Source organism: Molothrus ater, chromosome 5 (genome assembly GCF_012460135.2).
Source record: "Molothrus ater isolate BHLD 08-10-18 breed brown headed cowbird chromosome 5, BPBGC_Mater_1.1, whole genome shotgun sequence".
In the NCBI taxonomy this organism is placed as follows: Eukaryota; Metazoa; Chordata; class Aves; order Passeriformes; family Icteridae; genus Molothrus; species Molothrus ater.
In genome coordinates, this window is record NC_050482.2 from 39,096,561 (window position 1) to 39,232,619 (window position 136,059).

Here is a 136,059-nt window from a genome sequence, read left to right on the forward strand (position 1 = left end):
AATAACAGTTCAGAGCCTCTTTAAATCAAATGGAATACATTTTTTAAACCTTTAATATCCTGATGTATTTGTCCCAAGCACAACCCTGGTGTGTCTGTGAGATACTTGACCTGTTTCCTTTCAAACCCCTCAAAATAATGGAATTGGCAAAACAGAAAGGTTTGCTCCCCTTGATACAGGCAGCATGCTAGATGGAAAATAAATGTTCCAAAGATTTCCAATGATAATCAACAGAAGTCACAATTACAAAAGGATGAGGTACTTTAAAAAGCTTAACTTTCAATTAGACATAAACTATGAATCTATGTCATTCTGCAAACAGAATTCTGGATCCTAAGTTTCCTAAAGGCGGAGGTTTTGTATTCCCTTGAGATTTAGGCATCTACATCTCATATATATTTTAAACATTTTTAAAATCTGGCATTCATTTCCAATCTAACCGCTGATTTTTGTGTGGTATAAAATCACCAGAATTTGTATTTCTGTACTCACCTTACTCCAAACTCCTTCATTTGACAAGACTTTGCAAGCCAGCATCAACCGTGTCTTTCATGTGTAAAACTAGATGCACCAACCATAAAATCACAGAAACATCTGTGTCAGAAAGGACTTTTAAGATCATCAAGTCCAACTATAAACCCAGTACTGCCAAACCCAACACTAAAACATTTCCCAAGTACCACATCTATACCTCTTCTAAACACCTCCAGGGATAGTGACTCTGCCACTTCCCTGGGCAGCCTCTTCCAGTGTCCAACCACCCTCTGGGTGAAAAACCTTCTAATATCCAATCTAAACCTCCCCTGGCACAACTTCAGGTCATTCCTTCAGGTACTGAAAGAACAATGGACTACTGGATGAATGTTCATACTATGTGTATGAATGTTCCAGTCAATCATCATAGAATACATATATAATTATTTTACTTTGTGTGTGAAACCTTCTCTAGAAGAACAAAGTACCTTACAAAATGTGAACTTTGTCTTCATAAATAAAAGCATCTGGTTTGCTGTCTAACCATCTGGCTTGTCTAAAGTTTATAGTCTCCTGAGTGTTATTCACAGGCCCACATATGAGCAAGCCTCCACAGACATTTTTATTCAGTAAAAGCTTTCCCAAGCCCCTCATTTTTTCTATCTGTTTTTGATCTTGTAAAAAAATGTCACTTTAATACGTGTGTTGTAATACTGCATGTGTTTGTGTTTCTGTGAACTGTGCAGATCTCCTAGTGTGTAGATATTATGGGCTACATTCTCTTGGGAACAGTGGAGGAATGAATTACAGAAGAATCATTTGGAGATATCAGACTCTACGACTTCTTCTCTGCGGTCTCTGAACAAAGGCTAGGTGAGGATGGATAGATTACTTTAAAATGCATCGACTGTTCACATGTAACAAGGCATTGAGAATTGTTTCACTTCAAGAGCTACAGCTGCTAATTGGTAACAACCACTTTGTCAATCCTACACCAGACAGGTATTCAGCCGTGTTTGACAATTCCATGATTCCTGACAGCATGCAGCATCCAGATAAGCTAGCTGTGTTCAGCTCTGTGTGAATAAAATGTGTTATTATTTTCCCTTAATTCTACAAGCTGAACAGTCACTATGTTTCTGCCTGCTCTCTCTGTTTCATAAACACAAGATTTTCCATCCAGAGCCCTTAGAAAGCCTTGCCAAAAGGGTTCATTCTCCTTTAGAGTTCAGCTGCTCCAGTTTCTGAAGAAAATGTCTCAGTTCTCTGGTAGGTCAATAAGTACACAACAGTTCACGAGCTCTGATACTTCTGCCTAATCTGCTCTCTTACCACAGGCAATGGAAAATGTTTCACTTGAAACAACAAACATTCAAAATCAGAAATAGAAATTACCTCAGTAGATATTAATATAACTTCACAGAAGCCTATCTCTTTCTGCTCTAAACTATGACTGATGTTTCAGCAAAGTAAATGTGTGCATATTTAAGGCTTTTTCTGTAGTCAATAACAATGATTGCAACTCTTTATCTATTAGAAGTCAGCAACTTTCTGCATATATTACGTCACATGTGTGATTTAAAGAGAAGTACAGACCTATGGATCATGGAGTGCAGTACTGTATTTGCAATCTGAACATAATTAAGCCAACTGGAGCAAAAAGCTTGTATTTTAAGTGTGAAATAGGTGTCTATTTCTACAGTGACTCGTCCTCATATTTCTTTAATATAAGAACGTAGAAAGGATCCAACTACTCTGCAGAAGTTAAGACCCAGGACTTCTCTTTCTGCAGAAGAGTTGAGAGAGGGCAGCTGGATCCCACTGGACCCTGCTGTGTTTAGTTTCTAAAAATGGGAACTAAACTGAGAAGCAGCCTCCAGGGGCAGCAAAATACAGCAGGAAGCTTGGAGATGCCGTTCTGTTCTAAAAAAATAAATTGTTTCATGTACGTGATTCTATTTACTTCTTTGCTTGTTAGTGTAGCTTGGGGGTACTGGGCTCTTGCCAGCGCAGCTTCTTGCAGCTTTGATTCCTGTCGACATACAAAAGTGTGAGTGTGTGAGCTCACGCACACATACTTAAAAGCAGCTTCTGTGAGTGCAGAGGAGAAGAGTTTTAATTCTAATTTGCTGTCATAGATTTCACTAAAGCCTTGTCTGCTGCAAGAGAGATCCACTATATATTCCAAGTCTAAATCCTAGATCATTCAATTTTAGTCTCTATCATATAGACAGATTCTAAAATGAGCCATAACTTTCCATCTGGAAAGTTAGTGTGTTAACTGATTATACAGACTTCCAGCCATTGTAAATAGGATTCTGTTGCAAATTTAAGTCACAACCTTTTTCAGATTTCAGCAACCACTCAGGTAACAGAACTAAAACAATGAGCCTTAATCTTTGGATGTTCAGATACAAGATGGGCTTTGTATTTCTATTGTTTATTGTACTGAAAGACCTAGCCTATTCATTCAAAATGAAAGTCAAGACAATCGTTAATTGTGATTTTTCCCAAGGAGCAATGCTAAGCCTGGTCCTAAGATAACTATTGTATAGCTAATTATTTACATGCATTGAATTTCAGTGTGAATGAGCCTATCACTGTGTCAATTTCTACATTACAAACCATCTCATGTTCTCAATCTCAATGCAACATTAACATTTTTAACCTGCAAATGGGAGACAATATTCACACCAATCAGGATAACTCACATCCTTATGTTCCAGAGCTTATGCTACAGAGCTTCATTTGAGGAGGATAATTAACCAAATTTTTTGCTTTAGATTTTAAATATATTTTTAAGAAAAAAATATTTATTGCTATGAAAATCTTGTGTGATCCATATTTGTTTTCAGAACATATTTCCAAGAGCTGGGAAGATTTGTTTTCTGGCATGCATCAAACATTTTTCCATTGGCCACAGCATTCTTGCACTAATTGAGTTTAGAAAACTCTTCAGCTGCTGCCTGGATTAATACAATCCGTGAAAAGCAAGCCTCAGAAATAATGGGATCCATTAGCTAATTACACTTTATCATCAAACATGCATCAGTTGCAAACTGTAATATGAGAACTATATTCTGCTATCCCAGACCTTTCAGATTATAAAATCTGCCATCAAAAAGGGATGTCAGTATCTTCTTTCCTGAAATACTTCATACTTTATAGTGAAGGAATCCACTAATTTTCAAAAGATACAAAGCTGTACAAGACCAACACTGCCTTCTGAAGAGATGATTTTGCTGTCTGAAGTAAAAACTTCAGAGAATTTGCTTTATCATGCACGAAATCCGAACAAATCTGTTCCCTAATTAAAATTATCCACTCTGCTAAAAAACCACACAAAATCCTACAATCAATTGCAAATTTGGACATTTTGGTAGAAGGTGTGGATATTTTGAAATGTGATTATGGACTATGTAGAAGAATGTTTCTTTGTATTTCCCCTAAATGTTCTTTTACTTTCACAGTAATTTTATTTCCTATGACAATATATATAGAAGTAACTGATTGTATTCTGCCATAGCTCTTACCTTTCTATTAATGTTTTAGATAATACATGAGGAAAACAATCTCACTATTTCTCCCATTATTTTTCCACTGAGAGCATTTTCTCTCCTTTTTAAACAGGAGGAAATTTAGAGGCACATTACAGCTGGCCTTGTTAACATATTGACCTTGACTCTTTGTTGCCTTACACTCTTGGCAGCTACAGAATTCCGTGCTAAGTGGAAGCTAAAATGCCGTCCTCTGAATGTTTACCTTCTGAACTTACATGTGAATTTCATTTCAAACAGCTCAAGATCTGAGCAGAGAACCAACATCATGATTTCACGTGGAAGTCCAGTTACTTGCTGTTTTATATTCCAAACTACATAAAATCCCAGAAAAAATAAACCCCATGCAAGCACATAAGTCACAAAAATCTTCAATATATTTGACTCCTGTGTTGCCAAATAAAGTGCGAGCATTCAAGTAACAAATATGTTCAAATTTAAAATTCATGGGTTGCACTGCATCAGCCTGACAGTGTTGGTGGGCAGTGGACTGACACAGGTTTTGTACTGCAGGTTTTGGACCGCAGTGTGGTATTATGCTCCACACTGGCAAATTTCCAAAGAAAGATTCATTGCTGCTCTTCTCAGCCCAGCTCACTGGCTCTGCTCGGCTCACCTCTGTCCACCTCCTGCCATTCCCTTCCAGCCCTCCTCCCTGTGGAGCCATGTTATATACACAAGGTTTGTGCTCCTGTCACAAAGTGAATAAACAACTGGAGATGCTGTCAGGGACATTCCTTACAGTGCTACATCCTGCTGCCATACCCTCACTGTTCCCAGAAAACTGAGAGAGAGCATCACTGCATGTGGCTGGTCTGTGGGAGATGAGCAGGTTACAGCAGCACCTGACAGCATAGCCTGCAATGAGGTCAAAGCAGCCCCAGGAGGAGGGCAGCTAGTGAGACTCTCAATCCCTCAAAGCCTCACTAAATGCCCACATAAAAGATTTAGTAGTTGTAAGAATCTTGTTGCTACAAAGATACACAACACATCATCTGTGTACAATTAGTAGAATGACTGTGAAATAAAGTACTTAGACTTCTGTAAAATCCAAATAGTTTTCCTTCTATTAGGAAACAATAAAATGCCCTATATATAGATGAGTACAATCCTGCCAGCTTTCTCTGAGATGCTCTTTCTGCTAAGAATGCTTTACCAGCAAACATGCCTTAATTTCTCTGGGTCTGACTATTCCCTGTAGGAATCCTTACACTGGTGCAAAATCAGGTTAGCAAAAAAAAAAGAAAAAAAAAAAGCCACCAAACAAATGCCTTACATTCCACAGGTGCAATTATTTCACAAATAAAAAGGAAGTGAACACAACATTTTGTAGGTGATGCTTGCAGATTCTTACCATGTATTCATTTTAAAATCTGAGATACATTAACATTTTAAAGTACTCTGTGCTCAGTAAAACTAAATAGGGATATTGTTGGTGCTGGGACGTTTTGTAGACATCTAGTGTCTTACCTGAGGGGTTTATTTTCCATTCTGATATCTTTTTTTTTTTTCCCTTGTTTTGTGCTATTCGTGTTCCAATTAACACTTACAATGTTACACAGCCTACAACCTCTTAGCTCTTATTCCTGTTTTTATGCTAGAAAGCAAAAGGGAGCAAGCAGCACAAAGCCTTTAACCTTGTTTTCCAGGCCAACTTATCACTATATGTTGGTTATTGTGTTCTTTTGCTAATAGAAGGCAGAAAGATAGATGTATGTAGGAATATCCCTGGCTTTCACACAGCCTCCTATACAATGATTGTTTTCAGTTTTAGGAAGAGCGTGCAGCAGATGAACACTCAAATGAGGATGAATTTTAAAGGACCTAAGAAAGCATGCTCCCAAAATGTAAGTTTTATATATGTTAAAATTACCTATTTAATGGTATACTTCATATTAAAACACAGGTTTTCAGTAGCAGACCTTAGATAATGCCCACACAGGAAATAGATTTAGAGTTGCTTTCTTTTTCTTTAGACGTTCCCTGGACACCCAGCAAAACTGAATTACTAATGGCTCACCTTTGGGTTGATCATAAGTATTAGCTGAACCTTTTTTAACTGGGTTAATTAGGTATTATGTTTTTTCTTTTTCACCTAAATAAAGGTTTTATAATGTCTTAATATTCCAGCTCCTGCAGCTGCTTTCATTGCGCAAGTTAAAGATCTCTCTGGTGCCCAGCCACCTGTTTTCAGCAAACATGTAAAACCTGTCTTGGCTCTGAAATGTCCACTTGTCCTCAAGAACTAACTGAAACTGGCCATTCCCCTTCCTCCCATGATAGGAAAAGGCTGGATGAACTGCATAAACACTGTTCCTTAGGAAACAGCCTTAAAGAAATAAATCACTGTTTGGATCACATGTTAAAGCTTTGTACAACTGAGGGTTTGAGATGTGCTAAATCTTACACGTTCTGCACAGTTCTATTCACTTGAACAGAACTAATCACTCCAATTGCATAAAGCTAAGTGCTTGTTTAAATCCTCACATGACTGATGACTAATGTTCAGTATTTAAAATCCTGTCCAAAGACAAAGGAACTGATTGTTTAATTTGAGCAGTCAACTTTCTAATCATCATAGTAATTTAAATCTCTATCATTAAAAATGTCTAAGAAGCGTGACCTCGCTTCATCAACAGATTCTCCTTTTGTCCTTCTAGACAATTTTGCATACTATATACTACTGTATTAGAAGTAAAATATTTTCAGTCTGAAAGTGACTTAAACTCCATGCTTTATGACAGATATTAAAAAGAAATAAACGGAGATGGAAGATAAATTTGATGGGGTTCCCTGAGTGCACTAAATCTAGAGAACTCTGAGTAGATTTTAAATATAACCATCACTAAGTATTTAAGTGGGCATGAGGCAGTTTCTGAATATGTGTCAGTGCGCAGTGCTAGACGCGAGTACAGGGCTTACTGCTTCATCTTCTCCAGCTTACCAGAGTTCAAAATTATAAAGGCCATGGAGTTTGTATTGTTGCATCTCTAGGAAGTTCAAAGAGTGACTGTGAGCCTTTCGGGCATGGCAGCATTTTGCTCTCCTTATATCAGAAGCCCACCTGGGTTCTGCTTTGTGACAGGGGCCCAGCACAGCGCCCTGCGGTGTCAGCAGCGGAGCGGGCCCCTGGCGGGTGCCCGGGCTCTCCGCGCCCGGGCTCTCCGCGCCCAGGCTCTCTCTCAGTGTGCGGTTCCCGCCGCGCCTGCCGCGGTCATGCCGAGCTCGGGCGGGGCCTGCCCGCCGCGGGGCCGCAAAGCGCGCCAGCCGGGGCGGAGCCGGCCGTGCTCTCTGTCGCGCTGCCGGAAGCGATGGCGTTGTGCTTTGCGGCGCGGCGCCCCTGATCTGAGGCCCGGAAGCCCCGTACGGCCTTTCCGTGGAGCCGCCGCCGAGGACGGGTGAGTGTCGGGGCGCTCCGGCCGCGCTCGCCCGCGTTCCCCGCCCGCCCGCGCTCACGCCGCTCCCTCTCTCTTGCAGGAACAGCCATGCCGGCCAAGGGTCCCCTGCAGAGCGTCCAGGTCTTCGGACGAAAGGTGAGGCGCGGGGTGGCGGCCTGCACCATCTGCTCCTCGCTGCCGGGCTGGCCCGCGCCTTTGGGCCGTTCGCGCTCGGGGGTCTGGGCCGCAGCTCCTCGCCGGGGCCGTGCGGCGGGGCTCGGCCGCGGGAGGGCCGGCGGGCGGGCGGAGTCCCGCCGCGCAGCCCACGTGTCCCGCTCCGGGGCCGTCGCAGCGCGCCGTGGGCCTGTGGGGAAGGCTTTGCTCCCTTGGCGGGTGCGTCTGGGCGGCCTCTCACCGGAGTCTAACGGGGTGGCCGCCGCTGTCGCCCCGATCCACAGCGGCCTGGCTCACCATTGCCGGTATCTGAGGGGCACGTTGTGACGGGAAGGTAAAGTTCGCCCTGTTGGATGGAATGCAGCGTCTCGAATGATTCACGGTACCAATCTCTTGAGAGAAAACGAGCCACAAAACTACATTGTTGTCGAACGGAAGGCTCTTACCTTCGTGTACAATTAAGTCTTGTAACTATAAATCAAACACTGAAACTTTTATTAAGATTCTGTTTTAACACTGTGATAATACCTGGAGGTGTAGGGAGAGATACTGTTTAGTGCATAGTGTTAGTCTGGGGCATAAGACTAGGACTGCTCGATTGTTGAAATTGAAATGCTGCTTGTGGAAAAATAAAACGCTGTGCTAATACACCTTTGGATTTTTTAGAAAACTGCAACGGCTGTTGCCCACTGCAAGAGAGGGAATGGCCTCATTAAAGTTAATGGAAGACCTCTGGAAATGATCGAGCCCAGAACTCTGCAGTATAAAGTAAGCATCCACCCAGCCTCTGCTCTGCATCCCTTTTTATACATTTCGTTGCTTCGCACTGGAGACAAGTGCCTTGTCCTACTGAAAGTACCAAATTTTTGGTTGCTTACCTGAAATACAAATGCTGTTAGGAAAATTCAGTAACCTGCACTTCTGTGATGGCGGGGTTTTGCTTAACAGGTTTCACTTAATGTGAAGTATTTTTTGCACTTCCTATCTACTTTCTGAACTAAAATGGGTGACTTAACCCTCATTTTAAAAAGGTTATTTAGAACTTTATACGGTAGCTGCTGAACAATGCTAACAGAATCTGAAACTGTTTAGATAACTGTAAAGTATAATAAATTGTGAAGAAAACTACCTGCAGACTACTTCAGGTCTTCAGTTTTAATGAGCTTGACTTACTCTTTGTATGTAGTTATGGCATTTTAGCTAGACTGTTCTCTTGTTCTTAATCCTCATTTACATCTGCTTTGCTACTAAGATGTTTGAAACTTAAATAAACCAAAGACTTCAGTAAATATGTCTTATGACAGTACTAGTAGATGTCAGAGAACGCTGCAGGAGGTGTACTTGACCTGGGTGTGTGCTTTTAAAATCAAGGCTCCATTTTTCAGAAGATTCAATGACATCACATTTGGTAAAGCCACTACAAGCTCTGATCCTCGTTACAAATGAATTTTCTTTGTGCTTTGTTTCCCAGCTGCTTGAACCTGTCCTCCTCCTGGGGAAGGAACGGTTTGCTGGTGTTGACATCAGAGTCCGTGTGAAGGGTGGTGGCCACGTAGCACAGATCTATGGTAAGGTTTTGGGTGGGATCTCTGGGGTGGGCTGGAGTGGGTAAAGCCACTCTGATGAGTTGACACTGGCCGGTGCCCAGTGCCCACCAAGCTGCTCTATCACTCCTCTCCTTATCTTGATGAGGAGAGGGGAGAAAGTAAGATGGAAAAACCTTGTGGGTCAACATGAATGCAGATTAATAAAGTAAAAGTAAAGGCTGTGCACTGAAGCAAGGGAAAACTAAGGGCTTCCATCAGCAGGCAATGTTCAACCACTTCCCAGGAAGTGGGGCCTCAATACCTGTAGCAGTTGCTCTTCCTTTGGTTTTACTGCTGAGCAGAGATCCTCTGGCATGGAATATCCCTTCTGGTCAGTTTGGATATCAGTGGTCCTGGCTATGTTACCTCAAGATCTTGCCCACTCCTAGCCCAATGGTGATGGAGATATCTTGTAGGCACAGCCTTGATGCTGTGCAAGCGCTGCTTGGCTGTAGCCAGAACACAAACCAGATGAGAGCTGTCACAGGAAAATCATCTCAGCCAGACCCAATGCAGCACAATGCAACATATTTAAGAGGCTTAAGTTTGGAACAGTGACTTGCCAAACTTTTCTTTCTCCACTGTGCAAATGTAGTTGATTATATTTTTATGTGCAAAGCTGCAACAGAATGAGCTGAGTGAAGCAAAGTGAAGTTTTGATGAAATGCACGGAAGCTACCTTTACATTGTGAATTGACAGGATAATTTAAAGGCAGCTAAGCACAAGGATTTTAGGAGGGGTTTAGCATTAGAAATTATATCCTTAGTTATATATTTCTATGTTGCTCAGAAACGTCTTTACAGTATGAGCAAAGCTAGGCAGTTTTCTCCTTGCAGGGAAGGCTGGGAGTATATTTACATTAGCTGTTCTTAGAGTTCATCTTTACAAAAGATAAATTTGTTCTGCTCTTAATTTGAATGTAGTTAGTGAAGTGGAGCTGAGGCTGCATAAAAAACAGGCGAATTTCAGGCCTAAACTTGATACCATGTGTTTTTCAGAACATTCATGTTTTCATCAAAATCCTGGTGTTAATATTTTCACAGATAAGTGTAACAGCATCATCCTGACAGTTTCTCCCATTCTCCTGGTTTGAGTTCTGATTACTGTTACTGAGCTAGTTTGTTTGTATTGCCATGTTCTAGCACTCAGACCATCCTCTTGGCCCATTTGCATCCTTGGTCTTCCAACACACAATCAATTTTGTTTTTGTTGAAAAATATAGACATTTCAGAGAACTGTATTTCTAAGATTTTGAAAGTTGACTGCTTGTAGATAGAAGATGAACCTACATTAGTACTCAGGAGAGAAGGTGATCTGACAGCCCTTGTGCAATTTCTTGGCTAGCTGGCAGCTGTCAAATCGACAAATGAACTGTGGGTGGCCTCCTGGCACAGATTTCTTAAGATTTGCCAAAGTAAGGGTCACGTGGACTACGTGGGAGGGGATATTAAGGAGAGAAAGGACAATTTGGCAATGAACAAAATAGCACATTTCTCAGATAACTGGCACTTTGTGTTAAGATTTTAAATAGATTTGCAATCGTTACTGATCTTTTATTTTTGTTTAACAGCTATCCGTCAAGCTATTTCCAAAGCTTTGGTGGCTTACTATCAAAAATGTAAGTAACTTTGATTGTTTTATTAGCTTTAAGTGGAAGTGTATGGCTTTTGGTTGTTTTGTTGCAAAAAGAATTTGTTCCATGTGAAACTGCTTAAACTAAAGATTTTTTTTTCTTTTTTGAACAGATGTTGATGAAGCTTCCAAGAAAGAGATCAAGGATATTCTAATCCAGTATGATAGGACTCTGCTTGTTGCAGATCCTCGCCGTTGTGAATCCAAGAAATTTGGCGGACCTGGTGCTCGTGCACGCTACCAGAAGTCTTACCGTTAAAATTGGTCTCTAGTCATATGGCAGTCAATAAACAGAAAGAATTTGATAATTTTCATGTTTCTAAATTGCCTTTTCTTGGGTGGGTAAATAGATTTTTTCACTGTGTGTTAAGATTGATACACAAAGGGATTTGTGTAACAGTAGTATCAGAGGGTCGATGGCAGTTCTTTTTTTAATCCTTTCATAGTAATTCTGATAGGTAGGGTTTTAGGAGTAAAGAAGATCTTTCTTCTGTTGAGGAATGTGTGGTTATTCAAACATAAAGGAGGCTCACATCCTGGATTCTGCAGGCACATGGAACAACACAGTGGTTCATGGACCATGTCAGTCTTTACCCTTCTGGTAGTTAACGTTGTCAAAACCAAAATAATTATGGGGGCAGGGGATGGAGGTATGTTGAGCTCTTGCATTACCAGATAATGCAGAGACTGAGTAGTTCTGGACTAGTACATCTAAATGTAGGAATCTTAAAATACTTATAGTGTTTTGTAAATATAGATCAAGGATTTATGTTTTAAGATTAGGTCTGAGTGATTAGTCGTTCAACCATATGTTTGCACAGTACAAGCCGAGAGGAGTAACTCCTAATATTATGAGCTAGGTGAGGCAGTTTGAAAGCCTTGGAGGAAGAAAGGGTGAAAAAAGTGAGTTGGAAAGTAATTTTCCAAAATTTGGCTACAGGATGTGCATATCAAGTGTAGAAGTTTCAGATCCTGTCCTTTTACCCAAGGACAAAAAGTAAATTCTGAGTAAATGTGGGATGGGCCAACAGGAGTCTTACAAAGACTCATTCTGTCCTTTGGAAGAGATGCAAGTAATGGAATGAGGCTGTGGGTACAAACTGACCCAACCAGTGTGAGTACAGCCCTGAGCTGTTGTTTCATGTGTTTGTAAAGCAGTTTGGAGTGGAGCTGGAAGAAATACTGGAGATTAAGACACTTTTGAGAGCCCAGCTACTGCTGCATTGCTCTCCAAGCCTGGTATTTTAATGTCTATGTATGCTTGTGTGGCGTTACTGGAATTGTCATAGGAGCACCTTGGCTTGAGATTTTTAAATGTTGGGCTTTTCTCTTAGCATGTTATTCTAATTCGCTTAATGGGAAATGTTTTTTCAGTGTACTCAGTCAACATAAACCAGCTTCCCCTGTGTGTTGGGGAATTGGAATGAATAGTAAAATCCACCCTTTTGCTCTAGTTTAGTATTAACAGATGGTTACAGCTTTTTATTAATGTTAAGCACTTGTCATGAGCTCTGCTTTTTCAGTAGAAGAGTATTAAAGGTATCCTCACAGTTACTGAAGAGTTAAATGTGTAGCAAAAAAAATCCTTCTAAAAAAGGAATTCTGCATCCATCTCCCCATTTTAGCTGTCAGTTTCTGCCACTAAGTAACTGCATTCCATGATTAGAATAGAAATGCAATGCTTGTATTCAAACCTCTCATGCTCCTGTTGAAGCGGAGGAGACTTGTATGTTCTATCACCAATTTACATACCAGGACTATTTGGTTTTACACGAAGCAAATGGGACACTCCATCCCAGACTCCTGTCTGGCAAGATGCATGGTCTGCTTTCCTCAGGCTCCCTTTCCTGCACTCTAAGCTCTTGGGCTGCTGAAAACTGCCATGCTCAGCCTCCTGGCTTGGTTTTCCAAAGAAAAGATGCTATGCAGAGCAAACTTTGAGTTTGATCGCTTGAATTCCTATGAGTTTTGTGAAAGCTTGTGTCTTGATGTTAATTAGCTTCAGCTGAGGGAAAATAAAGTCTCTAGTTGTTTGGCTGTGTGACTGAAAAGCAATGGCTCACTCATTGCTTAGGAGCTGCTTCCTGGCCTGCCAGTTGGCACATACATACCCTATGCTGTGGCTTGTCCAAAACTGATTCTTGTCTGGCTGTTGGATCTGTGGGATGGAGGGGAAAAGAGATGAAGCAAAGTTGTGGTGGTGTGAAACCTAATGAGGCAGGGGGAGATGGAATACCTGATGACAGTAACCTAAGGGGTGGAGTTCACAGTTATGAGGAAGCCTGATGAACCTTTTTCTGCAAACAGAACAGCTTGTAACAATTGGGGATTATTGTTTTGTTGGTCTTTTGTGGAAAGGCTGAAAATAAAACTTGCTACTAATATATTCAGAGATGATATCTGCATGCTGTTTCTTCAACCAGAAGACTCTTAACATAAGAAAAATGCTTTCTGAACAGAACTCTGATCCTATAAAAATTCCCCATTAATCCTGCAGAGTGATGTCATTCCCACACGCTTTCTAAATGAGAAATGTTTGTAGAGTTGGACTGTCTGCCTGGATGGCTGAAGATTTTTATTCTGAGAGGTTGCTTACTGACCACCCACTAGAGGGCTTAACTTCATTGGGAAACTGTAACCACTGTAAAGTTTGAAGGTGTTTGAAAAATGTCTCCTCCTGTCCTGATTCTTCAGGGATGGTAATCAAGCACTTGTCACTGAGCATCCACTTGGCCAGAGAAACACATCCCCGGCGAAACTGTAAGAGTTTGATCTTCAAACCATTAGGAAGGTCTTGAGCAGCTGGGGAGGTGGTTCTCAGAAAAGAGGAAATGCCCCTCATCTCGTATCATCTGGCTCTTTCATTAGTTTCACCAATGCTAATCCTTAGGAAGATCATCTGTGCACAACAAAATTGAATTAACAACAAAATTGAATTCTTCATTGCAAATACCATGTTTTGTTAACAATGAGAGTGGACCTCCTTTCAAACCAGGGTAAGCTTGCCAGCCCATGGCACAGAAGGCAGTTATTTCCTTATCCATTGTTTATAATCCTGATGAACATTGTGATCTGTATATAAATTTAAGCCCTCTGAAACATTATGTTGGAAAATGTGGAGAAAATTTATTTTGACTTCAATGTACAAATATATTACCACTTAAATGTTTAAATTTTATTTTTGAAGAAAAAATCTGTAAGTTAAAAATGTAACACTGGCATTTTTAAAGTGTGGGACAAGTGTGTTCTGTATTGTGCTTGTTTTCTTACAAAAGCAATTATTTTCTTTCAAGTTTTTCAGAAGTGACAGTCAGTATTTTAATACTTGTGTAGATATTAAGTGTTGTTGACTTGATATAATTTGGTTTGATTTTTTAATCTCTTTCTTAATATAGTCCTCTGAGTTATAGTTTAGAGTACTTGGTTGAATAATTCTTTTTCCTTAGCTGACATCCTTAATGTGCTTGGGACTTTGCTGTTTTCTACCTTGCCTTGGGCTGAGATGTCTAAACTTTATGAAGCCTATTGCTTTAACTCTTACAAAGTTCCTTTGCAGATAATAAGGCTTGGCCTATTTTTAAATATTAAAAGTTAAACAACTGTGAAATACTACATATACCAACTTTGCTATAGAAAAATTGTTAAATGAAATCCCAAAACCAAACAAAACTCACATAGATGCTATTTTGGATAGCTTTTTTTTTCCTGTTAAACCAAAAGAGTTAATTTCTATTAATATTACAATAATTTAGTTGTGAAACTGCATATGAAGCATAATGAGAAATACACTCGAGAAAGTGAGGAATCCCAGATCAGATTTCTCAAAGGAGCTTGAGTTTCCAAGAGTTTCTAAACCAGACTTAGCTTGACACTAAGATAACTGTCAGTAAGAGAGACTGGTAGTGGAATTTGGAAGATGTAATGCTTGGTTTCATGTCATCTTGACAGCAGTCTTGAGAGTAGATTTATGGAATGATGAAAGTCTATTTCCTATAAGTTCTCACATAAGAGTGAAAAGTCTGTGAGTGACTATATCAATGTTTCCATATGGCCTAGGAATTTACTTTTTTTGCTTCTGTTTGTGGTGTGGAGTGGTTTTGGATCACATACTGCAGGTGCAATTGAACTGAGAGGTGCAGTCCAGCTGCAGACAAACAGCCAATCCACGGGAATAGACCATAGCTACTCCCATAGAGGTAAAAACAAAGCAAAAAACTCTTGAAGTGCAACTATGGGAATGTCAACTTCTCAGATCCAACACAGTTCTTAAAAATAAAATAGTTCTTAAATACTCCACACAGGGCAAAGTGTTATGCATCAGTTTCCAATAAGTACCCTTGTGCCATCAGTGATCCCAAACCTTCACCAGTGCTGTTGGCTGCTGTGTGGACCCAGGGTTTTGTTTTTGTCATGCTTGGAGAGGCTGAGTTTTCATTTGCTTTCATTTGTGTGTCCATCTGGGGAGCAGGAAAGAGAAAGGGCTAGAAGGATGGATGGGAGAACATTTTACTCAAGAGAGGTCATCAACTTCTAAAATTGTTTTGGCTCTAACCACACCTTCTGTAGCATGCTCAGGTCTCACAAAGCACCTCCTAGGAAAAATGGAGGGTAGGCAAAAGATAGGTTTTGCAAAATTAAAGTATCAGCAACAATTTCAAATAGCATTATAAGTGTCTTTAAATCTGTGCTTTCTGATGATTCTGTTTACATTATGGTAAAGCAGGTAAGATACTTTTATTTCAAAACATGATAACTTTTAATTTTGGTAAAATTATGATTTCATATTTTAATAAAAATTAGAAATTAAACCCTTTGGCCCTGTTGACTTCTTTCTCCTTTTTCCTAATGCGAAGTGTTCATAACATGATTTATTAAGACCAAAATATAATTATCCTCTGAGAAGCCTTCTTTTGTGCTATAAGCAAACTATACCCAGAAAGGCATCCAGAATATTCTTAAAAAGCTGGATGTATTATTTAATAGAAGTTCATCTCTCTCCTTTCAGGACAGAGAAAAAACATTACTATGTTAATATGTAAAACCATGTAGTTATAATTATACAGTGGTATTATTTCAGGGTCTTGCAAAAAAATGTTGCTGTACTGAGGAGTAGAGAATAGCCCTCAGCTCAAGCCTCAATGCACACAAAGGTGTGTGACGACAGAAGGATATCTCAAACCACCATGACATGGCAACATTTCTGTCATTGTCTGCTGTGTTATAAAGGGCCAATTCAACTCAACAGGGGAGTAATACTCGCAGGTCTGGTGCAAGTGTAACTAATACAGACTGTGCTGAGGAGCTACCATGCATTGCTAATGAGAGACATGCAGCCAGGAAGTTGTACGCAACACTCACAAGGCTCCTGAAGCTGTATGTAGCTACCAAGCTTGATGTCTCCTGCTCTTTTCCTCTTTTACATTGCATTATTTGAAGTAATGAGTCCAATTATCTAACCTCTAAAGATTTAAACACACTGTAGAAATACACAGTTGTAAGATGCCCTGTAATCAAAGCCATTAATTTGTATAAATTCCCCTTTTTCCAACTTATACTGAAATGAACATTGTAGGAAAGCTCAGTTTAATGATACCATGGAGTATATTCTTGCTTCATTCACTGCTGTCCACTTTGCAAGGTAAGAATTTTATTCTATTTTTTTGTGGTAACCCTAATTTTTACAAATATTTTTCTAAATATTTTAATATTACTAGTTATTTTTTCCATCTTTTTTTTTTGACCTTGCTGGAATTTGTAAATGCAATTTAAACAAGTATATATCATCATTCTCTCTCACAGGTGCAGAAACTAAAATATAAATTATTTTTAAGAGCCATTTTTTACATCTGAATTTGTTGGAAAACAATTATTTATGAACAAAGTCTAACTTTCTTGCCTTTCTTGCTATTATTGTCAGATGAGTAGCATTTAATGGTTTTCAATAAGGTAAGATTTTATTTGAACAGACTGCACCTGTTTGTTTAAACGTCTTTAGACCGCTAGGGTAAATAATTGCTCTTCTAGTTACAGAAATTATCTTACTTTCTATATAATGCAACTGTATCTTATATATAGTTTCCTTGCTACAATTACAAATATTTCTAATATAATATAAAAATGTTTTTTGTGGTTTTGTTTGGTTTTGTTTATTTGCTTGTTTTAAGCACGGGCTCATTTGAAATTATTTACAATTCAGTCTTACAAGCACCAGTCAGAAAAGTATTATAACCCTGGAGGTTTGATTCTGTAAAGCTCTGGATACCTGTTCTATTTTACCTGTTTACCTCTTCTATTTTTTTGTTCTGAGCCTCTAAAGAGCTATGAGCTCTTTTTACTTCTTCATGGTAGCAGGTACCGGAACTACAACCATGAAACCTGCAGGTAAAGACTGTGTGAGAGAATCAAATTCTTAGGAAGGAGTGCATATAGTCCTACATTCCTTGGATACAGAGTTTCTACAAAAGTGCCCTGGAAAACTCAGGATTCTTAAACCCTAAAATTCAATAATGTTGTTTTAAACTTCACGTTGCTTGCCAAGGGCAGAGTGATGCTGTAAAAAAAGAAGTTTAACTTTGTGATTTTTTAATCTACAGGATCTTATTGCAAGCTTCCTCTCTTGAGAAGAACTTTGAGGTAAGTTTTTATTCCTTATTTGTCAAGTCCTACGAACAGAGCAAGAATGAGCAAATGCAATGCAGTGAAAGTTAGAAAGTAAAATATAACCCTGAATTCAATGTGTAAAATGTCATCTACATGTAGATTGGATGTAGAACACACTTTCAGAATGTTTACAACTCTTTCCCAAGTATTTACATAATGGGCATGGGTCCTCTGTTTGAAAAATGGAGGTACTTATGAAAAATGATACTTCTATGGTCTCGAGAAAGCTTAGAGGAATAATGGAATGAAAACAGCATGAGATCATGATTTCATGACTGGAAAAATACATTAAATGAGTATCCATCTACAGTTTTAACTGCATGATAAAATCCTAGCTGCTATTTGAAACACAGAAAAGTAAGTGTTATACAGCCTTAAAATAAACATTTTCAATACTAATTTTCACATAGAAGCTGAAATCCAAACAAAACCCAAACTAGGCAATGTTCCTGATCCTATTGAATTAAATGGGATCTATGCCATCATTTTCAATGGAGGCATCAAATTGGACATAGCTTTGTGTCTTATGAGCTTGTGTCTTATGACTTCTAATACATCTAGTGGACACACAGGCATGTCAAATGATATGCCATCATGAAGTGTTGATAGAACTAAGTGTGTTTTATAGCTTGATTAAGTTTCTAAACTTAATCACAAATTAAAGTCGGCTCCAGCTGGAGAGTCAACTCTTGCTATCAAAAGTACCATCAGAGTATATTCAAGCAACACTCTGGGGAACTTGTAGCCACTGACATGCAGCATGAAGCAAATATGAAGCTGGTTTACAATTTTGTATCCTGTTGTGTAAGTCTGTTTTGCCTATTTATGTCTCCCCAAAGCCCCAGGTACCTCCCTGTCCAAGCAGAGATTGGAGTGCCGCCCAATTCTGTAAAATGAGACACTGTCAAAACAAAAAAAAAAGAATCACCTTTTTAAATGTTAACCCAAGAAAGACCTCTTTGATAAAGTGATGGTAATCAGAGAGAAACACTTCTGTCTGGGGACTTGCTTATTCAGGTTGCTCCAGGGACCTTTGATAATACAAGGTCCTTTTTGTTTTCTTCCAGAACTGAGTCTAATGCAACTCGACAGAAAAGAGATCTAGTAACAGCCGAGGTAGGTTATACCTCCAAAAGCGGGAGGGTGGGGAAACCCTCCTCCCTTTTCTGCTCTGGGTCTTTGCCATCCTTACAAATGACCCTTTGTGGGGAGATGGGCTGTGGTAACAGGAGGACAGTGAGGAGGAGCAGCTACTCCCCACCTGCTCACCCCACCTGAGCCGTGACCTAATGCCTTCATTCTCCCTCAGCAAAGCACCCAGTAGGGACCTACCCTGCCAAGCCAACTGACACACACCTATGGGAAATAAACCCAGGCCGTCTCTGTGTTTTGTGGGGGTGAACAGGACCTGGAAAGCTGTTTGTGCTTGTGAGAGGCACAATGGCTGCACCACTGGCAAGGCTCCCTCCTGGACATGGTGCCCCCCTGTGGCTCCAGGCCTAGCCCTGGTTCCCATCACCCTGGCCCCACGCTGCCTCAGTGCTGCACCCCAGCAATGTTGTGCTGAAATTCAATCCTAAATGGAGGAATCTTGTTCCCCCACACTTGGGCTATGGAGCCCAGCCAGGGGTTATAACCCCTTTGAAGGGGGTAGGCAGGAAGCCAGAGGCGGTCCTGCCTCAGGGTGTCCCAGGGAGCCTGCAGGCCGAACCAGGGTGATTTTCTCCAAGACCCTTTGAGATGTGTGTGCTGCTAGGGAGTCAAAGGCAGCTGTGAAACACTGCCCTGAGGGTAACCGAGCCTCTGGGAGAAGCAGGGCTGGAGGTGTCCTCGGAGGGCCCTCAGCAGGGAAGAGCTGTGGCACCAAGGACACTCTGCAAAATGGTGCAAAGGCCAAAAGCAGCTTTTGTGAGGCGGGCGGCTTGGAGTCTCTATCAGAAAAAATGGGAATGGGCCTTGTTGTGCAGGGAGGGAAGGGACCCTCTGCACCTAGCAATGGACCATGGGCACCAGGGATCATTTTGGTGCGGGGGGCCTTCCAGGTGGTGATTCAATGAAATCTGTTTCAGTTTGATTTTAAACAGATTCTACTACTTGGAAGCATCCCACAACATATTTCCAGTTGGAAAAGGGAGCTGTAAGAGGCCTTGGCAAGACTAACCCTAAAATGTTCCTTGCACATTGTTGTTAACTTGAGATCCATCAGTTCAAACTTGAGATGTGGAGAATGAGTGGAGTCAGGAGGGAAGAAGGAAATTAGTTTACAAGCAAAGACTAAAAAAATTTCTTTACTTAGTTGTACAGCTGAAGGCTGGCACTTAAGTCTGTGGGAACTGCAGAAAGGTAACTGTTTTTTTTTAGAACATCAGATAAGAAATAAATAACAAACAGAGGAAAGAAGAGCTATTTAAGCAAAAAGGAACACATTTATAAAGAAAGATACTTAAACTGGCCATGGATAAACGTAAGTGGGAAACATTTAAGTGCTCAGCACTTCAATCCTGGTAAACTTTCCAGTCAGTCTAGTGGGGGCAGAAGCCCCAGAGTACTTGCAGTCTGGAATAGGATCATTGGAAGGGAAAATGTGATGTGACAAGCTGCAATATCAGAGTGCGAGTGCTGGGCCAGATGCAGGGCTTCCTCAAAGTGTGAGGCTCCCTGTTTCTAAACAGGAGGCAGATCAGGCAGATCTGTTTTCTCTTTTGTTTGGGATGAACCAAAATGCAATTCTGAAGGATGTCAAGGAGAACACAAAATCCATTGCAGCTAGACTGGCCATAATGGGATGATCTGGGTGCAGCCATGGAGTACGAGTCAGGGGAGTGGAAGCAATAGAGGGAGCCCTTCAACAATGGGCATTTGAGTGAAGTGAAAAAGGGAGATTGCACTCTCTCCCCTTCTTTTCCTTCCAAACATAAATGCAAAACTTCCCATGTGGAACCTTGGTGATTCACTGGAACTGGAGGCCATGGATGAGAAGCCAGTAGTGATCTCACAGAGCAGCTGTATCTTTCCCAAATCTCCTCAAAAGACATTGTGTTTCTTCTTCCCAGGCTGCCAATCCCTCCAGTAGCACCCGTAACTGTGCCATGCACTGGCTGAGGTGCAAATTACTCTTCTGTATTTAAAGTTCCAACCCAGTGTTTGAGTGCAAGGCCTCAGGTTTGATCAATTAATTTTTAAACCACAAACACCCTGATTTTGCTTTTATGTTTCTCTGACAGGTTCAATCTGCCTCTCGGTTGCACCATCATGGGACCCTGATGCGGAGTCCACCAGGAGGTCAGTGCTGTGCCCCTCATCTGCAGGAGGAGAGAAGCCTGAAAGTGCTGCCTTCCTCCTCTGTGTTACCATGGGCTGTGGAAGCCCTCTTTTTCGTGCCACTACAAAATTCTCTTCTGTCTCATTTTCTCATTTTATCCATGTTAAGTATTAAAAAAAAAAATCTGTTAAAATGGTACTTTCAAAATAGGGCCTTACAACCAAATCTGGACAGCTAAGGAAGCCAATCTTTTGAGATTTTGTGGGGTTTTTTTAAAGTTTAGTTTTATTACGATTTTTAATTTCTGCTACTTTTTTTCTGGCCTTGTTAGAGGATGTAGGTGTATCAGAGAGTCTTATAACTGGTTGTGCAAAGGGAAATGAATACTCAGGAAATGAGCATGAAGCTGCTCCTGTACAGATTTAAGCATTGGACAAACATGTAAAGCAGGTTTAAGTTACAGAAATTTTTACAGAAGAGTTCACTGTAGGCAACTTGCATTGGAATTTTGGTATCCTCCTTGGAAAATGCCCAGGCAGGTGCCTTTTGTATTTTTCTGTGTAAATGAATATATGCAATTTTACAACTCAAAATTCTAAAAACAGCAAAAGGTTTCCCCATTAGGACTGTTATAGAAACAATGTTTTTTACTTTGTTGGTATTTTCAGAGTATCTATATATATTTGCAAAGCAGTTCTTAAATGGAAAAAATTCAAAGCTAAGCATGGAAAGGAATTTTCACAATGACGGATGATATTCCTAACCACTGGTAGCTTCTTTGTCCCTTTACTGTAAAGGTCCCATTTTTTTCCCCCATTTAATGTCACTAGCAGCTTTGCTGTGCCTCATTGGGAGTGGAAGGACCTGTTAATTTCATTTACTTCCTGCTTTGTACAATGCTTTTTTAATCCCCATCAGCAACATTGGAAATTTTATATGTATGTAGAGTTTTAATCCTACTCCAAGAAGGCAAGCAACTCTCTGCAAAAACTGGTGAAGTTTTGCTTTGGGACTAGCTTTCTTCTCAGTTTTGGGGAATGATGATTTAAACCCAACTCAATGAATGATTAGTAAATGACAAGGAGTTCATAGCTTTCAGAGACTAGAAAACCATTTAATGCTTTTGGAAAAAATTACTAATTATAACATAAAACAAGCCATTCCCATGGAATCTAAAGTCTCTGACTCCAGTCACCTCTGAAGCAGAAATAACCTTTTAGCTGACTATTTTTTTAGAATGTGGGGAAGGTTGTTTAGGACTGATTTTGACTCTAAAATATATATTCTGGCCTGTTCATAAACTGAATGTACCCTTTGCAGTAAGGTTTAGGAGGGAGAAGCTGGATATATGTATAAATTATGCTGAATTTAGGGAAATTGAATGATCTGTGTCCTGTATATTTTGAGATCAGCAGGACTGGGATTTGATTTCTTTACATGGGAACTTGACCTTTTGTTTGCTTGGAGGAGGTTGACCTTTTGCTCCTTTGTTAGTTTATAAGTCTCAAACCAAATGAGAACCTTGCTTCTCTTTTAACTAAGGAACATGAAGGATTAAATGAAGCATATGTTAAAAAATGGAGATAGTGGTTGGTTAATTTTCTCAGCTAATATAGCGGCTCATGATTTAACAATAAAAAAATTTGGCTGGGATCTCTCAACCTCTTTGAAAAATACTGTATCTACTAAAAGGCTGGAATGCTTCCTTGCAGGTTCATGTCCTCAGGAGTGCCTTAATGGAGCAGCCTGCACAGAGGGAGGTGACTGTGACTGTCAGTTATTTCAGGCTCAAGGAAGCAGGTGCCAAATTGGTAAGATTTTTGGGCCAAAATAGTTTAGTATCAGCTTTCAGGAAGATTTAGGATGCAGATTTTGAAAAACTACTGTTACCAGCATATTTGTGATTATTCTGTAGCAGGCCTCTAATTTGGCCAGTAGCTAGGAGGATTAAAATTATATGCATTATTAGGGACATATAGAAACAACATCAGAAATGCCTGCATTTTGCACTTCGGCTGTAATGATATATAGATACCATAACAGATAGACCATTGTCTAGTATTGTCTAGTAGCCAGACAGCTTTTTTTTTTTTAAACTTAGCTGAATAACCAAAAACCACTGCATTTCTTTTAATAAGCAGTGATTTATTGCAAATTAAATCACCTACTATTTAAATACTAGTTTTTGGAATCTGCTGTGTGTAGGGATCAACAAGAATTGTCTTCCAGGATGTGCAGAATATCTAACTCCCTTGCTTCTACTTGTAATTAAAATGTCTCCACTGAAGCAAATAAAAATTTAATTATGATTGCACATGGCTAAAACTGCAGACTTAAGACTAAAAAAGAGTGCTGACTTTAAAGTTGAATGTGTAAGTTGATCTTTTGCACTTGCTAGCTTTTGATGACCATGCTTCTTGTAAACTCAGTGTGTTCTCTCCAGTACCTAACACTGGCAAGGACCGAGATGGGATTTGCAAATCATGGGGACAGTATCATTTTGAAACATTTGATGGCATCTACTACTACTTCCCAGGGAATTGCTCCTATATATTTGCAAAAGACTGCAGTACTCTGGAGCCCCAATACACTGTTTGGGTAAGTATGTAAACATACATTAGAAGTAAGCATGTAAGTAAACATAAAAGTAAATGAGTAAGTAAAATAAGTAGAGAGACAGTAAATGTACCAAACTGAGCATTAATTGCTTAAATATAAAACTGTGGAAATATGGGAAACTTCTGGAAAAGCCTAAACTTACATACAGTAACTCAAAATACTAATGTAATTATAATCAAAGGAGTCGGTATATTAAAAGTAGTATTTCTTTCTCCTTCGATCCTTAATGGGATATCTGCTCTCTCCCTTCTGGGAGCTAAAGTGGGTCTTAAACAAGACCCCAGAAACTTTAATAAACTTCAGCTACTAGGCTGTAAAAAAATATTGAGTTGCTGAGTTGCTGAGTAAGTGCAAACAGCTATCACTTGCCTAATAGCGAGGAACATGGATGTGCTAGGCCCTAATTCACAGCTATTGGTATGCTATGAGGATCTGTTTCCCTGGCCTATGGGATTTGCTCCCCATCTTGTCCCCTCTGTGGATTTGCATTCTAATTTTGGATTACCTCTACGTCATGCAGAGAAGATTAACTGCTCAAAAGCTTTCAACTTGACCTATGTATGGAAGGCACTCTTTTTAGTAATTTCTTCAAATTGCTGAGTATCCATGGTTAATGACTGTAGGTCATGGAGAGTTCAAACCTATACCCTCTTTGAAGAGAGATGCCCTATTTGTCAGGCTGGTGGTTACTGTGGGGAGGGGATACAAGATCATTCTATTACCTTATTCACAATGGTTGGGATTTGGTGCTGATTGGGCAGGGAAGAAACGACAAGAGGGGTCCTCATTTTGAGCCTGTGTGTGTACAGTGGTCGTAGGCATGAGGGCAGATCTAGATGCTGATTTCTGCTCTGAGGACTGTTTTTCATTTATAAACAGATGACCTCTTCTTCCCTCAGATAACAGCACTTAGTGAAGATAAATCTACCATTAAAACTGCCATTTCTACCTACTCAAGTTGCAGAGAGACACTGTTACACCTGCCTTTCACAATTTCATTTTAATTATTTGGATTCTATATGCAGCTGTGACCTCTTAAAGGTTTTCAGAAAGTGCTGTAGCAAAGTCCAGGATTATATTAAAATCTGGAATCAATATATCAGTGGATTCCAGTGGCTCTGGAAAGAGAGAAGGTTCTATTTGATTGCTGGAAAAAATGTCATGTTTTACTAAAAACTGAAAATGTTTACTCAGCAAAGTCATAAGTAATGTGAGACTGTAGACAGACTGGGCAATGGAGAGACAAAAACCTTGCCAAATCCTAACATTATGGTCCTTCTGGCTTTAATAATCAACCCCTCAAGAGGAGAAGAAAACATAAGGATTATTTTGATTTTCCTTTATTGTGTTTCTGTCTTGGGATGGGCTTACATAGAAGCCATTTGCCAGGTCAAATAACTTTTATGTTGTCTTTAATTACGATTATCTTTATACATGTAAAAGCTCCGAATGCTTTTCCTGACCTAGCTTATTTCAGCCAGAGAAACAGTTACTGGTTTTTACTTCCAGATTTAGTGTCAGTCAAGGAAGATTTATTCAAGTATTCATGAGCACTGTATGTGTTTACTCACAGATATTTTCTTCAGAACAGTTACATTTACAGCCTCCATCACTATGTTGGTAAAATGTTCCCAATTACAAGTTTATTTAGCTTAACAGCACTGCCAAGTAAATTGGTAATGAAATTCCCATCCTTCTCAGAGAATGATGACACACAAAGTAACATAAGTCATATCTGAGCAATCTGAACTCTGTGTATATTTTAATCTGGGAAATGATAGGCATCTGAGATGTAAAACACATTTCTCTCTCCCTTCAGTGGTGTCTAAAATAAGCTCATGGGCTTTTGAAGCACGTTAGGACATCCTACAGGTTTGGGTGGCTCATTCCCCCTGAGATTAATGAAAACTGTGTAAGTTTTGCTCAAGCACAAACCCACAGTTTTCAAGTCCTGAGAGTACTGTATTTGAGCAAGATAAATTGGTATGTGACTAAGCCAATCCCCTGGCTCATATGTATAATGGAGAAAAGCACACTTCAGAAAAGTCTACCTTTCTTCATTAGCAGGGCTGGAAAGCCAGTGCAAAATGGATTTTAACAGGTCCATGTAACTTAGATGGCTGCTGTAATCTGTGAGAGCGCTTCAAAATCTCTAGAAATCCTGAGTGGTTTAGGGGAGGGCATGCTGTAGTTCAGCTTGTACCAGTCTCAGCTGGCAGGGAGAGTGCTGCTATTACACTGAGGTTCTGTATGGTTTGTAATCCTGTTTTATAGATCAGATCTCTAGACACAGAGAAGTAGGGGTGTTTCTTCAGTGCCAGCAGCAAGTTCCACCTTTGGCCTCTGTAAGTTAGCTCACTACAGTGTCTCTGAAGTTTGTCCGTGTAAAATGCCTGACTCTATCCAGTATTTAGACCACTGGCCTGTGATGATATGCACTATTAAACAGTTGCTGTATTTCTCAGTAGTATTCTGTAGTGTGAACTTTGAGTTTTGCATATCTTTGCAATTGTGACTTTGCAATATTCTAGGTATTTATTTTCAAACCTCTTTCATTAATTAGAGCATAAAAACGTAAAATATCATATATGAATTTATTAAAAATGGTACAAAATTATTGAAGACAAGCATTGACTCTTGTTGTGTGTCTATTTTTTCCCTCAAAGGTTCATAACAGTCCTCACTGTTATGGTTCAGTATATACTTGTCATAGGTCTATCAGCTTATTTTTTTCAAACCAAGAAGAAGTAATGATTTCAGGACATGAAGTAAGAAAAAATGGAATCAGGTAAGTGTTCTAATGGTGAGTTTTAATATTTTATTGGGAAAAAGATAAAGTGGAGTTTGGGAAACTGATGACTCTTACACAATCCAGATAAAATAATTTGATCTCTACCTTTACTGATCCCTTGCTGTTCTGTATTGGGGCTGATAGTGCTCTAGTGTGAGCGGCTGTGACAGTACTGATGTAATACACGAGTGAGGATAGAATACACTGTATTGACTGTGTTCAGCTTCTCAGCTGTAACCTAACAATTATTTATTCCTTCTTTTTACAGACAAAGTCTGTGTCAGGCAGTCCCAGCTAATCCCTGGTGCATTCTGATAGCATTTTGAACAAGTCAATCATTATTTATTCTTGGTAGCTATGGCTAATATAAGACATGATCGTCTTCTAGATGAGTCTGAATTGGTTAAAAAATGATCTTAAGCCCCTTTTGGAAAAGCCCCTTTGGGGAAAAAAACTCCACAAAATATCTCTGAGGTACATCAAACCTCCAAATTTACCTTTCTTTTTGTAAGTAAAAAGATGTGTCTAAGTCATCTTTTATACAAAATAAGTATATTTTACTAAATGATAAAGTACAGAAATTTTAAGAAAGTTGTTGAGGTGCTTTTGCAATCCCCTTTGTAATGCCTTTACTATCTGAGAATGGTACCTCTGGTGATATGCTTGACTCAACAGAAGCAACTTTGGAAGACTAGGATTAGATCTGTGCTTATTATTGTCCAGTGGTCTTTCAACAAAGGAGAAAGAGGTGCAACTGTTTTGTCAGTGGTGTTTTTTGTACTGCAAGCTCCTCCTTTTGCAGATGTCTTACCCAGTGATGACTCAGTGCCCAGAAGGCCTCTGCTGGTGGTTTCTTGCCCAAAGCAGCATGCTCGTGAACTCAAGTATTCCTCAATGTGGTGTGCCAGGCTTTGAAAGCAAAGATGCATTATTCTTTCAAGCCTATAATTGGTACAACTGATAGGTGTATACAGCAGAAAGCACTCATTCTTGATGGTTGACATAGAGAAGTAAACATAAGATAGTAAAAACATGATGAAGAATTGAATGGAGTGACTGTGCACACCCAGGAAAAAGTGCTTGTTGAATTAGAGGTGATGTTTTATGTGGTATTTTTCTAGCATGAACCTCATCTCATCTGAGATCTTTGATGCACACTATATTTTTCCAGATTAATATTGCCTCAGACAGTTGGAAATGCTTTCATTGAGAGACTGGCTGACTATATTCTTGTGAAGACTACCTTTGGTTTTTCTCTTGCTTGGGATGGAAACTCTGGTATTTATATTAAGCTGACAGAAGATCATAAGGGAAAACCTTGTGGCCTTTGTGGAAATTTTAATGGCAATAAATATGATGACCTGATACTTCAAAACAGTAAGTAAATAGCTTACCCTTACTTTGTGTGAACAGTTTCCATGTTCACTTTAAAAACAATGCTGTATAAATAGAATGCTGTAAAAAGTCAGTCCTGTTTCAGTTATTTCAGTAAAATAGTATATCTGCTCTACTTTTACTTCTCCTCATCATTAAAGATGCAAAGGGAAAAGATCCTAGCTCAGGAAAGTACTTGTATGTGCATTTAAACCTCTTGCTCAGCAAAGCACTTTGGGTATCTTTATCCTATTGCTACATAAACAAATATTTATGGTTTTCTCTGTGTTTAAAGATGGAGGGGAAGAGCACCATCTCGAGTCATTCTCTTAAAGCAACATCATAAAATCCTAGTTGCAATAAGTAAATTTCTAGGGTGTTTCCTGGGAGTTCTTGTATCCCCTTGTTGGTATGGTGGACTAAGGGCCTTGGACTACACTCTAGAATGAGGAGCTGCTTTGTGCTGTGTCTGAGGCAGAGATGACTTTTTAAACTTTTATTCTGTAGCTTAGATAGGGAATACTCCACAGGAACTTTTGTCTTACTTGCAACTAATGTGGAAAAAAAAAGGAACAAGAACGGGCTTGAAAATGTGAGGATTTTTCTCACTCTCTTATACAAACAAAATAAGATTGTCTTACTGTTATCATTAACTGCTGAGAGAATCTAGTCCCATGACTCTGCATGTTCTTAAGTCACAAAAGGTATCCCACAGTAACTTTTTTCCCTTTTTTTAACGGTTGGTAGTGGAGCTTTAAAACTTCCTTAAGGAAGGAATGCTCACTCTACGTATCTTTGCAGAGTCTTTAAAACTCTACCCGAGTATACATTTTTCATAGCTTTTCTGCCGTGAAAGTAGTAAGTTTTGTGCAGTAACTTCTGCTCACCCAAGTACAGTATGTTTAATAACCAATTTTGTTTGCTGATGTGTAATAATAGATAAAAATAATATTTGGAGGAAATAATGAATTAATGTGATCTCTAAAATTCAATAATTTCAGTATCTTTAGATGTATTATCTGTTATAAAAGATTTCAGCTCATACTTGTCTTGATTTTTGAAACTAAATTTTTTTCACCATGTTCATTTCATCTATCATTTTTCTTTATCACAAATGGTAACATTATTGCATTGAACAACTGAGAGCCAACTGAATTTAATCTTGAACCAGTTGTATAACATGGTGCCTTGACTCTGCAAATACAAAGCAGAGATCTTCACAAGAATAGACTGCTAATTCAGGTCCCTTCCAAGCTGCAACATTTTTCTAAGAATTTCTAAATCTTACAAATTATTTGATCTAATGATTTCTCTCTTCCAGCTAAAGTACTTCCCTGAGTAGTGTAAAGGTAGCTCTTACGTCTATCCTGAGTCTTCCAGAGTCCAAATGCTCATTATTTGTTATGCTTAAATAAATAAGCTGCTGAGAGGCATATAATACTCCATTTCTAAATACAGTTTAAAAACAAACTCATTTTTTGTTTCCTTATCTTCACCTTTAGTACCATCTTTGTGTTGCTTTAATATGAAGGACTGTATCTGTGTACAGAACTGTTTCAAGGGCAATGATTTTATTATGTGCTATTTTTTTAAGACTTGGAAGTTTTTTTCAAGCCATGTCAAAATGTACATAAAGTATTTTTAGTGTTCTTGTAGAATCAGAGTTATAACAACAGGTTCATCTTTAGATTAAACCCCAGCCTTTTGTGTTTGGGAAAGGTTTTCTGCATAAAGAACTACTCTGTCAGAGAAGAAATATTTTTAAGTCTCTCTCACTCATAAGCAAAACAGACTGATGGTTAGGGTATTATAGTCATTTATTTGTGGAGATCCAAGTATATGTATCTCATTAGTGTGCTTTGTGGCTTTCCACATTTCAGTATCCAACTTTGTACCTCTTGTTCTAGAAGTTAGATTAAGTTTTCTATAGTGCAGCTCTGTGAAAAAAAACCACTCTAGCTGATTTCATTTCACTATCTTGTCTCCTAGCCATGTGTGGATATAGATAACCATAGCATAGACAATTACTGTCAGGTTCTTCAAAGTGGAGGCAATATACTGGTTTTAACCTAATAAAGCATGTACAGAAAATGCAATATTTAGTTCTTGCTGCAAGTATATGGGAATTTTGTGTCTGTTTTTTTACTCCCAACCATCTTGTATGTTCCTGTATCTAAGCCTGTTGCCATGACTTCCAGTCATGCCTCTTGTTCATTAATTCTCCTGCGCTCATGCTGTGAGGAGAGCCGGGCATCTTGTGCCTGTGTGTTGTAGGGCTTTTCTGCAATAAGGGAAAAGGAGGGACATAATAGCACTAACTGACCTTTGTGAAACGTGATGAAAGACTTAAATTGCTTCAAAGAAATGTATTTTTCTTAAGTATTCAATGCTTCCACTTGTCATTATTTGTATATTTGCTATGAAGTTATCAGTGATTGTGCTTAAAATAACCCAAGCTGACACCTTGTCATGAATTTTTTCAATATTTTTATTTAAATCTAGTATAAAATGCAACCTGAAATAAAAAAAGAAAAATATTTCTTTTCTTTATGACTTGTACTCAGAAATCATCTGTAATTGAGGTAATGAACACATTGAAAAGTTACTAAAATTTTCAAAGCTGTCTTATGTGTTTGTGTTGACAATTTTTTATTGTTGTTCTCCCAATGTTTTTATGCAGTAGGTGAATATACAGAAGACATTGCTGAATTTGCAAATAGCTGGGCTGTGCAAGCCTCAGATGATATAGCTTGTGTCCCTACTGCCTCAGATTTTTCCAGTCCTTGCTCAGCCAATGCAGAATCCACTGAGGTAAATTAATTATATTTTATGTATATACATCGATACATGCATATGTATACATGTATTTTCTTAATCTTCACTGCCTACTGATAGTACAAGAATGTAACAATATACACAATGTTGAAAAAGCCTTAGATGCATTGAGGCTTTGGGAAAGATTCAGATCAGAGCTGTTGCTAGGGAGTGCCTGAAATTTTTCATACGTTTAGCCTAAAAGTACAAAGGCTCAGATTGGATGTGCCAAGTGGCACCAGTCTGCTGGCAGAGCTCTTCATTACTGCATCAGACTTGGGTTCAGTTTCCAGTTCTGGCATCTTGCACCTCATTATTTTAGAGATTGTGAAATACTGCAGAAATAGTTGCAGGTCAGCTACTGCATTGACACAAAATGCTTTTCTTTGTCATTTCGCACTTTTTCACCACAGGTGGTTTAGGACCAGCATGCAGTCAAGAAGGCTTAGGCACAGAGGAAAAATTTTAGGAAGAATAATGAAAGAGATATAATAGTAAATTGAGACAGCACCATGCTCAAATTTTAATGGGGACATAAAGGACCTTAGACTAGGGAAACAATGCTAAAGAGAATGATGCCTGTTCAGAGAGTATTGGCTAACTTCCATTTACTGATTCTCCTTAATGCACAGGACATATTCTTCAAGTGCCAAATATTCCTACAGTTTCCTTTTCTCAGCTGTCATGAAAGTATAGATCCGTATTCTTATATTTCAAGTTGTATGAATGATCTTTGCAGGTAAGTACTTGAATTCTTGTGTATTTAATCTTGACACATGAAATGAATGCTCAGTCTTTTGTATGGGACCAGAATGAAAGCACATTGTGGGAAGTTGGGAAGAACCAAGTTCAAAATGAAAGAGACGGGGTTTCTCAGGGTTTTTGATTTGTGTGGGAATAAAGGGCACAGAACCAGCCTGACAAGGGATATTTTGATTGCTAAGGGCTTACATAGATTCAAGGAAACACTAGACAAGTAAGTGCAAGGCAAATTCATGGAGAATCACTCATGACAAAAATGAGTTGCTAATCACAAAAAACCCAAGAAACTTTTATCTGGAGGCCCAGAAACAGAACTATGTGGAGATGATACTAGGAAGAAATATCAACAACAATGGAGGAGTTGGGCCATTTGTCAGACACAGCTGGACTGGTTTTTATGAGTAACCACTATCATTCAAATGAGTAGAATTTTTACAAAATGGTGCCATTTACTTAAATTCAGAGCTGCCAAAAGAAATTGAACTTGTTTGCTTTGATAGGAGTCACACCCCCTCAGCTGCTGGCATGGTAGGCAACCTGGTATGCTAATTAATTCTAGTCATTCAAGTTAAAATTATACTCTGGTAATTGAAGAGATAATTGGGCAATGTACCACTTTCTTTTTGGTAAGGTTTTCAAATGAAGAAGTAATAGTCAAAAATAGCAGGATTTTTTCCAGAGTATATAATTCTCAGAGTATCACCAGTTTAATCAAAAGCACACAAAAAGGATCACAAGACTAAACATAAGGATCCCTCAGTATAATCCATTACAACTTATTAGTTCAATTTTTGATGAATGTTTAGCTGTCTGATTTACCATACAGTCAAGATAGAAGAATTTGTGTTTGTAGGAAAACACTGGTGTTGCTCAGAAAAGAGATGAGTTGCCTCTGTATGGTCTCTGTGTAACTCAGGAATTTACTGTGACTTTTGAAGAATAATGAAAACCATTTTTTTTTCAAGTAGGATGCTGAATCACTGCTGTGGTGTTAAGGAGGGTTGGATTTTTTGTGAACAATCTGATGCATGTTGCTGTGAATTTTGTGAATGTTAAAAACCTTGAAGTTTCTATGTCTCAGAAATTCATTAATTTAGGCTTATTTTGTTTATAAAGAGACCTCTCTTCTTGTGGCTTAGTGTCAGTTTATGAAGGTTTTGTGTGTGGCCATAGTATAGTCCAAGTATTCTTTCTATTAAGACCCATTTAATTGGATTAGATGAGGAGAGTTGGAGAGACTCTGATCACTGTAACAAAGAGTGTAGTGGTGTTTGATTTGATAATAGATGTGTTGAAAGCAGAATACAAACACAATACAACATATTCTTAAAACGATTAATTTTGGAAGCATGGTCTGGTGTGCTAAGGGACAAACTCAGCTGATCTGTCATAAACATGCTTATAATAGAAATGTCATTTTATGACTAGTTGATTTTGGCATCAGATCTTCCACAGTGAATGTTGTGAGTTGTTCGACTTTCACAGTAACAAAAGTTTAGTGGTACTTCACCGTATATGACTTAAATCTGAATCAGATTTGAACTTGCCTACATATTAGTGAATGTCTTTTTATTTGATTCTGGTAAAAATGCACTGTACAGCTTCTTCTTTATAGACTAGGCAGAAATCTTGTCTTTGCCCAAGGCTGTGCTGCCCTGAGCCTGTCCACAGTATTTAGTGGATAATACTTCTGCCTCTGAGAACTTCAGCACAAGGTCAGGAGTCCATAATAGATTTCTTCTCATCTAAGTTCAAGGCAATTGGAGACTTGAAGTTCTCACTTGAACCAGAATGCCCTTTTTAAGTGTAGGTCAGAGTTTCTATGTCATGCAGGATGGAGAAGCCTGAGATGGGGATCTTGAGACTGTTGAGTTGTCCATTGTCTTCAAGAAAAGGTCCTGTTTCTCTTTCACTTCAAGTAGCTCTTTTTAAAAATAATAGATTAGTGGTTTTGTTCATTGTTGTAATATTAAAATGAAATAAGTTTTAGTGAGGTCAAATGATAAAACCACAATGGTGTATTCAGTATAGCTCATTCCTTTTTATATTTTCCCTGTGTGCCTTTATGACTGAGTGGTGTCAGCTATGCGTGAAATATCCTGTGCCATGTCACATGGCAGAAATTTTTAGATGGGATTTGTGTTCCTTGATTATTCTCTTATTGTATCATTTCAGAGTGGATGATGATGAAACATACTGCAGGGCAGTGACAGAATACGCTAGAGCATGTTCTCACGCTGGGTCCCCGGTGCGGGACTGGAGGGATGACTTTCCTGCCTGTAGTAAGACTCTTCAATAAAGCATGAACCTTTGAGATATCCCATGTATTCAGTTCAAATATTCCATCTTGACAACATTTTTCCTTGTAGAACTCAAACCTGATACTCAAGCTGATCAGCCAGTTTCACTCTTTCTGGCAAACAATGAAGTCATTGACTTGCTCGAGGAATATTTTAATTCCATTGTACTATGATTTAGATCCATACAAAATTCATGTTTCTGTGGATTTCTTGAAAAATCATGTGTGCTGATCATATTCTAGGACAAAGAGCAAACATCTGTGGAGATTTGCTGTTGCTCTTTGTCCCAGAAGACCTCTCAGCCTCTCTTGGCCCTATAACAGAATTAACGTAGTTAATCCAGCTCCTCCTTGTTATCACTACCACCCATCAATTGCAGCTCATCCTCACGCACAAGGCTTAGAACTAGCTGAGAAATGAAAACATCCACTGAATGTCACAGAAGCTATAACTTATTTTGGAGAGATGATATAAGGGTTTGCTAAAGAGAGACTTAAATATTGACAAGAGCTTCACCATAGTTCATCAGTTAAAACTCCTGCAAAAGATCCGTTTTACTTGATCTGATTACCTATCTATACCAGAGGAGCTGCACGATGTTTATTTGACAGAAATGGATTTTCTAGCATGGAAAGAGAAATTGCACTAATGTTCAGTGTACCATGGGGTTTTTTTTAGCTGAGAAGTGTGAAGACACCTTTGTTCACCGTGACTGTATCAGTTGTTGTCCACCAACTTGCACATTTGAAAAGGATTGTCTTGGCAGCAATCTGCACTGTTTAGATGGCTGTTACTGTCCAGATGGTAAATATTGAATGTTATTTCAAAAAATACGTGTAGAGCTACTATCCAACACCACAATGATGTCTAAATAGACTGTGGTTAAAGTTAATGCCTGGAAATTATGAATATTGTAAATTCTGCCTTAGATGTTGTTATTGTTACTGTGATTCTTCCCTTTATTGTGTGATAAACATTTATCTAGAATACAAAGGTGTCTCAGTATGCAATATCAGTTAAAATCTGGAGATGTTACTAGTGCTTCCTACAAGAGGATATTGCACAGATTTAGTCCACTTTATTTGAATTATTCAAAAATTTATAGAAATTTTCCTTAAACTGAATGTGTCAAGCTCTGTACAAGAAACCAAAGTTTGTGAGACCTATATGGGACAAAAATTATTGACTGGACTATGAACCATCCTAGTTCTAGACAGACTTAAGATAGTGAGATTTCAGAATCTTTTCATTTTTGAGTCTGTACAGTTTTACATGCTTAAGGCAGACACTTTTCATAAAGCAACAATACAGAGTGGCAACTTCTTATTAGAGAGCGGTGCTGTGAGCTCTCTGCACTCACTTGGCAAATGATTTTGCTGGTCCTTGTTTAAGACTGATAACATAATCTCCTGGGAGATTGGAAAGTTTGAGTCAGATGGGGGAAGAGCAGTGATCTGGGGTTGGTTAATTTGTTTTATATCTCATTAATTAACTTCTTTCCCAACAGGTCTCATTATGGAAAATGGAACTTGTATCTCTTTGTCGAATTGTCCTTGTATTTATCATGGAACTGCTTTCCCCGTAGGCTCAAAAATTGAACAAGAATGTAGCGACTGGTATGTGAAAGCCTGTGTGTTTCATCTCTCAAGGACTACTGTCCACAGTTAGTTTAACACAGTCACACAAATTTTAAACAATAGTTACTGTTTATGTTTTACAGTCTGAGGCCTGTGTATCACTAAAACATACAGGCTATTCTGTGTGAATTCAAGGCATATTAATTAACTCAAAACTACTTATTTTGCTAACAATCTGAACACTATTACTGTGTTTTGTGATTTTCCTTTTTAGTATTTGTGTTGGTGGCATTTGGAACTGCACTGATCATGATTGTCCAGGTATTTGTATTTCATTACTCTTTTCTCATTTCATAACAAAAATGATAAACTTTTTTGAAGATACCAGAACCGTATGTGATCCAAGGCTTTTGGCTGCCAGTTTAGGAAAAAAGATTAAGCAGGTGGATATTGACAGCAGCTGTGGGCCAGCTGGAATGAAGCTGTTATTTGCCTGATCATACTCATCCTGCCTTTTCCCATGTGCTTCCCCTACCTCTGTGCTACATCCACCTCTTGTTTTCTATCTCTTGTTTATGCTTAGTGTTATTTACCACAGATGGTGTATTTTTATTGCCTGTGCAGTACCTAGGCCAGGTATAAGGATCTCCTCACTTTCAGGTGCAACTTTATTGTAAGTAATAGGAGAACATCATTCTGATGCTGTGGGCTGGGATTTTGTCTCTTGTAATAGCAGTTCATGTTTGAATAATCATCCTTATCTGTAAAGATAGCACGTCTCTGTAATGAGTCACACAGAGGAACATGCAGCAGGCAGGTGGTGAAACTCCCTTGATAGTTCTGTACCTCAGACAAGGTTATATTATGAAGGTTGTGAAAGATTTTTTTTACAAATCAGGGAGCCCTCTTTGAATGAGGTAATAAGGCTTAACAGTTGCTAAGCAAGGCTTGACAGTGTGGATCTGTAATGTGAAACAATTGCCACTGAGAAGCACTCCCTATGTCTTGTGTGTGTTGTGTATGCACATGAGGGGTTTTTGGCCTGGTCCTAGAGACAGAGCTGCTGTTAGTAATGGGAGCAGGTTAGATGTGCTCCAACAGAGCACCTCCTGCAGCCAAAATGGATCTAGTTTGTGTGCTCTGATGTTATCCCATGGTGTGAATGAAAGTGTGGTAAGTGGGGATGAACTGGAGATTTGCTTCAGCAGTGCATTCCTGGTTTGAACTGGAAAAAAACCCCAAAATGTGTGCCCTGATGACACCTGCATCCCCTTCATACCTGTGGTAGCAAGCAGTTAAATAATACCTTCTTTTTTTCTCCTCTCTTACATGATTTGCAGAATAATGATACATTCTTATGTAAGAGAACATTCTTTTTACTTTTTCTCTCAAGCTGAGTGCTCCATCACAGGCAGCTCTCATTTCACGACATTTGATGGACGCCATTTTACCTTTCTTGGGATTTGCCAGTACATTTTGGTAAAAGGCACTGGAAAAAACAAATTTACAATCACTTTACAAAAAGCACCTTGTGGACAGGTAAGATACATTTTTTTTGAAATGTTGAAACAATCAAGTCCGTCCATATTTCAGGCAATCTTCTATAAATTCTACTGTAAACTACTTGGTAATGTTACATAGAAAATATAAACTGAAATCATCTTACAGCTTTTTTTTTTGTTATTGTTTGTGTTGCTACATGTTATACTGTCCTTTGTAAAAGCTATAGCAACTTTAGAGGGATCAAGTCTAAAGAGTTACTCATTTATGCTTATCAAAGTTGTATAAACACCTTTAGTTATGGTGCCAACAGATGTCAGGCTTTGGAAAAGCTGCTGTTGGCAGAACTGTAGGTTTAATACATCACTATTTAGGCAAGAATTTTTTTTTTGTAGCTTTAGATTTTATTTGATATAACATATTTAATTTATTGGAACAATGTCTTTTAGAAAACCATCTATGAGACTAGGCCCCACACATACTTGTTTGAAAATATTTTGGCAGACATTCAACAACAGACTTTAGGAATAAAGGTGCTTATAAAGAGTACTTACCTTTGAGAGTGGATTTAATGGTGCTGTTAGACTCTCAGGAGAAGGGGCCTTGAGACTGTGACTCACAGCTGACCATGTGCTGAGGACAGGGATGCCTGAACACCTCAGCAGGGAGCAATGCCCTACTTTGGGACGGTCTCTCATGTCCTCCTTTCAATAGCTTGATTATGATCTGGTGCCTCTCTACCTGTCTTGTAAGCACCTCCTTCTCCTGCATAGGTGTTATTTTTATTATTTTTCAGGTGCTACCTAACCAACCATTTCATGCTTGAGGCATTTCAGGTGGCCTCAAGCATGAAACGGTTAGTTAGGTAGCCACTGAAAAATAAGGTTGCCACTGGTAATAACCTTTTGTAGAGCTCTAGGGACCTTGAAAAGTTTCTGAATGAAAACAGAGGGGTCCCTGGGGAGCATAAGATGCTTGGTTTTTGGCTAATTCAGTGTTGGCTTTTGTCCTGTATTTAGGTTCATAAATTCTGCCTGGATTGCACACTAAAATGATGCATGTGACATGGTTTATAGGTCACAATTTTTCAATTGTCAGATATTTATAAATTATTGTAATATAATACTGGAGAATTTATGTCCTTTTTATCTGCAATCAGAGATCATCACTACATTTTATGTGTGCCAAAGTTTCTTTCTCCTCTGTTGTTGCATATGTGCTCTGGTTGCAGCAGCTTGATTTAGATCAGGTCAGACTCTTGCCCTACCAATGGTTAACCCATCAATGAACAGTACCCAAAGTGGCCATGCAAGAATGGAATTTTCAACCCAGTATCAGTACCTGGGGGCCTCTGTCCACTTTCTATAATACTGCCATTATACCTAACATGCATTCTCCTAGCATATGAAGATTATGCATAAGCAATGCTATATGATGTTGTACATACAATTTTGAGTGCCTTGTTTATATGCTTTGAGCGATAGTTTACAACTGATTTACCTGATGACAGTTCTGATATTTCCTTTCCATATGCTTTTTCCCCCCCTGTTTGTTTGGTTCTGTTTTCCATGGTAATATTAATGTCATTGTCTGTTTCTGATGGTGAAACTTGTTTCTCCTTAGAACTTTGACCATGCCTGCATTGAGTCTATAACACTGGTTCTTGAAGATGACGTGAGGAAACAAGTAACTCTCACAAGATATGGTCAAATCCAAGCTGTCCCTAACCAAGTTTTTAACCTCAATGGTAAGAAGTGCATGAAGAAGAATATTACCAGAGTTCACATTCTGTCTCTTAAATGCTCCAAAACTTTTTAATAATATCAGTCTTTGAAAAAGGAATTTCTTTAAACATAACTTATAAAAGCATACAATCACTTACTTCTTAGAACATTAGTAGTAATTCTAGAAATTTACTTTTATCATCTGTAAAACAATTCTTCATTATGCCCTCATTTCTTTGCATTTCTTATCTTACAGAGTACCTAGAAATTCCACTCATTTTGTTTGTGTTTAGGGGGAGAGACGTAAGAAAAAGAAAGGAAGTGAAGAGACCTTGATGCTAAGGTCTAGCTTGTTTAAAGCTTTTTAGACTTAGACTTACAATTAGAATGGAAAAGAATCCATGTGCTCCATGGGATTTATATTGATTTCACTGCTAACTTATGTTGTGATTTCAGACAGGTTACTTCGTCATTTTGGAAAGGATAGTAACATAAACCAGCCTTAAAAGCATGTTATAAAATTAAGCACTGAAGGTAGAAATGATATTGCTAAATTTTGAAATTCACAGTGACCAGTTAGTGGAATTTTAGTCTCTTTCTAAAAGAGTTAAGTGAGTGTAAAGTTCTAACCCAGACTTCTGCAAAACAGATTTTAGGGAGTCCTGTGCTGGTGATTGCAGTTATGTCTTTTCTTCATTGAATTTGTCCAGTCCCAGTACTGCTTTTGGCATTCACAGTTTCCTATGGCAATGAGGTTCATAGCTCAGTTATGCTCTATTTTGACATTTCTGCTTCATAATTTGATCGGTAACTTCATTTTATTTCTTTAGAATTAGTCCCTACTCACTTTCTTGTCTCTTTGCACAGTCTGCAACAAATATAATCTATGAAAAGTATTTTGGTGTCACATTCTGGATAATTGTGTGTATCTAGTAAGTCTGATTCCCTAAGGACATCCTTAAGGATTTTGTTTTCCTCTCTTGAATCTGTGCATGTGTGTGCATGGTAGAGGCTGCTTATGAAGGTAGATCTACTTTAGGCCTTCAGCTGCAAGTAGCCCAACAATGTGTAGCAAATGAATGCTGTGACTGTGAAATTTCCATTTCCTCACATAATGTATTTGCTGGGAAGGAAAGCTGGGAATTTGATAGGGGCTCAGTTCACATACAGTCCAAGGAAGGAGCTATACTGATGTCATGTCAACAGTGGTAAGAGAGAACCTGCTATCTAAAGATTCAATGTACTTTACAGAAATCTGTTACTTACTCTTGTAATATCACTGGAGACTAAGAAAAAAGGGGTTTCTTGTCTTGCTTTCTCATTTCCAGAGGCTTGCAGTTGCTTTGATTTCCTCTAAAATAGAAAAAAAAAAACCAAACAAACAAAGAGAGGTGCAAGCATGGTTTCTAGATAGCAGAAGCAGGTACATAAAGCTGTGACATTTTTAAAACGTCAACGGTAGCTTGAATTCCTGATTTGTGTTGTTACTGGAAATAAGCTCAGATAGAGAATGGGAGAGGATATTTGGCTGATGGTGAGGTTGTGCATAGTTTTTCATTTTATGTCTGAATTTTCAAATTTTTTTTTTTGCTTAATGGGTAAACCAGTACAACCTGGAAGCTGGGTTTCAGTGACTTTGTTTTTCTTCTTCTTTTGCTATGTTCAGGGGCTATTGAAATTCAGAATATATCTTCTTTCTTTGTTCAACTGAAAACTAGTTTTGGTTTGAAGATACTGTTTGCTAAAGATGGAGAGAGGATCTATGTTCAAGTTGATGTCAGATGGAAGAGAAGAACATTAGGACTATGTGGAACTTACAATGGAAATTTAAGAGATGATTTTCTGTAAGTTTCATGTTGTGCATTTATATTGTGTTTAATAACAAGTGAAAAGTTTTGTAGAACATAATCGTCTGATAATTTAATTTCATTAACATGCTCAAACTTTATTAAACTAACCAATATAAAATGTCCTAATTAAAATGGTAGTCACTTTTATAAATATGAAAGTCAAAAACTTATGCATTTTAAGGTGTTTTTTAAAGTAATTATGGAAAGCTACCATATTATTTGTAGAAATTTCTGGATTATGATATTATTTGAATGCACTTTTCCCTTTCTTGTTGCTCCCTTATCTTCAGAGCAAATATATGAGCACTGAGAAAAAGTGTGGGTGATAATACTTGTATCATCCTCACATGGCTGACACTTACTTCTTGATTTTCCTTCCCACATCAAGTTTTAATGTAAAAAAATGTAATTCTGAACCACGGGAATATTTTAATTAGAAGGGCATAATTTCCTTACTTTTTAACCTTATTTCCTCCAAATTTCCTCAAGCTATAATGTCACAAAACTTGTCTGCACAGCAGACCTAGAATGTAGGGACATTTTCACAGGAATAAAATATTGAGGAAAAAGTTTCACATGCCCTCTCTTCTTTTATACCTCAGAGATGGAAATTCTTTTGGCACATTGACTATTCAATGTGACTGTACATCTAAGCCTCTTTATTGAACTTGCATCCCCACCCATGTACACCCTAAGGTCAGCAGGATGCTTGCAGTGTTGATGTTTTCTTTTTCAGATCTCCAGCAGGGATGATAGAAGGGACCCCACAACTTCATGCCAATGCATGGAAGGTTTCCTCAGCTTGCTCCATGCCTATCAATATTCCTGTGGTTGATCCCTGCAATGTGAATCAGCAAAATGGTACATTTTCACAGGGGAGTCTGCACTTAGCTGTATCTTATTATTATGGGACAGTTCTTCTTTTCTCTGTGAAAAAGTTGCACATACATGTATTTCAGCTTCAGGTTTAGATGTGCGCTTTTTTTTTTTTGGCATCAGCAAAGATCATTTTCCCATACATTTTGTATGTAAAATGAAGTTAGTATTTGATAAATAAAAGCTAGTTGGTAATTTAGTGCTGGGTGTACTGGCTATGAGCACTAAATTCCGCTGATTACTATACATGCAGTTTTTTAGCTATTTATGATCCTGTAAATTATGCCGGTTGAGAGGAAAGATTGATGCATGATTGTTAAAGGAAGTACAGGAGACAGTGTTGAGATCAAACGTCCTGTCTCTGGCTTCTGCATGATTATGGCATTAAAAATTTCTTTATCCTCCATCTATGTTCTCTGACAAAAACTGTTGCAGACAATCTGAGAGCCTTGAATTTGTTCAAATTCCTGGGGAAAGATTTAGTTTTGGCTGGTTGGCATGCCTGTGGTTTATGTTGAACTTTCACTGTCTCCTTTTTGCATTGCTGTTCTTTTCAATTAATGAAGACAATGGGTAGACTGTAGTTGCCAGTTCTGACAGAATGTAGTCTAATATTTTTAACATTTCAGACATCAGATCTCACTAGGGATGTGGGATTTATCTATATTTAAAGCCTGTTGAAGCAAGGCTAGAATAACAGTAAATCTCGAACAATGTGGGGAATCCTAGGAGTTTTTATACCCTCCTTGCTGTCTGTCTTCTCAAGACAGCCAGATCTCTCAGCCAGATCAGCTCAGAGCCTTCATGCCTTACCCTCAGTTCTGTGCTAGCTCAGTGAAGGTGGAGTTTGACATAAATGTGTGCTGCTTAGAGCAGGAGGGTGGACTGCATGACTTTCTGAGGGTCCTTTCCAGCCTGAATTTCACTATGATCCTCTAAGAATCAATAAGAAAAAGCAGTGGAGAGTGAAGTGATCCATACCATGCTACAAGCACAGGCATCTTTTCCAGGTCTAAGATGATAGTGACCTGATCAACAAAGGAAAAAAAAAAGATTGTTTGTTTGGTTACTTATTTTGTCAGGTTAATTTTCAACTGAGTTAAGTTGTTAAGTTCAGTCCTTGAATCTAGTTTACTAAGAGAGTCCAAAAAAATCTGAAATTCTTCTGTCAATGTGTGTATGTGGAAATGAACATGGAGTTTGAAGGAGAGGTGCATTCTTTTAGCAGCAAAAGTGGCTTAAATATAATCCACATCACAGAGTTCCTTAGCTATTCCACCACTTGTGGTGGTAGACTGCTTCAGTGGCCGGAGGGCAGGAGGAGGGTTTGTTGCTGCTAGAAGGTGTATGGTCAGTTTGGGATTTGCATGCCCTCAAGCTCTGCTTTGTAATACTTCCTGAGACCACATGCCAGGAAGTACATGGCCATTGTTGATGTTAAAGCTAAATGAATGTCAAGTAGGAAAACCATACTCCAAGCTTTGGGGGACTCTAACTATTCTTTTGAAATATATCATTTTGCCATTTAAATTTCCTGTGTTATAAGAGGAAGGCATAACTTAGTATTGAGTTTTAGTACAGTTATTTTTATCTTAAATAGAGTTCTCTATTGAGGGAGTTGCTTGTAATATCAATTTTAAACTGTAGAATTGTATGCAAGTGTTTATATTGCACACCTGGCTATGTTTGATTTTAATATTCCGTGCTATGGATTTGACTAACTGTTATATTAAAATGGAGCTGGCTAAAACAATGTCACTTTCTCTTAGCTGGGTATGCATCTCACTGTGATATCATCAACCAAGAGGTGTTTGCTCCCTGCCATGCCTACATCAGTCCAGGGCTGTACTACCAGCTCTGCCGCTTCGACGCGTGCAAATGTGGGAGCAGCTGCCTGTGCAACGCTTTGGCACACTATGCTTATGTCTGTGGAAAGCATGGTGTCATCATTGACTTCAGATCTCATGTGTCTTACTGTGGTGAGTAACATTTCCATAATGGAATATCTTTTAGAAATGTGTAAAACTCTGCAAATTTCAATCACTCCACAAAATATAAGGGTTGGCTTCTTTTTCCTGGAAACTAGAGTTGTGCCATGGTGTAATGATGTACTAGGGGAGAATGGTAACAGCCTTTACATTAGGTATCTGAGTTGGTGCCCCTGAGCTGCCTCATAGGAATGTCTACCCTTTCTATTGCTCCCAGAGAGAAATGGAATTCTTTCTTTGAAGCCCTAAGTCATATGGAAGCCCCTATTAGGATAAAGGAGTCAGGGAGTGGCTGGAATGGAGCCATTCCCTAAGGGGGGTTGGCAGGGTCTCCCTAGCCTGGGCAGGACAGGGTGTGTGATACAGTAATGATTTAAAACAAAGCATTTCACAGAATCTTAGAGTATCATGAGTTGGAAGGGACCCACAAGGGTTATTGAAGTCCAACTGCTGTATTTCTGTTTCTAAGCCATATAGCAATGCCTCAGCCTTAGCTAGACCTTTTGGAAGCCTGAATTACTAGATAGATGCCCAATTTGATATATAGAAAGGACGGAAAGCTACTGTTTACAAAACAGATGATTCCAGTCAAAAATTGTTTTAACAAAAACCCACCTTAATATATCTAACTTCAGAAATTGGTAACATGGCATATTTTTCTCATGCTTTTCAACTAAACCCAGTGCCACAAGAGACCACTTTGCTTTGATTTTCTTGAACTTCCATGATACAATACTTTGTTTTCCATTTTTCACATTTTAACAGTATGCTGTTCTCCCTTATTTCTCCCTCTCTTTCCTCCAGCTGTGATGTGTCACAGTGGTATGCTTTATCATCAGTGTTCTTCTTTTTGTAAACATTCCTGTGCTTCACTTTCTATGGCAAATATCTGTGCTGATGACTGTGCAGAAGGATGTAATTGTCCTGATGGGAAGTATTTTGAAGAGTCAGTCAACTTTTGTGTATCAATGTAAGTAGTAAAAAAATAGAATATATGTATGGACACAATTTCCTCTTTCCAGCAAGATTTAAAGTAGCTTTTCTGCTGTTTCCCTCAAGATGCAGACTGCCTAGAAAAGATAACAAAAAATATTGACAATTGTGTAACAAACAATGCGTAAAGATTTAATACTCTGTTTTACCAGTTAATACTCATCTGTTACTGTGTGTACATATATCTGCTTCACTTTAGAGCAGATTTGCCAAACTGCTTTAGAGAAGGGTAGTGAAACTTTTTAATTAATGGGATAGCATTTTCATATCAAAACCTTGTTTTTAGCACTAAAAAAAAAGTGAGAAGGAATCTATAAGCAACAATCCATAAAGAAAGGAATGGTATGGGAAGAGTGGCTAGAAGTGTTTTTTTTCTGTGTCACAATGCAAAGCTCTTCAGTTAAATGGGAGGAAATAGTCAGTGAGAGGAAAAAGTTTCTTGATTTCTAGATAATTTTATTGCTACTTCTAACCTGTCTGGCTCTTATCATGGAGATAATGGATTTTGCTATGATAAAATGCTCTACCTCATGATATTAAGAATGATAATATGCTCTACCTCATGATATTAAGAATACTTTCAATGGGAAATGCATGTTTTCATTCTACTCCCATGACTGAAAAGGAAAAGTCCTTTCTATTAGAATAATGCACAGAAACAGCAAAAAAAAAAAAAAAAGAGTACAGAGATAGAGGAAAATCCTGGCTTTGCTGAAGATGATATGAGTTTTGCCACTGACTTCAATACAGTCTGAGTATCATCTTTAAATTTTTTGTCTTTCAAAGAATATTGTACATATAAGGATTGAGCTAATGAATTAAGTTAATGTTATGATGAGACCTGCATATCATAACAGCTTGATAGAGGGCCCTTAAATCCCATTTCATCTTGCTTTTCTACCTAAATGCATGAATATTCTTTTAACAGATCTGGCTGTCATTGTCAATACAAAGGCAAAGCACTGCAGCCTGGAGAAATCCTTCCTACACCAACAGGCTCCTGGTAGGTTTGACTGAAAGAGTTTTATCTTTCTTGTATCACAGTTTGGACACATCTTGAAGTGGTTTGAGAATTTTTCTCATGTAGAATGAAAGTTTATTGTATCAAGATTTTTTTTTTTTTGCATACTTAGTAATAAGAGAGCCTAGTATAAATTGGATTATGTACCTGATTATTTTAACAAAATACCTGGAAAATTCTTTAAGCTATGGTGGATAAGGTTTTGTCTTATACTGCCTGCATCCTAAATCACCTGGACCTCCATTCTCACAGGGGTTGACATACTCAGCTTTTTTTTTCTTTCAGTGGAAGTTAGGAAATTACACAGTACATAAACTATGAATTTAGGCCCTCTTTACAGATCAGGAATTAGAAACTACCAAGACAATATGGGGCAGAACTCAAGCTTTTGGCTTTTAATCCTCTTTCTCTTCCTAATTTCTTTGTTTAAATAAGGTTGAATTGTATATTTTTTAACATGGTGAGTACAAAGCATTTTTCCTTGAATAAACATGGGTTTCCTTTTTTTTTCTAGTCAGTGTTTGAATGGAACAGTGAAATGTATTGAAGCCACTACAGAAAACATAGGTAATTTACACTTTTATTCCATATAAAAGTTGCACAAATAGAGAATTTGATATTGAATATTAATTTGGTTTTCTCCTCATATGTGTTTAAATGATGAGATGCTTTATATCACAAAATATTTAAAATAGGAGGTTAGGAGCACAAATAGTCATGGGGGGCTTTCCCTCTTTTTCTGTAGCAAATTCTGCTACTCAGTCACTTTGAAAATTAAAAAGAAATAAATAATTGCATGTGCCATCTAGGTCAATGTGTTCTCATGGGAATACCTATAATTAGGCTCACTGTCCATGTTTAGGAAGCTTTAAGATCTCGATTTCTAGAAAGCAAATTTTTAATGCTTTTCTAATGTATTTAGAAGTACCTTGAAAATTGTTGCACTTCTAAGGGTTTTTTCTGCCTAAGGTGTAATGATTCTGTCATTAAGAATGGACTATGTGTGAGATCCCGGACACATACATCCCGATGCTTAATATTATTGTTTTTTTTACATTAGTACCCATATTAATTTTGTATGTCTGTAATATAGATTATGTCATTGACTGTTATTCCAATTGCATTCTCATACGAACTATAACGTAACCTCCCTTTGTATCCCAATAAATAGATTTTGAACAAAAACAAACAGAAAACCTTCAGTGTAAAAGAGCAGTTGATCTTATTTAACCTTCATTTTGCATTTGAAGTGCACATATGCCCTGAAGGAAAAATCTACTATGACTGCAGATCTCCTGTGCCTGGGTTACCAGCAGCGGGTGTGAACTGTGGGATCTCTTGTGCGAACCTTGCCATGAACTTCTCTTGTGTCCCCTCACCACCCTGTGCAAGTGGCTGCATTTGCCCCCCTGGGTAAGCTTTAATGGACCAACCTGAAGCACAAGCCAAACGCATATTTTCCACAATTCAACTCTGCACATTTTTTTTTCTTGTTAAATTCCAGTGGTATCACACTTCTAATTTTGAAACTATTGTTCTGTAAATTGTCACAGACACACAGTAACAGCTAAAAGGCCATCAGATATCCAGCTTGCTACTATTCCAATTGGCTGGTATTTGGGACAGGAGATGACTTCCACCATTTGCACAGTTGGTTTATTTGAATGTAAAAGCAAACATGACAAAATATTTTGATGGAAACCATTTGTGCTCCTGCTTATTGCTGCCTAAGTCTTTGTCTCACCTAAATTTCTACTCAGGCTTACATTGCTGATGCCCAGTCAAGGGCAGGGAGGACAGACGTATGGACTGGTTTCTGCCCAATTTCCCTTCACTCCCTTTGTCCTTTTCTTGTTTTCTCAGCTTGTGTGTTTGGATTTGGTGCCCAGAAAGAGTCAGCTGAGCTTGGCCAGGGTCAAATCCAAGTAAAAAATCTAAAAACTTCTATTTGTGTCAGGATCAATCACCACTTGTTCCATTCATTTCCATTTCCTCCTCCTGTGTTCATTTTCAGATTGAGGAGTCAAATATACTGTGCAAATTGCTGTAATTGCTTCTCATCTCAGGTGGAGTGCTCCCTTTTTTCTCTCTCAACTTTCCATTTTGTTTCACTGTGTGTGTAGCCAGGTGGTCTCCTGACAGTGTATCAGTTGTGCACAGATCAGAGTATAAACGAGACTGTCATGATTCCCCTTCCAGCACCTTGTGATGTTCACAGATGGCTAAGCACTGGTGAAGGTAGAGATATCAGGCAGAGCTATTTAAGATTTCACTAGCTCTTATGTGGTGTTCTGTAGTCCTCTAAAACCTCTGCCTCAACTGAGAACTTAGCTTCCAGGACCATTAGTGTTTTTATTTTAGCACAAAAAGTGCATGAATCTGTAAAAGTAGTAAACTGATAACAAACTGAAACATCACTGTGATATTTACATGAAATTAAACTAACAGTATTGACTTGAAAGTTCATTCGAAAATTTGAAGAAATTTTCTAAAATAGAAGTTTAAAAAACAGCTATAGCCTTGTTTTCACAGTCATACCGTTTCAAACTGAGTATTACTTGATTATTTTCTGGGATATAACAGGAGTACAGACAAGCAAAATCCTAATTTTCTATCAAATAATAGAGTAAAACACATGAATTATTTTTATTACATAAGAGAATAAGCAGTCTTTTTGCTATGAGGTTGAAAAGTAAGTGTATAACACAGTGCATTTAGTAATGTCCTCATTGTTAAATTGCACTTAATTATGACTTTCAGCCTCATGGTTCCAAAAAGTGAGTATGGCTTTTAACTTGGAAGGGGACAGCTGTGTTATCTTAAAAATTAGTTTCAAAAGGTCTCTTTTTTATGCAGGAAAATGTTGAACATATATCTATCTCCTGCTATTAAATCTAAGTGGACAAGTCATTAAAAACTTGCTGTGAGACATTGTACTGTAGTGTAGTTTCTTTAATTTTCTTAAGTTGAGTTTCTTCTCCTTGGTTCTCCTTTCCCACCTTATTTCTACTACTACCCACTGTTTGACTGAATGACCTAAGCTTTTGGGGTGGAATCCTGAATTCCCCTGGAGACTGGCACCTTATTCTAGCACTCTAGGTATTTATGGTGCTTGTAAAGTGAAGTGCTTGTGTGTGGTATTGAAACCCTTCCCTTTGGGAAACCATGGTATGATGGGCTCTAGTATGCAAAAGAATGGTCTCCCTAAAGTAAAAATGGTTTACATTTTCTATTGTTAAAGCTCTTGCACAACAGTTTGTTGTTATTTTAGTCAGTAGTTGAAGAGGTGACCAAGAATTAGAAACACTGGAAGTCTCTGATATACTTTAGAAGCTGAATAATATAACAGCCCAAATTTTCATGAGGAAATGAGGTGAGGATGACAGTAAATTCAAAGATACCAAAGATAGACTGAAAGTCAACCTCGCACTGAGTTGGAGATATGGGGCTAAACTGAGTTGCAGATGCAAAGAGTAGTGTGGAAAGGGACTTCATGGGGCTACATTAATCTCCTGCCTTTGGGCAGCACCAGCAATACTGATGTTATTCTTGGGAGATATTTAGCTTCTATTGACAGAGACTAAGTACCTTCCCAAGCCATCTGTTCTGGTATTTTCCTATCCTTGAGAAATTTTCTGAACACTTGACTCTTTTACTTAGAGCTGATTACTGTTTAATGAACTAGTAATGGTATGAAGAAAACAAAACTGTGTATTCCTTTCAGCTTCCAGTGAAACAATCTCTAGGTTGTACTTTGAGCCATGTGTTGCATGACATCTCCAGGTATTGCTCTCCTAAAGAACAGCACTAGGAATGTCAGTAACGTTTTTGTTATGAAAGTTAAAATTGCTAAATAGGTGAATTGAGATAGCAAATGTGTCATAACCATATATCTGGGTCGCTTATTGATCTAATTAGATTTGACACTTTTTGCATTAAATGCCTGTTTTGCCTCAACCTAGTTAGTTGTTTCAGCTTCCTTTGTGTAGGTAGGCAGCCTGCACCACTGCTCTTCATAAACTGTGTGGCAGGTGCCATTGGCCAGCTCCCTGTTGTGCACTCAGAACAGGACAGGTGCTGTCTGTGCAGAGGAGCAGGCACTCCAGTCCAGTTGCTTTCCCGGCACAGCAGGACAAGAGAGCAGCAGAGAGGGAAGGGCAGTCTGGCTGCAGCCTCAGCAGCTCACATGATACCCAGATGCTCTGGAGTTTTCAGAGAGGAATACCTGTACTACTGACACTCCTGCATGGGAGCTGCAGCCCACACCAACATACCCCTTTCTAGATAGAGAGAGAGCTGCAGCTGTGGGCTTGGCCAGGTCCCCAGCTGTGCACAGTGGAAATCATTTGATTTGGACAGCTTTTGCTGATGAAACAATTTTCCTTAGCTGGGTGGAAGTCTTGTTGCTCTTGGTGGAGTTTCAACGATACACTACACATTCAGTTACATTGATCTTTTGGATTTGCTCTTTCATCTTAATAATTTTTTTTATTTTGAAGGATGGCTGAGCACAGAGGGAAATGTTATATTCCTGACAGTTGTCCATGCACCTGGAAAGACAGAGAATTTCTGTCAGGAGAAGTGATAGCTACTCCTTGTTATACCTGGTGAGTTCATTCTGCATACTTTCAAATCAAATGGATCTAGACCCAAAGTGAAACTGATACAGAAAATGCGTTGCATACTCTGAAAATCAAAAATATATGTTCTTGTTTATAGATAGTTAGAGGATATATCTTTTATTAGGCTTACTGATAGGCTTGGATAAGTAGGAAGGCTTTGGCTGAATGTCTTTTCAGATCTGAAAAGGAAGCTGAAGATATCCAAATTAAAAAACAGTCAAGAACAAATGCTTAATTCCACACGTATTTGTTAGTCTCTGAAATGAAGACCTGGCATTTTGCAGAACAGAATATAATGAAAGACAACCAAGAAGAAAAAGAGACATATGCTTATTTTCTAGCCAAAATATCTATAATCAGTTAAGTGTATATTTAATAATGGGGAAAAAATTGGCATGGCAACTTTTAATCAGTTTAATACCACACTGGCAAATCAACTGAGGATTTACACTTACATAAGCAAAAATAGAGGATGCCAGTAGTACTTTCATATAAATTTGTGTAAGCCACTGAATGTAGCTGACAGGAAAAGTAATCTTGCAAAATATCAGCATTAATTTCTCAAACTCATTCCATATTTGTCTGATATCCTGAAATCTTACAGGTAGCAACTGGAGGTATTTTCCTTTGAAATTTTGCAGATCTTATCAAAATTTAGAAAAAATAGACTACTGATGTCTTATGGATGAGCATGTTGTGGCATTGTGCCTTATCTACACTGGAGGCAGTGATGGAAATATTTGCATAAACCCTGCAAACTTTGAGATTTTGCATTTATTTTTAATGCATTTTTATTGTACAGATGGGCTAATGGCAAAATGTTCAGTACTTGCCATGGCATCACCAGTATCTTCTGAAGCAATTCACAGTATAGCTCTCTGTTTCAAGGTCTGAGAATTTTATTCCATTCCTGAATTTCTGTATGATTTGAAATAAAGAACACAAGAAAGTATTTTCTTTAAAATATCCAGCAGAAGACTGCCATTATGAGGAGATACTGACTGTTGGTTTTCCTTGCAGTGTTTGTCGGAGAGGCGTCTTCAACTGCACCAGTTACCCCTGCCCTGCTGTGTGCACCATTTATGGAGACCGGCACTATTACACCTTCGATGGGCTGGAGTATGATTATGTCAGTGACTGCCAAACTTACCTGCTAAAGGTAGGAGGATTGGTCATATGTTTTCTTGTGTCCTCGAGAAAACAAGTATTTTGAACATCAGGAGTTGATCTATAGAAACAAACATTAAGAAAACAATTGTAGAACAGATGTGAAAGAAGAACCTGTACATGACATTTTGTGCTCATCTGTTTGAAAATGGTATGTGGGTGTGTTCTTGCATATCTCTATGGTTTAGAGAAAAAGAAAAAAACAATGTTTTCTATTCTACCTTAACCACGCTTTTGTCACAATGACCAAAGAATAACACTATAGAAACTGTAAAAACTAGATATAATCCATAGATTTATTTAATAATTATCTATAAGCCCTGCTTGGCCTAGGGTTAGTGATGAGCTCAGGTTGCTTGGAATTCTTCTTGAACATGATCTGTATCAGATCTGGATTCTATGTGTATAATAATATCAAACACAATGATTTCATAACTCAACAGTGAAATCAGTCATTGAGATTGTCTGGCAGCTATATGCTTATGTTCCTCATAGCACACATTTAGAGTACATTGCTAGCTTTTTATTTAAAAATACCATTACTGACATTTAAAAATATAGTCTATTATTAAAACCACTATTGTTTATTATATTGTTGCTATTTTAAGATTGTCTGTGTTCTCAGTTACAGTAATATGTTTAGAAGAATACTCATTTTCCTGATTGTCTAAGCTTAAGAATAAAGCATAATTTCTCAACAAAGACTACTGCTAATAGTTTATTTCAAGTATGTTTTAGTAGAGTATTCACAGCTGTGAAATTAAATATATTGGTTCCAGATTTTTTGTGTTTGCTTAAAAAGAAAAAGGAGAGATTTGAAAAAGAATAATATCTCACAGCAAATTCCTGTCATGTATCATATATGATCAAAGAGCTCTTACTCTTAGAGATATATGAACCTTTGTAAAAGCCTTCCTCCTTTAAGATGCAAAAAATAGGGGTTACCTTACCTGTAAAATCATCTTGCCTGTATGATGAGGTGGAAAGGTAGGTTATAATTTCTTAATTCTTGTGCCATTCATTCAAAGAGGTTTGTAAGACAAATATGTGCTCCTTTTTCAAATTTTAGTATGAATCTGGAATGTTTGGCTTTTACAATCAAATATCACCTGTCATTCTACTGTGTAAGAAAGAACCTATCTGGAAACAAACCATGGGGAGCATTTGGTATCCAAGAATAAAGTTGGCAGCCAGATCATTAAGGCATGTGGCACACTGCCAGTGGGCCATTCTTCAGGTGAACATGACACAAATGATGAAAATGCTGCCTACACAGATCTGCTTTTCAGACTTCTCAGACTTTTTCAGCTTTTCAAGCTTAATTTTTTTCCCAAACTCAGCTAATGTGAGAAAATAGTCTAATTTGTCCACAATTTTTCTTTCTTTAGTATATGTAAAGCTTTCATGACTTATATTGAAGGATTCTTTAGTACATATTAGGCACTGCATAATTGTGCCTGGAACAGGAGATGTATCTGTGGGCTGATTTTTGACTGGGAAATGTTTAGAGAATTTTTAAGGGGAAAAAAAAAAAGAAAAAGAAATAAAGGATGGGATTTTATGGCAGATGCTCCAGAGTTTTGAGGGAACTAAAACACACAACTGATGAACTATGTGATATCCAACCTTGCAATCAGAGGAATGGAAGATGGCAGGATAACCAAATATTTTAAAAGAAATTAATGGCTGAATTTGACAGGAACAGAGCGATATGTCTGATCTATATATGAAGGAACTTAATAGAAATTTTAATAAAGAGAAATTGCAATGGGGGAAGTGTTGAACTACCCCTTTTTTGTTTGTTTGTTTTAATAGAAGAAATTCATGCATGATGAGACTTCTGAATTATTCTGTCAAAGTAATATATGGATAAGGATAATCAAGTTAATATGTGTGTGTTTTAGCTCAAAGACTTTTTGGACAAAGATTTCAAGAAATAGTTTTTGGAGCTACTCTCAGATAAGATGAGAACGAATATTCTTTGAGACACAAATTCACAAAATCAGAGAATGGGTCAGGTTGCAAGGGCCTGCAATGGGTCATCTGGTCCCACCTCTCTGCTCAGGCAGGGTCATCCTAGACCACATGGAACAGGATTGTGTCCAGACAGTTCTTCATTATCTCCACACCCTCCCTGGGCAATCTGTTCCAGTGCTCAGTCACCTGCACAGTAAAGAAGTTCTTCCTTATATTAAGCAGAACTTGCTGTGCATCTCTCTCTGCCCATTACCTCTTGTCCTGCTCCTTAGCTGAGAAGAGCCTGGTTCCATCCTCTTGGGCACCTTCCCTTAGACTTTTGTAAGCTTTGATGACATCCCTTCTCAGTCATCTCTTCTGGAAGCTGAACAGGCCCAGCTTCCTCATCCTTTCCTTGTAAGAGATATGCTCCAGTCCCTTCATCATCTTTCTTTCCCTCTGCTGAACTAATTACAAGTCAGAGGTTAAAACACAAGAATCAAGAATAATTGGCCTTTTAAAATTTTTTTTTAATTTTTAATGGGAGAAATCCTGGTGAAATCCCATAGGGATCCATGCTGAGACCTGCACTCAGCAGCAGAAACAATTTTGAAAAGGTGATGTGAGGATTGAGGTAGAGTATTCTTATAATAAAAATTCAGTATGAAAAGCTGAAACAAAAGCTTCAGGAGATCTTAAGGCAGAAAACACTGCATAATAAAATAAAAGAGGAAATTCAACAACAAGCGAATGCAAACCAATGAACAGAAAAAACCCCTGTAATTACATTACCGTGAAGTGAGGCCCTAAATTAGCTACTATTATGTAGGAATGGAATTTTATGTGAGGAAAAGAAATGAAACACATGTAATGGACATCTTCATATGATGAAGTCTGAAGCCTGAGTGATAATCACATTTGCTTTTATTTGTATATACACAGTTACACTACACTTGTACCACATCCTGATGTGGTTTAGATATATGCAGGCATGATAGCATGATGAGGCTGCCCTTGTTTGAAGTACTCTTTTTTGTTCCTAGAGCAAGGGTTTCCATGTCTCTTTGTATAATCCTCTTCCCATATATTGTGACATTTTAAATAGTAGCATCCAAGTAAGATGAGTCTATCTTGAACTACTATGTATTGAGAAGGTATGTAAGAGAGCCTTGTCTCTTTTAGCCTGTTATCCAAATAGAGAAGCCAGATGAAAGGTGGAAAAGTATATATACAACTGCAAAATTTAAATTCCTTGCCTGACATCTTGGGAGGCACAGCTATGCAAGGCATTAGCACCTAACTGTGCTACCTGTTCTACAAACCATTTTTTTTTTTTTTAACACAATTACAGAATCACAGAATAATTTGGGTTGGAAGGGGAGTTTAAAGGTCTTCTAGTCCAAACCCTCTGCCGTCAGGGTGTGTGCTGTGCACTTCATTTCCTGCCTGTAAGGTATTGCAGATCATAGATATCACAGCTGCTAATACACATCCCATTGATTTAATGCTAGTTTGCAGAGCTGTTGGGAGGCTGATTTTTATGGATAACATGAAATTCTCACCAGACTCCTGAAACTGAAGCAGCTAAAGTAGCTGTAGTGTTGTATATAACAAATTGTAATAAGTTTGTCCTTTTCCTTTTATCTTTATCCTTTAATCTTTTTCCTGTAAGCAGTGTTTCTACTAACAGAAGTAACACCTAAAGGTGTTGTAGTGGGGCAATAAGGAAAGTTATAGCTACAATCAGTTTGTTGGCATAGGAGGTCTTCCCAGATACAGAACTGAGTGCAAGAATTATCAACTGAATCCATCATCCCCAGAGGCATGATAACGTGCAGTTCCCATCCATGTTACCAACCCTCAATGTTTGATTTGGCTGTTGGTCTTCCTAAATCTGATCTGTTTGAACAACTCTTTAATTTGTCATCATATTCCACTGTACCAAACAAAGAACTCATCCTTACCTTTATTATGTTTTTAATAAGGACCCCTTGTGCTCCTGTGGGAGAAAAATCAAGTATAAACTTTCAGCCAATTATGAAACTTGCTTGTTTTCAACATCATTGTCTCCTGTCAGGCCTTTTTGTTTAAGGTGACTGCAAGTGTATGAAAAAACCCTTTATAATGAGTTCAACAGATTTGTCCATTGGGCAGAAAATGACAGAAAATATTTAGATCAGCAATTAAGAATATTAGGGCAGTTAGGTCTCATGAAAAGATAAATTCACTTTTATAAAGGAGTTAAGAGTTACATTATACACTGAGATGTAAAGTCCCTGTATAGATGAATGACATTCACAGAGAAGACATCAATATTTTTTAAAATGTTTTAAAATCTCGGTTATTTCGAAGGTTAAAAAAAAATCTTAGAAGACAAACTCGTTTATCAGTGTTGGTCATGTAAACACTTCATTTTGCTAATCTAAATATGAATGATAAAATTAAAGTCAAACAGTTTTTTACTTGAAAATATTTAAATATCTTTTTTCTTCCATTTTCTTGCTTATTGTCTTATTTTACTGTCTTTCATGATGCTACATTATTTCCTCCAAAAAATGGGGTTATTTTTCTGGCAAACTTTTTGCTAGTTGCTGTCTGTTTCTTCCATTTACCTGTTTCATAGACTTCTGCTCTTATGATAAAATTAGTGTCTTTCTATTACAAATGTTGGCCTTTTTTATTTCTGTGGTGGTTTTCAGTCCTGCAGCTCAGCATTTTTATTAAGGCTTGGAGGTTCAGTGCGCTTGGAGCCCCTCAGACATGTTCTCTTCTGTGAAACGGAAGAAAATTTTTTCTCAGAAAAAATATTCCCCCAAAAATTATTAGCATTTCTCAGAAAAAAATATTTTCTCTGCTCTGGGGCAGATTTCAAGCAGTAGTTCAAAGGGATAAGCTACCCATCAGAATATTCTCAAACGAGAGGGTGCTCTGTTGCAATGCTCATCTGTCTTTTAAAAAACACCCCAAAATCCCCACTGAAATATATGCACTAACCTTTGGTTTCCACTAACCTTACATTGTCAGGAAGATCCTTAAGCACAGAAAGGGATGGACTGTTTTGTTCCTATATCCTGAAAGATGAAGGTCAGTGTAACTAAGGCCTCATCCTCAAGTATTCCTATTTAATAGATGAGTCTTAAATTCAAAGTATGCAGTAAAAATATTTTCACTTTTCAGCTGCCACTGGGGCTTTGAGCATTTTAAAGTCACCTTCTTAAGCTTTTTTGATGCAACCATGAAAACTCTTTTGAAGCCGAAGTTGGAGGATTATGAAAACAACAATCATTTTTGAGCCATTTGATCAAATAATCAAACCACTATGCCAATTAGAAGTGCGGATGTAACTCTTCTGGGTCAGCAGACATTAAATAAGAGGTCATTTGTTAAGTTCATTCAACAACACATACATCAGCTCAGGAATCACCACTATCACTTCCCAAGTGATTCTCCCATGCTGAGCACACCCCAGAACTAGATACCTGGACTGCTCTGGGGAATACAGCCAGGGAACTCTTCTCTTGCATTCCCCTTCTTTTGTAACTTGAAGCAAGTTCAAAGCTCTTACTAAATTATACTTTTATTAGAGTGCTTAATACAGAGGTTGTTTGATGTACTGATAATCTTTTATCCATTATTTGCTGATATATTTATCTTGAATGGTAAATTTTTGAGATGATGACTGGGCATAAGCTGGAGCAATCACACAAAAAGCAACAATTTTTCAATTACTCATTTGACATCTGAGGAGTCAGAACTAGGATTTATCCTATGATCCCTAATTGAATATCTGTAATTTTTTGTGCAGCTCTTTTTCAACATCATTTATACGAGATAGCCAGACTCTAGATCCATGAAATCGGCACAGCTGTAGAATTAAGTATTTGGCATGGTGTCTCTCATAGCCTATTTGCAAAATAATACATTCTTCTTGCTTTCAGTCACCTTATAGAGAATTAAAGCTGCAGGTTCATGGTTAATCGACATTGCCAAGCTGACTATTCAGAGTTAAGTTGAATAGTTTCTTTTAATAGATTATGGAGATTTTAATGGGAAAGTAAATAATGTTGAATTTGAAATTACAAATGTTTAAAATTGGACATCAGACTCTAAAAGTAATTTTCATCTTTTCAGGAAATAAAACTGTACATGCTGTTTCAATCAGAGTGCCTTTAATTCTTTAATTAACATATCTAATCCTCAAGCCATATTCCCATTTGTAGTTTTATGAGTAAATGATGTACCAAAATATTTCGACCTAAAACACTTGTCAAATAATTTATAGCAGCACTAACTGTGTAGAAATAATGATGTGTTGTGTGAAAATTTGTGCCCAAGAAAGAAAGAGACTACATTTCAGTGAAAAAACTGTTTACTGTGAATACTTTGCCCTGCTCTTGTTGCAAAGAATACCAACAGTTTGCTTTTCATTAGTCCCATGATTTCAGAGGAAACCTTTCTGGATGCACTCTTTTTCTGGGTCTCTGGAAGTCCTGTAAGGGTCAATAGCAAGCTCCCTCTGGGAGACATCCATTTCTATCCTGTCTTCAGCTGTACCTGTTTTTCTATTTGTTCCATTCCTTCTGTGAGCAAAAGATCTGATTACAGTTGGCAATGGATTTATGCTCTGTTCCATTTTCTTCAGATCAATGATTTCAGACTCAATTACCTCTACATGCCTTTCTGCCTCCACCACCTGATTCTCCAGACCATTAAATTATGCAGTGAATGAATCACTTTTATTTTCCAACAAAGGAAAGATTTCTTTCAATTTGTGCAGATTAGCATGGAGGGCTTCCAGGAAAGGCTTGGGGAAAATTTTCTTACCATGAGAATGGCAATTTGGAGGTGGTGTGTGCATAGTGTGATTCAGAAGCTGGATTCCCTTACTAAGGACTTTGCTATTTAGTGACCTTTTGCCTCGAATTTCTGATTTTGGGTTAATCTTCATCATCCAAAAGCCCTTTGGCTATACTGACTCCAGAATATTTTATGCTTATGGTTGCCTGAAAAGGCAGTTCACAGAATGGCTGCCTGAGTTTGAGGGCCCCTGGTGGGTTCAGCTTTGTGAACCGTTGATGATGCAGCACAGTAAAATATGAGCAAAGCCAGGAATGATGTGCTGCTGTTTCAGAGCTGTGTGTGCAGCCGTAGCACCCAGCCCTTCTCTGTGTTTGGAGGGGTGGGATGCTTGGGTCAGTCACCTGCAGGTGCTGCTTAGTTTATGGCCTCTGACTCTGGGTGTTGGTGAAATATGAGAACTGTGAATTCAATTTATTCTGATTAAGATCAGGCTATGAGGTTTGGTTTTCTGAATATATAAAAACTAAACTTCAGTAGTGTAAATGAACACACTTAACTTTTTTTTAATACTGAAAAACATAAAATCTTTGTGCAAGTTTCAGCTTTCTAGCTTCTGCAATCATTTGCTGGAGCTCTTGTCCTTTATTTTCCTTTTGCACTTTATCAGTACAACCAACAACAAAATATTAACATTTATCATGCACTTATTAATAAAACAACACTAACAGGTCTCATGTAAATACATGTAAATACATGCTTAGATATTAGAACTAATACCATGAACTGTGCTGCTGATTCGTATTTCAGAATAGTTCAGATTACAGAATCTGTCACTTGGAAACAAATACTCAAATGTTTCAAAATCTTCAGTCTTCAGAAGCTCTCATTTTTAATTAGAAAGGGATTGGAGTAATATGACCTGTGCAAAAGCTAAATCTGGTACACAAGCAGGCAAAGTTAAGTAAATGAAACAAAAGGAAATCTGCTTTAAATGCTTTTTTCTCAAACCTTTTAATATAGTTCTCTTAAAATACAAAAAAAGAAAATCAAAACTTTTTCAGTGATCTTTCTGTAGTGTTTTCAAAATTAAGAAACATGGAGTTAGAACAAGGTTCTATTTTAAGTAGATAAAGTATTTACTGTAATGTATTTTCATTATTATTAGATTAAAAAAAAAAAGGATTTTATTGTTGACAAACCTTCAGAACACCCAACAGCTCTATATTGCAGTAAAATCTACTAGAAGAAAACTCAATGTATAAAGAAAATATTATATAATGATGTTTTTCCTGTTGCTTGTATATATACATACATACATATAGACATACTTGTCATAGATCTTTTTGGAGTTTTTGAGAGTTTGTTCTAGCTGAGATGTATCCTTTTCAGAAGTCACTTTTAAAGAAATAGGCAAGAGTTATCATGGATGGACTAGCAAACATCTGGAAATTGTTTGAGGATAAGTCAGTAGCTGGAATAATCTCACTCCTCTTGAATTTTCATGAGTGAATCTACTCAGTCATGTTTCTCTCCTTTTCTACTTAACTGTTCTTCAAAGCTAGAAATATCTCATATCTTACATGTGTACTCCAGGCTTCTTTGCCATATTTTGAGTGAAAATACTCTGCAGCCATGTAAAAGATGTAAAGGAAAAATTAATGTGCATTTGCATAAGCAATTTGGCTTTCAGGTTGTTGGTTCCTAAATGTTGTTTTTTTTTTTAATTTTTGTTTTTATTTTTAATAGTTGTATAAAACTACATAACATGGGTTGGAAAAAAAGTGCTATTACAATTCCTTTCCTCTCTGTTCTCTCTTGTGTAAGAGGATCATCCACTATCTTTCCCATAATATTTTTTCCCAACTTTCATGTGGATTTCTTCCCAAAGTGAGACAGTGTGTTTCAGTGCCATCTGTTGACTCCAAGCAACATTGCTCCATTGTTTTAATAGGTGTGGGGAAGAACATTTGCTGATACAAATTAGTACAGGATGCAAAACCACGGATCAAATAAAGTTACGTGGATTGTATATTTAATTCTGGCACGTTGCAAAGAAATTAGGTGCAACAGCAAAACAAAGGAAGCTTTTCAATAAGAGATGCTTCTTAGTGTAAATTAAAATGAGTTTTGCATAATTAATGCATTTTCACTGATTATCTGGAACTCAGGTCCACAGAAAATGACACAGGAAGCTAATAGAGCAAGAACAAGTTAGATGCCAAGGCATTTGTCTGCTCCCCAAAATAGCTTCTATATTTATGCCCAAATGCTCACTAAATCTGGGCTAAGATGTTTTACTTCTCCCAGATCAAGCTCCCTAGAAGTAATAGTTTCAAATGTTAAGTTCCTTCATAAGAAAGGAGCCAATAAACCATGACCAAGCTAATTCTGACTTTCCATAAAATCTCCTGAAATATTACATCTGAACACAGCTATGGAATCTCTCTGAAAATATGTAGGAAGGAGAAAGCAATTTCTACTTTTTAAACTACTTTATATTTTTTCCATATTTTTAGAGCTTTTTACAGTTCTTTTTTGTGGCTCCATATGAAAACACCTAAAATATCATTAAAGCAAAAGGAAGATAGGCCTAATCTAATCTATCTCTATCCACTCCCAGGATGTCCTTATATGCCTTTATGGCCACCCTAGTTTGCAGTTTTGCACTTTTGGCAGGAATAAGCCAAAAGTAATGGGTAAATCAGGTAAATGGGTATTGAGAAAAAAAAATGAGTCTTACATGGAACAGTTAGAGAGATTTTAATGAAATTTTCAAAGAAATGAATACAGCCAATTAAATTGTCTTTTCCCAGGCTGCATTTTGAAGATGTAAGCACACTACACAGAATTCTTATTGGTTAAAAGGGACAGAAAATTTCTAACAGGATATTGAAATAGAAAGTCACTAACAAAAATAAACTCTAGCATTCCCAAGCACTGCTAAAAAAAACCCCCAAAAACAACACCAAACCAGAAAAAGGAAAGCAGTGCTTTGCTTTTTTGACTAGGAAGAAATATGGAAAAAAAGTGCAGTGAAGTCTAGAAAAAGAATGTCCTGAGAAGTGGGACTGACAATGAGCTTTTGACTGACTGCCCAGAGCTGTGACTCTGTCTTTTCTGTTGCTTGGCAACTCCATGTTATCACAAAGAAACTGATATTAAGTTGGAACAGGCTGGATATGGTAATTTACGTGGGAAGATACTCTTGCAGTGGGAAAACCATTTTATTTCTAGTTTCTGTCAGCATAAGTAGGTTTCACATGATGAACTGGAGTACATCCCCTGCTGGGTGCATTTTACCTAAAAAGGTAAAGAGTGACTCTGCCTTGGAAAGAGGCTGTGCAGAAAAAACAAAACCAAAAAAATCCCCCACCTTGTTATTCATTAGACCTGCTCCTAGTGTCTACTCAGACATTTCTTCTAGTGCTAGTGACAAAAGCTTGTTTTCATATTTGTGTGGATTTAGTGCAGATTAGAGAGATGGAACTCATTATCATTTATACCATCACATTCCCTAAGAACTCTTGAGATTTGCTTAAGACCTCCCTGTCTTATATAAACATCAGAAGATGATCCTCACTTTAGCTGAATAGTCTTTTCTTTTGCACTGGTAATAGTTAGGTGCTAAGTTTCAACTGCACTTTATTTCTTCCTTATTGAAAGAAGACACTGCATGTGCAGCAGCTACAGAATAATTTGAAGACTGTGATAGAAACTGTCATTCAAATTTGAATTTGTCTAATATTGTATGGCTTGGAAAGGTGTCTATTGAGTTATATGGAGAGAACAGCAAGCAAATAATTTTGTAAATATATATAAAGCAAATAATTTTGTGAAAGTTTAGAGCCATAAGAGACATGTAATCCATAATGATATTTTTATGTATGGGTTTAGGTCTAAGATTTAATTAGAAAAAGAGAAAGCACAGAAGATTCAGGATTTAATACAAAGCCCTTTTTTGTGAAATGTCTGATTTACTCATAACTCTATTGAACTACTAGCACAGTCTCTCTGCATATCTGTCCTGCATAATTCCTAGTAATTTAATACCATCATGCAATCCTACAAGTAAGGCAGTACTTCACATGTCTTCAGGACTCCCTGTTCTGGCTTTGGTCAGCAAAACACTTCCTGGCTCCAGGCTTCTCTGTACTGCAGAGTTAACTTGAAATATAACTCAGTTTGTGCTCTTGGCTCAAATCCCAACCATATACAAAAACTTCTGACTTGAGTATGTTGATGCTGTTCAGCTGAAGGGATTGGTCTGGACTGTCAGAAGGCACAGGCAGCAGTTTCAGTTAGCATAGCTAATATAGCTACCCGCTGCTGCCTCAAGGACTTGTCTTCATTGCCAAAAAAGGTGTATTTTTACTGTGGGGTAATTAGCCTGATTTGACTATCCTAATTTAAAATCAAGCTCCTAATTTCTTTTCTTACAGGGAAGATATTAGTTCCCTATTAACTCAGAGTGTCCCTTTTTGCTGAGACTAAGGTAACTGAAGAGGAGTGACCTGTGCAATGAAAAGAGCCCACAATGTCCTAGGCATCAAATAGACTGCAAGCAAAGTCCTTCTTTGCACTGAGCCGTGGTGGGGAGTAACTCCTTTTCTCACTTTTCAGTTGCCCAGCACAGAATGTATGAGCTTGCATCCTATCTATCAAACTAATGAGATTGTCTCCTTTTTAATTTACCACATCGCATCCAATAAATCAAAAAATGCTCTGGGCTGTTATCTGACTTGGAGGGGAATAATTGGTACTCACTCCAGCAGCAGGCCTGGTTTAATTAAAACATAGTGTATTTCCCAATAAGGTAGTGACCAATTTTATTTTGAGTGCAAACTAACACAACTTTACAACAGAATGGAACAGATGAACTTTACTTTACCTTGAAGATTTTGATACTTTTAAACTGAGTTCCCTTGCTAAATCACGGAGATCTGATTTCCTACACCCCCTTACCACTAAGCAGTTAGTGAATAACTTTACCCACTGTAGCTGTTGCCTTCCAAGCTAACTGCTGGCAAGTACCATCTGTTTCCTAAGCCCTGGCATTAGGGTAACATAGAGCTTGCAGGCAGTCTCCCACAACTCATGCTCATCACATTCACAAGCACTCGCTTGCTGTAGAATGTTTTCTATGCCAGGTAGCAGCATCCTCTGGCTTGTGGGCCATGCTAGATCAAGGGTAGCAAAACAGTAGTACCTCCTCTGTGTGGCAAAAAAATACCTCTATGCTTTCCATCATCTGGGGTTTTGGGTTTGGTTTTGAATTTAGATTGAAAGAGTTTTTTAAAGAGTTTGGTCACTATGACTTTTATTAAGAAAAAATACACAAACTTCTTCCTACAGCCGCATGCAGTATTTCTCACTGATGAGGAAAAATTACTGATTTTTTTTTTTTAATTCTTGAATTCTGATGAGCACAGAATAAATAAGGGTACAAATGTGAGACAGGCAAGAAATAGTTAGGAGTAAGTAACCAGCAACTCCTGGGGGTACACTGGGCAAAGCAGTGGTACATTGACCACAGGAGGGAGCAAAGCTCTGGGGGAGATGCTGTGGGCAGACACCAAGGTGTGGGGCGCCTTCTGTTGTGGCCAAGTAGAGCTCTTCAAGAGCATTACTGGGAGCCAAGAGTTATTCCCAGGACTGGGGAGATGCTGAGAGCCACCATTCCATCTTGTACACCATGCCCATTAGCACCTCCAGTTAATTTCATCTAATCACAGTCTCAGAGAGTATGTTCAAAAGAGGGTGGGAGCCAGAAGAGTTTTAACAAGAGAATCTTTTTGTTCCCAGCACTACCCAAGTGTCCCATATAAGACTGGATTAGTCAGTGGGTGCTACTTGCCACTTCCAAGATTTTTATTTCATGTCTTTCTCAGGTGTCTGATGACTGTAGGACTGAATTTACTCAAAAATTGAACTAGATTCAGAAACAATGTCTCAATATTAACAGTGGCTCATATTAATGTTATGAAGTTAACTTTCTCAAGTAATTTCTATAGTTATTGTTGATTTGAAAGGATTGGTACAGAAAAGAATAGGGAAGTAAATTAAAATAGGAAATAGGAATAGCTCAACTTCATTTTTTTGGTGGTAGTGTTAGCAACTGAAAAGACAGTTCATCTCCTTTGTTCAGGTAAAATCTTAGCATGTGGAATTACAAGGTGCATGCGTGTTTCCCTCAGGATACAGAAGAACCACAGAAGCTGTAGGTGAATAAACTGATGTGTTGAGGCAAGGTGCAAAGGTGATTTTTTTGTGCCTAGTATGCAAAAGTAATGAATGGTCTGTAGAGCCAAAAGGTGTGGGATTGGGGAGGCAGTACATTTGAATTTGAAGTGCTAAAACACCAGTAAATCAGGACAACAAAGTATTCAAATCTTCTAAAAGTTAAAATAACCCCACCCTACAAACAAAAATATTGGCAGAAACATTTACCCCCTCCAATAACATTAAGTATGACTCATGGTTTTGTGAATTTTGATGTGTGGTGGCACAGAAACTGTCCTCTCTGTTACTGACAGATGGAAGGTTTATTGGTTTTAAAAACATGAAAACAGCTTGATCTCATGTACCTTGGTTTAAAAATAAAGCTCTTTTTATAGCATGTCTCAATTTCTACCACCACACTGTGCCGTAAATATTAGCTACCAAGTAAAAGCATATTTTAAAAGCCTAAACCAGACTCTTAGTTTAGGGGTAGCCTGATCCTCTGAGTTTGTGAAGTCTTCAGCAAGAGGAGTCACAGCTGAATATAATAGCTCCTTGTGCTTAACTCCAAAGTTTGTGGGTTCAGTTTTGAATTTAAAAAGCCATTTCCTGATTTGGTAACTTGCTTAAATTTAATTTCATATGTGTGTAAATTCTTAAGTATATATATATATATTTTTTAATGATGATAAGCATAGAATAAATCTGCAGGAGTGAAATGCAATTGAATATATCAGTAAAATTATTTCTTCTTAATGTTGCAGAGCACAGATAACTCAAATATATCTATAATTGCTCAGAACAAAAAGTGCTTTGACAATGATATTGTTTGCTCAAAGAATGTTTTCATCACTGTTGGAGACACTGAGATTTATTTTAGTGAACCTTCTGAGAAGCAGGTTAGTTATTTTCTTTCCTTTTTTGGTTGCCCTTTAAGATAAGCACTGCAAATTTACAGCTCTAAAGGAGCATGTTTTTGGAAAGCATCTCTCAGTCTAAGTTAATGTAGTACAAGTGTTTAGGCCTGGATAAAGCAGCAGGTCCCAGGACACACTTTTTTTTTCCCATTGTTTTTTTTCAAGTTCTATTTGTCATGCAAAGAAGATTGCCCAAAAGTCTCAAGAGTTGAAACATACTGGGATTTATGAGTTTCTTTCCAGTTGGTTTAGAAAGAGAAACCAAAGTATGAAGCAAATTTGAATGACTGAAAAGACAAAATGTCAAAGTATTAAACAACAGTTCTACTAATACTATTGATTCAGCTATATGCTAAAATATTCTTCAATATATACTCTGCTGTTATCTGGTAGCATTACTTTAGTAGATCTTAATTAATATTCATTTGTGTCAGAAGACCCTAGGGGCACAAGAAAACAAATCTAACTATCAGCTCTGGAAGGCTGGATATTATACTGTGATACACTTTCCAGAACAGGACATTACAATTCTGTGGGATAAGAAGACAATGATGCATGTAAAAGTTGGACCTCGATGGAAGGTGAGCCAAAATATAAACCTGAGATTTTGTGTAGATTCTCTATATTCCTAATGTCATCTTTTATTGAATAACTGTGACAGTCTTTTCTTCAAGACTAGCTTTCCCAGTGATATAGCTTGTTCAGCTGCTAGTATTTCCCAGGTAAGAAGAGATGGAGAAAGCAACTTCTGAAGAGAAGGAGTGGTTTCTACACCTACGCTCACTCTGTTTGATTCACTGTAGCTTTGGAGATATGTAGTGATTCAGCTCTGACTCAAAGATAACTTTGGGTTCTGGAAGTGAGGGGTAGTTTTTGAGTTACCCAGTTTACTGCATGTTTTCATTGGCTAGAGCCAATGTAAAAAATGCTTCTGTGGCCAGTGACATGGAGGATGGCCAGTTTGTAGCACAGATTTCATTAGACTGATGTTGGAACAGCAACCTGGGATGTAGTAGAGGCTTCTGAGATGAACAGATGGAGTCACATGTTGGCTTTAATCAAAAAAGAAAAAATACAGAAAAGATTTAGAAAAAACCTTACATTTAAACCTAATGGATATATCGTGATAGGATTCAGTCACAATGTGAGGAGAGATTCAAGGCTCCTTTTTTTCCCAGTTGCTTTTCTCTTTTCTATTGCTATATCATCTAACTTTGTGTCTCTGCAACTCAGTCATTGGGTGCAGGCAGAGTAACCCTATCAGTGCAATTCAGAATTTCATTACTCTTTGTTTCAAACATGAACACATGTATGAAGATGGAGCTTATTCAGCAAAAGAAAAAAAAAGCATGCTGGGCTAGAATACAGTATCAGATTTTTTGAAGTGTAAGTCAAAGCTATAATGACCATCTAATGTGGTTTTAGAGCAAAATTATTATAGGCTTCTGTCCAAATAGCCATTAAATACTTAATTCACCAACAAGTTGATTTATTAGCCATCAATATACATAGAGAAAAAAAAAAAGGTCTACAGTTTTTGAGTAAGCTAGCTGGGAGCTGAGTTCTACAGGTTGCATTTAGGAACACAAATACTTCCAGTTCTTTCTGTTTCCAATGACTGTTTCTTCCAGAGGCTTCTGTTCGGTAAGATCTCTGCAGCAGACCTTAAGAAAAAAACTCATTAGTGTGATCCACAACACCCTAAAAGTCCAGCTCTACTTTTTATTGTTGTGCAGGAATGTCTATTTTCCTATATGTTTATATATGTATGTATGTATACATAGTTTTTCCATCAGCAGCATATGCCCAAGAAAAGAAAGTTGCAGCTGTCTCTTTTATAATTGCTATTACAAATGTTCTAGCTATTGTGAACTAAAATTAGAGACGGCAAGTTTTAATGACAACAACTAGTCAGGCTTCACAATCATGATGTAATTCACTTAAACTTTTGACTTTTGGACTGGAATCACTACTGAGCTTTCAGAAAAAAATATTACTAGATTCCAGTCTGTTTTCACAGGCAGGCAACTGGAGAAGTTCTGGAAAAAAGGAAGGAAAACACTGATTTCTGTTAAAAGGTATTTGCAATATGGAACTACAGGCATAGCAGGGTGTCAGATATTTTCAAAGGATAAGTCAGATTTACATTCACCCTTTTTATGTAAAAATTTATATATTCCATGTGTGTAATTTGTGCCAATTATTGACTGTAAGTTTATGAAAAAAATTCTTTTCTCTTTCAGGGAAAACTGGCAGGCTTGTGTGGAAATTTTGACAAATATACTTCAAATGATCTGACTACATCAAACAACATGGAGGTGAGAAATGCACAGGTGTTTGGAGACAGCTGGGTATTAGGACAGGTAAGTCCCATGTCCAACAGGAATGTAGAGAAAAAAAAAATTTAATTTGTAAAAGAGCACATTATAAACACATGATGTAAAGATATTTTCTAAAATTATGGTCACTGTATAAGAGGATATTTTAATTTTTGTGTATGAGTAGATATGAAATGTGTTAATAATATCGTATGTCATAGCAAACAGATGCAGAATTTAAATGATACTAAACAATCTCTTTAGGGAAGGATATGTTTTCCCCTGTGAAAGACAATTATAGCTGTCTGCATTTCAGTGTTCTACAAAGTGGGGTACACTGCTTCTTGTATTTTTGGTTCATCCTAATTTTAAAAACAATTGTAATTTCTCTGGGTTGGAAGGCATCAGGATACTGAAAGTAGACAGAATCTGAATGCTGGAAAAAAAGAGGCCTGGAAGAGTTTCTTTCTAAATACTGACAATAAAATGAAGATTTATTTTAGCGGCACTTTGTAAACAGAGTAAATTGACAAAGCAGAGGTGGTGAAGGGATGGGCAGAAAAGGCTCAGAACAGCAACAGGCACAACCCAGTATAGAAACTTGGTTTCTGAGGAGAAGGTAGGAGGATGCTGTAGAGAATGAATGGTTTATAACACCATTTGTGTTATAAATGGTTTATAACACACATTTATCGTCCAACTCTGGTTTATAACACAGGAGAATAGGTATTTCATTAATTTGTGCTGAGAAGATGTAAAGTTTTATAGCCTTGTGGACCTCCTGAAAAATCTTTATTTGTAACGCATTCCCTTTGTGTGACTGTCAGGCCCAGTTTTTAATCTGTTCTCTCCTTGACACAACAGGAAATTGACCAAATATCTCTCAGCTCATGGAAGAATGCTTTGGAATAAAGATTTTGACGCTTCTCTGCCTCAATATCTCCCTTTGGATATATTTTATTCTACATTAAATGTTTAAATTTCATAAGCAAGCAAGGCAAATGTGTAGAGTTATACTGCTCATCTAGAAGGTCCTACATAAACAAATGTGTGAATATTTGATATTAAGTTCATGAATTTTGCTTTTTCAATATATCAATTTAGCGGCTTCCTTAAAAAGGTGTATAGTGTTAGCATAGCATATTAACCTGTAGGATGTTAAGACTTGCACCTTACTTTTTGGTGGAGATACATATCTGTAAAATCTCATGTAATCTCCTGATCTCTATGTCTGCCAGAGCGATCAGGATCTAAGTTCAGCTTTGGTCTTGCTGGTTGGCTGTGCTCACACAACTTGGCACTTCATCTGCCCCTGCAGTAGGCCTTCAGGATTTTTTCAAAAAGGACCTTTGGCCTATTGTAAAGATGCATCCTGGTCACCATTTCTGAAAAATCAATATACTTTAAAGGGATATTTGATAGCTGGAGGCCTAGAATCCAGCTCTGCTACTGGGAAATGTGCTTGTATTAGCACTGTGAAGCTGGAGATGCTTCCAGGGCTCCTCCTTCCTGGGAGTGGCAGCACATATCCTCACAGCAGTGTCTGAGCACCTGCACAGGAGGGCAGCATATGTGGGTGACTGCACTGCAGCTGAGGCTGCTGTGGGACACCCCAGTGATTCCTGTGCATTCATTGTCACACCCTCCTGGTGCATTACACCCACCTTGCCTGCTGCACCAACACAGCATGGTTTCAGATGAACTCATGTTCTCCAAGCTGAGTGTCCCTTTCCTATATTTTTCTGTTCTTTTTTTTTTTTTTGAAGAGATCCTAGAAGTGATGCAGTTGTATCTCACCCATTTTTTTGAGTTATCATGATGATCTTTGATGCTATATTTTAATGAGTTGTTCCCTTCCTACCACTGCTTATTTATTTGAACTTACAGAGCTAAAACCATCTGTAGTATGACTCCATTTAAAGTCAGTGAAAACCACCCAGGATGGATTTGGACCACGTATTTGTTTGTGATGTTACAGTTGGTTGCTCTGGTAATGATTATAATGTGTCACAAAGAAAACATTTTGTCTTTATGCGCTGAGCAGACAGCAGGAACATTTTAGTGCTTTAGAAAAAAACAAAAAGATTCTTTTTGGAGCAAATGTTTTCAATTACAAAAACAAATCAAGGAAAGAAGATGAAGAAGATAGAATTGAATTTTTTTATTTTCTGATTATGAAAGTATTGAATTAAATGCTACTATGATGTACCTGAGTCTGTGATAAACACACCTACCTATAAAATATTTGTGGGTTTTGTGCTTGTTTTTAAGTGTAAGAGCCCAAATGAAACACTGAGACCATGTGAAGTACATCAGAGCAAGTTCCCTTATGCAAAAAAGGAATGCTCAATTTTATACAGTGATCTTTTTGCACCTTGTCGCAATGTGGTAAGTCTATTAAAGATCCAAGATTGCTCTCATTAAAATAATAAAATTCCAGTAATGAATTTCTTCTTGCCAGTACCCTCAGTCTGAATGTGAGGATACAGAGTAAAGCCCTGCAAGTATCTCTGTGTGGGTGGGCTATATTTGTGCAGAGCTCCTTGTTCCTTTCAAGACTGGAATCTAAACATAAAAGTGGTAACAGAGTTGTGAGTTAGTCTACTGAATAATCAAGGTTCTAGCCTCTTTAGGTTGATTTACACCTTTTATCTATAAAGGTAGCTAAGTTTTACAAATTGTAAATTTGTATAAATTGAGGGATTCTAAAGTAAGTGTATGTGTCATGTACCTACAGCTTACTTCAAATGGTTTTACTTTGTTGTTTCCTGCTTTATATAAAAGAAATATGAGAGAACAAAATTTCTGCTTTCGAGCTTTTTAATTGTTTGGCAGCTTATAATCTGGTTTTATCAAAACTCTGAGGTTTGGTATCCTTGTTTTCCCAATACCTGGCTAAGTACAAGTTAAAAGAGTTACAACAATGTCCTTCAGTTCAGTCTAGACAAGATGGGGACAGCTCTATTTTGTGTCGTAATCTTTTATTCCATCTTAATCCACCCATTATCAATGCAAGACATGCTTTATACATTTTTCCCTATTTCTAATTTTAGCCTCCCAATGGTATTTAGGTGCTTCTTTGCACCTGAACAAGCAAGAACCACTATGACATTTCATCCCAGTCTTTAATTTCTTCATGATTATTAATACTAAGTGAGATCATTAGCTGTCTCAGCTGAACCTCCTGACTTTCAGGACTGAAGCTGAATATCAACATGGTTAGGAATTTGCCTGTGAAGGAGGTTGCAGTAGCTTAACCCAAGAGATTTATTAATGTTGACTTAAGTTACTATGTAAAGAATTTTTTGAGCATGTGCCTGAGAACATAGTGATGAGCGTATTTTCAAAGTGGCAAATAATAAATAAAAATGGAACTTTTGAGAGTCTTTAAGAAACTGTATTATTATAACAACTTAGAAAGTTCTTTTCTCTTGAACGTTCATTTTCTATATCTTATCCATGTTGTGATTAGAATTAGCAAATATTATGTCAGAAATTTAGCATAATTATGTAAAAAAAAATCTATGCCAGGTGCAAAACATGTGATTTAATTAGTAGTCAAGTGCATCTATCTTGTATGGGAGAGTCTGTAAAACAAACATCTTTCATGTGTTTTTAGAACCCATTAATCAGCATGTGAAAGTACAGCTCCTGCAAATGTAATGTAGAGTGACCTCCTATCAAGGGCATGTGCAACTGACTGCTGGGTGGGGAACAGGGTGCCAAGAAAAAAGCCCAAGCAGAGACTGACACTGGGGGCACGGAAAAGAGCAGAAAACAAAGATGGGGGTTTCCAACGTGCTTGTTGTTGCTCCTGCTGTGTGGGTGGAAGATCCTGCAGTGCACGCAGGCAAGCTCCTGTCAGTGTGACAGGCGGCCTTACAGCTCAACTCAGGCTGCAACACCAGTTTGCAGGGAGACAAAATCTTGCATCTCTGCCTGGCAGCAACTGATGGATTGCAGTTGCCCAAATAAGCACTGAATTCAGCAGGGTCTGAGGAACCTGACCATGGAGAAAAAAGGGTCTTCCTCCTAATTCCTGAGACAGCAGGATCTTTGGCCCAAGGCTCCCAGTTTGTCACAAGAGCAGGAAATTGCTGGCCCATGGAGAAATGCTGTTCTGCAGGCATGAGAGACAGATTGAGATATTTGGAGCCAGTCTGCTGTTAGGTGATTTCTACAAAGCTACTACTGTCACTTTGAATGGAGCTAGTTCTCATGTGTGTCTCCCACATCCCCAGTGGTATCCCTGTTTTCAAAACAAGAAAAAGAATGAAAGCACAATAACACCTCTCTGCCCTTGATCCAGTCCCTGCCAGCTTCTAGCTACTGCCAGCTGAGAAGCTGTCTTCATGTTAGATAAGTAGTGCTTTGTTACTGTGGTGGTATTTCTGTAATCTGACGTGTGCCATTTGAGTGCTTGACAGCTGAGCTAGACCAGACACTAAACTGAAGAGAAGCATTGCTTTAAACAGTCCATGTGTTGAGTAAGAACACTGTTTTGGAAATGTTGCTGAACATTACAAAAAAGATGATTTAAATTCAAGAAATAGTGTATCATGTAAAATCATGAAATATTGTGATAGGATTTTAGAGAATGTGGATTTCTGATCTAATGAAGTTTTGTGGGCAAATTATATTAAAATCTTGATAAGTGCAGAAATATTATTTTTTTTCTGCGCAATGTCACCAGTGGTCCCAAGTTTTCTTCCCCTGGGAAATCTCCCCTCTATAAATTATTACTTTAATAACTTGGTAATCAGAGTCACAGCTCCGATCTTGTTGTTGTTCATGCAAAACTGACAGGATGGCTACAGATGGCAGTATTTGCTTTATAAAAGCAGAACTGCCAGCTTCAATAGTTCTTTAAAATCGATGAACAGCAAATGTGTGGACAAGCATGTTTGTTAGTAATCGCTGTTTCAATTTTTCTTTTGACCTTTAACTTAGGTATAAGCTGATCATTTGAAGTGTGCATTTTGTGTAGGAATATGCCCAAACTTTGGAAAATACCTTATTGTTGTGTTTAATGCTTTCAGTCAGTCCAGAAGTAAAACTCCTGCTGCAACCGGAATATGTACAGCTCATGCAATTAAGTCAGCTGTTTTTCTTTTTTCCCCTCCCAGATTGATGTGACTTCTTTTATCAAAAATTGTCACACAGACACATGCAACTGCAATCTTGGTGGGGACTGTGAGTGTCTGTGTACCAGTATTGCAGCTTATGCCCACAAGTGCTGCCAGCAAGGAGCAGCGATTCACTGGCGATCTCCTCTGCTCTGCGGTATGTACCTGGGCTGGCCATGCTCCAGAGCTCATCTCACAGGCATCCCTGACTTTTTCCTGCCCAGTTATACAAATATGACAGAGTATGTGGATAATAAACATAGTTCACATCTCTCAAGCTGTCTCTGTGTTAGCTGTGTCATCCTTACACACCCAAATTCACTGTCTTGCTGAAAAGGGCTGGCTGTGCTTAGGATGTGTTAGTGCAGAGACTGTGGGAAAGGCTGGATGTCCATTTTCCTGTGCAGGGCTCCAAAGAGACCCAGTCTGTTCTTCAACAGCAAGAAGGGTTCTTAGCTGTAAAATAATTCCTGCTTCAGGTCTGCTGTCACTGGACGAACGTCTAAGAAAATAAAATCACTGACTGAAATATCTTATGCGACATGAAACTTCCTCTCCTGAAAGTGAGCTTTACATTTTTGGGATGCAGAAATACATGGATTCTCTTGTTACTAACAATAATAATTGTAACAGTAATAATAATAACAATAACATGCTTGTTTTCTTTTTCTTTTAGCTTATGACTGTGAATATTATAACCAAGGTATGTACTATTTGATATTCTGGTTTAAAAACTCAATTAATTTATGGGCTTTTTCTTTGGCTCGGTGTATGCAGTTTTAACATTACTTTTATTTTTAATGAGTGAAGGTTAGTGGCCCAGCTGTGTTGAATGATCCTAGCAATCCCTAATGCCTCCATTAATAAGTTCATAATGTTCAGTTGGGGGGGGTGGATTGATCCATCATCCTACAACATATGGTAGCAGTCAGGGAGAAGCTCTAGAAGGACATTTCCTTGTGTTTGTACTGTACATTTCAGAGCTGGGACCTACAATATTTGGACATTGATGGGCTATGGGATTTTGTGCACATGTCTCACAATACTGTACTGTAAAAAGAACAGTGCCTTAGAATGAGAGTGGTATTCATGTCATAGAATTAATTCCTGTGTCATTCCCTCTAATATTTGAATACTGTGCACATACTTTATAGGGAGCAATAGGTATTGAAAAGGGAAAGTTGACTATTTGTAATGAGTGAATGAACCTGAATTTTAATGTGTCTTTTTAATGACTAGGATGACTTGCATCTCATAATGAGGATCATTATACAGATTATATTTTCCTCCTCCAGTCTGGCCTACTACAGTAGTAGCATGAACTTCTTGCTAGGTATAGCTGACTTCCCAATTACTTTTTAATAGGGAATTTTATCTTACTCAGAAAGGTTTGAGAACATGGCTTTAATGGCGAACATCATGGCAGTGGTCTTAAAGGTCCTTCTGGCCTTAATTATTCTATGACTCTATGAAAAAAGTAGAAAGGAGTACTGGTTTTGGCTAATTTTCTTCATATAGTTAACATGAATTTAATAATATATTTTGTATTTTTGATGACAGTGGTGTTGTAGCTACTGCTTACATAGATTAAGGTTTTCCCTGTTCTCACCAGTAGGCAAGCTGGGGCTGCACAGGAGGTTAGAGGGGGCAGAGTTGGGACAACTGACCCCAGCTGACAAGAGAGATGTTGCAGAACACATGATGTTGAGTTCAGCAATAGAAATTGGAGGGGAAGTTTTCTGGGACTGGCATTGCTTATGGTTCATCTAGATGTTGGTCAGCTGATGGTGAAGAATTTTGGCTTTTTCATCACTTTGCTTTGTATTCTTAGTTTTCTTTTTGCAATTGTTTTCTTTGGTTTCCTTTTCTTTTTCCTTGTTTCTCTGTAAACAAAACTCAAACCAAACCATGATTCAAATGTCTTTATCTTCACCCATTATTTTTTTTCAGTTCTTCCTCTCTGATTCTTTCGTGACGTGTGTGGTGAGTGACTAGGTGTGTGCTGCTTAGCTGCCTGTCAGGGTTAAAGTAAAGGACAGAGTTATGCATGTTTCCACTACCAAGTGGAACCAAGTGGAAAATTAAGACTTAAGTTTTGTATATTATGTGATGAAAATTTTTTTCCCATAGGTCTTGGTGAAGGACCCTATATTTTGGCAAGTTTTGGAGTGAATGACACAATTATAGGGGCTAATGTATCCAGCAGAAGGATATTTCCCTTGCCTAGAACTGGAGCACATGGAAATATAATTTTCAGTTTCATGATAACTCCAGGTCTTTTCAAAGATAAAGATTTATGTAAGTGTTCTCAGCAGTTTTGCTAATAAGAGATATATATGAAATATATATGTCAAACTATATGAATGATTTTTGCTGCATCTTCTAAATGTCCTAAAGTAGTCGAGATATTTTTAGTTTTTGGAATAAGTGGCCAATTTCAAAATGAAGGAGGGATTTAAATAATAATTTTTTTTAATATTAGAAAACCTCACTTCCAGCTTTAAAGTTGAATTTTCAAAAATTATTTTAGAAGTATTGCAAAATACAAGTGAACAGAGTAACTTTGTGAAAAAATCCAGTTAGTTTGTAAAATTGGAAACTGGTGAATTTTTCACAAGTGTATAGCAAATATCAACACTGAAGGTCAATGCAGGATATTTTTGTCTCCAGTAAAATTGGTTCTACCTTGTGTTTCCACCTTATTTGTTACTTTTCCTGACCTAGAAAATGTGCAACTCAGAATGATCGATCTATTTCTGCATTGTTAACAAGCAGCATCTCTGTGCAACATAGAAGGTCGTTTCTTCGGTGAACAGCTAGTCCTAAACTCTATGTTTTACTTATCAGAGACTTACCCAAATTATACAACAAAAATACACCTGTTTAAATATTTTTACTTCTATATATATTTTTCTTTCTTCACATATGTGAAGATTGTGCCAATTAAATGAATAAAGATTTTGTCATTGCTTTCTCAAATAATTTAATGTGTTGAAAAAATCACAAACCCTCAAAAATCAACATAAAGAAGGGCTCTCTCCACAGAAAAATTTCAAGCTAAGTTTACAAACATTTGAATGCTTATTGCCGTGGGAATATTAGGTTTTTAGATGTGATTTTGAAATGAAAAATACATAAAACAGAAGAATTAATTCATTCTTGTCAAATCCCTATGTAAAGTGGAATTAAATAATTCATTATATCTGTGCAGTACGCAGATGACTTTCATATGGAAATGAGGGATGAGATAATATTCCTCTAGATTAAAGAACTTCAAGACTGTATGCAAGTTGAAAATCAAGTATGAAGTCAGTCTTCTTATAAAGCTTGAAATTTTCAGAGAATTTTTTCAGAGAAATTTTCAGAGAATTTTTTTGATTTGTGGCATGGGTAGAGCAAATAGAGGTCAGGTCTCTTATTTGGCCATAGATTTTCTTACAGTGTTTCTGGATATGACTGCATATAAAAAAAAGCCTGACCTTAATGTTCTTACAATGTGATATTATTTACTAATGAAATTTTGGTCCTGCTAAACTGTCAGACTTCTGTCCAAACTTGAGAAAAACTCCCAAGATATGCAAGTTCCACTCTGGAGACTGCTTAGGAATCAGTTTTGAAGGTTAGTAGCAGTTGGCTGAATGCAATTTTGGTCTAACTGATAAGTTCCCTGGTGGTTCTGGATTATATGATCCTTTGGAGTCTGTTTTAGACCCTGAATTGTGTTTCTAACTCTCTTTTGTGCAACACAAAGCTGATTTTTTTTTTTTTGTGAAAAGACAGTTTTAAAAAGAAACCACTTAGCAGCCAATATATAGGATTTAATCTCAATTACAAGTTGTTTTCTGTGAAAATCTTACCATTTTTATTATTTTTTTTTCTTCTGTGGAAGCTCTGTCTCTTGTTTCCCTTGAATCTGCTGAAAGACCAAACTACTTTCTGTACGTACATGACAATGAAACCATCGGGTTGGAGCAGTGGCAGGCAAATGCCTCCTTTCAGAGACGAGCCACCTTCTTCCACCACCAGGGTCTCTGGGGTCCAGGGCTCAGTGCCTTCGAGCTGCACAGTAAAAAAGGCTTTTTCATCATTCTCACCCCATCCAGTGTTAAAGTGGAAAAGTATGATGGTTCGGAAGAATTCAAACATTTCAGTAGCTTTAGTATTGAAGGTAAATTTTGCAAAATCTGCAGGGATAAACATTCTTTTTCTGCTTCCCTTCAGAGCATTTTCTTTCTTGTATTTCTATTTGTTACTATCAGCAAAAGTAACAAATATTTTATCCTATTTTTAATTTTTCTCTGTCTTCCATTCCATCTCAAAATACTATTATTTTCTAACTTTTGCAGATATGATCGTCACTTTATCGTTGAACTATGTTTTCATTGGCTTGCTCTCTCAAAATGAAAGTGGCATATCACAAAACAATGTATGTTAATATCTCATTAGTAATCTATAGGTGTCTATTATTTTAAATGAATTCAGTAATTGTGTTGCATCTGCAACCAACAGTATTTCCAATATGTTTAACTGATCTTTTAGGTTTTGAAACAGAGTATATTGTAAAAATTAATAGCTGCTTTTATTGTCAAAACTTGAAATGTCTTTTGGCTTGAACAAATTTAGAATGCTCGAAATGAAACAAAATCTCACCTATTGGAAAGTTCCGAAAATTTTGTCTATTTGGTTTTCATTTCTTTCATTTATCTGAAGATCCCAGTGTGTGTTATAGAAAAGGGTGTAATTTTAAATTGTTTATTGACTATTGAGTCACTAACAAACACCTTTCTTTCCTTCTCAGAACTCAGTGCTTCTGTGCCTTACAGAAGGATGTGTGAATGGCGATATGAATCTTGTGCTAATCCTTGTTTTAAGACATGTAGTGATCCTGAAGGAACAGCATGTAAATTTCTTCCTCTGTAAGTAAAATTATTCTCATATTACTACTGTATTGTTTTTTGTAATAAGCATACCATATGCTTTCTGAAAATCACTGCTGCTGCAATATCCATCTAGTTTTACTATCCAGATTTCAATGTGATTCTTATGAGAAACTCTCACAAGTCATATGAAATCATTTGTACCAAGCCTCTCATTTCCCACAGTGTGTGTTCCCATTTAGATGCACTTTCCAACACAAAAGAGGGTTTGTATTTAGCCCAGAGGATTAGCTTTTGGTAGTAGTTAAGTAGAAAGCTGTTCAATTAAAGAAAGCTATTTCCTTCTGTGGATTTATAGTTGCATCCTAAACCAGCACACCATGATGTTAAAACAACTAGATCTTTCTGGTGTTTATACGACGCAGATCAAAAATTGTAGGAATAGTAAGGGAGGAATACGCCCTCTCCTGTAAAAAGAGGGAACTTTTATTCGGGGAGATGCCCACTGGCATGAGGGAGGGATTTCAGAGGGGTGATGGTAGCTTGGGATTTAGTAAACAGATTTCCTGTCTCAGTGGTTCTCCCCTGGCCTCTATGAAACCACAGCAAACTAAAAAGAAAAATGCCTAAAAGCTCAAGGCACAATGTGGTGGAAAAGAAAGTATATTTTAGCTTCCAGACTCCCTAGGTGTATGCAATTTATGATTAGTAATACTACTAACATGACTAATTTTCTCTGTTGGTATTAGCTTTTTCCTTATGAGAACACTGGTTGTTAATGTCATGATTTTCTTATTGAAAAGTCCCCCAGAATGAAAAAGACATGGGAATATAGTGATTTGTCTGCATTCTCCTATGTTGAAAGGACACAAGAGAAAGACTTTATGGAGTAAATCTAAATATTTTAATATCTCAAATGAACATATTTGGATAAAACAAAAGTCTTGTAGACAAGTTCATAATTCTGTGAAAAACCTTTCTGTTTAAGGATCTAAACTTACACCTGGTTGGGGAAGAAAAATGGTCCAAAGTTATCATATTCATCAGCCTATGCAAATAATTATTAACAGTTTAGAAATAGAATTATGCTGCCAAATAACTTTGTGAACTTGAAATGCCTTAAAATTCTATGTTCATAATTTCATTGGAAAGTCCTCAGAACTCTGATAAGACATTCTAATGGTTTGTTTAGACAAAGTAAAATAATTTAAAATTAACTTATACTTCTACTGTGGCTCTAGAATTGACTATACAATATTTTGAAGGGTTGAAGGATGCATGCCATACTGTCCCAAAAACATGATCCTTGATGAGATCACGCTTAGATGTGTTTATCCAGAAGACTGTGAGTATACTTTATTATGTTGTTCTATTGTTATAAATTATTCCAAGATCCTAGGAAAGGATTAATCAAATGTAATTTTTTTAAAGTTAAATGCTTTCTCAGAACATATTTCTGTTGAAGATTGTTTCTCTTGGACATAGACTCCATTCCCAGTCATCCAAACTACAGCTTCTGCATTCAAAAAGATATATTTTACATTGAATTCTCATATTTCTCAAATAGTGGGTTATATATAACCTTTTGTGATTATGTTATACTCAGAGCAACTATATTTGGCTATATAATGCTAGTATATTACACATGTATAAGGGAGAGATTGCAAATGAAAGACATACGGCTGTAGCAAAAGTTCAGTCTTTTCAGAGGGTGACACACCACTAACAAATTCAGCTCACCTATTTCATAATTTCTGGTGTGTAAAGATACCATATTATTTCCTTATTCCGTGGGATAAAGTATTATTTTAACATTAAAATTTTGTTTTAATACTGTATCTGATTGTACAAATTTTGAATTAAATATGTTATGCTTGATATTCGTTGGTACAAAGTTGTCTCGTATACCTTCTAAGGATGTAACGTACTTATTTCAAATATTTTACTATTTTGGATTTACTGATTTTCTCTGGGATTGCCTTGTTGCTTCAAAATTGCTCTGCAAAATAAAGATTTTCACCAATATAAAAAATTAACTACTTCATTTGCAGAGAAAATTAGAAAGCATTTAGAAACATCAGCTGAGTTCCTCAGTCATCAGATGACCTGGAACCATTGGCAAGATCTGATTTGCTAATATTTAAATGGGACTTGAGTAGAGATAGATTTGCTATTTTTTTTACTAATAATCCATAAAGGACATTTAAACACACATTTTTCCTTTTAGGCATACCTATGACACCTACAGAATCAGACATTGAACTGAAGCCTTCACTGATAATCTCTCACATGGGTTCTACCACAGAGAGATTTCCTCAGACACTCCCTGTATTTGTTACTTCAAGGAATAAATCAACTCTCATCGGTGTGACAGACAAAATAACCATAAATGCAAATACAGCTTCAAGGGGAATGAATATGTCGGCACAGTCCATTACAGACTTTTATTCATTGGAAGCTTCTAATGCAGCCACCTATTCAACATTTTCATTACCAAGTACAGTGGAGCCTTCTGATGTACTTCACAGCACAGCCAGCCCTACTGTCCTTTCCAAACCCATCCCTTCAACAGATTTTCCAATTCTTTTTCAAGCCTCAGCAGTCACATCATGTACTGCCTGCTCTAATGTATCTATAACTTTACCCATTACAATAACAACTCCAACAACCCTGCTCAGTGCAAGTCCTATTCCAGCACATTCTGCATTATTAACACCCACTTCCCTAGTGGTAGTTCCATTTTCACTTGAAACATCAACCACTCAGCTAGGAACAGTTCGACCTTCCTCAGCACTAACAACTCTAGCCTCCAAGATATCTTTGGTCACTTCTGAGCTGCCTGCAGTTATTGGGAAGAGTAGGAGTCCTTCAGTAAGTCATTCTAAGGGAGCAGAAACACACTCTGAAGTGTCTTTGTCTGCCTTGGGGGCTGACAGAGAAACTTTCACAAGACCTGTATTTCTTCTACATCCACAATTGACACTAAGAACATCTACTTCTCCTATAGCTACTTTGCCTGTTAGAACTAGGTCTGGCATTAGTCAAACTGCACTGTACCCAACACCCAGTTCTGCACTGACTTCAGCTGCTCCTCAAATTCTTATGACTACTAGATTTTCTAGCTCTGAGACAAGTGTTCCTCAATTAATCACAGTTTCATATTTCAAAACAGCAAAACCTTTGTCTAAAACTTCTCTGATATCATTAAATGTTAGCTCTTCAACCAGTTTTCCTCCAAAGACACTTTCATCTTCAGTGCAAACTTCAACAACTGTTCCCGAGCAGACATCTCCATTAAAAAAGGGCAGTATTTCTGCTGCTCTGCCAATAATGACTGTATCTTCACGTCAAGTTGTTTCTCAAATCCCTAAAAACACTTCAAGTGCTGCAACATGCACAGTATCTACACCAGTCCATTCTATGTATACCTCCCTGAAGCCCAAAGCTGTGGCAGGTGCCACTGTTGCCTCCAAAAGTTTTTATACAGTACCTTCTAGTGCCTCCACTCCTCTAATCAATTCAACAATCTTTGATAGGTCTGCAGTAAGTAAAGATTCAACAGAAAATAAGCAAATAATGCATACTGATTTCTTTTCATTATCATTCATTTCTAAAAAGCCAAAGAAATCTGTTACGTCTTCAGCCTTCCCTCTCAGGACATTGGTATTACCTCTAAATTCTACAGTCACTTCAGAACTTACAGAGTACCCAAAAAGTTCAGATACAGAATTGAAAACTGACCCTGTGGCTCAAAGTTCAGGTACTTCCATTTCCAAAAATCCTTCTTTTACAAGGTCATTATCTTTACTTACAACCTTGTTATCAACATTAGAACCATCTTATGTGACATCTCAGATTACAAGTTCTTCATTGATTCCCATAGTCAGTAGCACATCCCCACTAACAAAAAATATAAGTGCTACCCAAGCATCAGTTTCGTCTCTAGATACACAGGGAACGTCAAAAATTCCAAATATAGACGTTGCAACTTCTGTGGATTTTTCTAAATTCACTTTAAAAATAAGTCTCTCTAGCAACTTTTCAGTAGCACTAAAAACAACCATTGTAATGCCCTCTTTACTAACACCTAATACCTCTGAAATAAGTTTAGAAAGCCAGCCCTCTATGCCTTCACCTCCTCCTAAGACCACTCATATGTCTAATGTTTCTCTAGGAAAACAGAGTTCTTCGGTAAGTTCTTCAGGAGAAGAAGGAACAATATCAGCCATACCAGCTGGAATCATCACTCAGTCCACTACGCCAATGATCAGGAACACAACAGTGAATGCTACATCCTCAAAATCACCTTATATTTATGCAAAAACGCTACCTAGTTCTTCAGCCAGTTTATTAGTTACTTCAGCGACCACCACCCTAGCCTCAAGGATTACTACAAAAACTGCTGATTCTTTTGTTGTCAATTTGGATTTTTATATGGCTTCAGCTTCAGTTCCTACCACCATAGAAACACACAAATCTTTATTTACAACTGCAGTAACTCAAGCTTCACAGAGCACTAGAGAAACTCCAAAGATTAATATAATGAAAACAACTGGTACTATGAATCCATTATCACAGATGAAGAGTACCTCATACATAGCATCAGAAATTAAATACACAACTTCATTTGAAAACACTGTGGATATTTCAGAAGATGGTCAGACGTCACATGAGCAAAAAAATGCTACCAAGACAAAGACAACTACAACTGACAAATCTTCCCCACCTTATTTGCCAGTAACTGCACTTCAGAGTCTGCTTTTTTCCAGAAATACAACCTCAGTCAAAAATATCTCTATTTCTGGAGTCCTGGATGTAATGACATCAGATAGGTCCAAAATCCCAACACAGAAGCCCATTACGCCTTATTTTAGTGTAACAGAGGCCACAGAGCTGCAAACCAGAGCTACACTAGATTTGTCTCTTTCTAGTGGTGGAATGGCTCTGCCTTCCTCATCAGAAACGATGGCTGTAGATGACAAGGCTTACTTTGGCACGATGATGCACACACTGATATCTACATCTTCTGAGTGTGTGGTATGTTCACTCTTACTTTGCCCTGTATGTTAACATATATATTTCTTTTCAGTCCATTCTGTTATTCTACATATGTAATACCCAAGATTTAATTCAGTTCATATTTTCTATTTAATTTGTTTGTTTTAAAATTCTCAGTTATTCTTAGAGGATAGTTTTGTTGCTGCTCTTACACTGCCTTGGTACATTCTGCATGTTGGATATATTGCTCTGAAAAAAATTCTTTGAAGATATATGAGTTTTCTAGATAGCTAAATATATTTCTGGGGTGCTGAAAAAGCCACAGTCCTTGGAATTTTGATGTTTCTGAGTAAGCTTACCCTGTTTTTCCTTCTTCCACTTGTTTCTTTGTCATAGGGTTTAAAATGATGGGAATGCATGATTTTATGTTTCTTAAAATACTTCAGAGTATAACTGATTATAACATGTACCCTCAATGCATAATGCTTTACATAGGCTATTCCACCAAAGCGGTATGGAACAGTGTGGCTGTGGGTGAATGGACATGCACCATTGTCACTGGTTACAACCACACAAATGCAAGTCATTCCAAAATAACTCATGAGCAGGTGGATGTGCTGATTGTCTCTCAGAGCTGGGGCGTGGACAAGTCATGGCTTGGACTTCATAAGGCCAATGAAGTTAAAGTTGACTCTGGTTGTTTTTTCCTTATATGACAGCCAAGATACCTTGAACCTGTTGACAAATGTAGCCAGTATGTATGTGTGAATACGGCTTGGATGTTATACAATCTTTCAAGGAACTGCCCTAAGGATGTGCAGAAGCCAGATTGTGGTTTTCGAGGAATGCCTGTTCAAGTTAACACTGACAGCTGTTGTCCAGAATGGCAATGTCCCTGTAAGTCTCTCTTTTACATTTAAATAAAATATGGAGCCTTGATCTGTAAATGTCAAGTAATAAGTTAAAGGGTTATTACAATGGGAATATGAGGTTAAATAATGGAATTAATTAAAAAGAGCTATTCATCAGCAAGGCAGAATGAAATACGCTGAACATTTTGGTACCTTTGAATTGGTGTCCTGGAGAATGAAAATATTTTTCTTTTTTAATGAAAACAGTGAAATGACATCTCCAGCATGAAGACCAGTATTTTTCAGCTGAGACTTTTCAGAATTTTTATCAGTAGAAATATTAAGATTTCAACATTTTATGAAGAAAAATAAATTAAATACAAGATTTTCTGAAAGACAGAACCCCATATTTCGTTTAGCTCTAATTGCAGTTTTTATTCATGCTTAGACACTGCAGAAACTGGGGATGAGTCTGCCAAGGGAACAAAAAGGCTCAAGAGAAGTCATATTTAAAACCTTGCAGCATCAATGAAACCAATATTGCCCTTTATAATTTTTTCAAGATAAGATAGATAAGTTCCTTGTCAGTATCTCAAAAATATATATATTTTTATGCATACATTTTATCTCACATTGTGCAGATTCATTAACCTTGCCTGTAAAACATTGATTTAAGTAAAAATTGTCACCAATTTAAAAATTTTTCCCTACCCTGGGCACACAGAAGCAGGTTAAGGTATTTCCACTGAGTAACCTAAACACTTAATTAGGCTTATGGCTCAGTGTGTTGTCTGCAGAACAAGGTCATCTATCTATCTATCTATGAATGTATGTACAAAAGCAAATAATGCTAGAACTGAAAGTTTTTAGAAATACTCTTATTCAGTTTTGTGGTAACCTCATTAAATGACAGTTCTCTTTTAGGTCAGTGTTCTGTACTGTCTGAACTGAGTGTTATTACATTTGATGGAAACAACATAGCCCTCTGTAATATGGCTTCCTATGTTTTAGTCAAGTTACCAGGAGAAATTATTGTTGCTCATATTGAAAAATGTCCTGCTAATCAGGTAAGGATCTTGCATTCATGCAATAATTATAATTGTTCCTTGAATTTTTTTGTGTTAGAGGTTTGAAATTATGCAAAAATACGTCAATTAAAACTTATAAATAAAAGCCACACTCAGTTAAATACCAGGTTATTTAATTTTTGAGAAGCATGCTTAATAATTCTGTCTAGATAAAGGAATTTTATCTTGAGTTAAATAGTAATTTTTGTGTTATAAGGAAATTTAAATGTAGATTTCTTTTAAATTATCAGAGGTGACATAACTTCTCAATGGATGTCTCTCTTCAGGAGGAAACTGTTAAAGGCAACAGTCTTCGATTGTTTTAGATGTTTTCTATTAAATTCCTCTCATTTCCTGGTTGCAGTCTAGAGGTGGGAATGCAGAACCCATATGCAGATGAGCTTTAGAAGTCTGCAGTTTTAGTTCTAACTTTAGTTTTATAAGAAATGTAATTTGAAAGGACTTTTCAGCATATGCACTAAATTAGCTGAAAAGTGTGTATTTTTTCTTATTTATAATAAAATATATTAGTTTAATTATTATCTGATTTAGAAGAACACTGAAGACAAAGAAAAAAGTAATTTATTTTTGCTAAATAAAAATGCTGCTGATTATTATTGAAATTCTAATTTATTTTTAATGTTTTCCAGAGTGCAAATTCAATAAGGAAACTAGTAAGTACTTGCTTATTTAGCTGATTTTAAAATGCATTAATATAAAAATATATTTAATTAATATAGATAATTCCAATAGCACTGGTACAGAATTCAAAAAATAATAGTAACTAAATTTCCTTGTCACTTTTCTTTCAAGGTGCCACCTGCAAACATTTCGGGGCTCTGTTTTAAGAAATTAAATGTCACAACACACACTTGTCAAATACTTATCAATCGTTTAGCAAGAAAAGTAAGTATCAACAGCGTATGTACGCTTAAAAATAGCTGGAAAGCTGTTCTGTTGTAGAATGTGATAAATCAGATTTAAAATAAAACACTACAGGATTAGGATTACTTTTGTAGATGAGGTTCCCGATAATTCATGGTGTACTAGAGGCAAAACAAACAATTTACATTTCTGGTACCATGCTTCACTTAAATGTCATTTTTCCATGTCACTTTAAAGTTCTTTTGAGATTTTAATGAAGCTACAAAAGTGGTTATGCCTGAGACTATATTTCCAGAAACCCTAGATCTCTAGAAGTGATAAATACTTAAGCTACTTTCCTTGCTAGTCAGTAACAAGTCACAACAGATGACTTTCAATAATTGGAATGAGGTTTTCTTTCATCATATGATTGTGATAAATAAGATTTATTCTTTCCCTAATTACAAAAGATTTTTTTTTCCTCATGCCTACTTCATTTGCAGTTTTTGGAAGTGGCACGAGTGGTAAGCTCTCTAAGCACAGTGACTGTTATGTGTGGCAGAGGCTTTGAAAATAGTATTTTGTTATAAAATGGAAATACATATAAAATATGTCTGGCTTTATCTCTAAAATGTGTTTGGTTTCTTTAAGGTAGCTGTAGATTCTGAAATTCAACCATTACCATTTTCAAGAGAAGGACTGAGTGTTCAGGATACTGGTGCAATGTATGTGGTTAATACCCCAGGTGGGATTAGCATCAAGTGGGCTCATGTTACAGGCATCATGGATATACAGTATGGATTACACTCTAACACAACGAGGAAGACAGAAGGACTTTGTGGTGAGGCCATGGTGGCAATTTTTTCTTATTCCATAACTTCCCAATTGAAATTTGCAACTCCCTTTTGTGTCTGTGACCAGGTGTCCCTATAGCTCTTGTTGTGACCCTCATTAACTCTGCTGACAATCCTATGTGAGAGCCTGTGAAATACTATTAATTAATTAATAATAAATTAATCTTCTGTTTGAAAGAACTGTGTGCTAATAAAGTACTTTCCAGAACAAGAAGTGATCAGCACATTGTATCCAAATAACTTTAAAAAAATTACTGGTTTCTTTTACTTATTTTTGCCTGTTTCAAGAGTTTTGCTGAAGCTGAATAAATAAAAAGACAACTTTTAGTGAAGAAGTGGATGCTAAAGAAATTCAGGTAGTGATAGTATATTTCAGTGAATTTGGAGACAAGTCTGATGTTAGCAGTGGCAGCTTATTGCTATGAAAATACTGACAAAAGTTGTATCTTGGGAAGGGTCCAAGTCTTGTGAGGACAGTAAATTAAGGATATTATTTTGGACCTCTTGAGGCTGAGTCTAAGGTCCAAAACTGTGCTGGGGTGTCTCAGTCTTGAATTACAATCATAGCAAATGTGGCATGTTTCAAGCTTCCCTGAAGCCTTTTTTATAACTTTGCCAGAAGGAATAATATGGAAAAGTATAAGCAGGTGATTAAAAATTAATTTTACAATAAATTTTCATTTTCTAGTGGTTTGTAATTTTACGTAATATACTTCATATTGTAAAGGAAAATCAACTTCTTATAATCTTTTAAACTGCTTTTAGTTTTAAAAGCAAGCAAAGCAATTCAGATATGCTTTAAGTGTAAGCATAAACAAATCAAGACCTTGAAATAAATTGCTGTCTTCTGCTTGAACAAAAGGAAACTTCTCCTAAATCTACTGAGAGAAGGTGAAGGCTGGCCCTGCATCTTTTTGCAGTATCATGCCATCTTCTCTACGCATGCTGAACGAATGGGACAAGATGAGGGCAAACATAGAAAGAATTAAAGAATAGTTCCTCTTTGTGTCATGAGAAGACAAAAAGAGGAAGGCTATGCAGACAAATCCAAACTTAGCCTAAAATGTTGTACTACCTGATATTTTGCAGTAAAGTCGGAAGTTTTCTTTAGTGCTTCTTTCCTGTCCTCTACTGTTTGTTCCTGTCTGGGATTCTGCAATCCTCTTCCTCTCATACCAGAAAAAGTTGTGGGACGGTGTGGTAAATTAGCTTTATTTTTAAAGCTATATTGATTCTGCAGTTCTGCAGCATGGCTTTACAAATTCTGCTGCCAGCAGTTTGTGATTTGCAGCAAGAAGCAGAAGAGCTAAGAGTACAGGAAAGTGGTACTACTGTAAAACACTTGTTATTTAAATGCCATCTTCTGTATTTCTCCATGCTGTCTGAAAGAATAAGAGCCTGCCACACCAAGCTAGTCCAGTTCTAACAGAGAACCCTGGAGAGCATCAGACTGCAGGGCTGAAAACAGGAGGGCAAGGTCTTAGGGTATGTTTGACAGTGCAGAAGGAAAGTGGAAACAAGACAGGAACTTTGCCTGATCAGTTCCTGAGATGTAAAACTAGTATGAAGATTAAAGTTTTGGCATTACTCACTTGTAATATGCTTAAAGAGATCATGTATTTTAATTTATGTATCAATAGAATAATGAATTCAGGTAGACAATGAATGCCAGGGGTCTGGGAAGGTAGTTCTTTACAGTGGCTTTGTATTAATAACTTCAGTAAGAACAATATTTTCTCTAGATAAAGCAATTTGTTCATCAAAAGATTCTTTTAACAACTTCTTGCGCTTAGAATGTTCAATTAAATCTCAATACAGTGTGAAATCATTGGTGATGAGCAATTAATCTCAAAACCATCTACTATTACTCCCAAGCAGCTGACTGCCATTCAATAGAATGACATCAGAATCTAGCACCATGTCAGTGAATCTGATACACTCAACAGCACATTTTGGTAGCAGTTTTTCTCAAAAGTTCATTGTTGTGAAAGGTAAAATGAGTTCTACTTGTTTTAGCAAGCCATTGAGCTGAGAACTAAAATCACAAGCAGGAGGTTGGAATTACAGTGGACGTACAAATGCTTTAATTTATTTACTCAGGTGAGTTTCACAGGTCACCTGATGCAGTGTTGATCATAATTGATCAGGTAGTTTTTCTTTCCTAAATGAAGGAATGTTTGTGTGTTTTTGAATACGATGCTCTGTCCCCAGGGGTGTGCAATGGAGATCCTAGTGATGACCTGAAAATGCAAAACATGACCATAATTACAAATATGGAGGAAATTGAAATGTTCATTAAGAGCTGGGAAATTGAGAAATCATTTGATGTAACAACCAGGAGGCCAGTAAGAAACTGTACTGAAGATAACTGCACATACTGTATGGAACTGTTAAACAGAAGTATTTTCATCCCTTGTCATAAGAAAGTGAGTATGAGGATCAGAAAAATTGCAGGACCAACTCATGTAATAGCTGTATAATTAAGAAAAGAGTGACTGATACATGCACATTTTTTAATGTTTTGCTTATTTTTATGATTTGACAGTGGAATGGGTGTCTTTAACACACCTGCCATGTTGTCCATTGTAAACACACATTTATATTGATCCCTGTGCTATTATGCTGTTTTTTGAAATAATTTAATGGGCATTTCTCAAAGGGAACACACTGGATTATCATGTCAAGGTAAACATGTTCCAGAGATGTTATTTTTATTAAATGCTTGATGAGGATCACTAAAACAGAAAGCTTCATGCTTCTGCTCTGCACAACAGCGATTCATGCAGTTGCAGACTTATTGGACTAAAGAAATTTCCAGTTAAAATATTTGACATAGCCAATATTATGTTGAAAATTTTGTAGCATTTCTTACAGAAATCATTGTAATTTGCTTCTACAAATTGTACTTTCTAATGGGGATCTAGCTGTAACATGCATCTCTAGAGGTGGGTAGACCTCTATAGGTCACTAGAGGTGGGTAGTGCAGCACAGCTGCTTTCCAGAACAGCAAATGAGGAAGCCCCAAATCTCTGAGGTATAACTGACTTTTCCAAATTAATTAAAAGTAAAAATGATTAATTTCTCAAGGGGTCCTTTCTTTCTGAGAGATAGATGTGTAAAATAGGTTATCATGTCCTACAGGCACAGAAACAGAGTAAGAGGTAATTCATTCAAAGCCGGATTGTATTGAAGGTATAGCAGCAATGTTTAGCTGAGATTGTTCAATTTTAGTAGACAGGCTATGCTGAAAAGTTCTTCAAAGTACTGATCAGTACTTTTTTATGCTGATCAGTAGACAGAGAATGCAGTCCTAATGAGATTGTCACATGAAAATCTCACTACATCTGACAGTTTAAGTTTTGCAGAATGAGTATTCTGACAAAAAAGATATTTTTAAATATAGACACTGTTAGTGATTTTTTCCCCTTGGGGCTGTATTACTTATTTTAATTGCTGATTTATTTTAGTTACAGGAAGTCCCTATACTTGTTAATTCCCAATTTCAATATGTTCCTAGGTGTCACCACAGGAATTTTGTGAGAAGATGTGGATCAACAGTACTAATTTTTTGAACTATGAGTGTGATGCACTTTCTGCATATGTGGCTTTATGCAACAAGCACAACATCTGCATTAAATGGAGGACACCTAATTACTGTTGTAAGCAGATAGCCATATTCTGTACCCTTATGTGGCTTTAGTGATGATGTCTTCTAATGATAAGTTAAAATTATATTTCTTTCTATTATTCTTGTAAGTAACATCTCATTTTATCACACTGCTGGTAAATCAGGGTACAAGTTCTTAAGATGAGAATACATCATTTAGTCATGAATTAATTTTAATCTCTATTGAATTCGTTGCTTACATAAAGTACTGTTTAAAGTACAAATGTGTGCTTTCTGTGCTCACTTGTTTTTACTACCTGTTTAACCAATGAAATGCTGAAAGGATACAGAAACACTCAATATCCTTTTTTAATTCCTTGCAGCACTGAGCTGCCCTGAGGGCAAGGAATACCAGCCTTGTGTGCAACCCTGTGAAGCCAAGACATGCTTGAATAAATGGTTCTATGAAGATTCCCCCTGTTCCTATTTAAGGGAAGACTGTGTGTGTAAAAACGGCACCATTCTGCATAGAACAGACTCAGACCTCTGTATACCAGAAGAAAAATGTAGTAAGTACAGTAGGACAGAGTAGTTTTGCACTTATGATCATATTAACCATAGTTATATTAACAGTTCATGGTAAGAGAGAAGCTTAAGTTCTGTGTCAATCCTCAGTAAATGTGAATCTGGTAAAGGACCCTTCAACAGAGCCTAACATTTCTCAAGCTAGAGCAGTTTGTGCTTTCAGTTAACTTGGCTTTAAGGGCCAGTGCTGATGTACCTCTGCTGGGGGAAAAGTGATGGCCATTCTTCTATAGCTCCCAGGCTTTCCTCCCTTGGGAACTTAGGAAGGAATAACATGGGCAGGTTCTGTCCCTTGCCCTCACCCATTTTCACCCATAGAAAAGCATTTGTTTCTTTGGGGCTTTTAAGGTCATCATCCTTTCTTGGATTCTTTTATCATAATGCTCCACAGCCATAGTTTTTTATGCAATAATTTTATGCAAGTCACAGCTGCTTGCAGGAAATGGGAGCTGTCTGCTTGTTGAAGGGAAAGAAAGGGTTCTTTTTCATTTCCAGCATGTACAGATAATAAAGGACAACCCCGCTCTGCTGGGGAGATCTGGAATGGGTCCATGAGAGGGTGCTGCATGTACAGCTGTTTAGAAAATGGAAGCATTATTGCTATAGAACCTGAGTGCAGTGAAGATCCACCACCAGTCTGTGAAAGAGAAGGGGAAGTTCTACTCCATGTCATTGAAGAGAGAGCTTGCTGTCCCAAGAAAGTTTGTGGTATGTACCAAACTTGTTTTCTGTAACAGAAGTATAAAATAACTGCTTCACATTCACAGGCAGATGACAAACTTTAGATTCAAGGTAACATTTTTTAGAATTAATTTTCAAGTACTAGTGGCTGGTTGGGCCAGAAATTGAGGCTTCTATTCATTATAAGAATTATTCACTGAAATAATTTTTTTCTTAGAAGTCCACCAGTTCAAAAAAACTTCTGTTAAAAATATTTTTAAAGCTCTTGCATAGAATTTAATAATAAATTGATTTATATTCAGTGATAGAAGTATCTTGGTATTTGGGGACGTGGTCAGAGATTGCTTGCTTTTCTTTCTAGTACTTTGGTGTGATGAGCAGTGTCCTCTGATCTATTGGTGTTTCCCAGAAGCTTTTTTCTGGGACCTGATGACTGAATACTAATATTCTGCCTAGCCATGTTTGTTTAGAAAAAGAATAAGCTTATTGCTCCTAAAACACTAAGCAAAATATACTAATTTCTCCATAACATATTCAAGGAAAATGAGAACATATGGTCCATCTGATGTGGTGCTTTTGCTTATTAGATACCTGTAACCAATGCTGTATTGTCAATTTGCTCAGGGAATATCAGTGGGACATTATAGCTGGCTTCATGCACAGGGAGCAGAGCAAGTAAATACCAGTTTGAAGAAGGATATTACTGCTTGCTTGAGTTGAGCACAAAAGTCTACATGATGGTATGGAGTGAACTTTAAGCTGACTTGGGCTGCTCTTGTTTTGTGGATCTCTGTATTAGATGGTATAAATAGCCTGAACTATAGGACTTGCACTAGTATTTCTTTAAAGACATCAAAATTGTTTTTTATCCCACAGAATGTAACATGTCATTGTGTGATGCCATAATTCCAACATGCAAACCCAATGAAAAATTAGTGGTAGGCTACCACCCCCTGTCCTGCTGCCCACAGTACCGATGTGGTAAGGGAAATACAAAACCACAGTTAGTGGAAAGTTTTCCATACTTGTATTATATGTTGGAAAAAAATTTGCATTACAAGTTGTCTTGACTGTTAACAGAATGGGACACTGTAAATAGCACTGGGCAATGATGTATGTTTTTTAAAACATTCTCTAGTATTTTTTTTTGTCTTTGTGTTTTGTGTTAATTCTGATTTACAGTAAATTTGGGGTATTTTATTTTACTTAGCATATGAAGAATATTTTTAAAAATCTTTTTCATATTGTTTCAGTGACTCCTTTTAAAACAATGTTTGTTTCACGTCCTACAGAATGTGATCCTTCAGTTTGTTTCAATGCCTCCCAGCCTGACTGCAGAGAAGATCAGTTTATTGTTGAGGCAAAACAGGAAGATCCCTGTTGTTTCTCTCATCTCTGTGGTAAGATGCCTCTAGTATTTTTATGGAGAGCTAAGGAATAGTCAAATATTTACAAAACCAGACTATAATTCTAAAATAACCCAAGGCAGGAATCCTTGGAGTGAGACTTCACACAGATCTGGTGGACAGGAGGATCATTATTCTTGGGTTTGGGGATCTTTTTTTCCAACACAATTTTGAACACCATATTTGAACTTTGTTTAGCTTTAATATCCATAAAATCCTTAAAATTTCTATTATCAGAGTAACAAATGCAGTATTACTTTTTATATAGTCAATTAGATGGAATTCACATGTGCTAACTTTTTACTATTTTAAACTTTGTTCATGTCTGTTTTTTGTTTCTTTTATTTAGTTTGTGAATCCTGTATTGAACCTGTTCCCTTGTGTAGTGAAGGGGAAATTCTCACTGTAGACCTTAATACCATACACTACTGCTGTCCTCATTACTACTGCGGTGAGTGCAACTGCTGAGAGGTTGATACATCACCAAATTCAGTAAAAATGACAGCGCCTGGCTGTGCAGGAACTTGTTTAGGTTTGGCAATTAGAGTGGGCTTCAGGTATAGACTGAGAGGTCGAAATGAGGGTGTAGAAGTACCAAATTTCACACAGATTCAAAGTTCTTGGTATGCCCAGTGGTGGTCTAACAAACCTCATCAGTGGAGTCTGGAGAGGTTATTCAGTTCACTAGACAGAAATATGGTTATCTTCACAGTTATTTAAATACCTATATATTAATGTGGCCCTGAATCCCATCCTTGGAGTACAAATATACAATTTTTCATATATTATAACACCTTAATAAAACAGCTTCCACGCTGGTTTTCCTCTGTTGTACAAGTCACTAATATTTAGGCAGTTTCTTTGCACTTTTAGCTCTAGGGGAAGGAGTAGACCAAGGATTTCAAATACTGCTGGGTTGACTACTCTTCAAACAATGAGCAGGCACAAGAAAAATATTTGCAGTGTAACTTAGTCCTTTTCCTAGTCTCATAAAACACATAAATTGTGCTATACATTTTTAAGTAACATCTAAAAGTACAACTGCTTAATTTAGATTAACTTTCATCCTATTGCAGTTTTCAGGCTAATTTCACATAATGAAATTGACTTCCACTAAGTTTGGACTTTAGCAATTTTTACTTTGGTTGTTTCTGTATTTTGGTCCTTTCATTTCCTAGCAGTTTTACCCAGGTGAAATTTTCTGCAAAGACCTTTTGGCATTTTTTTTCCCATTTCTGGCAGGGAGAAAGTTAGATCTTAGTGCTTGATCTTCTTTCACAGCCCTAGTAAGCTGCTTCTGATAAGGGAGGCAATATTTTCTTATTAGCATCATACCTGGAGGGCAGTTGCTCCCTGTTATCTTACAGAAGTGCACTTCACAGTACATATCAAGCCTATGTTTCCCAAAGATTATGGGTTTAGATGTCTTTGGTAGTGGTTATTTTCTTGAGTAACTCTGAAATAGGAAGAATATTAAATGATTCCTGTTTGATGTTCTCTGAAAATTTAAACATGTTCTAAGACAACTGAAATCACTTTTGAAAATTTTTATTTTGTTTTTCATTCCAAGTGTAGTTCAGATACTTAAGAAACACAATAACATTTATATAAAATAAAATTATTTTAAAAATAGTTTATCAAAAGTAATGTAAGCTGGAAAATATGAAGGAAAGTTGAATAAGTTCTTATATGTCTTTCCCCCTCGTTTAGTTTGTGATGAAAATCTTTGTTCTGAGCCTCCTATGATTTGCACAGATGACATGACACCTGTGAAGGAAAAAATACTTGGGCAATGTTGTCCGGAATGGCACTGTGGTAATTATTGCTTTATTCTTTAGTCACAACTCTTAACCAAAACTTAGAGTTAGCTAATTGATTAACACAGATTTCTTTATCTCCTTAGAATGTAGTTGTGAAAATGCTACCATGCTGACCTGTAAATTGGTAAGTGATGTCTTTTAAATACTGTTAGTAATGGTGTTGAGCTGTCTTACTCCTCTCTTTTACACTCCTTGTTTCAGTTGTAAAGAGTAACAGGGACAGGGTGTGATTGCCCTGCAGTCCCAGCTCAAGCATGTAATTCCAAGTGTCTGCACAGTTGTCAACCAATTCCTTGGAGAAATTTCACTTTGTGTGTTGTAAGGTGGAAAAAGAAAAAAAGCAACTGTAATTTTATCCTGTTCAGTGTTGACATGAAACAATATGCTAGTAAGGCCTTCTACATAAATAATTCACATTTAAAAATAATTAATGAGGTATGAGCTATATGATTATATGTATCATCTGAAGAAATGTGCCATTTTGTTAATAATATATGCTTTTGATTAAAATGATTTAACATTGTTGAATTTTGCTGATATGAGCAGTCATGAATATTTTGCTCCTCGTGTAGTTTTTCATAATAGGGATGTGATCTGGAAAAAAATATGACTGTATGTTCAAACTCCCATTAATGCTATAGTGACCATATTTTCCTTATCCAATGCCTGAAATTTTTTTCCTTACCTGAAGACAGCCTAATGTAAAGTCTATTAAGGAATTTTAGATTTAAATAGCTTTCACCTGTCTTTTGAAAGAAAATCCTTAGGAGTCAATCTTTTGCTAATATATTTATTACAGAAATAACTTTGTGTCTCAGGAAAAAATGCTGTTTATTCACTCTGCTATTCTATGCACTCCTACAGAAAATGAAGTGTTGTTTTCTGCTTTAAGAGATAAATACACTGAATAACTCTGAATATGCTACTCTTTCTTGAATACATGACAATTTTCCTCTTTTATGAAACCAGGGGTGGAAGTGATGAAAGTAATATTTTACATTTTTAGAGAAAAATTGTCTGTGTAGCACTACATTTAATTGTGCATGACTTTGCAAACTTTTATCTTTCTGTACTCAGGGAGAAGTTAAAAAAATAGATAGCAGTATTTCCAGTGCTTGTGGATGCACTCACTACATTTGTGGTAACTTTTTATATTCCTCATTGCTGTGCTTTATTTTTTAGTTAAAAGGGTGTGCAGAGAAAGCAGAACTAAGGTCATTGTCACCTTCTCAAATGTAAAAGCTCTTTTATCGTAATTTGATGTGTGTCTATGTAGCTATGCAATGATACTTTATTTTCTGAATATGTTGCTTTGCCTGCTGTGCCATCCATTTTGTGTCTGCTCTGGCAGAGTGTGGGAGTGTTGTAGAACTGCCCATGCTTTCAGAGTCAGGTACAGCCTCTCTGGTGAGAGACAAGTAGGAAACAGGCTGTGAACAGTAACTGAGTGCGAGCAGGGCAGCTGCTCCTAGTCTTTCAACACAAATGAGACAAAATCTTGCCCAGAGCAACAGACTTGCTCAGCCAGCACAAGAGGAGGTGGCCAGATCAAGATCAGAGATCTGCTCCCTTCCCTCACTGAGCTACCCATGTAGAGTAGATTTCAGCTGCACTGTGCATGGGGGTGCAGAGGCAAGCTGCAGTCCTGGCAGCAGCCCAGGCTGAACTGCCTCCAAGAGCCAAGCACATATTTACAGTACAGCTTGAACAGATTACTGGACCACAGGTATTTGCAGAGTAGTTTAATTGGCAAAAAGGCCACATTTTGTGATGTGCAGAATCACAATGTGATTGTGTTAAATATTAGAATACTTTTAAAATAAGAACAACAGACTTTTTTTACTTCCGTAGTAGGAACACTATCAGTTTTAGGCAGTTTCGCATTTTGCAGCATTTTCTAAAACTGAGTTATCATTCCTCCCCATCTTGTTTGGTAACTAAAACCACAAACCAATCAAGTCTAAAAGATAGAATACTTTTGCAGTGAATAGGAATTTGCCCTACTTCTGTCTTACCAGTGCTTCTGTTAATTTGTTTAATGATTCTTTTTTCCCCTCTGGTAACATCTATTTCTTTTGGTTTTAGAGAAGGATGATGTGTGCATCTTCCAAGAGGTCACAGTACTGAATCCTGGACAGTCAGTGATTCAGTACTTGGATGGAGACCTTTGTTACACTGTACAGTGTTTACAAGAAAAAGATCAGAACACAGGCTACAATGCCATGCATTTCACAATGATGAACTGCTCCCAGCAATGTGAAGCTGTGAGTATTCTTAAAATACAGGAATTATGCAATTTGTGAACACAACTGCACAACTAGGATAAAAGTTTTAGTGAAGACTTTTGCTAGTCCTGTTTACTCAGAAAGAACTTGAGAATTTAGCAGTGATGATGTGTATCACGTGTCTGCACAATTATTTTGAGAGGCAGTTTCTAGCAGCCTATGTAAACAAATCTGTCTAACTGTCCATCCATCCATCCATCCATCCATCCATCCATCCATCCATCCATCCATCCATTCATCCGTCCATCCATCCATCCATCCATCCATCCATCCATCCATCCATCCATCCATCCATCCATCCATCCATCCATCCATCCATCCATCCATCCATCCATTGTTTTCCTTGGTGTTTTTAATTTCAGAAATCAAAGAATTTTCACATAATGTATGTTTAAAAAGTACTAGCTTGTCTATTTCCTTTCCTTTCTTTCCAGCATCAAGTATATATTCCTTCCTTCAGTCACCATACTTGTTGTGGTACGTGTCAAAATGTGTCCTGCTCTTTTCATACAGAGAATGGAACACTGATTTTGTATGAGGTAAGTGCCTTTGAACAGAGATAAGTAACTGTAATGATAATAGACAGGAGTCTGACAGGCATTTCTAAGTTAACTCATGCAGTCATTCTTGCTTCATCTTCTCCTTACTGCTGGTTACATGCTTAGAGACTATTTATGATGTATGATTGGAACCTGCCATTTCACACATGTAAATATCTCACAGCTTGTAATATTTCCTGCAAAGATCTGCAAATCATTTACTTAAGGCTGGATATGCTCTAACTGCAGAATTGTGACTCTATATTAGGTACTGCGGTTTAGAGGTGTTGAGAGCTTCTAAGTCTACATCAGGACTTCTGTCCCCCTCTTCTGAGGGCCACTTTTCTCTTCCTGCTGGTTACTACAGAAAGGAAAAGTGCAAATTGAGGCTCTGGGGTTCAGAGTCTTGATGGTGTGCTCCACATGCACAGAAATTTAGATGTGGCCATGACTTGGTTCATAATTCCAATTGATTTCAGAGGAAAAGAAAAGACTGAACGGGCACAAAGTCCTTTCATTCTGCAGTAGGGCACCCATGCTCAGCAGCATGCTCAGCATGGAGAGTAGAGCCCATGGCTCCAGGGAGGAGTTGCCTCTGGTAATTAGAGGATGGTCTTTCCTTTTTGCCACCTACTCGTGGTCTGCAGCAGACTTTCCACTCCAGTAGATGCTACAGCATGAGGGCACTGCTTTTATAGATATTTTGGGTTGGAAATAAAGCTGAAGTGTTTTGGCTTTCCTAACAACAGCTTTGTTTTATATATTCAGGAAGGAAGCACGTGGACCTCCAACTGCACCAACTACAAATGTGTTAAGACTGCTGCAGGGGCTATTGTACTGGGATCAAGTGTTGTCTGCCCCCCATTTAATGACACTGAGTGTACAAAGGTTTGTACTTTGAGTAAGGTAAGTGACAATAATTGCTCTGGAGTTTGGCTTGCACTCCAAAATGCAGGCAAACTTCATGCACTTTCTTTAAATTAAAAAAGTGGTAAGTAAAAACATGTAAACGAGCAATTTGCAGTCATTTCCTATACTCCTGTTTTCTTTCCAACTGACAAATTATCTGTGAGGAGTGTAAAAGTTTGGCTTGGGTATTGTTGATGACTGCTTTTAGAACTGGAATCATGCTTGACATACCACTATAAAGAGTGGTAATCGCTATGTCTTGCCTTATTTTGGAATAATACTTTGCCAAGTTCAGAGAACACACACAATAAATAAATCAGATCTATAAATCAAAAAAATGCTCCATATAAATGTCAGCTATATTAAAAAGCCCTTAAGTTGTGCAATGATAAGGGAGATGACTGAGTATATATAAACTTTATTAGCTCTTAAACTAAAATTTGTGTAACCTAACAAAAAATATCCAGGGTATCTACCTACATCATATATTTAAAAATATAAAGGTGGCATATCCATATAAACTGCTTTGAAGGACATGTATTCTTCACAAAGGTTGCATATTTGTTTACGGTTTAATTTCTAATTTAATAATTCTCTAAATTTATAATACCTGTCAAATTTTTCACTTGCAGTACATTTTAATTTTAATATGAGCTACAAATAATAGTAAATATATATGTAGAAAGGGTAAGTACCATTGTTGCCTTGGCTACAGATTATGCATTTAGTACTAGTCCTACTTATCCCTTCCATTTATTTCTTCCAGTCTTGAGGAAAGTATTCTATTTAAAAATAATGCCTGTACTACTTTGAGCTAATGCTTGAATTTCTTCCTTGGAACCATTCTGACACCATTCAGATCTATTAGGTTAAGATTTTAAAGAACAGAGCCCTAAAATTAACTTTCTGAATCAGTCTGACCTGTTTTTGAGAGATGCTGAGCATAGGCTTGAGCCATTAGCTGAGAAGAAAGTTTTTCTCACAGGCAGTTCAGGATAATTCAGGAATATCTGAGTTTAAGTGCTCTTTTAAGAAGTTCTTGAACAACTTATTTAATGTAAGGAGGTAAAAAATATATGCTTGCATGAAAAGATAGAAGCTGAAAAATGTCTGTCTTTTGTCTGTTGTTATCCTAAGATAACATCAGCAATAGATAGCATCTATTCATCTTCTGTAGTCTGCTTGATGTGCAGATCTGGGCTACTCACATGTATTTTTGAAACTATCCTTATAAATCTCCATGGTGGGGAAATGGATGATAGTAGATTATATAAAAACATGCTTATAGAAACGAAATGATTTCTTCAAAGGAAACTAAATCAGATGTCAACTGAACACAATTGAAATTGTCATCATAATGAGCTCATTTTCAGTGTCAAAGGCTCTAAATAATTAATGAAACAACCCTTCAGCTGACACATATCTGTGTAATTCTGTTGATTTCAGTGTCACTACTTTGTATTAGTTTGATGTCTTTAAAATGTGGAATATCTTGAGATAAAATTTCCCTTTGTATTAGGTCCAGACTTTTTTGCTATATTCTTCTTTTATTTTCCTAGAATGGAGGAATTGTGCAGACGTATAATGATGGCTGCTGCAAGACCTGTAAGTGATAAAGGCTGCAATATGTGCTAGTTTAGCTTTGGTTTTGGAGGGCTTATTTTTTAACCTTTGTTGCCGGGACATAAAGAGGGAAAAAGCATGCAGTTCCCCCTGCAAATCTCATAAAATTGTTGTAGTTACCTAACAACTCTTAAGAGATCTTGCTTAATTTGGCTGCTGACTTGGTGATTTTTAACACTATTGTTCTGGAGTATAATCAAATCTCTCCAAATATAACCCATGGAAGATTAAAATTGTCTCAATTAAAACAATTAAAACATTCTCTTAAGTTGGCTCTAAAATAGTTCCTATATGATCTTCACCTTAAAAGACAAGAATTTTCCTCTTAAAAGTGATTCTTGATTCAATGATATTTTGCAATGCATCTTCAAACTTAGCAATTTATTCTGTATGCCTAATACATATTTTCTAGGTCCAAAATACTGGAATGTTTTTCTTAAATCCAAAATGAGGAAAAATTAGAGAAATTTTGATGATAGCAATGCTTATATAAAATCAACCTTTTAATATCTGGTAATACATTCACATTTCCTGTGTGTAACTTTAAAATATGATTAAATGTGACTCAAAATGACAAAGCTTTCACAATTTATGCAATTTTAAAAATCGATTGAGAACAAACTGGTTTTCTCTGCAGTTTTGACTAGAACTAATTTTTATTATCTACTTATATAATTATGCAGGTGTGTGTATATATATGTTTATGTTTTTTAAAACTAATTCTGTAGAGCAAGGACATGTTCAGCATTACAGAAAATCTTAACCCTCTGTTTTGGCCTTTTTTATGTTCAACAGTAGAGTAAAAGAAAATTAGTCTTTGGAATTTTTGTATACAAACTTTTACTTAATATTATTGAATAGCAAGTTGCAGACTTATAACCATATATTGCACTGTTATTACGTAAAACTGAAGTGCAATATATTGAATATAATTTGGAGAAATAAGGGGAAGTATTGATATTTATAAAACACAGAACAATGCCAAACTTCCAAGCTATGTGATTCTTAGAAAGGAAACTGCAAATATTGTTGTTCCATTGTAACCAAAACATGGAAAATTAAAGCTATTTTAATGCAACAGAATATGTTTTATTATCGAGAATCACCATAGAGAAGTAGCATACCAGAATTTTACTAAAATCTTACTAATCAATAATCTTTCTCTCATGAGATAAACTGTGTGGAAAAAAAAAATCTGCCCCCCTTGCCCCAAAAAAAAATTTTTGTTATCATTATTTAGAAAATTAGTCTTCAAAATTATTAAAATTATTGACTGCTGGTTCTCTGCTCACCAAGAAGATTTATAATTTTGGCCATATTCTGTGGCCTCGGAAAGGCATTGTTATACTTCAGAAATACTTGCTGAGGTGGCTGCTAAAACTGCCAGATATCATCCATACAATTATATGCTATTTTATTTTCATTTATTTTTATTTTTAACTAAAAGCATGTGCCCTGTGGGGAAGCAGTTAAGATAAGAGTACTTTTGAATAGAGCTTGCAACACATTGGGATTTTAATGGGAGCAAATAACTTTTCTGAAAGAGCTTGATTTAATGCATGCAAAGTGAGTGCATATATTTAATTCTTACCTTGCCATAGACAGACTAATTCCAAAAGTTTGGTTTAAAAGTAAGCATTCCAGTTTTGTGTTAACCAGGATAATAATAAAGTACAGGCCATCTTTAGTGAAACTTCAAGCAGCTGCAGAGTTTAAAAATTGTAGAAGACTAACAGGAAAGCTCATCATCTTTTGCTAAAAGAAAAATTGCAGTTGGCAGTGTAAGAATTAATGAAGTATCATTTATACAGAAATGTTTTTATTTCATGAGAATCTTCTATTCCTAATGATTCTGCCAGGTTCTGGATTGGGTCTATTACCCTTTGCCATTAGTCCAGTAGTGCCTACTGATAGTATTAATTGTGAACCAGGTATTATTTTTAATAATGTATTTTCTTTCCTTTTTTTTTTTTTTTTTGAAAATAATATAAGAACTGCTTGATATATGTGTCATAGCTGTCATCATTACTGGATATTACCATGCAGTTAATGGTTCTGGGCCTGATTCTGAGAGATGCTGATCCTCTGCTGCCTTCCCAAATCAGTGATTTTCTAAAACCTGGTTAAGATTCACTGCTCAGCACCTGTCAGAATTAGGTTCATCCATTTCTGCTATATGCTGTTGATGGTTCTTCCTGCTGCTCATTGTTGAAACTGGTTTTATCACATGAACTTACTGTACAGGATAGTTTTAATAAGAAATGTTACTTTAAAGAAAATCATAATTCTGAATTCTCTTACCAAGAGATTCTAAATCTGATCCCAGGTCTCTAAATTTAATGATGGAAATCTTTTTGCCTTAAAATAGAGCAAGAATGTGTGTTATTGTCTGGTGTCACCTTTGCAGATATGGATTCATGCTGTATTTCTTCTTTGTCACAAATAATATATTTTACAGAGTTACAAAAATACTGAGGGCAGGGGTGGGGAGGGGGACACAATGCATACAATTACAATCCCATGGCAATACACACTTTTTATACCAGATATTACAGAATGTTACAGAACTGTTGCAGTACACTCATAATTCTGTGCTTTTTAGGATAGATGAGTCACAAAAACTCCTTCCTCAAATAAGGAGTGGGTAAACAAAGCACATCTGATGCTGAAATGCAGATCTTTACAGATCAAGGCTGGAGAGAGGAAAGTATAGCAGCAGAGCTTTTGTAAGACATCAGCACTTTGTATGCTGAAATGTTAGATATACATCTCTATATGACTCGTAGCAGTACAAGGATTGCACTGTCTACACATAAGCTGGCAAACACTTTCAGACTGAAACATCACAGAAAATTTTTTAAGTGTTTCTGAGAAAGGAAAAGTGAGATGTTATAGTCTAACAACTTCTCTCCTACAGTGATCTGCTAGTTCAGTAAGAGAATTTAGTTTGATTCTGTAAGGCACCTGTTAAAATCTAGCTGTACTCTGCAGCCAACTTAATTTTCAGTACTTAGTGCAGCTGTGGTTGCAGAATATTTTGGTTACTCAGAGATCGTTTATCTTATAAAAGCGCTCTCAAGCTTCTGGGGAACAGAAGAATTGTTTTTCTGTACAACCAACCTTGAAGGAAGGTCAAGAAACTGCTGAATAGTGCTTATTATTTTCTATGCTGTATGTCCAGAATGGTTATACAGCAAAACTAGCAGATCATTTTGATGGGGAGTGGATAAGGAGATCTAAATAACTGCTGTTATACAGATAGTAATAATGGTCTGATACAGAGTGAAGCATGAAAAATTATATGTTTAATTGTTTCGGTATTGTATTATGACTTTGAATATGTTAAAAAATGGCTTTTCACTGTACAGTTTTATTTTTCAAAATAAAAAAACCCTAAAACCCTCCTATCAATATCTCCAAGACTGAATATAAATATTCAGTATTTCCCTCATCCTAGGGAAATACTGTATGAGTATAAAAATTCAGTATTTCCCTCATCCTAGGGAAAGACCTGTATGCTGACCTAATATGCTACATGCTTCAGCTCTGGTGATAAAAAGTGCCCCATATTTAGCAAATAAATGCATGTCTTTCTTTCAAAGCTTCATAAAAGGACATATTTCTCAAAATATATCAAAATAATATAATTACATTTAATTTTTAGTCATGAAAAATAGCATGAAGAATGTAAGCATGTTCACACTTTTGCCTTCTTAGATGTTAAGTTTTGATAATGTTTTAAAAGGCATGACCAAAATCCTCTTTGCATTCAACATTCCCAATAAAACAGAATTAATTCTAATACTATTAAAAATGACTCAATACATTTTTTCTAATTGTGTATATTTCTCTTGCCATATGTTCAATCTAAAACCATATTCATAGTTTAATAGTTTATAGCTTATAGTTTTATAAACTATGAAGCATATTCATAGTTTAATGTTTAAAAAATTTGTATAGCTTATTTGGGGCATTTGATGCTCACATGCACCACTGAAAAATAGGTTATACTGCACAGCACCTATGTATTATTATATTATATTTAAAAAGAAAATTATGGAAGTAATAATTTCTGTGTGTACATTATTGAAAACAAAGTGTAACTATTTAAATTGTGTTAATATCTTTAATTTTTTTAAGAATCAAATACATTACAGAAGATATATTGATTCAGTATGCATTTTTTGTATTTTATCAGGCAAAAAGGAAGAAAGGATTTGCCAGAAAATGACAATCAGGACAACCATAAGAAAAAATGACTGTATAAGTCAAAGCCCGGTAAGCATAAAATTTCAATGCTGGGCAGGACAAGCCAAGCATTAGAAAGCTGGTTATAACTAACAACAAGCAACAAAATGTGCGGCTTTCTCATCAAAAGCAAACCCTTGATTCTAAGAATGTTATCCTACCATAAATGGAGTAAAACTAGCTATTTCTATTACTGAGCCCTCCCACCTGGAGGAACACCTGGCTTCAGATTAAAAATACTGACTATAATTACTTTAACTAATGGAGGCACTGAACTGTTTAGTGTGAAATAATATCCTGCTCTAAAAGAGGAGCAGCAATGTTCCAACTTAAAATGTGATGAAACTGCTGCATTCCTCTTTGAAGACCTTCATGCTCTCTGTCTTCCCTCACATTGCATAGGTTTCCAAATCATAAATTCATAATGCCATTTATTTATGAGTCTGCTTAAGACACCTTATTTCTCAGCTTTGGTGTCGCCCCATCTACAGACCCCAGGAAATTTCTGAGCAGCAAATGTGCTTCTCATGTAGCACTGGGAAGGGAAGCAATTGACAAAGTATCTCAAGACTTCCAAAAGTCTTCTGGCAAGATTCTGTTGGAGAATCTAAGCAGTCATTAGGGATGAGGCAAAATGTCATCACATGTTAAAAGCCATCCTGATAGAAGGTCACTGGTGACATGGTCAGATTTTAATTGTAAGGATGCATTGTAGATGTATTTATTTAGTTTTAGAAGGATTGATATTGAGGAAGCATAAATAGATGAAATTAGAGTAATTTGCCATAGTTAAGAGATGAATCTGGGGAATTTCAGTGTTACTTCAACAACCTAGGGTAAGAGACAGTAATACAACAAAATAAAGACATGGCATTGACTAAATAAAGAATATTAAAATGGAAGATTTAGTCAAGCCTCATAGTTTTTTTTTTTAAGCTAGGTGAAAAGCTAGCTTGCCCCTTCATCCAGTTCTATGACAAGCTCTGCTTTCCTGCAGACAAAAAGGCTGAAAGCTATGGCATTTAGGCAAATGGATAGGCAGTGGAAACAAGCTCATTCTAGTGTCTTTTATGAATAAGTTCTGCAGTATGAGAGAGGGCTCTGTTCAGCTGTGGTCCCACTACATTGCTGCAGAACTAAAGTGTTCAGAGAGGAGCAACAAGAATGTTGGCCAGGTCATGTCTTGAGTGGTACATCAAATGAAGCCTTCCTTTTCATCTCTCTGTTGTAAACTCTTTATCTTTTCCTCCCTCTCTACCTTCCAAAAACACCTGCCACCATCCCACCTTTATTAGAGCCCCCTTTTCCCAGTATCTCCTTGTTCCCAATTTCCTTGGTGGCTGAATATCCTTCATACAGTCCAGGTTCCCTTACCCTTCCCACAGAAGTACCTCCAGATTTTCATGTCCTCATACCCTAAACTCCCCTTCCTCTCCTCTCCAGCTCCCCCACTGGCACTCTTTTTCCATCATGTGATTTTGCCCTATCAAATGGTGGTATCTGATGTGACTGGCTGGAAGCTGCATACATGTTCTTGGCCAGGCTACTGCTGTCAAACTTTGGATAGGGCTGAGCATGATTATGTTTTATAATTAATAAGTGGGATTGCTAGTGCTTAGGAAAAAGTCTTTTTTGACTCCTGCCAAATCTCAGGAAATTTCACAGTTATAAGAGTAATCTTTTAGTCTAATTTGTATGGGTATGAGAGGTTTCATCACAGGCTTAGGAGTAGATCAAAGCATCTTTCATATGCCCCACCCACAGAAGAAATCAGATTTAAGTCTGTCACAAAGAGAACTAGACCTTGTATAGCCATCCTTGATTTCCCAGCATTTGAACTCTGCTTAAGTTTAATTAAAAAGTATTTTTTTTCCTGTCAACATATCTGCTAAGAAAATTCCTCACACAATGTAACAGTGAGAGAAAGCTTTGCTCTGCTGAAGTCTAGAGCACAAATAATTTTCTAGATAGCCTGTGCCCGAGCTGGTTTGTTACTGCATGTACTTTTTGGATATATTTCTTTGAGTGATAACACAGCCCTCAGTCACAAACAGTACAAATAAGAAAGGGAAAAGCTTTTGCACTGATATGCTTTTTCTCTTTCAAGGAAAAAGATAAACTTCCCTTCATTTTACTTAGAATAATTTAACTTTTTATCTGTGAACATGAAAAGGACATGGATTCAGCTGTGCTGTTCCAAAGTTATCAATGATGATTCAATTTTGGTATCCATAGCACAAGACTGAAACAAAACACGTGATTAAACAATAAAGAAAAGTTTAATTAAAAATATTTTAAATGTGGCTAAACTTAGAATGAATGAATTTTAGAAAATAAAATAATTTTTAAGACCAGAGTCCTTTTCAAATGTAAAAATGGGTTTTAATCACAATGAAGTTTGAAATATAATATTTTTATGATAAAATTTCAGAGTTCTAGTTTTAATTCTCATTCTTATTTTCTTCTATTTTACTCATAGGTAAATGTGGCTTCATGTGATGGAAAATGCCCATCTGCAACAATTTTCAATGTCAATATTGATAGCCATCTAAGATTCTGTAAATGCTGTCGAGAAATTGGAACACGAGTCGTGACTGTGCCCTTGCGCTGCTCAGGAAACGGCACCGAAATTATGTACGTCATTCAAGAGCCCATAGACTGCTCGTGCCAGTGGAACTGAACCTTGCTGTGGACATGATTTGGCTTTCAGCAGACACAGTTTTTTGGTCATGGATGGGTATAGTACTCTGCAGAGAAATAGAAAAGTCATCAGTTATGCTTTATAATGTAACTTTTCCCAAATTTAGGAAAGATGTTTGTTTTTCAAATTGCCCTTGAAAATATTGGCAAGAATAGAAAGAAAAACATAAATCCTGTTGAACAAGGTGTAGTTTATCCATCATTTATTTCTACTCAGTGGCTTTCTGATGAGGTGGTGAAAAAAGCTGGTTAGTATTTCCAGTATTTTAAAATTTTGGATCATGGATACCTATCAAAGTAGAGAATTTCTCAAACAATTTCTCAGTAGTTCATTTTCTTGGAGGCCTCCAGCTGAAAACCATCACCAGTCCTATGTTTAAATTGGAAAGAAGCATATTAGGATTTTGAAAATGACGGAATTAATTTATTTTAAAAATAGTGGGTTCAACTGTAACATTTTTACCTTGCTCAAAAATCTATCCTTTGTCCAGTAAGCTATTGTCAATGATTGGATTCTGCTTACACTGTAAGCTACTGAGATACAACACAACTGTGATCTGTAAGTACTTGTAGGAAACCTCCAGAGTATATAGCAGAATCATAATGTCTTGAAACTTAGATGTGTTTAATTTTTATGTATATTATAAATATTAATTATGACTAGGCAAAGGCTGAAGAGTGATAGCTTTTGTGCGTTAAAAATATCTGCAAGCCATTTCTGCTGTGAAGGTTTCCATTTTATATCCATTTTTTCACTTTTCACAGAAAAGAAATTGGTTGTTTGCTAGTATAGAAGATTAAATGTATATATATTTATTAAAAAACCCCATAATACTGCACATTTTAAATATTCATAATGCATTTTGTCTTTGTTTTCCAGTCTGAAGATTTGTGTTCAATGTATTTTTAATTTTTTTTTCAATACAGATATTTAGATTATTGCCTGAATTCAGGATTCATAATTTTTGAGTCCAGGAAAAAATTTCAGATAAAATAAATGTTTTAAAGGACTTAGGTGAGTTATTCATGCTCAATCAAGCTACAAATATCGATGATTCAGCACCTTAAGGTGAATATCATCTTCCTTTTACTCAACATGCTACATAACCTGCTTTTAAAAATAAAGGAAACAAGTTTAAACTTGTTTTTAGAAGATTACTTTGCTTTATAAACTCACAGAATGAAAATTATATTAATTATGACAGTATTTTCCTTATAAATTTTCCTTTTAACTGTGTCAGAATTGAAATTCTTGTCTATAAGTTTGAAAACCTTCTGACAGTTTTGATTTCAAGTTGTCATAATTTAATGATGAAAAGGTTGGATTATCACATGGGTTATTACAGTGAAATATAAGCAATTAAAACTGCCTTAAAGTCCAAGGCTATTTTTCTACTTTGTGTGACAGATTTTAATTGTTTGCTACATTCAGTCTGATGGCTAATAAAGACAAATAGCTTGTACAGAGAAATCTGTTGTTATTAACAAGATCTGTCTACTCATCCCTATCATTAAAAATATTGACTTGGTTTAAAAATTAAATAGCAATCCATTGTAAAATATTGGCAAAACAATTAACCATTATAAAGAAATAATGATCAAATAATGACCAACTAGTGATCTCAAATTGACACTTTGAGGACGCCTATGCTTCCTCTGCATGTTTTTATATTTGTAAGGCAGGTATTTCAAGTTGTATTATGTACCAGGGCCTAGAACCAAAATATTCTCTGATACTGCTGTCAGAATTTGTGCATAGAAACTTTTCATGCAGGCAAGAAATAAAAGTTAAATCATAGTCATAGCTGTAATGGTGGTGTACTTGTACAGCAAATTAAAGGACAACTTCAAAAGAAAACATACTTTTGATTTTTTGGGATAAAAGTAAGTATCCTATACTTGCATTAAAAGATTTTGGCCCAAATCTACTTAATGAATTTAGTATTTAATAAAAAGAAAGTTCTCAAAATATAGTTTTTCAATGTCATCATCAAACATTTTCATTGAACAGCTCTGGCATTTTATAAGCCATGAAGGCCATTTGCTTTTCTAAGATTAAGAACTGTGTTTGTGATTGAAAATAATTTAATAAACATTATTATGCAGAGTAATAATAAATCAGTGTTGATGCAATTAATTAAGCTTTGCCACTAAGATGAATGCTAATGCAAAACCTTAGGAAAGCCTGGAAATTATAAAAGAAGTTATGTTTAAAATTAACTTCATGAAAACCTGAAATAAGATAAATGCTATTAAACTTTTTTTGTTCCCACTAAGATATTTTGGTTTTTTAGATAAAACAATGAGTAGAGACTGTGTCAGGATTGTCCCTGGAGCCTACAGCAAAATCTTACATCTTCAGTGGAGCTGGATAGGGGGGCTCCAAGATTGTCTTTCATTTTACCGTTAAACTTCAAACTTGGGCTGCTTTGTCTTTGTCAGAAAATGAACATCTGTTAAAACCCAGGAACCATTTCCTGGAGGGCCACCCAGCCCTTTTGCCTCCAGGAAGGTGGCACTGGCAGAATGTGATGTGTTTTGTGTAATGTGAATGAGCCCTTGCAGGCCTTGCACCAGAGACAAGGCTTGAATGAGCCTGTGGGATGAGTGAGTGTGGCAGGACTGCTCTGCTCCACATTTCCTCTGTCTGAAACCTACATGTAGCCACATATGCAGTTTGGTTCTGTCTTGGCTTTCTCATGTCTCTTCAACTCGGCATTCCTGCCTCAAGCTCTATCCTCAAATTTTGTGTAACTCTGTTTGCACAGTTGTCTTGTGAACTGCTTTGGAAAGTAGCTTTTTTTTTTTTTGAGTTGGATCCAACTCAAATCTTATTTAGTCAAATACCAAAATTAATTAGTTGTTTATTATTGACCAAAAGAGCTTTAACAGCCAGAGTTCCCTCCCTTGTACCTGCTCTGAAACTAAGACTAGCATAATTTCTATTGCCCTAAAAGGAAGGCTGGGAAGGCATGCTCCTGAAACTCCCACACTGCCATTGAAAAATGCAAGGCGCCGTGCACCATGCAGTGGAGGCCTTGTGCTGCAGTCCCACCATGTCTTGTCATTTGTCCCATTTGTAACTGCTTCCAGGGGCCCTTCGTTCCTACAGTTCTGTTCTACCTGTGCTTGAAAAGAAATCATACAGTATAAAGGCTTAGCCATAAAACTATACAGATATTTTAGGGATTAACATAAAAGGATCTCTACAGTTAGAATCAGATTGTAACTGGATGTTCTTCTATAAAATAGTAAGTCTCTGCCATGTTATTTATTTTAGACTTTTGTAATTCCATTGCCTTTTTTACCAGGTAATTTGTTAAGACCATCTATAGTCCCAATACACAATCAGAATTTGAAGCACAGATTTTAATATTAGGTGTAAGGCACTTACTGTGTGGTTTCATTAATAAAATCTGAGACTACAGCTATACAGGCATCTAATATTCCCATTTTTAGCTAGCCAAATCTGTATACTAAAAATAAACAGTAAAACATAATTCATTTGCATGATTTATTTCCACATTGCAGACAGCGCTCTTCCCAAGTATATTGCACCTGATATTGGTGAAATTTTAGGGCAGGATCAGGCCTGAGGTTTGGTGCCTGAACACAGTTACAAGCACAGTAACAAGCCATACAATATACTGAGAGGCAGAGGCATTTACAGCAACCCCCTCTGGGATTACCAATGGCCACTGTGCTGTTCACAGTGCTTCAGCAGTTACAAAATTCTGTTTCAGATGTGGCTCCTTTCCCCCTTCTTTCACAATCCATTTTTCCTGACACTATTTTTTTTCTCTTGAACTTCTACCCTGCTGATAAACTTAGCTTACAGAAACTTAGCTTATAGCAACTGTAATTATTTTTTGATAATTATTTTATTATTATTATTCATTAGTTCTGTATAATTCTTCCCATCTCTTTTTCTTCCATCTTGCCTTTTGCAAGAATTTAAAGGTCAAATGCAATTTCCATAAACTACAGATATTCACCTTTGTGTAAAAACTTACTGCCAAATAAACACATAGATGTGTAAAAACTTACTGCCAAATAAACACATGATCACAACCTTTGTGTAAATCACAACCTTTGTGTAAAAACTTACTGCCAAATAAACACATGATCAGGAACACTGTGGCAATGGAAAACAGTGACTTGAACCAATTTTTTCAAGTTCTGTCTCTTCAAAACCTTTTTCAGATGTTACCTTGAGATGCTGCTGCTGCTGTAATCATGTATAGGTGTATGTCCAAAGGAAAAATCCCACAGAAATGTGTTCTACGGGACAAAACATAAATGAGTTGTCCCATGTGAGCATAGAAATGCAGCCATCATGGAGGACAAAGCATGAAGGCCAGAACATTAGCAGAAAATTTGTACAGTTACACACTCCCAACTATTCTCTGGAATATATTTTCAAAAAAAATTCACAAAATGTAGTTAAAAAATCTTTAGAAGGGTAGACTTCAGCACATTAATGCAAGAGAAGAAAAGGGTTTTATTGAGAAAAGGTAATGGTGGAGATGGTTTCTGCACAACAGTGTGTACTAAATTTTGTCTAAACTTTCTTTAAATGCCAAGTGGAAGGTGCAACCTGTCTATAGAATAGGAAAACTTTAAAAATTATCTCTCCATTAACAGGTCACCAGATTTTAGGGAGGAAAGACATATTCAGAACTGAAGGACAATGGACTGTAGCGAATAAGATACACTGACTAGATCTTGGCAGCAATGTACTGATCATTTAGGAACTGCCATTTTTGTCTATTTGGAAAAAAAATTCTACATACAGACCAATTAGGTGGTCCTATATTAGCTGGAATCAGTGGTAAATTATTCCCTAAGTTCAGAGGTTTGAGAGTCTTGCTTCAAGGAGATAGTCTGAAAAAAATGTTTTCTATGTGTAGTTTCTAATTTTAAGAGTACTTTTTTTGTGGGGGAGCTTGAAGAGCTGCTTCTGTACTGATGTACTCACGCTCTGGAGAAGACCAGTAGTGAATGGTGTCATGACTTATCACTAGAAATGCTGAATAAAAGGAATGTATTTATGTTTTGGGGAGTGTTGTTTTGATTGAGGTGGAATGTGCCATGCACACTTAATTTATCGGGGTTAACACAGAGAGGGCTCCTGCTGGTGTTTTGAAAACCACTTTGTTAATAAAGTCTCCCTGTGTGCCCGATGATTACAAATTGCTCTGGAAAAAAAAATGAGCATGTCTGCTTTGCAAAACAGCTGAATAGGCAGTAGCTTACTTTTGTCATTGATAGCTAAAATAGCATTCAGTTGATTAGACCCATGTGCTCTGCTGCTCTGACAGGGATTGACTCAGTGTTTTGAGATCAGGGGTTTCATTGCAGCAGCTTTTGTTTTACTATGTGTGTCTTTGAGTCTGGATAACACAAAAGCTCCAAAATGGTATTTTTTGGTAAGAGCAAGCCTGCCTTGTTTACTACAATTTCTAAATAAAGCTTTAGTTGAACATTTTATTCCTTATTTCACAATTCACAATTTTTACTTAAAAATTAGGAACAGCCCACTGAAAAACAAGATAGTATCTCAAGAAAGAAGTATGATGTGATGAGAGCACCTAAGAAAATATAAAGTATATAATATGATTGTTGCTCTTTTTTATGGTACACATATACCATGACATTGATTTTTAATTTATTTTATAATCAGTAAACAATTTATTTTATAATCAGTAACAATTTTTATTTTTATATATTAAATATATATTGAAATATATATTTTATTTTTTATAAAATAAAATTTCTTTTAGAATCAGTAAACAATTTTTATCAGCTTAGTAAACTGATTTAATTTCAAAGATCACAGTGGAAAATAATTTTTTAATTAAAAATGTTATTTAAGGGGAGATTAAGGCACGGGGAATTATATTGAGGTAAGTTCAACTCTGAAATTGTTGCTTGAGATCTGGCCCAAGATGAATGTCACCCAGTACATTTTTTCTGAGCCAAGTTCTTGCTCAGCAGCCTTTGGGAAATAGTTCAGTGGTCTTACTGCTATGAATTCTTGTCTATTCTGTATTTATAGTTGCTTATACTGGTGACTTTGTGTGGGACCTCTCTAAGGTCATAAGACATACTAATGGTTCTGCAACTGTGCTTAGTATTCCTGCAGAAAAGTGTTTTCAGGCTTATTTTTTACACTTAGCACAGGACATCTGGATAGAAAGGTGTAGTGTGGAAAACAACCAGAGTCTAAAGGGAAATAAGTGAGGGGTAGCACTGATTGCAATGAACTTTGATCTGGTGATTGCATAGAAACTAAAAATAATTTTTTATACTGAGGGATTTTTAAATGATGAGTGAACAACAAGCACATCCACAGGTCACTGAAATGCAAGAATCTCAGGAAACTTGAGATGAGCCTTGGGAAGAGGCAGGGCCAAAGCAAAGACACACATCTCAGCTGCACCATTGGCTGACTTTGTATCCATGTGAAGTATAAATATGTGTATTAGTTTTTCCCTTCTTAGGATATTCTGACATGATTTTGCTTTGAAGCTGTGGTGATACAAGCACTTAAGAGATACTGGGACTATAACATTTCTTTCTCTATGGATCAACCAATTCTTCTTCTGCTTTTATTAAAATATTTATTTAAGGTAAGGAAAATACTCTGTTTTTTTGCGTGGTTAACTAGTCACAGTTGATGGTTTGTGATTTGGACTGTTCTTTTCCCCAGTGTTTTAGCTCTCTGTTCACAGGGAGCTCTCATTTAGTGCCACTGAACATTCCCAGTCTTGTTTCTACTTAAGTAGTTGAAGCTCTTTTGAGATCTTTAATCTGCTTTGTTCCCTGCTGCTTTGGGTTTAATGTTGTTCCTCAGAAGAAGTTAAGAGATCCCAGCATCTTTAAGTCATCTCTTAGACAGGTATGGTGTGAATTAAAAGTTTTAATGAGTTAATTATCATACCTCTGACAGTGTAAAAAGTAGACCCTTGGGGAGGACTGTAAGAATAGCATAAGAAAATTACCTATACTGTGTCAGTTTTCCACCATTTGCAGCTTAAGGGCTTCTTGAGATGGGTGTATTTGTAGTGCCATTTGTGAGCTTCATTGTGGCTTTTTCTATGAACTTGAACTTCTGCAAACATGAATGGGCCTCCTCTGACACCCCTTAAAACTTTTAGTACTCATTTTAGTACTCCTGTCAGATAAACTACTTATTTTGTTAATAACTGTCTTTTTCTCCCCTTTTCTTTAAATCTGGAGCATACCAGCTGTGTTTCATCTATCACAATGCTTGTACTTGAAGAGAAGATGAAAATCAATCTCTGCACACTTTTGGCTACTTAAGATTTTATTGATCTCTGCTGTATTTCCCCTCACATGCCTCTTTTTCAGACTGAGAAGCCTCCTTGAGTCTTATGTTGAGACACAGTTGATAGCAGAAGTCAATAAGTTGTTGTTTGCTGTTTAGGTCTCCTGGTTCCTGTGTAACTAACTTGAGGATAGATTTGAACCTTAGGTATTTTTGGACAGTCTAATAATTTTGTTTTTATTAAAATTGTTTCAGTCTTTAGATAAGGGCCTAAAGTGTGATGACAAGGTGCTGGCAACCAAAAGGAACATTCTAAATCCCTCTTATTAGGTATAAGTATGGAACAATTTTTGTGCACACTTGAAAATGAATTTCTTGGTTTTTAGGTCTAAGTAGGATTTATTTATGTATAGTAAAATGGCATACAATTGCTGCTGGTGGAAAATTATCAGAAATGGTCAATTCAATTATTGCCAAATATATATTTTTTTATCTTCAAAATCAGATTTTCCTACCCTTTGAATTGTCTGGGCTAGACAGATTGTGTTTTCAGAGAATGCAATCCAGCTATACACCCAATACACTGAATTAAAAATCTTAAATTTTCCTGGAAAAAAATTCCTTAAACACTTTTGTGTATGCCATCCCTATTATAAGTCCATTGTGTCAGTTTATTCCAGACATGGGGTATATACCCTCTTGTGAAGGATTTATAGACTTTAAAGGCTTTATAAACTTTACAAAGTTTATACTTCACAATGTATAATCTAAACTCTGAACAATGAGATATTGATATAGTTATGTTAGTTATTCATTAGTTAAAGGAAGTTATGTTAAGGCAAACTGAATTGCAGAGTAAGTTATACTTTAAAAATATAAACAATGGAGTTTTTTGGTTTTTATGGTTTGCATTTGGTGGGGTTTTTTTGGTTTTTTGATTTTTGTTGATTTTTGTTTTGCATGGTAGATTGCGTTACAGGAAAACACAAAGCAATATAATAATAAAATAAAACTCCTAAATTTTATTTTAGTGTCCTAGGAGTTTGTATTTCATTTTTTATTTTGGTTTACTTTTTTAAACTAGACTTTAAGTTCATTACCAAGATGGCATTTGTTTGTCATCTCAATTCATTAAGAAATCAAAAATGGACCACAAAAGACAGAACTGCAGCATTTTATAAATATTTTCTGATAGGGATGGACATCACACACACTGATTCCTTTGAATGTTATATGTGATTCAGGTTTATCTTAAATTAGATCAAGGCAGCCCATAAGTTTCTGGTTCAAAATGAAATTTAGAGAAGGAAGCTGCTTCTCTGAAGTGTTGAGCCAAAGTCCTTCAAAGGCAGGCAAAATTGTCAAAAAATAGTGTAAAAAAAGCAGAAGTCAGCTGAAGCACTGAATGAAATTTGCATTGCCATGGCTAAATTAGATTGCTAGGGAGGTGTTTAATAAATTCTTTCTCTACCTCTTGAAAGCAGTTGTTTATTATTCTGAAATAGTTGAAAATTTTGAAAGTGATGCCACTAAAGCTTTTTTACATGTTATATAAGATTAGGTCTGAGATCTCTGACTCCTATCTGCCTGTAACTGTGGTTGCAGTATGAACATTGCAAGTGAAATCTCTGACATTGTTTCTAATATTAAATGATGACAGGTTTCTGTCATATTTGGGTCAGCTGACATGATTTTTCCACCTCTGGAGAGAGAAAGAAAACTAGAACCTGTATCTGCAGAACATGTAAAATATTAGGAAGTCTCTGTGTGCCATAGAGTAGAGCTGGTGATACTGATCCATGTAAAAACTGTTGCTAGCTGACAAGTTCTATGTAAAATTAATCAAAATTGACAGAGTTGAATTATTTAGTTGGAGGTATGTTTGCTGCAGTTTCTACTAAGTTGCATTCATGTATGTTTGTGTTACAGGGTGCACAGTGTGTGGACTGTGACCAAGCCAAAAAGCCTCCTAGAATAGTTTTGATGGAGTGGACTGAACTGCCCAAAGGAGAGGATCCAGACTATTATATTCTGACATACCAGCAAGCAGATGCTTTCAGTCAAAAAGTATATTTTATCAATCTAAGCAATAAGTTGTTCCATGTTATTTAAGTTGGAGGTAGCAGTAATTAATAGTGGGTTTGTTTGGTTTGTTGGTTTTTTCTAATTAAAAAAAAAAAAGTAAAATAGCAAATAGAGCAAAAGTTTGGAAAAAATGTATTGGATGTTTTAATTCATGTCATTTATGTGTACTCTTAGAGAGTCCTGCTGGAGCCAGTGGGACTCAAATGACCCTTGACTATCCTGTTGGATAATTATATGCTCAAAGTTAAGGATATGCAAATTCTTCAAGGTACTGTGGTTTGAAGGAGGAGTTCAACTTCTCCAGAAGATGCACAGATGCTATCCCTAGATCTCAGCAGGAAGGCATTACTCTTATTTTCAGTGCAGGATGTCCTGGAATTTAAAGAAAATATGGGGATTTTAATATGAAGGTGTTTGTTATTACTGTGATTTCTAAAAGGCTTTGTTTCAAGTGCTTTGAATATTTTGCAGTGTAACTGCAGCCTCAAGTTTGACATGCAGCAATATAAGCTCTCCTTCAAAAAGCTTCTTAGATCACTTATAAACTGTATTTTTATTACTCTCACTACATTCAGAAATTCTTTTAACTTGCAGAATGCAAGAAACATTTCCAAAGTTGAACATAAACCTGTCAGTACTGCAGTTCTGCTTGAGGAGAATAGGAAGTATGATATTACAATAGAATCCCTGAAGAATGGCCAAATCTTAAGTGTAAAATCATTTAAAACACGTAAGTCAAATAGCACCAAAAATTTTTGGTATTTTTATAGTTAGTCTAACACTGAAGATGAAAAATTAGGGGTTCAGATCCCAAGGTAATTAATGTATTTAGAAACTGTTCATTGATGTATTTTTCCAGCCATAAATTGTTGAAGGCATAATTTTATATAATATGTTTGGTTCATGTAACAATTCTAAATTATGAGACTCACATAAAAGTTTGTGAGATTTTTAAATATTACAGGTTTTGCTATACTACAGTAAGTCTAGAAGAAGAAATTTATAAAAGAGGGCCATGGAAAAAGTTACTTAAAGCCTGGCAATTTCATAATAACATAGGGCCATTGTCTTATGTAAATTTAAAAAAACAAATTTTGTTTCAACTTTATAAGAGTCCCTCCTTAAAAAGGGTTAATAAGTATCTTCAAGATCTTAGCATTGTGACTAACTGGGAGCAGACTTTCAGTACTAGATTGTATGGGTTTAGCCACTGAATTTGTAAAAATATCATTTATAGCTCTAAGTCTGTTCAGGACCACAAGTCCCACTGCTTTCTAGAATGAAGGGGCTTTCCAATCTTAACTTGGTCAGTGAGAATCATTTATAACATTACCTTTGTACACATTACAAGCTTGTACGATTGCATATCTTTGGAATACAGACTTGTATCTGAATTCAAACAACATAGTTGGGAAAAAAAAATAGTAAAAGCACTGCAGGAGCCATCAATGGATGAAAGAAGATTCAGCAAGCTACAAGACATGGTTATGCTGCTAATGTGTTACTGCACTTAGCATCTATTCCTTAACTGATATTCTATCTAAATATGTAGTTTTACAGTTAATACACTCCTGAAAGTGTGCACTTTTATCTCTGCTTGCTTCAGACATAAGTTAACGTACCATGAAAATAAAGGAAAACAAGAGACTTTCTTAAATGATGCTACATTTCCTTATCTATTGAGGCTATCCCTCATCCCTTCTCAAAAGAAAAAAGTAATAATGATGAAATAAAACTTTGACTTAATTTTTTCTTTGTGGCAAACACAGTATTTATTTTTTCATTGTCTACCAGGTGGAATTTCAGAAAACGACGTCAAAATATTTGTGACAACTACTACAGTGTCTTTTAATTGGAGTAGGATGATCAAAGAATTTTCAGTTTCTCTTTTCCTGAATGGTACTTCTCAGATTATAAAAAGACCCAGTGGATTCTTTGTATGGAGAAATTTGACACCTGCTACTATTTATACATTTAAGTTTATATTTGAGCAATTAAATCCTGAATTTGTAAATGTGTCTCAATCACTGGATATTCAAGCTGAAACAGGTATATATTAGAGTTTCCTGTAATCACAGTGAATGCAAGTTAGTACTGCATATTTTCTAGAAGGGTTAAGAGTAAATTGTAAAATCCTGTATTGAATGTAATGTATTTTAGTAGATATGCATGTTATTTCTAGAAAGAAGAAATAAATTGAATGTTAATGACATAGCAAGGTTATTTCTAGTCAATACTTAGTATTTTAACAGCAATAATTCAAATTTGCATGTGCAAATATTTTAACTATATCTTTGCAGTCTAAAATAGGGTGAAGTCAATGTTGAAGTTAAGCCTTGTAATTATTGGAGTGTATGGGTTGAATTTAGTTAGTTTCAATGAAAAGGCAAAGAAAATCCTGAGTTTGGTAAGAATTTGGAACACTTTCTGAAGCATTCAAAATGATGGGATTTTTATTATTGACTGGCAAGTTTAGCTGTGCAGTTGTGTTAGAAGTGCTATGAGGGAGACAAGATTCTGAGGATGTTATATCTTGGTTGTGTATCCTCATTCCTTTAAATGTGCTATTCCATAATGCAACTTAGAATCTTTACAATTAGATACACAAAAGAAGGAATTATATACAATCAAATTCAAGGAAATAATTATTTTCCTAGATGCAAGAAGATATTAAAAGCAAATTATTTGTTAAATTCATTTGTATAATTAACAAAATTGAGTAATCAGAAACTAAACTTAAAAATTAATTTTCTAGAGTATGACAATTATTAATTAATCTTCTATTTTTTTTCTTCACTGGGTTGCAGTTGTAGCGTTTAATTCAGTCAATCAGATTTTTTAAAATGCTCAGGATTTTGAAGGAGTGTTGGACTATAATCACTGAATGTTTTGGGGGTTGAAATAATGAAATAATGACTTAATTAAAGGCTATTGTCCTCAAAATGTTGGTGTAATTATAAGAACTCAGCCCCGCTTCCATGAGTAATACAGCATATCTTTAAAATCCTGTCCTTGTTCACCTGTAGGCACCTGTTCCCAAGGGTGGGTGGCATTCCAGAGCAGCTGCTACCAAATGGGTAAGGAGAGCAAGCCATGGAAGGTGGCACAACAAACCTGTGAAACTTCCTCACAAGGGGCACATCTTCTTGACATAGGGAGTGAAGAAGAGCATGGGTTTGTGCTGTCATATCTCCAGAAAATTAGTCGAATAATCATGTTATGGACAGGCCTTAATGACCTAAAGGTCAGTATATTTTATCATCTTGGTTATTACAGATATGGCAGCAGGAGAATTTTGAAATAGAGGAGTCAATCCTTTGGAATAAAAATTGCTAAACAGTACATTGGTTATTTTCTTAGATAGTAATTAGCAATTAGATGAAGAATCATTGTTTCTTTCAATTTAGAAATACTGAAAATATTTAGAAGGCCATAGCTGGGGAGGAAAAACCCCATAGTGTACACTTAACCTGTAACTATTTTTTTTAAATTGTGTGTGTGTGTGTGTTTGTGTGTTTCCCTAGGATATTATTTTGCCTGCAGGTGGTGCTGCATTACCAGATTTCAGACCTCAGTCTACGCACTTTTCACTACAGATATCGAAGTCTGGGGTTGGCTTTCTCAGTTTTGATGCAGGTCTGAAATGTTGAGTGTTGAGCTTAGTGAGGTCTGTCCAGGATAGATAGAGTAAGGTGATTCTTGTAAAATACTTCCTATTCCTTGTATTTGTGACATGAAAGTTCTTAATGCGACATCTGCTGTTACAAAATGATTCAGTGTGTGGTTTGGGAGGAAGTACAGACATAAATGAAAGTAGTGGGAAAGCTCTTGGAAAGATGAAGGCATGGTGCCAGAAATGTGGAACCCAGGCTTCTGAGATTCGGTTTAATGAAAACTTTGTGCTAAGTGTAGAAGCCTGGAAGAAAGCCAGTAATTTTTGTTTTAAAAAAACTGCAACCTGAAATTTAATTTTAATGTTGTTTTGGTAAAATTATTTAAAAATTATTTTACTGTGAAAATAGTAAAACCAAAGGAAACTCTATGTGTAAGAGCAGGAGTGGTAAGTGTCACACCACACATCACAGTGATAGAAAGATTCCTTTTTGCAGACTCTGTTAAATAATGGGCTACACAAAGAATTCAGAGTGGGATAGCATGCAGACTGAGGAAACACAAATCTGTCTAGGTTAGAGAAGCACTGTAACCATCCTGGTTAGTAAAGCACCAGGAATATATGCACTTTACATGTAATAATGTTTTGTTAATATGACTCCAAAGTCACTTCTCAAATTGCTGTAAGTTTTACACTATAGTGATATTCCTTGTAACCACCTGGGTATTTTAGAAATAAGGTAGTATTAGTAAGAGGCTGTCAGAAGCATTATAATTTTTCAAGCTGGAAAGAGTAGTAGAAAGTTGGTTTTTTAAGCTCTGATTACACAGAAAAGAGTCGATTGCCAGTTTGGAATTTGACTGTTAGTCAACTGTTTAATCTCTCCATTGCATTTTTATGTTTGTGGGAGTCAATCAGTTAAATGAACTAGATGAGAACCATGTTTTAAGAATAACAAGGTGTAATAACAAAATGCTTGTTTTACAAGAACTTCTTTCCTAAATATTTGTACTTAATTAGTGTGTTCAAGTGCTGTCTGAACATGTTTCAATCTGAAATGTCATTGTCGTCATCTGTTCTTATCCTGTGAGAACTCTGAATTGTGCTTGCACCAAATTGCACTTACCTCTGGAGTTCAAATATCATGGGACATACAGTACAAGTTGCAGGATTTCTTTAAAATTTGAGATTTGAATTGCAGATTCCATTATTTTTGCTTTCTCATTTGTATTTGAAGCATTAGGAAGTTGAATCTCTGTTTTCAAAAAGAAATTTCAAAATTTCTATTTTTTCTCCAAGAGCCCCAGAACTTGAAATACTTGCTGAAAAGAAGCTGGGGCTATAACCTACTCAGAAGATTTCAGCAGCCTCAGGAAAACTGCCGAGCACTGTGACACTGATAAGAATTAGCAGCGCTGTGAGCAGGATTAGTTCTGTAGCATTTGTGTTCTCACAGTTTCTCCTTCTTTAACCCTACTCTGATCTGTATCTGAATTCAAACCCTCTCTAAATGAGGGTGATCACTCTGTGTGATGCAACAGAGGCCCTGGAGGTGCAGGTTAGTGCATGAATGGATGGAGTGCTCTGGTGGCACCCTCATGTCTGTCCTAACATGGTGCAGTTCTTCAGTTAGGAAGTGCAAAAGGTGGCCAAAGACTGTTTGCTTTGCTTTCTCTTGCAAGCCTTGCTGCAGAGGTTTGTGGTCTCCTGTGTTTGTCATTAACTCTAGTGTGTAGGAAGACCATTACATAAAAAAGACAAAAAAGATATGCATTGATCTGTGCAGCATGTTTGAAATGGCAGACTATATGCATAAGTCCTCCTGAAAGACAAGTTCAAGTATTTCATACCATTGAAGATGTTCTTTGCTCTCTTGGGAAGTGAAAAATACCACAATATTTTGTTTCATTTTTTCAACACAACAAGTTAATTGAAAAATAGGATTATTCTCAACAAATATAATTTTTCAATTTCTCAGAGAAATTAAAAAAATGGGTTTTTCCTCCATCTCCCCTCTTCTGAGCATCTTTAATAAAAGAATAAACAACAGAAGTCCTAAAATCATGGTGGTACCTCAACTTTTCTCCATTGGAGTACTTAAAGCCTTCACTTAGCCTGTAGGACCACAGACTTGCTATGTCTGAAAGCAGTCATGCTCTTTCAGCTCTGGAGAGTGCCCCAATGCCATGCCTAAATGTTCTGGGTTTTCCACGAATCCCCTGGAGATGTTAGAATATGTTAGAATATGTTAGAATATGTTAGAATATGTTAGTGCCGTGCAGATTGAAGCCTGTGTCCCACTAGAGGGCTCTGCCTTGAGATGCTGTAAGCAGATTCTGCAAGCATCTTTCCTCCAAAATGTCATGTTGTGCCACCCTAGTGTTTGCTTCCTCTGCTGGAAAAACAGAAAGTACCTCAAAGGTACTTTGAGAAAGGTACTCCAGATACCTGGAGTGACGTGAGAATGAGTGTCCTAACAGCTGAGAAATCAGCAAACAGGAGAAGGGGAAGACAGATAGCATTTCCTCAGCTGATTGTGAATCTAGCCATGATTTTTCAGCTAAATATTTTTGTTTTCAGACTCAATTTATGAGTATTTTTGACTGAGTGATTTTTTTAAGTGAATACCCCTTTTAGAAAATTATCCATACAAGATTCTTAAGTTATTAGATTAATAATGATTTTTAAAGTCTTGTTTGTACAGATAAAGCATACTCATGTGGCTTATATTATTATCTTGGAATCTTTTGTGATAGAAGGGATGGAATTTTAGATTGGAAACTTTATTAAAAATAGACATATATAATTAACTTGTATAAATTTAGTACATGATTTTTGAATATTTAGGAAAACGCTTGCAATGAGGGAAACCTGAACAATTTGTAAATATAATCTAAAAATGTCTGGGTTTTACTTTCATGTATTTCAATCTAGGAAGAAGGTCAGCTTGTGTGGACAGATGGATCTCCTTATCTTCTAAAAGATGGTATCTCATCTCTATCAATGATACCAGAAAATCAAACTGACTGCTATGCCCTTCAGAGAGATCCCACTGGCCCAGACTATTTCTTCACAGGATTTTTCTGCTATGTCCAGCTACCATATATTTGTGAATATGAATGTAACTATATTTTTAAAATATTTTGCATTTATTCATAAAAGCCTTGCCCCAATTGAATTTATATTTTAAAATACAAATATAAAAATAAAGGGGTTAACGATTTTCAATTTTTTTCATTTTTGATGTTTTTTTTCAGTACCTGTGGTACCAGAAAACTTCATGTTTGATGTGAATGATGTCAAGACAACTGAAGCTGTATTTGTGTGGAGCAGTATGGACATGTGGCTTAAGTCAGGCTTTACACTTATACTTAAGTACTACCTTGATCAGTGGAAACCATACATTCTGAACTTGCCTGTGAATACAACTCAAACAAAAATTGGGCATCTGTCTCCAGGCCTTCACTATAGTTTCTTATTAGCAGCAAGGAACCCAGAAGGGGCACAGACTAGCTTAAATCCAATTCTGAAGGTAGAAACAAGTAAGTTACAAAAATAAATATCAGTAACAACCAGATAACCATATATATTTTATATTTTCCCTTTAATTGCACTGTTTCCTGTATTCTCTGTTTATCAATATTCACTGTCACTGATACACTGTCAAGGTTGCTTTGTTAGATTTGCTGTAATAGTATTTAGCCTGCATGTAAATGTGTATTGTTAGGTTTTCAGGCTCTATTTCAAACAAACAAACAAACAAACAAACAAACAGGTGAACTAAAATACCCCACAGTTATTAATGAAAGGTACGAGAAACTATTTTTGTATTTCTTTTTCTAATCTTATTCAACAGGGCCCTTGCACTCCCAGAAGTTAGAGGCTACATATGTTTCATCTACAGAAATACATTTAAAATGGAAATCTCCACAGCATTCATACAGCATTTCTTTTCATCACTACCTGGTCAACATATTGGATACTGAAACCAACACCTGGGAACAATTGCCAGTTGAAAAAAGCAAGACTTCAGTAGTCATACAAAATAGAAAACCTTATCATCAGTATCAGTTATATTTACAGAACGTAGCAGAGAAAGGAACTCTAAGTTGCCATGAGAAGCCTATATTAATCACAACAGGTGATGTGTTGTTTTCTAGTTGTTTTATTTCACTAGACAGAGTCTAAATTGAAAATATAAGGCATAAAGGTATTTTTAAAGCCATGTCAGATTGTGGCCGTTGGGATATTCTTCAGAACCATCCAAAATTGCAAAAGTACCAATCCTTTTATTTATTTATTCATTTGCCTACTTACAGCACATTAGTATGAACTAAAGAAGCAATATTCTGCTTGGAAATTCTGATTTATAGTTTGACTCTCTAATTTCAGCAAAGTTAAAACATTACCATGATTTCTCAAGTATTTTAGGGCAGACTGTGTCATCTTTTTACTCCATATATATCCAGTGGAATGGAATATGCTTGCAAAATGAGTCCTTATTTGTTACGAGAAAACAGAAAATAGAATCTGCCTTTAACAGCTAGTTGCTTGTGAACTATTTTATGAAGTAATTAAATGAAACAGTAGGTTTCATTTTCACAGTAGTTGTGACATTTTAGAAGAAAAAAACAAACAAAGAGACATTATTGGAAAGTGATTGTAAAGTGATAGTAAGTTTGATGTGTGGTTTTATACTGACACCTTTTTCTTTGATTAAGCTGTCACTCCACCTACAGCTGTTTATATTCACCCAGAGGATGTAGAAGAAGAGAGTGTAATCCTTCACTGGAAGCTGCCACGAGGGTGTCAGGAATCCTACATTCAAGTGAAACCTAGTGCAGGCATCGGTGAAATGAAAAAGTTTTTATTAAGTAATAAAGAAGAATTAAAGTTGATGACCTAACTCCTGGAATGGCTTATCAAATAGCAGTGGCAAGTGTGAAAAATGGAACTATGAGTGAACTGAAGACCATTCAATGCACTTTAAGTAAGAGACTATTTATGGTGGAAACTACAGACTACAATACATATGTTAGTCTCACCATTGTTGCTGTCATCTAATAAATTTTGTAGATCAAGTTGATTTGCTAAATAGCCAAGGATCAAAACTTAAATATGAAATGTAGAGATCCAATCCTAACTTTAACAACAAAGTTAACAATTTTTGCAAAGACAGTGCAGCCTTGGAAAGTGTATTGGTACTAGTGACAGCTGTGATGGAGACCACAGCTGGAAATCTTGCTCCCACTGGCAAAAGAAGCTGGGTGAATCATTGATTTGCATTGAAATGGGAAAATATTGGAATGGTTGAAAGAGATTATTGATTTTTGGAGTTTCTTTAGTTGTTCTAGGAACTGTGAGAAACAATTGCCCTACCGTTAGGGAAGGCTGCTAAGAAAGAATTAGAAGTAATAAAAGCTGAAAATAAAAGTTTTGCATTGTTTCTCAGAGCATCCTTCCCATTGATAGAGAAGGGTTTATTGAAGGGTCTTACTTTATCAAAATGTTGAAATGCTTTTGGTGAGGTATAAATTTTTTGCATATGTGAAAGAACTGGGCAGGATTCACTTATCCATGTAATATATAAAGCCTGCAGCTGTCAGGGTATAGATTCATGAAACACTGCATTGTAATTACTTTCTAAATGATTATACTATTTTGGAGGGTAACAGTCTTAATTCTTTTCCAGAATTTTTTATATAGGATTATATTTAATACCTCATTCACGGCACAGATGACAAAATTCTAGATAGGAGATTTCACAGTTGTCAGAGCCAACTGTAAGGGAAGAAAACTAAGCACGTCAATGTTGTATCCATCAAATGCATCTCATTCTCCATGGTTATCTCCCTGTCCACAACTACAGGGACAACTGTATAGTTTTCCAGTTATCCTGCTTACTTTCTTGGTGCAGTTGTGGTTGAGAAGGAAATTCAAGTAATAAATAGTTAAAAATCAGGTTGTTTATTACTTATGGGCAATGACATGCTATGGTAGCTATTAATTTGCACTAAGCAAGAGTATTTCTCAGGGCAGTTGCTTCAGATGCATTATGTGGTTTTCACTTTATTTTCAGCTGGTTTAATATGTGGCAAATTTTTTTCCTTCTAGAGCCCAAGCCTGTTCAAATTGTAGTTCCTTATGAGCTCTACAGCAATGCTGTGGTACTGTTTGTTCGCATGCCTGATCTCGGAGTATTTGATGGCATATATGTTACAAGTAAAGAAGGACCTAATGCAACATTCATTTTAAAAAGTGATGGTAAAATAACAATTGAGAACCTTACTGCAGGAAGAGAATATGATTTCTGTGTCTCCACAAAAAGTGGAAAAATGTTGAGCTCCTTTTACCATATAAATGGTGTAAAAACATGTGAGTGTTTTAAGTTCTTATAAAATTGCACAATATAAATTCTTTTAAATTTTATTTTTATTTTAGTGGAATAGAAAAGGCATGCTATTCAAAAATCATCTTGATATATTTATGTAAGCAATTTTCAGTTGTACTAACTGTTTTTAAACCATACTATAAGAATCCCTCATAATTTCTAAACTCACTAAATTGTGGTTTTTGTATTGTGTATAACATGTCTAGCATGCATTTCAGTAACTTAGGCTGTATTAAATTATTATCCTTGTGGGAGACAAGATACATTTTGACCACTTATTTTAAACAAGTAGATGAGTATCAAAGGGGTTACTTCTGTGCCTTGAAATTATTAAGTTTATTCCTTCTGGTGTATCTTTAAGGAAATAATAAAAGTGTTCAGGTTCTCCAAGGTAATAAATTCATTCACAAGGACATTAAAAGAATTGTAGAGGACAGGACACCTTCTAGCAAGGCCTTTAAAAACAAAATTTTAATAGACAATTTTAAAAAGTTTAAAAATATCTGCTGAAAATCTGTGTTTTTACTTTCCTATTTTTTATTGTATTTATACTTCCATAAGTTTTTCTTTTCCCATTTTATAATTTTCCTTTAAAATTCTTTTTCTGCTCTGTTTCTCTCAGATTAGAAATGTTATAAAAGGAAAAGGTAAGATAGAATCTAAAGAAGTAAGAAAGACGAGGAGAATGAGGGCAAGACAGAAAAAATTGTCCCCAAATAAAGAAAACCTTGAAAGCTGATATTTCTTAAAATGAAGTTTTAATAAAAACTTGGGGTTTAATCAATCTTCTGACAGCATTTCCTAAATTTAGTGGGAAGCTGCCTTACAAAACCTTATCTTGTTCTGACTCTTCTGAGGCCTCAAAAATTTGGAAGAAATAAAAATCCTGACACCTCACATGTATACAGCTTTCCCTTAGAAAAAGTGTAAATTTTGGTATATTCCAGACAGAAATGGCTGTGATGAGGATGAAAGAGATGTAGAGGAGAGTGGAAATTCTCCAGTAATGTGATCTGAATTGTACCTAACAAGACTATACTAATAAGGGATTAATTATATTTGTATTGCCTGATCTACCCAGTTTGGCTGAATCTTTTAACAAAATTGAGGTGCATTCTGACCAATGGTAGTGCTATTGTGGGGATTAACTTCATCCTAACCACTTTCCCACCTAGGAGTGCCAGTTCTGTCCTCAGGGAGAAATGTAATTTCAACCTCAATTAATTTTAAGATAAAAACACAAGCATTTTTTCTTAAATATATATATACAGGCATTACTGTATCTTTTTTCTTTCTCCATCTTTTTTCCTTCTCAGTTTTGGAATTGCTGTGTGTCTGCATGCCTGAGATCAGATTTTGCCCTCTGTTAGTCTGTTACTGATTATCTTCCCTTTTATGTCTCCCCAGGAGATATGAGAAGTGTTAAACTGAGCAATGCCTGGGATTGAACAGAGGTGTTTTATGTTCATCTCTAGGTCTGGCAGCTCCCCTGAGTGTTCGAGAGGGTGACGTCACTGACACTTCCATACAGGTCTCCTGGGACCGCGCTGATGGAGATTTCGAGCAGTACGAGGTTACCTGTACTAACTGTGCAAGTGCTTTCAAGGTATGCTCTGTGGAGCACCACCTGTGCATACACACCTCAGCTATTTTTCAATCTTCTAATAAGTAATCAGAGGCTGAATGAAGGGCTTTATTTCCCATTAAAAGTTGGATGTGCGGTTTATATACAATAAGCGAATTTCGTAAGCAGTTCTGTGAAAACTGTACTTCGTTTTCTAGGTCCAGAAGGTCAAGCAAGAAGCAGCAACATTTTCCAATCTCATTCCTGGTAAGCTGTACAGTTTTGCAATTCGAACAGAGAAGGAAGGTTTCAGAGACAGTGTTTTTGTGACAAAAGACATAGAGACAGGTAAGACCACAAGGATGTCAAATTCAGTTTGTTGTTCTCCATCCATATCTCTTGCTTTCTTCTTAAATTTTATTTTTGTTTCAAAAAAAGAAGAGTAACTCAACTATCTTTGTAATTTTCTCCTTATTCTCTTTCATTACTATTTTTCTTATTCTTTGACTGCAAGGGGCCATTAAGAATCTCAATATAGCTCCTGTGTACAATGAGATACCAATGCTAACTTCATGTTGAATCAAGCAGCTCTACAGTCCAATGGCTGGCTACCAATATTAGAGAAAACAATTTTTTTTCTTATACTTCTCTTTAATGAATGCTTTAATTTTTCTCTTCTTCTGTGACTTTGAACACACACTTAAATGACCAGAACTAAATTAGTTTTATTGTGTTTTCTCATTGGCCTCCCCTTACATCACAAGTAAGTTTGGGATTTACTATATTAGGTTTTACTTTGGGTTAGGACATTTAATTCTCAGTAGTGTAGTTCTCCTCTATTCCAGTACTTCTAGCTGGTTGACACAGCCTATCAGGCTATTCGATCTGGTATGTTACAGTTTCCTCTAAAAGATCACTAATGTGAAAAAATCAAGTATAGTAGATGTGATTGAAAATGTTCAGCATATGTGATCAAAGATATGTAATGTTTTGCACTTAAGGAACCACTGAGTTAAAACTGGTACAGGAACAATGTAAAATTTTTGAGAGAACAAATCTTGGAGAAGCAATTTTGGAGAAAGTAAATGATGTTTCTCTGACATTTCCTTTTCAAGAACTAAGAACTTGAAATTAGAAAACAGAAAGTAGGAAAGAAGCTAAAGGAGATGGCTGTTTATTAAATTTGTAGATAAATTGCAGAACTTCTTGCTACAAGGCATTTTGTCTGATGATTGTGATCACAGGTTCAAGAGGCGACCAAAGATGTAAAAGAAAAATCTGCTGAGATTTACTACTTTGGTTCCTGAAATCCTTGGGCTGCAAATTGCAGTCTGGGAGACTACTGAAAGGAATTATCACTCTATGCAACTCTTGCTTTTTCTGCAGGCATATCCTTTTGGCCACTGTTGAATAAAAGATACTGTGCTAGTTGGGACTTAGCTGTCTGCACAGTATATTACATCTTCCACTGACATTTCTTCTCTTAAAAATTTGACAATTTTGGAGGAACGCTACATCAGTGATGTTAGAACTGCTCTAAGCAGCATTACAGCCAGCTTGGCTCTGGATTTCCTGGATAACAAAGTCACTGTACGTGTTTCTGCAGTGGTAGGGTTCTGTATGTCCTTGAGATAAGGAAGAACGTGAGTTCATTTATGTGGAGTTTTTATTGCTTTCTGATGATGAGAGGCCTGTCATAAAGAAATGTCTTTAAGATGTATTTTTGAATCAATGCATTCTGTTTTACTGTCACACAGCACCGAGTGCAGTCAAATATCTGAACTGTAGCAGAGACTCTGAATCAATAACTGTTACCTGGCCCCCAGCCCAAAGCACATTTGATGGATATGTTCTTTCAATAAACAGTAAGGTCTTCAATGACAAGAAAATGTTACCTTCTGGTGTGAGGTATGATGATTACATTTTAAAAATAACTGGCATGAACTCAAAGCGGCTGTTTCCCTTGATATTTAAAATGAGTAGCCTGTGCTGTTATTTATATGTTATATGTATTTGATGGCTTAGTTGATATGCATTGCTATGATCATGTATTTTAAGAACTGCATTTTAAATCAAATTGCAATTCTCATATGATGTGTTTATGCAAAGAAGAGCAAACAAAATACTGCATTGAGGTGAGCACCAGCAGAACCTGTGTGCCCCTCCGGATATATAATTCAATATTTTAAAACTTTCTAGTACTGGAACTTCCTTTGAACCATAGTATAATGCACCCTATTTAAGGTTTTATAGTGCTAAAATGTTTTTTGACTCACAAGATACACACATCATGTGTAAATAATATCCATAAAATTATAAATAATTAACATATGAACATACATATCTTTATAGAACCCCAAAGGACATAATCTCTTCTTTTGATCTTTGTAGAATGCACAAATTTGAGCATCTTCCACCAGGCACTGATTTCTTAATCAATATTGTGACAAACAATGGATTAAAAAGAAGTCACCCTACTGTCCTCAAGATTAGCACCTGTAGGTTCAGTTTATTAATGCCTTTTCATAGTTTCAGATAATTCAGGTGTTTTCAGGCGTTTTCTAAGAAAAGCTCTTCCTTATTATATCCATGCATCTTAACAATGACTGAATGAAGTCTTTTAAGTTTTTCTTTTCAATCTAAACATCTTTGAAAGTGACTAATTATATAAAAGCTTTTTAAACACAGTTTCCTCTGCATTAAGTGGGACATTGCCACTATCTGAATCAGCAATAGTGTTAACACGATAAAAATTTTCCATAAAAATTGACAAAGGTTGAATTTATTTCTGATTCTGTTTCTAGTATTGGAGGTGATTTTCATTTGTTTGAAATTCTTATTAAGTACAAAATGAAATCTCTTTCTAGATGGAACCATAAAATAATGAATTAAAGCTATACATTGTAGATGTATTGACATCAAATTGACATATGTAGATGTCAATTTCCTTAAAATAAATATAGATTATTTTAAATCTAAATTTTACATCCTCAGATCCTGATCCACCATCAGATTTGCAAGTTTTTGGACAAGAAGAAAATACAGTCTATTTTTCTTGGCAACTACCAAGAGGAGGATTTGATATGTTTCAGGTGAGATGAGAATGAGAAGAAACAATGAAATTTTTTTCTTGCAATTTCTCAATTAAATTTTCATTCTATCTGTGATGCAAAATCAGTAATAAATATTTATTTTGATAATCCGTGTAAGTTTTGGGAGGAAATAATGCTTTTCAAAAAGGTCAGCTAAATATGTACTTCCTATTACATAACAATTTAAAAAAATATTAAAAAATTATACTTTTAATAGCTCTCAAAAACTGGTTTTTCAACTAGTGTGAAGTAAAAAAGATCACAGGTCAAGGGTTGAATGTAACTGCAATGTAATATTTTTTTCTTAGCTTTTCAAATTTGTAATGCAAATTAATTTAACTGAAGACAAAAATAAAAAATTCCTTCCTTACAGAAGAATGTAAATGTTTTTATAGAAAGTTAAAGAATAATTATAGGGTTTTTTTTTATATATATAGTAATTTATTAGACAAAAATGCAAACCTTGAATACTTGCCATACCCTTCTGGCCTTGGGCAGTAAGCAGTTTAGGGATTTCCTGAGTGAAATTAGATATACATAAAGAAAAACAGGGACTATTCCTGATTTTGTTTTGTTATTTATACTTCACAGTTTTGTTATGCCCTGTCTAAAAGAACTAGTACTTCCCTGTTCACCATACCTTTCATGATTTATAAACTTCAATTTTTCCAATTTCTCATTATTCCTTATTTCCGTTCTCTGTCAATTATGATCCGCAATAGCATCTAAATAGCATGGATCATATCAAGAGCCAGTCTCTCTTTTGTATCCTGGCTTTTACAAGTCTGTCTTGTATTACCCTTTACATTTTGTAGCCACTGACCATCTTATGGTCAACAAAACTTAGTATATTGCTGTTTTAACACATCACTTGAATCAATATGGATTTCAATAATCTTTCACAGTTAACTTACTTGAGTGGGATATTCTTTGGTATATAGCTCTACCACGAGTCAAAGTACTTTGTTTTAATGATCTACACGGTTTTTACTCCAATATTGCAGTGCCCAATTCTTTTCCTTCTGCTCTCCTGTGACTTCAATTATATCCCTACCTAAACCTGAAATCTTAGTATCCTTAGGATAGTTCCTGGACCTTTCTTCTCTTTTCATTAGTGTAAAGCTGCATTGATCTCAATGGATAAGTGCAGCCAGTTAACCTCTCACACTATTTGCCGGTGCAGACTGAAGCATATTTACAAATTTTAAAATTAAATTTAATGATCTTGTTCATGTTTTGAACCAGTTCCGATACACTTCTGAATGTGATAATGCTATTTTCGCCACCCTGTGGAAAATAATTGTCATCTGTAATATTGTTCTTTATGTCACTGTATTATTGTTCAGCATCTCATAGAGCAAGCAGCCACATTAGACAGTGCTTTGTCTGTATAAATGAGCTTATCTTTAAATCTTTAATGAGAAAGGCTTTCGTAGACTGGTTGCTTAGTAAGGTGCACCTGCATAAAAGGGATCGCTTTACTAATCATTTAAAATTAATCATCCCTGCTCACCAACTTTCTATGCAATATATTGTAGTTTGTAAAGTGAAGAGTGCACAAAAGGTACTTTCCTAACTTCTTTATACTAGATGTAAATCTTTAATCTATAGCTTTGCTTCTAGCATCTTGCAGTGCTGTAATTCTAATAAGGTGATGACAGTTTCCAAGATTTTGTTTGTATAAACAGACACTGTACTGGTAAAATAGACAGAGGGGAAATGGATCATTCCCTCCCCGATGAATAGCAGCTAACCCCAGGGCTTTCAGGTCACTGTCATGTGTACAACATCCCCTTTCTGCTGGAAGAAATGACTAGTGGCAGGACAGGACTCGCAGTGCAGGCAGCTGCAGCCCTAATTGGTCTCAGCATTAAGAACCATTCCTGAGAAATGTGTGTTGTTTGTTGGAGGTGCTTGTCCAGTGCCCTTCTCTGCAGGGCAGGCATGGTCTGCATCTTGCCTCTCACTAGTGCAGATGGGAACAAGTCTGCAGGGACACTCTTCTAGGTCCTCAGAAAGAACTGGTGCAGGAATTTTTTGTTACCTTAGAATTGTCTGGAAGGTCAGAAGGAATCCAGGAGTTAAGCCTATCCTCTAGGAGTTAAGTCCCCAGATTTCAATGACTTTATATCTCCAACTGTTCTATTCTCTGCAGTGGCTCTTAACAGATGAATTTTCAAGGGATAGCAGTGAAAAGAGTTCAGTGACTGATCCCTTGGGAGTCTTTTCAGAATCTCAGCTCTTAACAGTGCATGGGTGTGTTTTTTGGTTGAATGGTGTTCGGATTTTTTCCTTTGTTTTTCTATGTTTTGCTTTTTTTGTTTTGTTTTGAGGTTTTTTGCCAGAAAGATACAGAGTTAATTAATTGTACAGTTCATCAGTACAGCTGTGAGACTGAACAGTCAGGTTACACTTTATTGTCCTTCCTCTAAGAGCAAAAACCTGTAAGCCTCAACTTCACTTTGCTTACTCCATCGACTTTTTAATATTAAAGTCATTGCTTTCACTTCTGGGCTATTAAGGAATGCTGGAGTTTTATATTGGTGGAACATAATATAAAGCTCCTTGATTCTTTTTGTATTTAAAATGTGGAAAATATTCTAAATGTTTTTATACTAACAGGTAGTTGCAATCTCTGATCATTACCTTTATGAAGTTAAATGGTCTAACATAAAGAATTCTTTTGCTTTGATAGCTTTCATATTCTCTGATGAATAATGAAAAGCTGCTTACCAGAACTATTTATGACAGCAGAGCTGTAGTGAAAAATCTGACCCCTGGGACAGAATACATTTTTCAGTTATGGACAGTTAAAGGTTTGGATTCCTCTGTGGCTGTGGAGAAAAAAGTCATCACAAGTAAGGAAATACCTTATAAATTGTCCTTTTGAAAACCAGTAAATGTTCAGAGACATTTACATCATCGTTTGTAATTGAAAAACATCACAGAGCTCAAAATGAGACTTCAACTTTGGGAGGAAAGTTGTGCTTCTTCTTGTGAGAGTTGTTTAAATAGGAGCCTTGTACATGACTTGCTGAATTGAGGTTGAGGAGTCTAGATATGCCTGGAAATAGCTCTTTGAAAAAAGCTTCCAGTTCTAACAAAGTGATATCTTGCCAGAATAGCTTCCTATACTTTTATAATTACCTTGAATTTGTTTACAATTGTTTCTGTATCTCCTAATTTCTTGCAAGTCCATGGTCTCAGATTGTAGTACTGCTCCTGTGCAAGGACACAGAATGTTTAAGACAGTAAGAGGAACTGTGCTTCAGAGAGCTTAACAAAGTTCAGAAACCAGTACCTTGCACTCATTTTCTGTCTCTGAGCAAACATGTATTTTCCAATGCTCCTGTGATACAACATAAAAAAGAGGGAAATTTATTTGTGGCATAAATTTAGAAAATATTTACATTGAATTCTGAGCTTCAAAAGCAGATAAAAAGAAGCTAGTTGTAATCAGAAAATTAATCAACTCCCAGATTTATAAATATGTATGTCACAGACCTCCTGTCTTTGATGGATGTTCTGTGGCATGTTTGGACTATAACTCCTTAACTCAGTTAATAGTCAAGGAGGCTCTGCACTTAGTTATTCAAAGATAAGTGAATCTCTGAAAAAAAACCAGAACAAGTCCTGCAGATTCTTGTGAATGAAACATGCAGCAGAATATTCATTATCATGTCCCTGAAGATGCTTTTGTTCCTCAGATAAATATTTTCAAGAGGATTGTGGGTGGGTCCTGAGTATGCCTAGATTATAGAAAGTATAATTTTATTGGTAAACCCTTAGGATTTTTTTCATATGTTAATTAGTATTTTTCATAAAGTTTCAAGCAAGATAAACTAATTACGTGGGAGATTAACTTTTTAGGGGGAATGGAAACATTTTTCTTTCCCAAGCAGCTGTGCTACACAGATAAATGGAGGTCTTATTAGTGAATTATCTGTGATTTTAGGAATCTTCATATAATAAAAAATACTATTTAAAAAAGAAAAAAGGGATAATCCCTGAGACTGTGCTATTTACTCTGTCCCTAAGTGAGCAGATGAACAGTTTTCTAAAATTATGTGGCATACAATGTATTTAGAAAACTTCAGAGTGACCAAAATGTCTACTTGTGCTTACAAAGTGTTCCGTTCTCATCCCATTGTACCAGTGAGCAATGTTACTGTTCTTAGAGAAGACCTCATAAAGTTGAAATTTTCTTCCATAAATTTCATAATGCACACAGGAGGTACATCCCCAGGTTTTATTTACCCTGTGCAACATAGTGGCACTGTATTCTATATATCCATACAAAGAGTTTTAAAATTTATATACATATTTCATGATGTTTTGAAGTCTCAGAACATTATTTTAGGTAAAAAATATTTATTTTTAAAAGCTGTTTTTGTCTTATTTTTTAAGTACTAAGGATTAATCTTACCTTTATTAATCTCAATAATTTTTACCATAGAACCTGCTGGGATATGTGGTCTGATATTAAAAATGGTAACTACTTCCTCTGCAACTGTAATGTGGAATCCAACCAAGACTAACTTCACTTCTTACAAAGCATCTTTATCCAACAACACCTTTATAGAAAAGTTCAGGATTCCAGGAACAGTGACAGACTTCAGTGTTACAGACCTGACAGCTGGGGGCATTTACAATTTCACACTGAGAAGACTAAAAGGAAATATTGAAGGATCTTCTGCTTTCCTTGAATTTGTAACAGGTCTGTATGGTTTCCTGCTTCCTCTGCCAGAGAATGGTACCTGTTCCTAACAGTACATGTTTATCAGTGTGCATCTCACTCAAAATTTCAAGAGAGCTTAGGTGTAATAGTTTGCTGTCGTCGTGGGCATTACTTACTAAGCATATTACTTGTACCCTATTCAAGCTGCACGTAGGGATACCTGTCAGAAACAAAATATCTTTAGCTGTGCTGCATTTCTTTTGACCATTTTTAGTATTTTGGATCTTATCCTGCAAAGAGATACACACAAGCTGAATTTTACCTTACAATTATTTCAGTAGGTTCTTTTTTTTTACAATGGGTGAAGTTAAACACATTTAGAAATGTTTGTAGAATTAAGATTTTAGATTGTAAACTACATTCGGAAATTTATTGTGGGTCTGTACAAAAAGACCTCTATAAGCCTAAAATCCATCTTTAATGGAAGTTGAGATCCATGCAAATAATAAAGACTGATGAAAGCAGTAGGACTCAAAACTTATTAGAGTATATTAAAAGGAAGAACTTATGCTCTCAGTTAAACTTGCACAACTCCACATATATTATTAATATATTTTTTTGTTCTGTTAGTGTTAAAACCATGAGTAAAAAACCCCATACATATAAGACAAATACAGATGGAATGTAAAATCTGAAGTTAGTATTTGGATATATTAATATTTCAGATTATTTGACGAACTGGAGTTATCTGTTTGAAACAATTATGCACCTTTGTATAATCTGTGTAAAGGGTTCATCAAAGATATATAATCTTAGCAGATTTACAGCAAATAAGAAAGGAATGAAAATCTTTCAGAGTTGAAGCTATACATTACTCAGGCTGCACAGTAAGATACTAATGTATAAACTACTAGAAGATTTAGTCTGAATCCAGAAGAACCACATGGTTCTAACATTAGAAAGGCAGACAGAGGACTGAGTGCAAGGTGAATCTGAAATGAGGCAAAGAGCATCACTGACTGGGCTTGCTCTGAGGGATGAGCATGGGGAAAGCTGATAGTTATATGTGAATTCTAAAGTAGAAAGAAAACAGATGAACATGGCCACAGGCTGTAGAGATGAACAAATTATACAGTCTTATATGTAGAAGACGTTTTAATGATCTCCTGAAGAATTTAAAATCTTAATTTTTCATTCATTATTGATGATGAGGCTTAGAGTGAATAATACTCTAAATTTAAATACACTAATTTAAAGGTGCATTTAAAAGCAGAAGAAAATGTGATGTTGTGACATGAGCAGGTGGATATTTGGCTTTAATAAAAGAGTAGACTACCCACATTTTAGGATCTTAACTGAGTAGAGTTCATGGAATTACTGGGATTCCAAACACA

The 136,059-nt window shown here is 36.5% G+C and overlaps 2 protein-coding genes across 2 annotated transcripts; both read left to right on the plus strand.

The window, feature by feature from the left end:
• The first annotated feature begins 7,358 nt into the window (after positions 1 to 7,358).
• RPS16 (ribosomal protein S16) lies at positions 7,359 to 11,113 on the plus strand. The gene is made up of 6 exons (XM_036401128.2): positions 7,359 to 7,429; positions 7,509 to 7,564; positions 8,249 to 8,350; positions 9,054 to 9,150; positions 10,740 to 10,787; positions 10,915 to 11,113. Exons 2-6 carry the CDS (start codon positions 7,517 to 7,519, stop codon positions 11,058 to 11,060), a joined length of 441 nt encoding a protein of 146 aa, XP_036257021.1. The 5' UTR covers positions 7,359 to 7,429; positions 7,509 to 7,516; the 3' UTR covers positions 11,061 to 11,113.
• Positions 11,114 to 16,360: 5,247 nt separating this feature from the next.
• On the plus strand, positions 16,361 to 105,931 carry OTOGL (otogelin like). Its single transcript, XM_036401161.2, has 58 exons — positions 16,361 to 16,439; positions 17,395 to 17,434; positions 18,529 to 18,577; positions 20,686 to 20,743; positions 22,436 to 22,534; positions 23,167 to 23,321; positions 26,009 to 26,130; positions 27,305 to 27,510; positions 30,191 to 30,318; positions 30,954 to 31,060; positions 33,259 to 33,365; positions 34,062 to 34,187; positions 34,891 to 34,999; positions 35,235 to 35,281; positions 36,354 to 36,499; positions 38,084 to 38,207; positions 39,851 to 40,028; positions 40,771 to 40,895; positions 42,680 to 42,889; positions 43,703 to 43,868; positions 44,820 to 44,894; positions 45,427 to 45,479; positions 46,163 to 46,325; positions 49,412 to 49,519; positions 50,555 to 50,693; positions 64,441 to 64,575; positions 65,028 to 65,174; positions 66,837 to 66,956; positions 69,183 to 69,299; positions 72,038 to 72,194; positions 72,714 to 72,740; positions 74,168 to 74,335; positions 75,927 to 76,205; positions 76,836 to 76,953; positions 78,180 to 78,259; positions 79,142 to 79,785; positions 80,533 to 81,951; positions 82,632 to 82,809; positions 83,688 to 83,830; positions 84,481 to 84,504; positions 84,644 to 84,736; positions 85,346 to 85,535; positions 87,760 to 87,974; positions 89,066 to 89,207; positions 89,539 to 89,724; positions 90,236 to 90,448; positions 91,298 to 91,402; positions 91,714 to 91,821; positions 92,177 to 92,278; positions 93,538 to 93,642; positions 93,731 to 93,771; positions 94,725 to 94,788; positions 95,733 to 95,911; positions 96,367 to 96,471; positions 97,240 to 97,359; positions 98,940 to 98,985; positions 103,202 to 103,281; positions 105,731 to 105,931. Exons 1-58 carry the CDS (start codon positions 16,361 to 16,363, stop codon positions 105,929 to 105,931), a joined length of 8,970 nt encoding a protein of 2,989 aa, XP_036257054.2.
• The last annotated feature ends 30,128 nt before the right edge of the window (positions 105,932 to 136,059 follow it).

Coding starts and splice junctions, on each gene's coding strand:
- RPS16 (XM_036401128.2), top strand. CDS start 7,517: ATGCCGGCCAAGGGTCCCCTGCAGAGCGTCCAGGTCTTCGGACGAAAG. Junction 8,351..9,053: donor CCAGAACTCTGCAGTATAAA/GTAAGCATCCAC, acceptor TTTGTTTCCCAG/CTGCTTGAACCTGTCCTCCT. Junction 9,151..10,739: donor CCACGTAGCACAGATCTATG/GTAAGGTTTTGG, acceptor TTTGTTTAACAG/CTATCCGTCAAGCTATTTCC.
- OTOGL (XM_036401161.2), top strand. CDS start 16,361: ATGAACATTGTAGGAAAGCTCAGTTTAATGATACCATGGAGTATATTC. Junction 36,500..38,083: donor AAAAAGCACCTTGTGGACAG/GTAAGATACATT, acceptor GTTTCTCCTTAG/AACTTTGACCATGCCTGCAT. Junction 79,786..80,532: donor GGAAGAGTAGGAGTCCTTCA/GTAAGTCATTCT, acceptor ATTTCTAAAAAG/CCAAAGAAATCTGTTACGTC.